The 144,179-nt window shown below is 42.2% G+C and overlaps 2 protein-coding genes and 1 pseudogene across 2 annotated transcripts; 1 reads left to right on the top strand and 2 right to left on the bottom strand.

Moving 5' to 3' along the window:
• Nucleotides 1-9,979: 9,979 nt before the first annotated feature.
• LOC147603125 (chlorophyll a-b binding protein of LHCII type 1-like) lies at nt 9,980-10,516 on the bottom strand. Its single transcript, XM_086797433.1, has one exon. The coding sequence runs from the start codon at nt 10,514-10,516 to the stop codon at nt 9,980-9,982; it is 537 nt and encodes a 178-aa protein (XP_086653559.1).
• Nucleotides 10,517-43,763: 33,247 nt separating this feature from the next.
• Nucleotides 43,764-47,747, bottom strand: LOC147603124 (uncharacterized). The gene has a single exon (XM_086797053.1). It carries the CDS (start codon nt 47,292-47,294, stop codon nt 44,532-44,534), a length of 2,763 nt encoding a protein of 920 aa, XP_086653179.1. The 5' UTR covers nt 47,295-47,747; the 3' UTR covers nt 43,764-44,531.
• Nucleotides 47,748-52,266: 4,519 nt separating this feature from the next.
• On the top strand, nt 52,267-137,963 carry LOC147603123 (mitochondrial outer membrane protein porin of 36 kDa-like; annotated as a pseudogene).
• The last annotated feature ends 6,216 nt before the right edge of the window (nt 137,964-144,179 follow it).

Genomic DNA, 144,179 nt, shown 5'->3' with positions numbered 1-144,179 from the left:
AAACTAATAGTTGTTATTTAAGAAAGGGGCTTCACCACTTTATTTCTCTCATCTTAACATTTTGCCACTCCAAATTGCAATATTGTTGTTGTACAAAGATTGGATTTTGGAAATCCATTGGTTTGTGACATAAGTGCATTGTGCTTTCCATTATGCATAGTCTGATCCCATTTCTTTTTTATTCATATTTTTTGATGTCATATTAACCTCTTGAAAAATGTCAAACTGCTTATTACAAATCTAGAATCACCAATTGGTTCTCCCTTGAAACTAGTGTCCAACTCTTATGAGGCATGTGCTCTGCATTGGTATGCATAAATTCTTGCAAACACACATACACAAGAGAGAGCAAGTCACAAGCGAGAGATGGATGGGTGAACTTTCTTCTTTGTTCTTCTCTTCTCTACAATTATAAACTAAGGAGATAAGAGTACATCCTATAAGGGAAAGTCCTCTCCTACTATAACATAGAATGGTCGGTCCATAGTGTGAACCCGATTATATGAGCTGGCGCTATGACTATGCCATAAGGCTAGCAATCCAAATATTGTTGTCTTACCACTTGTCATCCACTGGTGGCATATCAACCATAATCTCACCAAAACGATGCCACTGGCATAAGTGTGAAGGCTATCACCCAGGTGGGTCATCAATGTCTGTAGCACTAGTTGAACTCGATATCTCAAAACTCCCCTTTAAGCTCAACTCCACACATTGGACTCTAACTAAGCTCCTAAACTTATGGAGATTCTCTGTGTACCAAGTGCCTTTGTGAAGATGTCTACCACATGATCCTCTGTTATGGTGATGACATATACTAGATTTACATCACCTGCTAGAACCTTCTCCCTTATAAAGTGATAATGCAACTCAATATGCTCTGTTATGGTGATGACATATACTAGATTTACATCACCTGCTAGAACCTTCTCCCTTATAAAGTGATAATGCAACTCAATATGCTTTGTCCTATCATGGTATATTGGGTTATCGGCCAATGTATACTACTCATGTTTTCACAATAAATGATAATAGGCCTATCCCCATGGGCTCACCCATATCACCAAGTAGCTTATGAAACTAAGCTATCTCACAAGCTGCCAAAGTAGCACCCCTATACTCTACCTTTGTACTACTCAACAAGGAAACTATTGGCTATTGCTTACTACTCTAACTCACAATAGCACTCCCAAAAAAGAATATAAAGCCACTGTAGATCTCATATCTGTGACACTACCAACCTAATCAACATTTATGTACCCATATAGATGTATCTTTGTGCCACTCATAGAAAAGTCTATAATCAAGGTTTATGTACCTGAGAATCTGTCTAGCTACATCTAGTGTGGCTTCTTGGGGCCTGTATAAACTAACTCACAAGTCCAATAGCATAGCTCAAATTTGGCCTAGTAATGGTTATTGAGATCAAGCTACGCACTATGCACTTGCACACATAGTGAGGTCCTCCAAAGTCTCACCTATATTTACAGAAAGCCTTGTGTTCCACACCAATAGCACTGAAATAGGCTTATAGCCTATCATACCATACTTAAACACTATACTTAGATAACATATCCAAGCCATACTGCCTCTCTATTAACAGCAAAATGCCATGAGGTGATCTAACCACTTTTATGCCCAAGAAATACTACAGCTCAGCCAAATCCTTCATCTTAAACTTCTGCTTCAAAATCATCCTGACATCATGTATACCAAATTCAGTATCACCATTTATAATCAAGTTATCCATATAAATAACTAAGAGAATTATCCCTCTATCTGCTGCCTTTTTCACATATAAAGTGAAAAACATGCATTGGATATCTAAAATAGAATGGTAACAATATACTCCTCCCTGATCTTGTTTGACAATGCTCTGGGTGCATACTTCAAGCTATACAAACCTTTGTGTAACCTTCATACAAAGTTTGGGTGTGCATCACTCTCATAATCTGGTGGTGTTGCATCATTTATACTTCTTCTTGAAAGTCACCATGCAAGAAAGCATTATTTATATCCATTTGATGTAAATGCCAACACTTTGTTGTAGCCATAGCAATGACAGCTTTCACATCTGCCAATCTCACAAAACTAGGCTAAAAGTTTCCTCATAGTCAATACTATATTTCTGTGCATAACCCTTGCAGTACCATTCTTGCCTTATACATGCTCATTTATGCATCTATTGACCTTTTACATGTGATTACATCCAAGTTCCTTATTTTCCTTAAGCAAAGACACTAACTCCTATGATGCATTTGTATCCAAAGCTGCCATCTCCTCATTTATGGCATCTTCCCATTTTTATTTTCAAGTGTCTTCCCAAATGAAGTACTCATGTATTACTTTAACCCGCCAGCTTCTGGACTTCTTCGCTGGCAGCCACTCAAACCTCCACGCATACCACCAGCTGGCCACGTTATTTATTTTTATTTCTTTTAAGGCTTACAAAATGGCCGCAATCATATTCTTTTTCACACTTACGCTCAAGCTACATTGGCCACATCAATATTTTATGGCCCAAGCCTTTATACACCTTCAAACACAGCTTCGATGCCCATTCTATTACTTGGACGCGCACACACTTCAAGACGACCAAGCAGCTGATATCATCTCCAGTGGACCTCTCACCGGACAAGCTGTGCTTCTAAGATCTGATCATTTTTTTCCTGCATATACACTTCCATTAAAACCAAAAGCCTAACTGCCGCATCCACGACGCCCACACTGAGTCAATGGGTGCTCCCATGACTTTACCACAACACGAACAACACTCATGTACACATGTACAAGTTGAGTTTGAGGTTCCCAAAAAACTTCACACATATTTAGCAACCCCCTTTTTTCTGCTGAGACATTTATGTCCAGCTGCACAATCAGAAACCACTTATCCTCCTGGATCAAACAGAAATCTCGGTGCATCTACCTTCCAATCCTTCAAGCATTTTCCTCTGTCAAACAACCATTGATACATCCTGTCATGGTCTTCCATTTTCAGCAACCCCCTGGGCTCTTTATATATGGCCTCATTACCATCTACTGTTGCACTTCCTCCTCCATACCAGCTCACATAACCTTGTGATGGAGACAACCTCTACTCACCTCTACTCCCCTCTGACACATCTGATTCCCACTCATAATCATATACCGAAATAACAGACATCTCATTATCAACTCCCATCTCATGGTCATCCAATTTGCAGCCTACATCATTGGCTTCCAACCCTTCCTCTGGACTAACTGCCAGACTCGAACTATAACCAAACCACTCATCCATATGCTGAGCATCAACATGTGGTGTGTCCACCATAAACCCATTTCCCTTCAGCCCATCAACATCAAACACAGCAACTTCATGCACTGCAGACTCATCATTGTCACTTTCCTGTAGTTTCTCCAGCTTCAAGACCATTGGCGATCCTTCAAGATTCTCCACATCTTGCACAGGCATCCCTACCAAGTCTAAGCTCCCCAAACTACCAGGCAAAGCATCTTGGTCCCCCTGACCAACAACAATAGCCTCACATGCATCCTCACCACTAACAACCGACTCATTCTCTTGGGCATGACAAGGAACACACACCTTATGATCAGCAACCGTACCTGCAAAATCTATCACACCATCATCCAAAATAGCATCCAACTCATCATCAGTCACACCATCACTCCCTTCCTGCACAACTGGCATGCAAGTAATCTTCTCCAAGGAAGCCAACTCCAACAGATCATCCAATGCATTATCAAGTACACAGTTCAGCTCATCATCCTCATTCTCACAAGCTGCAATATCCAACTCATCACTCGGATCATCCATACATACTCCATCCATAGTATCTTCATTAGTAACACCCTGATCATCACTCTTTACCTTGACTGGCTGAAGTACTGGCACATGCAAATCATTACTCTTTTCTAAATCAAAGAGATCATCCAAGCCATATCCATACTCAAACTCATCAGGCTCTTCAGCATTAGCAGCATCACCTTCACAATCCACAGCGTCATCAATAACCTCATCCTCCTCCTCCTCACCTTCTGAAAGCTCTTCAGGGTTGATTCCAGAAACCTCACCCTTCTCCATTTCCAACAGGTTGATCTGTCCCATATCCTGCTCTGCAAATGTGACCTTATGGACCTCACAAACATTGGGCTGAATTGCTTCCTTCACCTGCATATTAGGGCCCATCACCTTATCACTCATTCCCAAAGACAATTGATATATGCCACCATTAGCTTTGGCTGGTCTCTCACATTGTGGACTCATATGACCCCACTCACCACAATTCCGACATTGCACATCACACGGATACCCTCTCCCTCTTCCAATATCTGCTGAATTTCTTTCAAAACCAGATGATGCATCAGTCTTCCTTCCCATATCACCTATGCTTCTTCCTCTTCCTATAGACTCTATCCAATAAATTCAAGCTTAAAGACTTCATGAGCTCCACTGCTTCATGAACCTCCCTCTTCAAAGAATCCTCCTGTTTAGGAACAACAGCAGCTTTTCTTCCAGGATGCATACTCTCAATCTCTGGCACCTTCACAAACCTCTTTGGCTCTTCCTGCATTCCCATCTGCCTCAGACGCTTCACCTTCCACTCCTTCTCACGAGCAACTCTGACAGCCTCCTCAAAGCTATCCAGGTTCTTCAGCTCCACCTTCAGACGGAGGGTTGACTCCAGACCAGCCACAAACCGCTCCCTCTTAATCATCTGGCGGCAGGAATCAAAGCCTCACACCATAGACTCCACAGTCTACCAAACTCAATCAGATACTGATCCACATCCTGACCGTCCTTCTGCTGAATGTTACACAACTCCTTCCACACCTCATTCGGACTCTTCACATGGACAAATTGTGCCAAAAATGCAGCTCTGACTACACGGTACTCAGGATCCTGTTGATGAACATTCCTGTGTGTAGTCACAAACATCTGTAGCCATGTTTTTGCATCACCCTACAAGCAATAAGCCAAAATCTGAGAAAGGATCTCTGGGGTTGCCCTGTCTTTCATCAAAGCTGTAAACTCCATTTTCTCCAGAAACCTGGTTGCATTCTCCTGTGGCAATCCCCAATACTCCGGAAAATCCTGAGCCATCTTTCCAAATCTTGCTTCACACATCCCCTATCTTCTTTCACAAACCAAAGGAAATCTGCTCCTCTGTGGAGGCACCAAAAAGTGATGGCACGGAAGCGGTAAAGCTGTTTACGCCCTTATAGAATGCCACACTTCCACACACGCATGCAAACACACCAGAACACCAGACCAAAGAGCATGAACAAGACTTATATTTCAGAAAGAACCTTCATCTTTACAAAATTGGATATCCAAGATATCCCAGACACCAGCTTTATCAAGCACCCGCTCGCAATCAGCCCACTCCAGCTCCTGGTCGCTCCCAATCCGTTCACTCTTGCTTCTCTGCAGCCGACCTCTTCGTTCTCTGCACTGCACCTCAGCTGAAGGCCACTTTCTCTTACACCACCAGCACACTGCCAGTTCTCAGAGCAAAAACCTAAAGCAACCTCTTTGTCCTCACCATCCCCACCAGCCGTGTCCAATACAAAGCAAGGCACTCTCTGTCGCCTGCACAACAGCCAGCCCAAAACACATACACCAAGGCAGTTCCCCTACCAGTCGGAACCATCAGTCACAGTAGCCATCTCCGGCAGCCAGAAACAACTAAGGCCCCACTCCCAAGCTCTCCCTCTTTTACCTTCATGCCCCCCACGCCAGGTACCATAGGCAGCCTCCTTAGTTGACGTATCCAGTCACCAGCCCCGCTAGCGTGTCGACATCCTAGGCGGCTCTCTACAGGCGGTCCCTCAGTTGCCGCCAACCCCACGCTTCTTTAGTCGCCAACCGCTGCGCCACCTGCTCTCCCAAACTCTGCTTGCAGCCCTCATGCTCCCCTGCGCAGTCCATGCTCCTCGCCAGGCAGCTCCTCTAGCGGACCCACACCAAAACCAACCCACCTGTGATCTTCGCCTCTCTCTACACGTGGCTGGCGGCTCCCTTTTTTTTGGTTGCACCCGCCCCACCAACACGACCACCTTGTCTTTGCTTGCATCAGCACTTGCAGGCAACCCAAAGCCAAACAATAAGGCTACACTTCCTTCTGCGCACACCTAGAGGCCGCCACCCTTACATGAATAGGCTCTCTTCGTCCCTACCAGTCATCGCCGTGGCGAGTAAACTAGCATGTTAACGTTCTCTAGTTACCGCCACCAGCTTCACTGCAAACTCCTAGGCGGCTTCTCTGCAAATCGCCAGCAACCCGTCACCGCTACCAGCCGCTACCCTTCACGGCTATTCAACGCAGCACACGAGCTCTGCCTCTACTCTGTGGCCGCCTCTCCTCTCCAGCCGACCTACCTCCTTGCGCTGGCAGCCACTCTGGCTCTTCACCAAGGACCCTCTTCGTCTGCAGCTGCGCTCCACTCTTTCTTAGCGTCGCTCACACCAGCCCGTTGCTCTCGACTTCCACGTCGCTTCCCTCCAGCGCGCCTGGCTACACACGCCCCAGAGCCTGCAGCTCTTTCGCTTCCCTTGGCTCTGCCCTGTGGCTGCGCCAGAGAGTCCCCTCTACTCTCAAACAAAACGGCGGTCCTTCACCTTTACCTGCAGCCGCCGACTTCCATGCTTCGCCAGCTTCTGGACTTCTTCGCTGGCAGCCACTCAAACCTCCACGCATACCACCAGCTAGCCACGTTATTTATTTTTATTTCTTTTAAGGCCTACAAAATGGCCGCAATCATATTCTTTTTCACACTTATGCTCAAGCTACATTGGCCACATCAATATTTTATGGCCCAAGCCTTACACCTTCAAACACAGCTTCGATGCCCATTCTATTACTTGGACGCGCACACACTTCAAGACGACCAAGCAGCTGATATCATCTCCAGTGGACCTCTCACCGGACAAGCTGTGCTTCCAAGATCTGATCATTTTTTTCCTGCATATACACTTCCATTAAAACCAAAAGCCTAACTGCCGCATCCACGACGCCCACACTGAGTCAATGGGTGCTCCCATGACTTTACCACAACACGAACAACACTCACGTACACATGTACAAGTTGAGTTTGAGGTTCCCAAAAAACTTCACACAGCATGAAAGTACCCTTAAGGTTTAAAATGGTCTTTTGCGGCGTTTTATGTGTGTAAAAACAACCCTAGTGAGTTGGGGAGGTAGACCATAAGCACCTCTAAAGATTGGATTTTTTTAACTTTTTTTTTGGGAATGGTACATCCGTATGCTTAGGTTGGTACGGCTGTACGCTTAAGTTGGTATGCCCATGGTTAAGGTTGGTATGGGTGTATGCTTAGGATGGTACACTCGTGGAAATTTTTTTAAAACTTTTTTTCGACAGTAGTACGGCTGTACGCTTAAGTTGGTATGCCCATGGTTAAGGTTGGTATGGGTGTATGCTTAGGATGGTACACTCGTGGAAATTTTTTTAAAACTTTTTTTCGACAGTAGTACGGTCGTACGCTTAGGTTAGTACACCTATGGCTAAGGTTGGTACGGACGTATGCTTATTAGGAGGTACGCTCGTGGTATTTTTTTTTCGAGAATGGTATGGTCATACACTTAGGTTGGTACGACCGCACTCTTAGGTTGGTACGCACGTGGGTAAGGTTGGTGTACGAGTGTACGCTTAGGATGGTACGCCTGTGGGGGTAAATTTTTTAAATAATTAATTTTTTTTAGGTTCGATGGCTGTACGCTAAGAAGCATACGCCCATGGCCTTAGGTGTGAATGACCATGGTAAGTTGAAATTTGAATTTAGAATTTAGAATTTTGAAAATTGAATTTGAATTTCAAATTTGGAGGGAAGTGACTTGGAGACAACTTAGACCTCCTCATTAATGCTAGGTAGGTGGGAAAAGGCTAAAGTTAGAGGCTATCTCTAAATTAGTGGATTTTGACTAATTTAGAGGTACTCTAACTTAACTAATGATTAATCTTCTTAATCCCAATGTTCATCACTCTTTAACCCTCTTCCTTGCCCTCTAATTACTCCTAATTGGTGAGGAGTTTAAGCATTGGGATTTGATATGTAGATTAGCAATATTTAGGCTAATCCAAAGATGTGATTACTCCTAAATAATCTCACTAATTAAGTCTCTAATTAATCCACTCAAAAGAGGTTAGCACACCACACATACTAGATTAGAGTTGTGTGAGAGAGGGAGAGAGCAAACACTACACTTCTATTGTATAAATAGGAGAATCAATTACAAACAAGAGAAATTTGCTTTCATAGTTCCAAGTCTTTTCCCACTAGGCCGCTGGGAGTAAGTGACCCAGGGCACCCAAAACATAGTTACAAGGCTTTTCTCTATGGTTTGGCGAACTGACCAAGATCCTCTTGTCTGTCCTTTGAAGCTCAATACTTGGGAATGTATTTAAGGCATTTCCCTCATCAAATGATGGGATTTACAATATATAGTGTCGGTGCTCATTATATAGTGTGCGGACATAGTTGTCATAGGAATGTGTTATCCAATATGTGGTTTTAACAATATCATCACTCACAATGTTGCTAAGCTTTGACGGAGTTGTTAGTGACCTCTTGCCCTAACAAAGAAAACAAAGAAAAGGAAAAGGAAAAAAAACAGAGAAAAACAAAGAAAGTATTCATTGCACCTCTCTCAAAATCCCTAATCGTCTCGTGAATGCTCATACAACAACACACAAATAACCTCTCATAGTGAATGATCCCAATTCCCAACCACATAAGGTAGGTGGGCACATCTAACTCTGGCACGCTAGTAAAGTGTGTCATTCCTTCGGCTCTTACATCCAGCGATGTTGATCCGACTATGGTTGTCCGGCCGCCAACACTAGGCACACCTGGTGGGTGAGATTTCTGATCCGACGACTTGAACCCACAATCAGATTTCTGATCTGACGACTTGAACCCACAATCAAGGTCATGCTAGTGTCATGCACATAATATGAATGTAGTGCAAGAACAGTGCAACCATTTCATGGCATGTTGCGTGACAAGTGGTGATCAATGCAAGGATGCAACACAAAGATGGAAGCAGGAAAACAAGAGACTGCTCTTGTAGAGAGTTCCAAGTTGTAGGTGAGTGTGGGAGTGGGCTTGAGAATAATCCCACATGGGAGGTTTTGGGAGTTTTAGGAGTTTTAGTATAAATAGTGGCTCATTTGAGAGCTCACATACACATTGGGCTGAACTCATGCTTGAGCTCTCTTGAGACTAGCTCTCCCTCTTGTTCATAGAGGTGCAAGCTCTTCTCTCTCCCCATCTACACTATTGTATGAGCAATGCTCTTCTAATTCAATGCAATGAGATGATGTTTTTCTCTCTTCTCATCTCTATTCTCTAGTGTGCATGCTTCTTTGTTTATGCTTGTGGGTTCTCTATTAGGCTTTGTGTGCTAGTGGATTCAAGCTTAAGCTTATCCATGGCTTGTATCTTATCCATGGGCAAGGCATTGCTTGAGTAGTGAAGGAGAATGCATGTTTATTTCAAGTTCCATTAAGCTTCAAGGTTTGTGTGCATGCTAGGGAAGTAGGTGTTTGAGAATGAAGTGTGCTTTGAGCTTGTGTGCTTATGAGTGAGCTTGTGTGTGCATTAGCTTAGCTTTCTTCTTGTATTGGATGCATGAATGAGTGGGTTGATGAGTGAATGAGCTATGGCAAGATTGATCTTGTGTGTGTAAAGTCTATGTCAAGGTAGTGGTGTTCATAGCATCCTCTCCCGAAAGGGATAAGCTTCCATGCACCTAACCGGGTTGAATCCCCTAGCAATGAAAGGAGTGTTTATCATTCCATTGGTGAGCTAGGAGCGTAGTCTACTTGCCCATATTGCATACGTAGGGAGACGACCGTCTTTCCATTGGCGCCGTTGCCGAGGAAACGACCTACGGTTGGTTGAGGACCCTTGGCAGCCATTACAATCTAAACATTACTCTAAGCTATTTGCAGGGAAGCACTAGTAGGCAACGAGTTTATTGGCCAAGGTAGAGCGGGCGAAGTTGGTGGCCAGGCGGCCATCCTTGATCTCCTTTACCTTCAGCTCGGCGAAGGCCTCGGGATCGTCAGCCAGGCCCAATGGGTCGAAGGTTTCGCCAGGGTAGATAGGATCGGTCACCTCCCCAAGGGGCCCGCTGGCAACTCGGTAGCCCTCCACGGTGCCCATGAGGATGACCTGGCAGGCCCAAATGGTGAGGATGCTCTGCGCATGGATAAGGCTTGGGTTGCCAAGGTAATCGAGGCCGCCGTCCGAGAAGATCTGCGAGCCGGCGGACTTGAACCACACGGCCTCGCCAAACTTCACGCCGTTCTTGGCCAGGAGCTCTGGGGTTACACAGCCCAAGGCGCCCAACATTGCCCAATGGGCGTAAATCACCTCCAGCTTCCGGTTCTTGGCGAATGTCTCCGGGTCAGCCAACAGATCTGCAGTGTCCCAGCCATAGTCGCCGTGGCCATCACTTGAACGCGCGCCTTCCCGGCTCTCTGGAGAGCTCATTGGCGTGCTTGGACAGCAGCTGGCACTGAAGGCAGAGGAGCAGAGGAGGCGATAAGGTGCCGCAGCGCAGAGGAGCAGAGGAGGCGATAAGGTGGCCGGCGCAAAAAACGAAGGCGATAAGGTGCCGGCGCATTAAATCAAGGTTAGTATTTTATTTTTTTTAATTTTTTTCAATGTTTTTCGCATACTAGTCAATTTTCATGTTTTTGTATTTTTAAAAAAATAAAAATAAAAAATAGAAAAAAAATAAAAATAAAAATAATTAAAAATCATAAAAACAAAAAAAATCTATAAATTATGTGTTTTCTTTGGAGTCCACATTTTTTGCATATTCTGCATTTTTTTAAATTTCTATAATTTTTTGTATAATTAGTATTTTTAGCATAATTCGTATTTTTATGTAATTATATATATATATATATATATATAATATGTATTTACACACATATTCATGTTAGTTGCATTTAGTGGTTAGGTAGGGTTTATATATATATATATATTTCAAAAATTGGACACTGCAACGTGCTAAAAATAGTGTATGCATCTACACTCGTCGGGAACAATACTAGGGGGACGTAACACTAGTGCACCATCTAGGGTAACCACTCTCAAGGGAGCGGCACTCAATCGGTTGTTGGCAACTTGGAGAGCATTCTCGAGACATCTTCGGAGTCTCAAACAGAGAGCCTCTCAAGAATCGAGAGTGATATTTCAATGGACGTAAACGAGTCATTTGGCATGAATAGACCATCCCCACAGCCATTGGTATGGCAGATTCTGCTAATCCATTTGAAATCCCAGATGGGGAGTTGATTGACAACATGAGACTCCATTTCTTGTATACAAACGCGCATGGCGGTGAGATCTACAAAGATGCAATGAGCCGGTTTGTTGTTAAAATTGCATTCATTCTGCGTTTGAACCAACACCATGGGTAAACTACCAAGACGATATGTACATGGGTAGAAATGGAGTACGCTACTAGGTCATCAAAAATCCTGAACAAGTGGATGCTTTGGGTGTACTTCAACCTAGCGCACAAGCAAAGCAGAAGAAGGAGCTTCCATCAGACCCAAATGTGCCAGGAACATCGCGCAGACCTGGTACGCCCATTTCTTTACTTGAAGAATTGTTTTCCGACAGGAATTGGGAGGATAGAGAAAGAACGGGAAAAGAAAAAGAGACCAAGAAAAACCCATGGGACATAGTAAAATAAATTCCAGTAGTTAAAATCTATCAAGACGACCCAATTAAAGAGGTGTATAGGGATGTGGTAGAAACCTACTATGCAACCACTAAGCACCCGAGCATCTAGAAGGTTTCACTAAGCATGTTCATGATAGATGGGGGAACGACTTTAGAACCCTTGAATGGCCAGAGGTTAGGGAAATGACATGGAAAGGAAGGCCCCTTTTCACTGAGGTGTCTACCTTAGACGCGGCACGTCCAGATGAATTTGCCTTTCGAGGAGAAACACTAGCACCACCATGGGCTAGAACCCCAAGTGTGGCTCGACCAACACCTTCCATGCGAACAACTGCTAAAGGACCAGTCTTTCCAACGATTGATCCTACGAGGAGACCCGGGGCTATTAGAGAATCTAGGGGAGAAGAAAGACCACGAGCAAGTGGATATGTACCTCCAAGAGAACCCCATAGACCAAGAGAACTGATATTTGAAGAGCCTAGAGTTAGAGGCCGAGACTCATATAGGAGACATGACGATGAATATTCTAGAAAAGTGAGACCATCTACACTGCAAAAGCTTGTCAAGAAGTACGACGGATCTGGAGACCCATATGACTATATAGCAGCTTTTAAGCAAGCTATACATGCGGAGCAAGTCACGGATACGCATACGCAAATCGAAAGATTTGGCTTGACACTAGAGAGTAAGTCTTTATCATGGTTTCAGACTTTAGAGCCTGAGGTAAAGCGATCTTTCGATGGGCTGGAAAAGAGCTTTATAGCTGCGTTTTCAAAAATGGGAATTAAGCACAATGCGGTACGCTTTTAAGCAAAAAGATCAAGAATCTGTGCGAGATTGCGTAAATAGGCTAAAGCAGTACATCAATCGATGCCCTGACGATGAGAAGCCAAGCCAAGGAAGATTAATTTCTATCTTCCTGGAAGGCTTACGAAACAAGACGCTTCACGCTCACTTGTACGCAAAGAAGCATGTCATCTTCAATGAGTGTTGCATGGATGGCATGGATTACGATGACAACTTTGACATGACTGGCATGGAAAACCAAGATAGTCATCCAGATGATAAACGTAGCTCTGGGAAGGGCTCTGACTCTAGTGTGCCATTAGTTAATCCAGATCAGATTGCCGAGATAGTATTGAAAAAGATGGGGCAATACTACAGACCTTCCTACCGACATCAACCATCATACATGCATACTGTACCTACAAGCCCCTACGTCTGTGGAGGATGTGGAGGTAGCCATAAAACCGAGCAGTGCCATAAAACCGAGCAGTGCCCAACCTTCTCACCATTGGTTGGCAATCAACCAACAAAGAAGTGGTGCCAGCTTTGTAAATGGAACTACACACATGTGACTTCGGACTGCAATCACATTGCGAGGATACAAAGGGAACAAGCAGCCAACTCTGCACCTAGACAGCAAGTTGTGAACCATGAGAGAACCTTAGTTGCTCAAGAGCAAGCACGGCCGGTGCTAGGAGCTCAACCTCCTCCACCAGGCACAGCTTCCTTTAGATATGTGGAATATGAGAATCCTGAATTAGGAATGGAGATGGTTAGCTCTCAACCATACTACATCGAAATGGAGCATCCTCTTGTCGAACCCTACTTTGAGAACCCAACCGGACCAAGCCTAGTTCATGACTTTAATGGAAACCCAAGCTCTTTCATGCTTATAGGATCTCAGCCAACCAAGACTCAAGGTTATCTAGGACCATATCCTACAAAGAGACTATACCCACGCAACAAACAGGACCATGCTATGAATGTGGTGGACCACATTGGGCGAGAGAATGTCCAAACAAGAAACGACCCCTCTTAGCTAACATAGGCACAACATCTACGTTTCCACCTATAGAGAGGTTTTGCCAAGGATGTAGCATTGACCATCTACCAAAGGATTGCTTGTTGAAGCCTGCGGATCCAGCAGCACAAAAAGCTAAAGCGTCCCTCAACTATGTTGAAGTGATTCCATCACCCACGACATCTGAGAAGGAGAACGAACTAGTGTCGCTAAGAGTAGTGACTAGAGCCCAAGCGCAAAAGAATGTCAAAGAGGTTGTTGAGAAACCCTCTGAGATTAAGGTTCTATCCAAAGACGGAAAAGAGAGAAAGAAATCAACTCGACGTAAACCACACAACAAGGGGAGGAAGAAGTCGAAGGAGCAGAAGAGCTCTGTTGGAGGAAACTCTATCCCAAAAGAGCTAGAAGGAATGTTGAAAACGAAACAAATCGGAGAGAAAACTCAAAAGGAGGATCAGTCCTTGTGGACAAGGTGTACGAGCCTTTAGATGCAGCGCTTCAAGCGTATAATAGTAGGATCACAACTCTGACCGAGCTGCCTAAGAAGCTGCAAGAATATCCCAACCCTCGTGAAGAGACAATCAACTTGGCTATCCATAAGCAGTTGATTAGGGATACTCAGACTCTAATAGACGGTCCACCACCTATGTACGCAAGAGGACCTGCTTCTCTGAAGCCTAACTTAGAGACGATACCAGAAGCCACGCCAAGCATGGAAAAGGGAAGTGAAGTTGTATCTCTACATTTCCCAGAAATGCCTGAAGGAGATGATTTACCTCATACCAATGCAGACGAGTCAAAACCATTGACTACCGTGGATTTTGGAGATGAAATTCTTGAAATAGAAGAAGCAGTAGCAAGGGAGATGTGGGAAGCGGTGCAAAAACAAGTTGAGGATCTAGCATCTTCTGACAAGTCACCACCGTTTTCTATAGTAGAATTCTCGAATCAAAGGGTTCAAGAATTAGATGCTTTATCTCTACCAAATGATGCTCAGACTGTTGTCTCAGCTCAGAGCAACAAGCTCACATGTAAGACACTGCCCTCATATTTAGGACTGTACGAAGCACATAGCCAAATCATGCGAGTACCATCAATGACACGACAACCTCATTAGGAACGAGACATAGGGAGTTTGCAAGCTTTAATGTCGGCACCAGTTACGTGTACCATTCCACTCGCAGAGTTCTTAAAGCTTAGGCCAAGATTGTGGGGAGAAGTGGCTACACAATTAACTGAGCAAGGATTGTGGAACCAGAACATCCAGGTTAAGGAGTTGTTGAAGACAAAGGCTTCTGAGCTAATGCTTAAGCAAACAATTCCGGTTCGTGTGAACAAAGTTGGCAAGCATTGTGAAGACGACGAAGGAAATACTACGCTTCTTGTGGAGATCAACAAGATTGAATCTATAGCTATTCTAGATAGCGGAGCAGGGGTGAGTATAGCAACAAAAACTGTATGGGAAATGTGGAGAAAACCTGCAATTAGAAGTACAAGGATGAGTTTACAATTGGCAGACGAAAATCTAGAGAGTCCCATAGGATTGCTTGAGAAATTTATAGTCAAGTCATGTGGCATTGAGTACGGACATACCTTTGCTATCGTAGACTTTGGCAAGAACACAAATTACGAAGCGATCCTAGGAAGGCCATTCATGTGCCAATTCAAAATAATTCAAGACTGGGGTTACAATTACTTGTACCTCAGACATGAGAATGTAACCACGAGGGTGAATCTGAAAAACCATGCTTATCGAGATGTGACGCACTCTCCTGTGGATGAGTTTGATTCCGCTTCTTCAGAAGCATCGGGAGCAACTATGTCTAAAGGAAGAGCTGATCTGTGGATCTATGGAGCATCTTGTCAAGACTTGCAACCTAGAAATGTTACCATAGACAGAAGTGTGACGGATGAGGCGTATATCCCTATACCTTTTCCTGAGAACTTGATAGATCCCTTAGAATGAAACAATGTTTTAGCTACCATAGACACTTGTGCATTGCCAAGGCAAACACAGTTCTGTGATCCAGATGGGTATGACATTATTCCCATAAGAATGCTAAGATCGATCTATGCAGAGGAACCTCAAGAAGCCCCAAGGAATGAAGCAAACAAATCATTTTTGCTAGGAGATATGGTATCTGTAGAGGAAGTATCCCCTCTTGAGTACAACTCAGCTGACGAAGGAGATGAGGATAGATGCTTAGAATCCTCTGATGGAAAGGATTCTGATGACTATTCCATAGTCCCTGAATCAGAGTTAGAGAAGATAAGATTGTTGTTAAAGGGCAGAGAGGTCTTGCTGAGTATTCCTAGTGACAAACCGAAACGTAAGTTTTGCAAGAGTCACTGGAAGTTTTGCAAACAGAAAGTCAAGGAGGAAAAGAGACAACAACAACAAAAAGAAAGAGAAGATGTGGATAAAGAAGACTTTATTCCACCTCCAACCTTTGTAGGGAAGAACAAGTACTTGTACTACTTGGGATCTGATGATTGCATCAAAGACAAGATGAAATGGAGATACGGCTTTCAATTAGTGCAAAAGCTAAACGAGAAGGAGAGTGACAACCCAAAGAAGAAGAGGAAATGGAAACCGAAGCTAAAATCTGAGGCTTCAGTGCATTCAGTCAAGACTGAACAAAGCACCATGATGAGAGTGGAGCGTAAAGCTCTAGTGCAAAAACAGAAGAGAATGCTAAAAGTAGCATGGTCTTCCATGAGTGATGACTCAAAGGAAGAAGAGGATACCACAAATATCCCCTCAAACTTCAAGAAATTCACCATACAAGATCGGAAAATAGTCTTGCAACAACCTATTCGACAGAAACCTAAGGAACCAGGAGTTTCCTATGATGGCCCTAAGGACGCCAAGAAAATAGACCTTGAAGAACCAAGCGAAGAGCCACGTAACGGTGTGGATTGCCACAGACTTAACCCAAGCGGAGGAAGAATTGCTAATCTCTACTCTGAGAGAGTATCAAGACATATTGGAGTTACAAAGACCTTAAAGGGGTAGATCCAAAGATCTGCCAGCATACAATTTCCATACGAGAAGATGCCAAGCCGTCCAAGCAGCGTCCTTATACGTATAACGATAATTTTGCCAAAAAGATCAAAGAAGAGATTGACAAGCTGTTAGCGGCTGAATTTATTTATGAGATTGAACATACAGAATGGGTTTCGCCGATTGTGGTAGTACCTAAGAAGAATGGAAAACTACGAGTATGTGTCAATCTAAAGAAAGTAAATGCTGCTACTGTTCGGGACCACTATCCGCTTCCACTCACTGATCATGTATTGGAGAGGGTAGCTGGTAAGAAGGCATACAGTTTTCTTGATGGATTTTCGAGCTACAACCAGGTATCTATTGATCCCAAGGATCAACATAAAACCGCATTTGCTACAGAATGGGGAGCGTTTGCATATAGAGTCATGCCTTTTGGTTTGACTAATGCTCCAGCCACCTTTCAAAGGCTGATGAGCCATGCGTTCAAAGAATACCTGCGATTATTTCTTGAAATATTCATGGATGACTTGTGTGTGCATTCCATCGACAGAGAAGAACACATAGAGCATCTCAAAAAAATCTTTGAGAAATGCAGAGTGTATCGCATGTGCCTTAACCCTGATAAATGCAAGTTTATGGTGAGGCAAGGGAAGATTCTAGGCCACATTGTGTCTAGGAATGGTATATCCATGGATGCGGAAAAGATAGCTGTTATTGTTGAGCTACCTAGACCTTACAATGCAAAAGGGGTACAAGTTTTCATGGGTCATTGCGGCTACTATCGTAGATTTATCTACATGTACGCTGAAATAGCACGGCCATTGTATGCACTCCTTGTTGTATTTGAATGGACAGAGGATTGTGAAGAAGCCTTTGAAAAGCTAAAGAAAGCATTAGTGATGATGGCACCTATTCTCAGGTCGCCGGATTGGGATAATTTATTCCACGTACATATAGATGCTTCGGCTTTTACAATTGACTGTATTTTAGCTCAACCAGGCGAGAACAAAATTGACTTTCCAGTCTCATATGCTAGCTGCCAGTTGAATAGTGCTGAAAAGAATTACACCACCACGGAAAGAGAAGGCTTAGCTATGATCTATGCTGTGAAGAAGTTTCGACATTACCTTTTGTTACATTCTTCGTAGATCATCAAGCTTTGCTTTACCTTGTGAACAAGCCATGTGCAACCGAAAGGATTGTACGCTGGTTTGTTATTCTACTTGAATTTGAATTTGAAGTAGCGGGTAAAGAAGGGAAAAATGCATCAGCGGGCTGATCATCTTTCCAGGATAACTTCAGGAGAAGCACCCATTGGTATAGATGATGATATTTCTGACGCTACTCTATTCTTGGTTGAGACAGCACCAAGATGGGCAGAACCCATCATTCAAGTTTTAACGACAGGATTTGTTAACTCCATTAGTCCCACCAATGAAAAGATAATGACCTTAGAGCATTGTGCTCCTTATAAGCTTCTTTCTGGACGATTGTATAAATTAGGAAAAGATGGAATACTTCGTCTATGCCCTGACCCTGATCAATATAATGAGATTATCTCATATGTCCACGTGAGCTTAGGAGGTAGACATGTCTCTGGGAAGGATACGGTTAAAAGAGTTTTATGGGAAGGATATTGGTGGCCAACACTTCATGTTGATACAGAAGAGTACGTACGGAATTGTAAAATTTGTCAACAAAGGAAACCCATTCCTCATGTGACTATTTTATATTTCAACAACACCCAATTGGAGTTCCTACATTGTGAAGTATTTGACGCAGGGCCATACGGACGATAAGATGCCTAGGCATAGAAAGAGAGCCATAGAGGTAGAAGCAGCGAGTTTTCTGATTATTGAAGGCCAGCTATACAAAAGGGGCAAAGACGGGCTTGTGTTTGTGAGAGTGACTACCTTAGCGTATTGACTCATGCACATTCAGGAGTTGGGGGAGGACATTTCTGTGGAGAAACAACTGCCAAACTTATACTATGGTCAGGACTATGGTGGCCTACGCTTTTTCATGATGTAACAGAGTATGTCAAATGATGTGATCAATGTCAAAGAGCTAAACCTCCTACCAAGTATAAGGACATGCCATTGAGACCAATTATGGTGGTTAGAGCTTTTGCAAAATGGGGAATTGATTTTGTGGGACCGATTAAACCACCAGCATGCCATACACATGCTGAGTATATCATTGTAGCCACAGATTATCTTACGAAAAGCCACAGTAAAAAACGATGCTAGGACCACTGCAAAGTTTTATACGAACATGTGTTTACACGCTACGGTTTACCTATTGAGATTGTGAGTGACCAAGGTGTGCATTTTATCAATGGAGTCATTACCTTTCTTTTGGAAGACTTTATGGTCATCCATAAGAGGTCAGCGCCTTATCACCCGCAAGCAAATGGTCAAGCTGAGAGCACAAACAAGACTCTTTGCACTGCGCTTACAAAGATTGTTGAGGGACATAGAACAGATTGGGAACAGAAACTTCACTCAGTTCTATGGGCTTACCGAATTGCTTACAAAACGTCCATAGGCACGACACCTTTCAATCTAGTTTTTGGATTGGACGCTATCCTTCCGATAGAATTTATTGTACCTACACTTCGAGTTGCAAAACAACTTGAGTGGACGGATCATGAATTCTCTACACGGATCGATGAATTGGAGAGGCTAGATGAAGACAGGCTATTGGCAGTCATTGGCATGTATACTGAAAAACGACGCCAAAAGCGTTGGCATGATACGCATGTGAAGAAAGGTCACTTCAGGAGAGGTGACCTAGTGTTGCTTTACACATTGAAGAAACAAAAACGCAAGCTGAAAATGTGAGGACTTGGTCCATTTATGATCAACGAGCTTAGTGCGACGAGTGGTGCAGTAAGGTTGGAAACCTTAGATGGAGAGCCAATGACTAACTTCATCAATGGTAGCCGCTTGAAGCGCTATGAAGAACCTCTAACAGATGAGTCGGACACGTAAAAAAGCTCAAGCTTTGTTACAAAGTCAAGCAAAAGAAGAAGCTAAGGCTAGAGTAGCACTAGCACGAGAGCGCCGCAAGGCAGCTATCATGGCCATCCACTTGAATGATGATGAAGACTTTGTAGATCCCTTTCATATTGAAGTAAGGATCCCTACTCAAAGAGCAATCTTTGCAGTGTCTGCACTTATAGATTCGGGTGCCGACTGCAATGTTTTGTCTTATGAAGCGTGGACATCATTAGGCCAACCTTTGCTCACCAATGCATCATTGAACTTCCAGAGTTTCTCTGGTGATGAAACCCCAGCCCTAGGCAAGTGTTGTATTAATATGTCCATTCAGGATCAATCTATGCACGTGACTTTTTATGTTGCTAACAAAAGCCAAGCAGTGGTGGATGTTGTTCTAGTAGGCAGATCATGGATTAGAACCACCAGATGCAGTATGGACTGGAACTCACGACAATACACCTTGTTGGTAAATTCTACTCACCTTACAGGATCAAGTGCTTCGGCACTCCCATCTTTTCAAAAGGTGGAGACCATCACTACTGTGATAAATACAACCTCAAAAGATCCAATGATTTGGGTGAATAATGACAATGACAATACTCAAGGATGGCACGTGCCAACATCTCTCTTATATGCACAAGGCTACGGAAGGGGGGAAGCACTTAAAATACAAATCTGGTTACCTAAAGCAGCTCGCAAGCCAAGACCCAATGCTGCCAAGGAACATCCAAGGAATACAAAGCTAAAGAGGAGGTTCACCAAAACCAACAGTTCCACCTCCAACAAGACCACTCAACAACGGTGGATCCCAAAGAAGGTTCTACAAGCACAAGGCTACTACGAGGGTGCTACTACCTTGTGGCTACCAAAAAAGAATGCAGGGACTACTGCAGCAAAACATAATTATGTTCCTGAATCTACTCAAGAACAAAAGCAGTCAATACCACCTCACTTATAGAAACCAAATCAGTACTGGAAACCACGCCTTACCAAGCCTAAAAGAGTCCAGGTGGAAACACAAGCTGACGCATCAATCGGACATCATCAGAAGGTCTCGAACAGGAAGGGATACTCCAAACTGACATGGGAAGAAAAAGGCAAGTGGGTACCTTTACTCACTTCTATCTCAGAGGCAACACATCAGAAGGAGGATATTGCAACCGAATCAAGTTCAGAGTCTATTCCTCAAAACACAAGCAATGTCAAAGTTTGTCTTACAAAGCCGATAACTTTCAATCAGGCTCCTACACAAGTAGACTCCCTGACTATCAAGGAAAGAGCGTTCTTCCTACAGCTCCAACTATTTGGAATGTCGTCGGTATTCTACTCTTTCCATAATCAAATTACATTACCAGCCATAAGTCTACAGGCATAGGTATTAGAGTTGGGCACTCTGAAGCCCCAAGAAAATTTGGAAAGCCCAATGGGATGGCAAGAACACAGCTGCCATATGGTTGCCAAAGCTCAGAAGTGTTCAAACATCTCCATTCACACCTCCTCCTATTTGTCCCAATGCATTTCCTATGCCTATCGCTAAAATCTCACCTCCGACTAAACTTCAATCTCTTGCACGTACTCTGAAATGGGTACCAAAAAGAGTCCAACAAAAAGGAACCTGTGCCATACATCAACACCCCACAAACAATTTGCATAATGTTACATCCAAAAACAAACTCATTCTTGAAAGAGCTATCATGCTACAAAAGCTACTTTTTGGCAATTCATCTATCGAATCTATTAGCTCTATTTCCATCATGCCTGTACATACTAGCATTCTTCGTTCAACTTGCATTAAATAAAAAAATCTGAACACTTACTTATGTGTGGTGTAGAATAACCAAATGGAGAATTGGCTAGACACATGCAGTCCATCTTTGGACCTAGATAGCACTCACCCTGACCATCAAGGGGGCTACAGCATTGCACCTTTTCAGATGCACTCCCGATATTTTTATGCCCCAGTGGGTGAGGATTGCTGTGGAAGACATTTTGTGGAGTTATACTACCAGCAACATCATCCGTTTCCACACTACCGCGACTGTGCTCGTATGGTATTGGGGAATGCTTCCCATATATGTTGGCAATGTCGCACATATTTCCGTCGCTATGGCACCGGTATGATGCAGCAGATCATGGGGGTCACACCTCAACGACATAATCTCTGGGCAATTATGATGCCGCAATGTGGACCCAACCAACAAAGACTCCCGGAAGAGGAAAGAGCTCAAACATGGCGCGAGGACACCCTTTGTTTGCTAACCCCTCCCATTTTACAGGTTCTTCTTTCCCATGAATCTACATGTCAGCTTTGGCTCAATATGAGTGAGTCTTTAGAACGGTTTCAAAACCATAGGTGCCTCTTTAGCCTTCCTACTGTGCCTATACCATATGTTAGTGAAGATGCACTTCTTCCCTTGCCATCTACTCCATGGGTAGGATTACGTTCTGGGTTATCTTTACATCCTAAAGCTATTGATGTCCACCCACCTGAGAATGCAGACATACATCCACCCCCAGTGCAAGACTAGCACTTGTACTCTCTTAATAAGAACTAGAAGCCAGGGCACTTTTTCCCATTGGGTTTTTCCCCTTGGCCAAATCCGGTTTTTAGCACCAATGTTTCTTATTTTTTATCTTTTTAATTTTCTTTCTCTTTAGTTTGTTTTGTCGGAATAAAACAGATACAAGCACCAAACTACATCTTCCGCTTCAGTACCGCAACTGACAGTCATACAATCAAGTGCAAACAATTCTTCACCAACCAGTGCTTTAATAGAAATAGGTGAACTCATGCCAATCTCTAATGTTTTCTGTATTTTTCTTGTTGCTTGATTGTTTATAAATTTCACTTTACTAAGCATGGCAATATGCATCTCCTTTGGTCTAGAGTAGGGACAGCATTCTAGTGGCTTTAGACTTGATAGTGTAAGTTTGACCGTAATTGTTTTTACCCGTTTAGCAATACAAAGTAATTAGTGTTTTGTGCTAAAGGTAGAGTTCCAGACCTAGGACAAAGAGACTAAATTAATCATAGGACCGTCAGTGGACATCTTGCCCTTACTAGGACATTGCTTAGGGACAATCTAATAAACATTCCATAACAAAAATTGGTATGACAAAAATAAAAGAAAAGTGTATATGTTTGTGGCCTATTGCCTTGTTATTCATGGTAGGCGAGGGAGGTCTATACCTTTCCCAAACCAATGCCTTGTGTAGTAAGGAATAGCCATACCGCGGGTGCACAAACATACTCTTGAAGAGAGCCCTGTCCCCAAAAAAAAAAAGCACAGAAAGGCACCAAGAGAAATGCTTGTCTAATCCAGGATGGTCGCCATTGTGCTTAAAATATTAAACCAAAACACTAAGCAATATCAAAAGTCTGCCACTACATAATTATGTTAGATTTATTAGTGTTGAACTGATATCTTTGACTTAGCATAGACTCAGTATACCACTTAAAGGTCCCTCGATTAACTGTGGTCTTTTGCCTTCTAGGAAAAGAACAATACATTTGGCATAAAACATTCTTTACTTTAGTTAGCTGCAGGTAGTAATTATTAAGGCTTGAACTAACCTATTCAATCTCTACACTGCTTCAATGTTCCCTTCCTCTAGCTAATTAGATGTTTATTGCCATGTCTTATTCAGTAAAATTGCTTGTTTTGTTATTGTCTGTCAGTACTTTTGCTTTCAAAAAAAAAAAGAGAGAACATACAAACCACCTATCGTTTTGCTTGCAGGTACACACTGGAGATGCTACTCTTCCTTGGCATCTACGCGCTCGAGGACGTGCGCAAAATAGGAAGGGGGGAATGTTGCGTGACGAGTGGTGATCAATGCAAGGATGTAACACAAAGATGGAAGCAGGAAAACAAGAGACTTGACATTCTTATTTAGGGCTCTTGTAGAGAGTTCCAAGTTGTAGGTGAGTGTGGGAGTGGGCTTGAGAATAATCCCACATGGGAGGTTTTGGGGGTTTTAGGAGTTTTAGTATAAATAGTGGCTCATTTGAGAGCTCACATACACATTGGGCTGAACTCATGCTTGAGCTCTCTTGAGACTAGCTCTCCCTCTTGTTCATAGAGGTGCAAGCTCTTCTCTCTCCCCATCTACACTATTGTATGAGCAATGCTCTTCTAATTCAATGCAATGAGATGATGTTTTTCTCTCTTCTCATCTCTATTCTCTAGTGTGCATGCTTCTTTGTTTATGCTTGTGGGTTCTCTATTAGGCTTTGTGTGCTAGTGGATTCAAGCTTAAGCTTATCCATGGGCAAGGCATTGCTTGAGTAGTGCATGTTTATTTCAAGTTCCATTAAGCTTCAAGGTTTGTGTGCATGCTAGGGAAGTAGGTGTTTGAGAATGAAGTGTGCTTTGAGCTTGTGTGCTTATGAGTGAGCTTGTGTGTGCATTAGCTTAGCTTTCTTCTTGTATTGGATGCATGAATGAGTGGGTTGATGAGTGAATGAGCTATGGCAAGATTGAGCTTGTATGTGTAAAGTCTATGTAGTGGTGTTCATAGCATCCTCTCCCGAAAGGGATAAGCTTCCATGCACCTAACCGGGTTGAATCCCCTAGCAATGAAAGGAGTGTTTATCATTCCATTGGTGAGCTAGGAGCGTAGTCTACTTGCCCATATTGCATACGTAGGGAGATGACCGTGGCAACATGCCAAGGCTGGGAACCCATCAAATATAAGGTTATCCAGTCATGTTCATACGAAATGAAAACATAAAGCTAGGTCGTCACACAACTATGTCCCTACTCTACTGGCATGGAGTAGACATGGGGTAGGCACAACATTGCCCATCAAAAAGATATGTCAAGAAGCTCCAGCATCTGCTACATATGCTGATATACCCCAAATGGCACAACACCTCGAGCTCGACTCGATGAACATGGCATATCATCTCCAATAAAATTTGCTAAATAGCACAAGAGTGTATGCATAAGTAGCCAAGTATGCACTCTATCCACATCATGCTTTGGAGGCTCATCAGAAACACTTAAACCATGCTCCACTGCACTACATCTAGTATACAAGCATAATCTACATGATCCACATCCTCTTGCAAGGTGTCAAACCAAGCTGTATCAACCTCTGCAAGGCTATCACCATGGACAAGCACACTACTGTAATCGGCAAGCAACATGTCAAAGCAGTCTATGTCATCATCTTCACCAAAATTGGAAACTAGATTTTTCAGAATATTTGCACCATGCGGAAAACTTGATGTAAGGTTAGAGAGATCCAAGGGCATCACTAGGCTCTTCCAGCCTTCATGCTCCTTCCATTCTCTCTCAACCTTCAGCATAACCAACCCATCATCATGGCAAGGACTACCATCTAGATCATCCGAATCTCCCCTGCTCAACATCCGAGCATAAACTGCATACTAGTGATTCACCTGTTTATCCATCAAGATATCTCCGCATGTGAGGGATTTCCCGAGCTTTCACAGCCACTCTACTCCTCCCCAACCTGACCCTTGTTTTGATGCATCGAAGAATCCTAGAGATCGTCCTACATGCTCTTCAGCATATTCGTTCTCGTCATGTAAGGGCATTCTCGGCTCTCTTGGCCACACAACTCCTCCACTGTCTCATCCTCTATCTCATCCATGGGTGCATGCTGCAACCCATCCTACTCATCCATCCAAATATCCATAAAGCATCCATCCTGCTTATTCATGCGAGCAACCACCATGTATGTATCCTGCTCCTTTGTTTGAGCATGCAACCAAGTTGTTCCTCGAGCTTTGTTTTTGTTGTCATGGGGCTGTCCAACCACATTTTCTTATCTAGATCGGCATCATCTTCGATCCCAAAAAGAGCTTATTGCTCCTCAATAGGTTTAAGATTGCATACAAGAAATTTAGTCCTATCATGCTGCTCCAAGGTAGCCATAATATCCGAGAAATCTCCCTGTAGGTTGTCTTTGTCTTTTTCACATAAAGTAGGTGGGCACACCTAACTCTAGCACGCCGGCTCTATAGTAAAGTGCGTCGGTCTGCCGGCTCTGACATCCAGTGGAGTTGATTGGGCTGTTGCTATCAGACTTCCAATGGGAGCAGTGTGAACGTGGACATAATAGAGTTCTAAATGAACCTCATGCCATACCCATAAATCCACTTCATTTTGTCTTCCCCTAAGCCGCGATGATCTTTGTAGAGAAGGCCTATCATAAGCATTTCTTTGTTTGCCGAGATCACCATTAGTGCCCTCAATACAACATTATAATGGCATAGTGCAACCCACGCCACAAGTATCTTTCTTGTTGTTTGCGTGATGTACTGGGTGCCCAAGGATGTGCGCATGATACAGCGCAGTGTTTGATAGGGTTCAAGGGTGGAATCAACTATCAGTCGGTGCTATAGCACTCTCCCTCCCCCCCTTTTATTTCCTCTTAGTTGTAATGCCTTTGCTAAAAAAGGGGGGGAAGTCTGTAGCGCCCAACGCTATCGCCCTCTCCCACTTACATGGGTAGCAGCTAAAGTGTGATTAATTAACATAATTTAAATTATACATTGATGATTAAGTAATCCTCTTTGCCTTCATCTTGTTTAAAATAATTTGCCTTTTTCCATGCCTTGACCATGTACCAAGAGGAAGGCAGGAGAAACCTTAGCGATTATGGTGGAGTTCGAGATCATGCACGCTACCTTCTGCACTTTAGTTGGGTCCCTGCTTTTGGCACCATTTTGGGCGACGCTACAGGCCTCCTAATTTTTTTTCTTATTTTTAATGCCTTCTCTCTCTCAATTCAATGCCTTCTCTGTCGTCCCTATCAAGTCCACATAAGCAAATAAATTGCTTTCTCTCTCTCTCTCTCTCTCTCTCTCTCTCTATATATATATATATATATATATATATATATAGTCCACATCACCAAAATCGAGAAACAACTCTTTCTTTCTCAATTTAATGCCCTCTTTCTCTCTCTCAAGTATACATCAACAAATCACATAGAGAGAGAGAGAGAGAGAGGGCATTAAACCTAAGCCAAAAAATGGGGGGAGAGTCGTAGCGCCCAGAGAAGGCATTAAATTGATATATATATATATATATATATATATATATATATATATATATCAAGTCCACATCACCAAATGAGAGAAACAACTCTCTCTTTCTCAATTTAATGCCCTCTTTCTCTTTCTTTCTTTTTTCGTCAAAACAGCTGAATATATTAAAAAAAAGAAAGGTTACAAGTTCCCATGAGGAAGGTCCATGGGTAGACGCCTTGGACTGTTAGACCTTACAGGTGAAGGGAAGAACTTCATAACTACTTGCAGCTGGAAACAGAGCTGAGCCAGTAAAACAACACTTGAACCAGAGTTTGATGAACCAGAAAAAGAAGCTCGACAATATGAACATCCTGAAAAACTGAGATAGACTGGCTTTTATTCACTGAGGGGGGCTGATAAAACTTTATGAACAGCAGACTGAGCCCTGGAGGGAATAAGACACTCCTCATAAACTTCCCGACGCCTGGATGTAGGAGTCGGAATGTTGCAGCCTTCTTTGGCATTCGTGAGCCAGCCCTTGAAGCATGCTTTCCTTTCTTTTGCAATGTGAGGACACATGATATTGTCTCCATTTCCTCCATGGTAGGTCCTGCCAACGATCAACCTCCATAGGAGACCCTCTAGGTCGCAACTGTTGTACAAGCTTGAGAGTGCTGTCAAGACAAAGAAAAAAGTGATGATTAGTTTTAGTAGCGAAAAGAGCTTCATTACGTTGGTTCCAAACATGCCATAAGAAAAGAAATCTGACGGAATGCCAAGTAAAGGGGTCAAGAGTGTGACATTCTCCGAGGAGGACTTCTTTCCAACTGAGAGGGGTGTTCCTGATTTGCATAAAAGATTTGTTAAGAACACTTAAGAATTGACTCGTGTCGGAGCAAGAAAAGAACAGATGGGGGACAGTTTCCAACTTGGTTTTGCAGCGGGGACAGAGACCATTTCCATGTCCGATTTTCATAGCCTTTTCGAGGGTCCAGGTCGCTTTATGAATGACCAGCCAGGCCAAGAGGGCATGTTTCCTTTCTTGAGCGAAGGCCCAGATAAGCTTAAAGCGGAAGGCCCATTGATGCTTATTCCAACCCAAAGACCATCTATTGTTGAGTTTGAGAACAAGTTTGCCCGTATGAAAACCATTAGGCAACTTGCCGAGGTGTCTGGACCACCCCCACAAGATGGCTTTAGAAAAGTGTTTGCAGTCACAAATAGGCCCCGGGGGAATGAAAACTCTGAGAGAATTACACCTCTGCATGACAAGCTCAATGCCACCCCGGGGCAGGATGAATTTGTTAATGATTTGATCCCTGGTTAACATTCCGGAAGAATCACATAAGTCTCCCCACACCTTAATCCCAGCTTTGAAACAAGAAAGGCTGATCTGGACCAGGTCATCGGAGATCGGAGCTATAAGATGGCCAAACCAAACCGAGTCAGCAGCATAGGCATACCTCCCTCTCTTTGAATAAGTTTGGAAACAAAAGATTTTTTTATATTTCATCCAAGACTCCCACATCCTGCAGCAGAGTTTGCTACCTATTGGGGAGAGATCGGCCTTCGAAAACAGAACTTCATTAATCGAGAACCCCTTCCATGATCTCTTGCCTTTGAGCTAAAATTTTCCAACATCTCTTTTGATCAAGTCAGCCCACACATCATTGGAAAATATGGCCCTTTGCACCCACTTAGCCGCGAGCTTTTCAGCCAGCACCCCAATATCAATAATGCCAAGACCCCCTTGCTCTTTATCTAAGCAACACACCTTGAAAGCAACTTTGCTGATCCTCCTCCTGTCAAGGGAACCTCCCCACAGATAATTACCCAAGATGGAGTTTAGGGATTGAAGTTGGGTCTCTGACGGCTTCCAGCAGGCCAGGAAGTAGACGACGGAGGGGATGATGAAGTGATTGAGGACAAAGGCTCTGGAGGCAACCCCTGTGTTAATGTGGCTCCATTTCTTGACCTGCAGCTTAAGTTTATTGAGCACATAGTCCCACCTTTGTTTAGCAGAGATGTTAAAGCCCATCGGGATACCAAGAAGTCTGAAAACGACACCCTCAGGGATAATCTTACAGCCAGCGGCAAGAATCGAAGGAGGGGGCCCTCCTTCTAACACTCTGAAGCTGGTCTTGGAGTGGTTTATTTGGGAACCACTGGCCAGGCAAAAGGTCTCAAGGCAGGACATGAAGTGGGCAGCCGTCTGCACTTCATTCCGAAGCAGCACATTAGTGTCATCAGCAAAAAGTTGAAGGCATAAAGGGTTAGGCCTGTTGGGAATCTCGATACCCTTAATGTTGTTGCTGGCTATTTCCTTGTTAACCAACCAACCAAGAGCATCAGCAACAATGGCAAAAAGAAGGGGGGAGAGGGGACAGCCTTGCCTAATAGATTTCCTAAGAGGAAAGGCATCAGTGAGAGACCCATTGACAGCAACCTTGGAAGACGCATTACCAAGCAAAGTTTGGACATACTTAATGAACTTCCTGTTGAGGCCCATATCCTGAAGGGATTGGAAAAGGAAAGACCAATCAATTCTATCATAGGCTTTATCAAAGTCTATTTTGAGGAAGATGTAATTCTGCCCAGAGTTTTCCGCATGCTCCATGCCCTCCCAAAGGCTAATAATAGCATCAAGAATATATCTACCCTTGATGAAACCCTTTTGTTCTTTGAGGATCCATTCGTCCATATAGGGGTTGATTCTACTAGTGAGAATATGAGCATAGACTTTGTATAGGGAGGTGAGACATGTTATGGGTCTCCAGTTTCCAAGATCTTCTTTTTCATCTTTTTTGTGGATCAGTTTGATGATCCCCATATTGGTCCTTTCAGCCAGACCACCTTTCTTCATGGCTTCCCTCCAGATGTTAAGGATGTGAGGGGTCAGCTCATCTTTAAAAGCAAGAAAGAATTCATTAGGAATCCCATCTTCCCCCGGAGATTTCCTCTTTTTCAGATGAGAGATAGCCTCCTTGACCTCCTTCTCAGAGAACGGAGCGTCAAGCTTAAGAGCTAAAGCTGGGTTGACGACCTTTTTCCTAATGAGAGCAATCTTGGCTCTAGCAGCAGTAACTTCTTGAGAGGGAGGCTGAGCTGTGGAGAACAAGTTAGAAAAGTGCTCCTTGATGACCTGCAAGTTTTCGACATCATCTGAAGCGGAAGAACCATTGGGCTTCTTGACCATAGGAATCAGATCCCTAACTTTTTTCCTTTTGAGGAGGGCAAACATCTTAGGGTGAGGAGTGTCTATTTTCCCAGCCCACACCTCTCTGTACCACAATCTAGTGGCCTTAGCTGCCAAAAGCTCCTCGAGTCTGAGTTGATTCTTAAGATCGATCGTGGATTGATCTAAAACCCCTTTTTTAGAAAGATATAAGTCCTGGATCTGTTTCCTGATCTGGACTCTCCGATTCAACCGAATCGAATGAGCTTTACGCTTATGATCCTTGCAAATAGAATGAACCTTACTGACGAGACCTTGGAGGGGGAGGAGAAACGACTGAAGGCCTCAGTAATGGAGCCTTTAATCATTTGTTGGATACACGGAAGACGAAAGAGAGAAGGGTCCAGGTGAGGCCACCCCGCCCTCCCTTTGGCCTGGCCAATAGACAGCTTGCAAATGAGAGGGAGGTGATCAGAGATGGTCAGGGAGGAATCCGTCGTGCAGTTGATCTTTAAGCACATATCAGACAGGCTACCAGAGGCATACAGTCTGTCCAATCTCGCAGCTCTGTGAAAGGAACCTTTTTGATTGTTAGACCAGGAGAAACCAGTTTTAATAGAAAGGTCCGATAGATCTTTATCAACTTTGAGTAACTCCCATTGAACCTTTTCATGCCCATTGATGGTTCTACCCAGAAACCTATTTCTATCTCCCTGGGATTCAACTATGTTGAAATCACCAACAAGAAGCATGGGACCCTCAATCTCAATGATAGACTGCCAGGTGGACGCCCTTAAGTTGGCCAAGCACGGGGCATAAACGGAAACAAGAGTGCAGTTGAAAGGATTGCCCAGTCTTACCGCGGTCCAACAGTGATTGACATCAGACCAAGCATCTAAAATAGTATGCTCCCACTTCGTGTGAATGCCTATAGCTGCCCCACCTCTCCCAGAGTGATGGTTGGTAAAAAACCACCGAGCATTATTGGAGATTCTTTGAAGGTTCATATGCAGCTGAGGACCCCCTATTTTAAGCTCTTGAAGACAAAGAAGGTCAAAATCAAAGGCTAAGTCCTTTAACCAAATATTGATGGCCACAGCCCTTTCCGGGTTGGTAAGCCCTTTACAGTTGAAGGATAGCAATTGACTAGACATCATTTTTTAATGGTTTTGGAAGGTTTACCCGCGGACACGGAGGTTCTGAGAGCTTCTTGACTTTTATCCTTTTTCCTCTTCATTTTTGAACCCAAGAGAAGGGGAGAGAAGTCACTCTCCTCGTGATGTTTCATAGGTGAGAGGGACATCCTCTTCATCATAGCAGCATCTTCTTCATCAAGTTGAGCTTTGAAAGGTTCATCAATACGTTGGGTTTTATCAATGAAATCCTCGTCTGATTCCATAGGGGAATCAAGATCTTGGCTGAAAATCACTCGGTCCTTGTTAGGGGCCCTTCCCGGGGAGGGGTGATCAGCATCTATAGGGCCTGAAATCAGGGCCTCTTTGGCCTGAAACTGAATGCTAAGACCATCTTGAACCTCTGCTAGGAGGGGGGCATATCTATTAGCTGGGATGTGCCAATTAGCTTTGTTGTTTTTGACCTTGGAAACATGTTTTTTCTGGGGCAGAACAAAGGCCTCGTCTTTGGCCGGGTTTTTGTCACTAACGGCTGGCTGCTGGAGCTCAGGGCATTCCCTAATCAAATGCCCTTGCTTATTGCAGTTGAAACAGGCGTACGGGAGGTTCTTATAGGTCAGGGTTTGCTCATAAATTATCTGACCCTCACTGTTTTTCAAGGGGACTTTCTCCTTAAGGGGCTTGGCGGTATCAACTTCAATAAGCATTTGATGCGCCCATTGGGGATTGACAACTTGAAACGGTTTTTGACCTAGAACTTTACCTACCGCACTCCCAATCCTCTTAGCCCATATGGAATACTTAGTGGGCATATCAGTCAATTCAACCCAAACGGGGATTTTGGTGGGTTTGGGGCCTTTGGGATCAAAGGAGTCATACCATCGGAAGAACGAAAGGGGCGTGTTTCTTATGATCCACTGCCCTCTGTTTATAACAGAAGACGCACTTAAAATATCCTCAAAGATGAACATATAATACGAGTTAGGAAGATGCTGCACAGAAGCTACCTTAATTCCTTTCTGTTCCCAATTTGATTTAATCCAGAATTTCAATGTGTCTACAGGGGGTCTGGCCCCATGACAAAGACCAATCAACGCATGGGAAGACAGATGGTCCTGCCATGCTTCTAACTCTTCATTATCACAAATAACAGCGCCATCTGAATCAACATCAAACTCACCAATTTTTTCTTCAAATGTCGGGTTCTGCGACAAATTAATCAGACGATCAAACCTGGAGGGAGTCGAAGCTTGACCAAGACCTGAGATGGCTGCAGGGAGTCAGACCGCGTCAGCAAAGGATGCAGGCTGGCCGTTGACAGCAGGGCCACGATGCCCCTGAGAGGCAACAACATGATGAGGCTCACCAGAATCCAGACGGCCTCCCACACCGTGTGACTGATGGAGAGGCGGAGCAGACGCTCTGCTCACAGAGAGCGAGCCACCGAGATGGCCGTTGACAGTAGGGCCACGATGCCCCTGAGAGGCGACAGCCTGATGTGGCTCAGCAAAACCTTCAGAATCAAGACCGTGTAGCTGATGGAGAGGCGGAGCAGATGCTCTGCTAACGGAGAGCGAGCCACCGAGGAGCTTCACAGGCGCCTGATGGAGGACAAGAGACGAGGGGCCAGCACCTTCGTGAAATGATTGAGAGGACGAAGCAGCACCGGCTCGAACAACATCATGAAGCGACATCGTAGAGCAGAGTTCCCCCCTCTCGGGGGGAGCGAGTACAGAAAGGAGGAGCGCAGCAATCAGAACCTGATGGAAAACCTCGAAAGGAAGAATGGAGCTGGAGCATGCAGAGCTCAGAGGGCATGAACGACACCTGGGCCAACGGCTCGTTCACGCGTCGTTCATGCGAGAGCTCTTCCTGGCATGACAAGGTATATATATTCCTAATGCCCTCTTTCTCTCTCTCAAGTACACATCAACAAATCACATAGAGAGAGAGAGAGAGGGCATTAAACCTAAGCCAAAAAATGGGGGAGGGCTGTAGCGCTCAGAGAAGGCATTAAATTGAGAAAGAGAGAGAGAGAGAGAGAGAGAGAGAGAGAGAGGGCATTAAACCTAAGCAAAAAAAAGTGGGCGGAGGGTTGTAGCGCCTACAACCCTCCGCCCACTTTTTTTGCTTAGGTTTAATGCCCTCTCTCTCTCTCTCTCTCTCTCTCTCTCTCTCTCTCTCTCACCAAAAGGGAGGGAGGACTATAGTGCCCGGTGCTATAGCACTCTTCTCATTTTTTTGCGATGCCTTCTCTCTCTCTCTCTCTCTAGCCAAAAGGAGGGAAGTGCTATAGCACCGGGCACTATAGTCCTCCCCCCCCTTTTGGAGAGAGAGAGAGAGAGAGAGAGAGAGAGAGAGAGAGAGAAGGCATTAAACCTAAGCAAAAAAAATGGGGGGGGGAGGGGAGGAGGAGTGTTACAGCAAAGTTGTCAATTTCACCAAGTTCGCATAACCAAACCGCCGCGAGTGCTATTGGCAAGCTGACATAACCAAGGTTTAGTAGATATATTGGACTATCAAAATCTAGGCAAAACGAAGGTGTTTGTACCTTTCTACAGCCATGGTCTAGGTGGCAGCTAGGTGGCTGCAAAGGCATGCAGACTACAGTTTACAACAACCCTATTTTTTATGATTTTCATATTACATATGACGTCCACATGGGTTTTAATACTGGGATGAGTACACCAATGTGTATACAGGTGAGCCATCAAGTTTTTAAGGGTTTGGACATGTGGGTCCCACTAGAATAGGTCAAAATAGTGAGCAAGAAGATAGGCATGTAGTGATTCGATTTTAAGAGTCATTTAGAAGACCACGCTCTCCCTGTGGGATAGAACTAGGTCTTACCTATTAATCATATCCTTGTATCTTTACATGATCAAGGTGTCGATGAGCAAGAAATTTTTCTCGAGTTAGACTTAGTAGACTACCTTATGGTTTTCCCTTTTTAGGAAGGGGGGACCTTAAAATTGGTATCAGAGCTGATCTTGGTTCCTAGGACTTGTTGTTTAAGGTTATTTTTGGAATGTATGTTCTACTTAACATAATGTTGATTGATAAAATACCTTACTAGAATAATTTAAATTGGTGATTGAATGATTGTAGGAAGAGGAAGATGCTTACTCGAGATTCCTAGTCTTCTAGTGCATCTTCCAACCGGCTTGTGACTCTTCAAATTTTAAATTCCGTGATACGATGGTGTAGATACTCGAGAGGTTGTCCCTTCCTCATCCCTCTTGTATCCAAATAGGGTGGGGTAGAAATCACTTTTGGAATTGTGGGGTGAGGTACTTTTTCATCTGAGCAGATCAAATTGGGAGCCTCACCACCGATTTAAAGAGGGTTTGTTGGATCAAGAAGCTGAAGATGGTCCGCTTATTTTGGTTTGTGGGTACTCCCAAAACCGACAGTTATGTGACCATAGAAGGAAACCGTATATATCACAGAACTGCTGGGTATATGACCAAGTAATGCAAGTCTTACTCGCAAAACCGACAGTTATGTGACCATAGAAGGGAACCGTATACCACAGAACTGCTGGGTATATGACCAAGTAATGCAAGTCTTACTCGTCGCCGATAGAGTAGCCGCCATTATGGAACACAACACAATCCCGCGTCTACCGCCACTACCATTAGTCTTCCGTATCTTAGAAACCACGATGAAACCCCGATATTCCACCTATGTGGACTGCTCAAGTACCATGTCTTAGTTGAGCCTAGGATTTTCTTTTATGATGATGAATAAGACTAACTTAAATTAGTCTCAAATCTTTGTAATAAATATTGTCCTTGTAGATATTTGAGAAATAAATGATTTCAAAGTTTTACTTTTACAAGAATGAGCATAGTATGAATCTCATAATCCTAAAATTTAATCTTGCGATGATGACCAAGACGATCAACCTCCTCTCCTTAATGTGCTACACAACAAATACCCAGGAGAAGAAACTCCTACTCAAACAGATGCAACCTCCCTCCTTTAAGGGGGAAGGTTCAAATATTGAGAAGGATGCTGAGGTATGGATTGAAGCAATGGATGATTATTTCTTAGCTACCGATATACTGGAGTGGCAAACCAGTCCATGCTTGCACGATTGTGCCTCACCCGGGATGCTAAAAGCAATGGTGCCGTGTGACAAGGGAGTCATCGAACACTCCCAAACATGGGATGACATCAAGCAAGCTGTGAAGGAGCGGTATCTCCCCCCATCTCATGAATCTATCAAGATGAATGAGTTCTTTAGCCTCAAGGAAGCTAAGCTTAACCCTGGAAGAATACTACTCCAAGTTCATCCCTCTCTGGAAGTATGCCCCATCCATGACTACCTCCCAGCAACAAGTAGCCCACTTCTGCTAAGGTTTATATGAACCTTTGGACTCCCGCCTTGAAGCAATGAGGCCAAGCACATTGCAAGATGCTCTCACAAGCAAAAACTCTTGTGAAAGAGCTAAAGTCTACAAAGCTAAGCCTCAGAAGAGATCTTATCCTGAAACAAACCCTAAAGATCAGTCTTACGAGAAGCCCCAGCAAAATACTCCCTACTACAACCAAGGTCGGCAAACCAACTCCTTTGTTCCCCGCTCGCATGCTGCTTCTTCTAGAGAGGTCCTTGTGTGTTTCAATTGTAACGAGCTAGGATAGTTTAAGGCCAACTGCCGCAAGCTAGCAACATCTTTTCCTCAAGGTGGTCAAGCAAATCAGGGCCATGGAACCCTCATCCGCCAAGGTGCAAGAGGTGGTGGATGTGGCAGAGGTCGTGGAGCAATTGCCCATGCATCATGTGCTATTAATGAAGAACCAACTTTGGAGATGGCTAAAGAAGAGCGTGCCACCATCCATGCGGGTGGTAGAACATCAAGGTCCAAATCAACAACTTGGTGTTATTCAAACCCTAGCCACACTCATCATGGTAAGCCATTCCATCTTTTGATTGATTGTGGCAGTACCCATTCATTGCTTTCTCCTAGGTGCTTATAAAAATTAAATCTGGGTCAAAAACCAGCTAGGAAAATGGTTGTAGAGCTAGCTAGTGGTGGGAAGAAAATAGTATCTCACCATTTTGTAGGAGGAAACCTTGACTTTGAATTGGGTAGGGAACAAACTCATAGCCATTTTAGGGTCTTACCATTAGGTATTTATGAAAGGATCCTTGGGATGGACTGGTTAACCACAAATAATGCTAGTATTCAGTGTAACCAGGGGAGTATCACTTTTAAAAATAAGCACCGCCAAGTAGTATTAGTTCAGGGGAAGACAGGTAAACCTAAGTCTAGAGTAGTCAAGGAAAAACATCTTCTCAAGGAAGCACGTAAGGGACAACAATTTTTCCTAATGGTTGAAGCGTTGAGTTCGCTATGATGTGGGCTACGAGGAGGTGGATAGAATGGCTCCTCCACAAAGATGCCAAAATACCACCTCGAGAAGCGTGTATAACAATGACCCTAGAGGGAATTCTCCGGGTGCAACCCCAACTCTCCCCTTGGGAGTCCCACAAGAAACTAATGGCCAGGTTAGCTTAATAATCATTTAAAAATAGGTTTTTTGATTGACCCCATTAATGTTAACATTAATTATGTAAGAAAGAAGTTGCTACTTTTCCTTGCTTTGAAAATACCAAAATTCTTATGAAATCGTTGCTTTCTCGAGAAAATGATGTTGTTTCTTGTATCCTATGGTCTAGTTAAGAAATTGTGTTGTTATCTTGATTAAGTTAAAAGTACAGGTACATCTTCTCCCTGCCTTAATATGCTGACTCCATTTCCATGCTGTGGTGTAGCGGGGCGGCGACATTAGCAAGGCTGGAAGTCGACCGAATGTATCCCTCCTACCATTGGGAAGATGAGATTCGCCGGTTTAGACAAGTATTATGATGCTACCTAGTTCTATGAGCCCATGCTAGTGGAGTGAATAAGCCCACCCTAGCATCGTGTAGACATCTCTGAGGAGAGCGAGGATTAAGCGATGGAGCCTGAGAGGGCGAGAGGCTGGCTTGAGTCCTCGCCTGTGACGACGAGGTGTATGGTCCCGTAGGATTTCTCGATCTATAGAGGCTAGAAGGCCGAATTCTAGATCATCGACAGAATGAATTAAAGAAATAAGAGAGCCTGGATCTAGCTATGGATAGTTTTGAACATTGTGTTTTTTTTAAATCCCTTGTTTGCTAGCTTTGTTGTATCATTGTTAAAGGCTGTTTAAACGAACACTGTGAAAAGGTCATTAATTAAAGAACTTGATGCCCTGATGGCACCATCCTATGGATGGGTGGGCCCGATTAGTCAGGTAGCTTTCTAACAAATTAATTGAAAACTCTACGCTAGATAAATAGGTCCCTACGCAACCGTACTCTGCAGGATTAAATCAACGGTTGTGCCTCACATAGATGGGGAGAAAAGCATTGTCTCTAGGAATCAAGAATGGAGGTTTCCCAAATTAAGATCAATCACTCTATGGGTGATTCGATAGAGTCATTTAGAAGACCACGCTCCCCCTACGTGTGATAGAACTAGGCCTTACCTATTAATCGTATCCCTTGTATCTTTACATGGTCAAGGTGTCAACGAGTAGGAAATTTTTCTCAAGTTAGACTTAGTAGACTATCTTATGGTTTCCCCTATTTAGGAAGGGGGGGACCTTACACTTGCACCATTGGAAAGACCCATTCCAGTTCAAGCACATGTCCATCCTATGCCGCCATATGGAATTATATCTGTAAGATAATGCCATTAGAATGGTTAAAGATATTAGCAGAGAACATGCTATCCTTTGCAAGTGCACCCCATGGTCCTTAAGAGAGAACAAAATAGTCAAAACTCTAGATTCTAGAGTGTGTCTAAGGCAATGTAAAAGTTTAGTGGAACAAGTGATGCATGCACATGGTCATTTGGAAACCTTTGAGCAAGTCTATAAAGATTTGGAAGTGAATGATGATCATATTAAGGCCAGAGCAATTAGATTTACCCTAGAGCAGTGAGGCTACCAAATGGTTCAAAATTTTGGAACCAGAAGGAAAAGCAACTTACAAAGATTTAAAACAATCCTTTTTTATTTCTTATATGTCAAGAGATTGGGCCCAAATGGAGTTCCATATAAACACTCTAAAGCAAAACAAATATGAGATGATCAAGGATAATGCATTAATAGGGCCATGTATCTCTATAGCAGGTGTGAACCTGACAAGAGACCTAGCCAAACTTGATTGATCTCTCTTTTCTTGAAAGGCTTAAAAAACAAGAAATTGCATGATGAACTTTAAGCCACAGAGCCCTCAATGAATGTGCCATAGATTATAGTGATAATTTTACGGGACCACCTAGAGAAGTACATGGCTTCTAAGTACATGGATCAGGAAGTGAAAGATCAAAAGGACATAAGTCTTATGGGAAGAAAGAAGGTCATGATCTCATTAACTAGCTATGATGAAACAATTAAAAGATGAAGTTAAAATCACTCCAAAAGAGATGGAAAATTCCCAACTCTACCCCAAAAGAGATATATGGTTTGGTGTGCATATTATAAATCAAATCATACAATAATAGAGTGTTAGCACCTTAAAAGAAGCCCTAATATATGGTGCAATTATTATGTTCATATGGGTAATCATGACATTAATCGATGCTATACGTTTGATCCTCCACTAAAAGCTAATTTGAGGAATGGGGCCTTGGCTTTACCTATTCTTGTTATATTGACTTACCCACAACACCGACTGGAAATTTAAATCCAACAACTATGGTAGGAGGTGCAAGTTTGACAAATGAAGCCTTAGATTTACATGCTCCTTAAAGGCTACTTGCCTTATCAGCACCACCAACTAGAACTCTAATTCCAAAAACTATGGTAGGAGATCCAAAAGAGCCCTTTACTGCCATTAAAGCTGGAAGTTGACCTACCACCACAACAAAAAACAAAGAGCACTCCTAGCCAACAAACATTGATGGAGAAAAGTTGGAAGGGATGGTTGCAAAAAACCTACAATACCTTCGACGAGGTCAAGGTATGATAGAAAGTAGGAAAGGTGGACTTATACTAATATCATTACTTTTGCCCTCCACGTTTTTCTCCCCGAAAAAGTTTATGTCCATATCAAGAGGGAGCTTGTGGGAAAAAAGCTAACCCATGACAATCTAGCTTGACCCAACTATGTACAGAAATCTAGCAACTATACACATACTAAAAAACTGACTAACCATACAAATTTTATTTATTTTTAGATAATAAGAAGGAGCACATATCAAATAAAAGAATGAAATACGAGTCTGTTGTGACTACAGGCCGTCAGCATGGACTTGTTGTGGACCGACACAAGTAACCATATCTTGGACCTGGATTGCCAGGAATGGTACTATCGGCGAGGACAGCTGAGTATTCCCCCTTTCCAGACCCACTTACACTATTTTTATGCACCACTAAGGGAGAGATGTTGTGGAGACACCTTTGTGGACCTGTTCTACCTCAGTTATATCCCCTTGCACCATGCATTACCTGTAGGCATCGCATGTTGTACGTAGCGTCCTACTTATGTTGGCAGTGTAGAACTTATTTTAGGCACTATGGGATAGGATTATCATAGTCCATAGTGTTCGTTACCCCATGGGAGGACCCCAGCAAGATAGAACTCCATAAGAATAGCTTGTAGAGCAATGGAGGAGGGCAAGAACTTATGGACTTACACCACCAGTTATGGCATATTCATTTCCACTTCCTTGTTTCTTCTCGGGTATAGTGGGTGATTTCCTAGATAGCTTAGCTCATAGTAGCTACTTAGCTAACTTACCTATAGTACCCATGCCCTATCATAATGAGGAGGCACTCAAACCATCATCTAGTAGACTAGAGAACACATATATATATGGAGCACACCCAAGTGAGGGGGAAAGTCGAAATGACGAAAGAATCACAGCATGCTTATGCACTATGGTTATCTAACGATGAGCTTGCTAGATAGTATGATTTATAGGTTATTGAGGTGCCATCATGTAGACCAGATCCAAAATTACAACATGTGGTGGACTTGCAACCTCGATATGGACAGGATTTTCTTCATTTCCCAAGTGTATTCTAACCCATCCTCACCTTTTGTTTACTATTTGTGATTCTCCATTTACTTTTTATTTGAGTGCTTGCATGCATTACTAGGTATCTAGTCTATCAATTTTCTAGTTATTACTTGGTAACATTTAGGCTTTGGTCCTAGTTTCATCTGTCTTGAGATCAACCTTAGAGTATGCCAAAGGAGTATGCCAAGTACTCCACCTTCCTTAGTGTGCCCTCTTTAGTTAGAATGAAGCCTTCTAGGTGAATTGTGAGGTGACACTAGTTTTTTTTTTAACTGACAAACAAAAAACAAAACAAAACAAAAACAAAGCAAAAAAAAAAACCCACAAGAAGATAACCATCGCCATGTGCAATCTAGGTAGGACTTTTGGCTCTTCATGATGGAGCCTTGAGACCGTAGCCTTGATTTCCATGGGATGGGACCTTGTGGCTAAAAATCTATCAATAAAGGGCCTTTAAAAAAAACCATCGTTGTGAAGATACTTAGTGGTTCTTAGATATTCTTGTATGAGGTCTCTTGACCATTTCTTGGGTCTCTGCAAGGTTGTGCCCTACTTATATATTTTTGGAAATCAAAACAAACACTTATAATAATCACTTAGCAATTCCATTTAGGAGGCTAGATAATAGCTAGAGATGGTCTCACCAAAGTGATAGTGTGTTGAGACTAAGGTCATAACCCGAGGCATGCTTTTTGCTCCCTCTTAGTTTAGATTGAATTTAGACCAATCTTAATATTACCATTGTATTAACTAGAAAATTTGACCAGTCATTAAATATCATTCCTCACTGCTTGATTGGTGTTTTCATTTTGCTTAAATACACCTTACTCGTGGTTCCTTGTTGCCTTGCAGACCTTCCAGGACCTCTGACATTTTATACATCCAACAAAAATAGGCCTCCTCGACCAATCTTCATTGACATATTCCGAGGACGGAATCTGCATCAGGAAGAGGGGCATGTTAAACCCTCATCATCAGACACCTCTCCAGCATCATTGTATATTTTACATGTGCGATCGCCGCTTATCTATAAAAGGTGTCCCATGAGATTAATAATGGAGATTGTATTCTTATATTGGGTGTTTGCATAAGCCTAGGCGGTCGTGGGTAGCCATGGACCTATTTTTTTAGTATGGCCGCCCAAGGTGTGAAGGCTATGGACCAAGATAAGGGTCATTGTGTATACTCACCATTCATTCTCTTATGCTAATTCAATAGAGTGCTCTTCTTCTCTACTCTCCTATGCTATTGCTTTCATGCTTGCCTCTTGCTTGTTTGAGCTCTTGTGTGCTTGCTTGCATGTGTGTGAGAGAGTGAGTGTGTGTGATTGAGTGAGAGAGCAAGGTCGAGCTTCTATTGGAGTGTAGCGGGTGGCGTTGGAGTGGAGCTTCAGTGTGATTATGTGGCAACAAGCTCTCCTACTATGAGAATCTGAGCACAAGCAATCAACGAGGTGAGTGACACATCTTGTTTATGCAATTGTAGGCTAGGTTATGGTAGATTAACCTCTCAATTTAAGCTTCTCCTGAGTGTGGTGAGGCAAGGCCCCATGACATTGGCTAGTTCCTGCACTCTTTCTATGGTGCAAGGCTTCCCATAATGTCCATTATATACATCTTTTTTTAAGATGGGAAACAAGATCTAAACTATTCTCCTTTTGTATGTGTAGAATCTAGAAAGACGAAATGTTATAAGCTCTATACATAGTATTGAGGTCTAAAACAAAAGAGATGATGAGGAAAGATGTATTAACGACACATACAACAAGTTTGAATAGATATTAGTGTACCCCAATAGCTAGGGTTTTTTCAAAGTCAAGAAAAAAGGATAAAGAGGATTGGACAAAGCATCGGAAAGGTAGAATAATAAACTTTAGAAGTAGAAATATTGGTGGGAGTATAACAATGGAGGTATTAATCCAACATGTATATATGCACAAACAAATCTCCCTGTATCTAAATAATCAAATTGTAAAACACAAGCCTAATAGTAAGAATATGACTTTCTAATCAATTAGCACATTGTTTTTGTATTTAAATTTTTGAGATAAAGATATACTATGTTGGGTATAGTTTTCACCATTATATCCATTAACAGTTAAAGAATGGCAATTTGTAAAGTGCTTTAAGAGGAAAGCTAAATGTTTTTCATGCTAAAATTGGAACTTTGTTATATGAGGGAGAGAATGTATTGAGATCCAAAACAAAAGAGATGATGAGAAAAGATGGATTAATGACATATAAAATAAATTTGAATGGATATTAATATACCCTAGTAGCAACCAAGGTTTTTCCAAAGTCAAGACAAAGGATAAAGGGATTGGATAAAGCATTGGAAAGGTATAATTATAAACTTTAGAGGTAGAAATATTGGTGAGAGCACAACATTAGAGGTATTAATCCAACATGTGTATGCACAACAATAGAGATATTGATCCAACATGTTTATATACACAAAGAAATCTCCTTGCATACGAATAATAAAATTGTAAAATACAAGCCTAATTGTAAGAATATGACTTTCTAATGAATTAGAATATCGTTTTTATATTTGAATTTTTGAGATAAAGATATATTATATTTGATATGTCTTTCAGCATTATATCCATCAACAACGATTAAAGAATGGTAATTATAGCTGACAAACTGGCTCAAGGAAAAATCCAGAGAGCAACGAATAGAGCCAAACATTATGCAAATAAGAAGAGATATTTTTCAGATCTTTAAGGAGGGAGATAGGGTATTTTTACTTCTCCCACCTGAATCTACTTCCTTGAGAATAGGAAAGTGTCCAAAGCCCTCACGGATACTGTGGACCATGGAAAATCATAAAAGACTTACCTAGCGGCTTTATCGTGTCCACTAAGCTTTTCATGTTAGTAAGCTAAAGCAATATTTACACGACAACGACATGGCATTGTTTCTTTACAGGAGCAGGAGACTATAGATGATGGCCCAAATTGTATATTAGATCGCATTCTCCAAGAGTATCTAGTTACATGGAAGGGCCTACCATTGACAAACTCTACATGGGAGCTAGCTAGTTCCTTACATCAACACTTATCGAGGATGATGATTTCTAGAAAAGGGAGAGAATGTGATATTCACAGTCAAACTTCACGCAATCCCAAGGTAATTATACCAAGGTGAAAGGCGATAAACTAGATATGGCAAGTCAGCGTGCATCCAAGGCGGCTGAGCATGATTGGCTAGATTATTTATCTCGGTTAGCAGGGGAGCCATGTGTGTGAAAAGGGGCTAAAGCTCAGTCTGTATTTAGAAGCTCTCAAGGGGATAAAGAAGGGGAGGAATAAAGTAAACTTGCTAATAATTTTCTCATTTTCGGTCTTCATCTCGGTTGATTTGTGGCATCACACCACCTTCCAAAAAGGGGTGTTATAATCCACCACACCCTTGGCATAGACCCTTTCATTCTTCATATCTTCCCCTTGTGCAAGGCATCAAGAGTTCATATTTGGTTAATACGCATACCAAATTGTATTCCCACATAAAGGAAGCATAGCATGTCTTTAGCCACATTTTTGTGCGGTTGCTCCTCCTTCGTTTTGTGTGTGTGTGTGTGTGTGTGTGTGTGTGTGTGTGTGTGTGTGCACATGCGCACAAACATGCATTTACACATGTATATAATTTGAAGTTTTTTTTAAACTCTATGGTACTTCACACAATGTACATGACTTATGATACATAACACCTCACAAACAATATAAAATGAGATAATATCCTAGTACCCAAATCTCAAAGAGAAGAACTCAATTATTTTTTAACAATAAATGTACTAAAAAAATATCAAATTGGTGATGTTTATTAGTCTCTTGCTCTTCTTTCAATCTTGCATTATTTCTTAATAGTATCTAAAAGTACATTCTTGCGTGGATCTAGCTCTTAAATGATGTGATGATTAGTTTTTCTTACTCTCTACAAATGCTTTTAGCAAGGTTTTAAAGAGGAATACCACATTCAATAGCGAGGGGAATTAAGGGGAATTAAGGGAAGGTATGTGGAATGGAATGGAAGGGCTAGTAAACTTGGAAGGAGTAGAGAATGGAAGTTTGGAGGGTAGTTTTCGAAAAGGCGAGAGCCCTTTTGTATAGATTCCAAAGGTGATGGTGACATGCTAGATATTGTGTGTCTTCCATGTAAGGTTCTGCAAGGAAAGTGAATGACTAACATAGTAAGCGAGTGATTTTCCTACGGTCATATGTAAGTGATTTTCGGTGCAAGGCAAGTTGAGGTTTGCTATATAACCATAGCCTAATTGTTAGGGTGTTTGAAGTCTATGCATGAAATCACAAGTTCAAACCGTGCTCTACGCTTGAGGTGGTGCCTTGTAAATATAGGGTGTGTGAGTTGTAATTTCTATTTAGCCAATCTCAAAAAAAAAAAAAGAGGTGTGCTATGTGTGGTTAGAGATATTTTATTTTTAAAGAGGTGTGTTGTGTGTGGACAGAGATTACATTGGTCCTCAACTATGTGTCTTATGATGAGTTGGAGGCTAGAACTTCTTAAGGAAGCCAAATAAAATCAGGGTGAAGAAAAATGACCGCTGTACGGTGAGGGATGCTCAAACGGGTGAAGAAAAACTGCGTGTGGATAGGTTTCAAGGTGACTGGTGATGAAGCTTCTCGATAGCGTTGTCAACGATGCGTGACATGGTGACGGAGTGCGGGGTGACGCCGACGGCGCCCGCGAAGGTGGCGTAATTCTCCAGCTCGGAGATGGAGTCGGCGACGCGGTGGAGGAGGGCGCAGAACTTGAGCTTGCGGAACGCCGGTAGAAAGGCGGCTGGGTGTCGCTCCGCGAGCCCAACGGCGAGCTCCACGCAGAAGCGCCGCAGACAGGGCAGCGCAGTCGCGGGCGTGAGGTGGCGCTCCAGCAGCTCCGCTAGCCGCGCCGCTAGCACCTCCGGGCTCAGCCCCTCCTCTTCCAGCAGCTGCTCCAGCTGCCCTGCGTCAAGCTCCGGCACTGTCTTAGCCAGCAGGCCCAGCGCCGCCACTTGGGTGCGCCCGCCTCTTTCATTTGCCAGCTTAAACACTTGCTTTGTACAAGACGTGGCAATGCGCACTTTGCAGCTGTGGTGCTCTGTGTAGGCGCAGAAGCTGCGCAGGATGCTCATGGCCAGATCTCCGACGTCCCAGTCCGCCACCAGTTCGAGTAAAGCCGCCACCATATCCCTTTCGGGATGCGCAATCTCTGCCACGTCTGCTGCTGCTGCTGCTGCTTCTTTCGCCACCTCCTCCCCGTCCGCCACGACAACCACCCCGCCCTGCCGCACTTTTAATCTCAGCATCTTCAAGCAATTATCCTTGCTCTTTAACGCCAGGAGCGCCAACGCCTCCCCTGCCTTCTGCGCTAATTGCAACTGCCGCCTATCTCCGTCCACCCTCTCCTTCATCAGCAGCGCTAGAAGGCTGCGCATCACCCCGCCTGTCCGCCCGATCGTCTCCCGGACGTCATCGTCCATGGCAAGGCTGGACAAAATCTCAGTGGCCAAGTCCTGCAGCATCATGTGGGCCTCACCATATTCCAGAATGTTCCTCAAGTTGGAGATGGTGAAGACAATCTTGGCGATCTCCTCTCTGAGCATCTTGCCGGGAGGGCCAGGGGCGCCGGCCAGCAGGTTTAGAAGCTCAAGGGACTTTTTCACCAGGGCGATCTTGTGGTCGGGCTCCTCTGCATTCCGGAGCATGGCGTCGTTGGTGTCGATGAAGCTGACAAGGCGGGTCAGAAGGCCACGAGTAACCCCAATCCTACCACAGTTGAGGGGGTCCTTGGCCAAGTTCTTGAGAATGCGGAGGCCCACGATGTGGGTTCCCACAATTTTGGGCGTTATGGATTCAGAGCCGCCTTGCCGGATGTATTCGACGCCCGTAATTTCGTCGTCGTCGTGAGACAGAAGGCTGAAAATGCCCTCGATGGAGCCGGAGATCGCCGCCACTCTGATGCTGTAGCGGTTATACTTCACCAGCTTGTTCAACAGATCGGCAGCCGCGTTCCTGATCTCATGCACGTGTGGATTTTTCCATGTGACCATCTCCAGAAGCCTCTCCACTGTGCCTTGCTTGACCCCGATGCTTCTGAGAGTGTCCTCTGAGATGTCCGCGCGGCACGAGAACATCAGAAGCACACGGAGGCCCCCCAGTTGTTCCCCGGGTGTATCAGACTGCAGCCAAGTGAGGGCATAGTCCACCATGTCCATCTTCAAGCCCTCGAAGATGCTCTCCGTGAGGCACTTGCTGTAGACATCGTAGAAGAAGCGGCGAGTGGTGCCCAGGTCATTGGTGTCCAGCCCACACATTTTGTTCACCCGGACAAGGATCTTCTTGGCCGAGATCTGAAACTCCCAGTAGGTTCGCTCCATCAAGAAAACCAGGGCCTCGAAGGTTGCGAGGCTGTAGAAGATGAGGAGGGCGGCGGTGTGGTTGCTCTCGGTGTCTCCTTCGCCGGGGCGGGTGAAATTGCGTGTCCGGAGGCGGTAGATGGACAGTACTGTGGCCACCATGGCGGACACCAGCTGCATCCAGTAGAGTAGCCTGCTAATATGCCTGGCTCGGAGAATGAAGACACTAGCTGGGATGAGGGGGACACCAGAGGTAGACCAGGTTCTCTTGAGAGGATGTTCTCCACCATTACCATTGCCCTGATCAGTTTGAGCCAACGGATTGTCCAGCACCTTAGAGTTATTGTAAACCCTTTCTCGGCCTAATGTGAGTGTCGAGATGACCGCGCTAGTGCTTCTGAGCAAGGCGTCCGACCCCTTCTGATACGCCCTCGAGAAGAGGCTGCCCGAGCTGGTGGTGCCCGCGTCCTGGTGCTGCCACTCCAGCTCGTGGCTGCGGCTGAAGATCCTGGCTCCTTCTATCACCAGAATGACGGTCACAAACCAGAAATCGATCTCTTTCAAAGTGATGGCATACCCGCCTAAAAGGACCACCGTCGCCCATATAAACGCCAGCGTTCCCACATTGCTTGCCACTTTCTCCAGCACGGCCAGCCTCATGGCAAAGAGTGTGAGGTCCTTCTCGGGTGCTGCCCGCCTTTCTAACTCCAGCTGTTCTTTACGGCTGCTGCGCCGCTTCCAAGGCAACTTCTGTTCACCGCAGCCACCTGAGGTGAAGGCGCCGGCGGGCGTCTCATAGAACCTGCTGCTAAGATTGGCCCCGGATCCCCTCCTCATGTACGCCCCGCCAACATAGGGCGCAAAGGGAGACAGGTGCGCCCGCAAGCTGCTGCTGCCCGCACTGCCGGGAGTTTTCACAGTGTGGGCGATCTCCAGCGCCAAATCGTCCGGGCGCCTCTCTCCCCCGTCACGACTGTTTCCCGACTTATCTGATGAAGCCTTGTGGGCTTGCTGAGCAGGCATGGCTGGGTAACAAAAAGACGGTGCAGAGAACACTTCTTTCTATACGGCATCAAAATGGCATCAGAAAACTATCCAACGTGTATAATGCTTCCCAACTGTTCATATATATATATATATATAAGGCCGCAGTACCGTACCATCTGAGTCACTCCCGTGTGTTTGCACGTATCATTAGCTGAAAAATCAAAGCAATCATAGAAGACGGGAGAAAGAAGAACATACAAAAAGCCACGGCAGTGACAGTACCTACAGGAGTAGAAAAGTAAGCGTAAACAAAGAAACAAAAGGACGATAAGCCCCTGTACTCAAAGCCTATCCGCTCACCATAAAGCCGTGCCCACACGCAAAGAAAAGCTTCTGCTTCTTTTTTTCACCATAAAGCCTTGCCCACACGCAAAGAAAAGCTTTTTTTGGGGGGAATATATATATATATATATATATATATATATATTTGATAAACATCCGATGACTTCTACTCGATTTCGACAATGAATTAACTCAGCAAGCTTTTGGCAAAAAGCAAAAATGATGAGATAGATGATCACTTTACCATGTGTTCAGTGTTCACATGCACTAACAATGAATTAACTCAGCAAGCTTTTGGCAAAAAGCAACAATGATGAGATAGATGATCACTTTACCATGTGTTCACATGCACTGACAAAATATATCCCCACAAGGGGAATGCCTCGAAATCTTCACCAGAGTCCGATTGCACCTTGCCCTATCAAGACCACCATTAGGGTTAGACCCCATGTATGTCCCAGCATCCAAAAAACTACTTACAAATGTTGCAAGAGGTTGAACAACAGAACATTGCTAGTCTGGTTAGTATAATACCATGCCCAACAATTAGTGACACACTTGTGTTTAACCTCCTCAAACTCTAGAGCTTGGTTGAATTCTTTTTAGAAAGCACTATCATACCACACCTCCCACAGTCTCACATATCTGATCATTGTGACTAACCCAATATATTCCTCCCCTAAATCTACTCCTTACCAAGGAGCCAACTAGACCATGAAAGTCTTACCCCCAAAGCTTGATATACCCATCTTTTCATGTTATTCCAAAACCCCCTAATATACCCATATATTCATGTTAATCCAAAACCCCTTGCTAGTTTGTCAACTCTAGAAAGTATGTCTACCATCCTCTTGTGCAATCCCACATCTAGGGAAACCCCCAGTCGAGGGTGAAGTTTCTCCCAGCAAGTTTGCTCCCTAGTAGGAAAGCCCACATAATCACTTTCCACAAGAACATTTTGAATCTCATAGGGACCTTCTGGCACCAAACCAGCTCCCGTTTCTTTTTCCAAGCATGAATCCCCCATTTCACCCTCCAAATTTTATTACAATGATCCACATTAATCCTTGTGGTAATGTTTTCTAAGTATGTGTGGCTTTATAACATCAGCCTTTACATGGACACCATAGACAAACAAAATAGGCTCTTAATCGCTACTAATGGTTTATTATCAAAATCATATATTAACAATTTACTAGAAAGTCAAGGTACAAAATGGCAAATGTTAACATGCCCCCTTTCCCCATCAATGGTGCCAAAGATATTACTCCCTATCCTAGCATAAGTTGGAATCTAAGTTACACTATAAGAGGATGATGGTATAGCCGCGCCACGTAGTGAGAGAAAGTAGTGAGAGAGTCGCGCGACTACATGCAAAAGGGATTTTTTTCCCTGTACGCGGCTATACATGCGGCTATAACCACGCACGTCTATAGCCACATACTATTACAAAAATAATTCTCCCGTGTGGCGTGTCTCCTTTCTTTACCCATCTTTTCTCCTAAAACCTACGCTAAACTCCCTTCATCTCCCATGCCTCAAGCACCTCAAGCATGAAACTCATGCTCTCCTTCATTTATGCACTGCTTTCATCTCCAAAAGCATAAGTTTCATGGTGAAGGTAAGGATTTATTCTCTATATTCTCTCACATTTGTTTTGATTTCTATGTGCATAATTAGGTCTTGATTTTTGTCCTCTTCTTTTTCTTCTTCTTCTCGATTGTCTTCACACTTTCCTATTTGCAGTTTTGTTAATTAACTTTATTGTGTGTGCTTGTTTTGTAGGATAAGGGTTTTTATAACAAGATGACCTTTTTTTCTCTTAATCTTTTATGCAAGCTTTATGTATACTTCTTTCCTCTCTCTTTTCCTTGTTTTTGATGCTTACTCATTCAACTTTGTTTGCTAACAACAAGAAGGTAAAATCTCTTTTTCTCTTAATCTTTTATGCAAGCTCTAAGTATACTTCTTTCTCTTATGCTTCTTCTTAGTGTTTAATTCTTTTTTCTCTCTCTAATATGCCTATGTATGATCTATGCATGTATGCATATTAAAACATACGTAGAGTATGCATAGCTCTAATTTGCATGCATAGAGTGTGCATAACTCTAATATATATGTATAGAGCTTATGTTTGTTCTATGCGTGCTCTATGTATGCTCTAATATATATGCATGGAGGCTTAATGCATATGGTGTATGCACAAAGCTTTTGGTTTGATTAAGCTTATGCATAAATATTTTATAACATACATATTTTCTTCAACTTGTAGATTAATACTTGACACGTAAGCTTAACTTCTCAACACAAACTTTGCTTCTCCTCTTCAAGGTAAGAGTACTTGTCTTTTATAATCCCTTTCTTTACTTGTTTATGGTGTATTAATACATAAGCTTATGCATGAGGCTTAATGCATAAGGCTAAATGCAATGGCTTATGCATTAAGCTTAATGCAATGGCCTATGCACTAAGCTTTATGCATAAGCTTAATGCATAAGGATTTTCCATAAAGCTTAATGCTGCATAAGCCATATGTATAAAGCTTAATGCATATCATGGCTTATAGCAACACCATCACACCCACCCACCATTTGATGCGAATAAAACTTTAAAAGTCGGGGGGAGGGGATATATCCCCTCCCCCCCCCCACCATGGACTCACTTTACAAGTGGGGGGAGGGGAGTATCCCCACCATGGACTCACTTGTAAAGTTCCATCGGACGATGTGTTGAAATGTGCAATGTAAAATTGCAAAGGGTTTTGATGTATGAGTTTATGTTTGTGTGGGAACACACCTTATGGGTGAGATGAGATATTATGTGGGATATGATTTATAATAGTCACACAAGAAGATGTGGGATAGAGATTGCCACATGGCATGATGATGTGTAAAGGAGATTGGGTCAATGGCTATCTATATTAGCATACTTTCATTGTATGGTTGATATCATATGGCTATTGTTGAGTGTACTACTCTCTCTCTCTCTATCATGGGATTTTTAGTGTGGTTTAATTCACCTTAATCTTATGCTTAATCTTGGTGTGGGTTTGGGCCTACGCACATGGACCTTAGGTCTTGATGAGCATAGATTTGGGACACATGGGCATCTTGTTAGTTAGTGTGAAATAGCCAGGCACTATATAAGTGAACTTGTTCTAGACTATTGACACCTTTTGATACCCTTTTGATATCTTCTTGGATCATATGATATGATAGACATCTTGTCTTCTTGGAGCTTATGCCCAAGCTTTCCTGATTGATTCATGGCAATCTTTCCATGTCTAGGTGCTACTTCCTAGGAGAGTGGGACATATGTGTACTCCATGCTAATGAGTGTAATCCCCTAGGACCCTTCATTGCATTTGTATCAGAGCCATGGATTCTCTTCATTGTATTGGTATCAGAGCTCTTGGGTTAGATCTTGATGTTTTGATTAAGGAGTTATTAGTACTTAGTCTATTTTTGGATTAGTGCTTTTACAAAGTTTTCAGATTTCCTTTTGATTTTGTTTTGAGTGGATTAGTAATGAGATTAATGGTAATCATTTTTAGATATATGCTAATCACAGATTTTAAAAATCCTAATTCTTGCACAGATTTGAGAGAATCTTGATTTTTGAATTAAGGTTTTCAACCATTTTTAGAGTGATTTTCTTGGAACTTTCCTAGTAAATCCTCTTTATTAGTGCTTCCTTTCATCAAATCTATTCATAAACCTTAATTTTCTTCTATATTTGCCTAGTTTCTAGAGATCTTGGTAGTTTGGAGGATATTAAAGATTGTTGTGCAGATATTGATACAATTTTCGTCAAGAAGTGTGCAGATTGAAGATTCTATGCAGATTATAGTTCTATTATAGATTTGAGCAATTTACTGTGCAGTTTGCAGTTCACTTGTAGTTTTATATAAAACTTACTATATAGAACCAAATCAAGCATCTTGATGTAGTATTTTTAAAGTTTGCAAAGATAATTATGGAAAATCAAATCTTGGTGACAATGAGTGGTTCTTGATTAATCTTTCATTAATATTGGTTATTTCTTGCAAGATTCTAGTTTCTTTAAGAGAAATTGTTACAAAGTTCAAGAAAACGATGGATATTCTTGAAAGTTTAAATAAAAGAATAAGATTATTAAATCTTAATTCTAACAATACAAGTTTATGCCAATAGTTTATTAATTAAGTGCCATTAAGATAATTTCTTAATCAAGAACATGACTAACATCAAAGATTAGTACTAATCTTGTGATTAGTAAGTAATCTTGATGAAACTTGATAAATTAGAAGCAGTTTGGACAATTTATTGATCAAGAAAGTGATTAAGGATAAATCTTACAAAGCCTTGATGAAAAGTAGCTAAAGATTGAAAGGACAACAAAATACAAACAATTTACAAAGCTTTTAGTACCCATTTTAGTGTACAGCCCTACTAGGAATTGAACCTAGTGCATTTAGCCAGTGCACTCCATACACCACATGGTCTCCTAACCTGTATACAAGGCTTCAAGGGTGTGGGAAGGTCTCTTGTGTGAAATCGATTTGTCCTAAAGTACCATTGAGCTTTGCAAACGTTCCCAACAAGCAGTAGTGCAAGCTACCAAGCATCCCAATGGTACCATTAACTTAATACAAGAAGAGCAAGATTGCAATACTAGTAGTGGGTCAATGTTTTTAAGTCAAGACCAAAGCAAATTATGCTCATCATCACCAAAGCAAAGCAGGAGAAACAACACACATAGACAATGGCATAGCCATGGATTGTTTTCAGATATTGGCAAAGTAGGCTACAAACTTGCTGACCAAGGATTATTAAAACAAGATCAAAAAATTACTATAAGAAGACAGACTGAATCAGATTGGATTTTACCAGTAGTGGCATCAAGAAAGGAGATCTCTTGATTGGTGATGTGTTGACACAATTCAAAAACAAGAATGTGACAACTGACATCAAAGTGGACTCAAATTCTTGTATTTACACCACAATCATAGTTGATGATCTTGTGCTAGAATTGAAGACCGTCTTTAACTTTACATTTCTAGATAAGAATTCTGGAAAGCTGGAGGCGCAGCATCGCCATGAGAATGCTCGGCTATTGGGCTAACTACAATCCCTGTGTTGTTGAGGTCAATGCAACCTTTGGTGATGAAAGGTTTTCCTTGGGTGGGGAAGATCTTGTGTTTTTACCAAGTACAATGCCGGTTTAGGGCTGGCTAAACCAGAATTCAATGCTTCATTTCTGATCTTGGGCAAAGGAGAACCATTGAAGGCTTCTTACTTGCACAATGTGAATTGTGACACTAAGAGAACTGTTGCAGCAGCAGAGATCTTGCACAAGTTGTCAATGAGTGATACCAAGTTCCTGTGCACTTGACCCCATCACTACGGTGAAGACTCGTCTGAATAACCATGGTGAACTGCCTCCTAGGACTGCTGGTGGCAGCCTGTCGAACGAGATGGTTCACCTCGCTCTACGTTCCAATTCAGTGTTTGCTACCAACAAATCACTACACAGACCCACGTTTGCTTTCTGTTGGACTATTTTGAAAACCATGTACAATCAAATATGCATGTATCTTTTCATACCAAGCTCGTGGAGCTTGCTTTAAACCATATAAAGCCTTTTTCAACCTGCACACTTTGTTTTCCTGCCCTCTTTGAACAAAACCACGAGGCTGCGATACATACACCTCCTCATGCAAATCTCCATTCAAGAACGCAGTCTTTATGTCCAACTGATGTACATTCCAACCATTATGAGCTGCCAATGCACAAATGCTACGAATGGTAGTCATACGACAAGTGGGAGCAAAGGTCTCATCAAAATCAATGCCCTTTTCTTGAGCATAACCCTTTGCAACAAGTCTAGCTTTATAGCGATCAACACTGCCATCTGGCTTTCGTTTCAACTTAAAAACCCACTTACATCCAATGGCCTTTTTACCAATAGGCAAATCACACAAAGACCATGTACCATTCTTCATTATAGCATCATATTCACTTTGCATTGCAACCAACCAATTTTTTGATTTTTGTGCCTCATCAAATGAAAGAGGTTCTTCCTCTTCACACATACTAGACACAGCCAAAGCATAACAATCTGATGCATAAGAGGCATGCTGAAAACCTGAACGAGTACGACTAGATATAGGTGTATCAATTTTACTATCACACGCAAGGTTTGCACCAGCCATTTAGGCATACCTCTAGCCTGCTCATTTTCAGCCCTATGCTCATGAATTACATCCTGTAAATCTGCATCAGAAATAGGCTGATCTATGATGCCATTTGAAATCTGCATAGGCTAAGTATTTGCCTCATTAGGACTTACATTTGAGTTCCCACCTGTAAATAGAGGAAACAACGTATCAAATACATCCCGTGAGCTCACACTTGTCTCTTTGGTACATGATAACAAAGACTGCACAGCATCTTCCACAAAAACAACATCTCGACTAATCAAGATACGCTTTGACTGCAGATGATACAATCTGTAACCCTTGCTCTCAGCACTGTAACCAACAAAAATGCATTTGACAGCCTTATCATCCAATTTTCTGCATTGTTGCAGAGGCACTAAAGCATAGGCCAAGCAACCAAAGACACGCAAGTGACCAATAGAAGGCTTCCTGCCATGCCAAGCTTCGTATGGAGTAATAGACTGCAAGGCCTTAGTGGGACACCTGTTGAGTACATATGCAGCACACATGACAGCCTCTAGCCAAAACGCATGTAGCAAAGCTTAGCTCTTGACCATACATCGTGCCATCTCCATAAGTGACCTGTTTTTTCAACACCATTTTGCTGAGGGATATACGGCACTGTACACTGGTGTTTTATCCCACGACTAGCCAGAAATGCATTAAACTCTTTAGACGTACTCCCCCCCTCGATCAGAACGGAGGGTGCCCACGGTACAATTGGATACATTTTCAACCATAAGCATAAACTGTTTGAAGCACAAAAACACTTCAGACTTTGCCTTCAGCGGATATACCCATGCATGCCTTGAGTAATCATCAATGAAAGTCACGAAGTACAAGTGTTTACCAAATGACGAAGTTTGCATAGGCCCACATACATCACTATGTACAAGTTGCAATTTGCGAGTGGCCCGCACAGAACCATCCTTTGGAAATGCAGAACGCTACCTTGGTTGTAGTAGGGAGTATTTTGCTGGGGCTTCTTGTAAGACTGATCTTTAGGGTTTGTTTCAGGATAAGATCTCTTCTGAGGCTTAGCTTTGCCAGACTTTAGCTCTTTCACAAGAGTTTTTTCTCGTATGAGAGCATCTTGCAATGTGCTTGGCCTCATTGCTTCAAGGCAGGAGCCCAAAGGTTCATTCAAACCTTAGCAGAAGTGGGCTACTTGCTAGGAGGTAGTCATGGATGGGGCATACTTCCGGAGAGGGATGAACTTGGAGTAGTATTCTTCCAGGGTTAAGCTTAGCTTCCTTGAGGCTAAAGAACTCATTCATCTTGATAGATTCATGAGATGGGGGGAGATACCGCTCCTTCACAGCTTGCTTGATGTCATCCGATGTTTGGGAGTGTTCGATGACTCCCTTGTCACACGACATCATTGCTTCCACTAGAGTTTAGCATCCCGGGTGAGGCAGAATCGTGCAAGCATGGACTGGTTTGCCACTCCAGTACCGGTAGCTAAGAAATAATCATCCATTGCTTCAATCCATACCTCAGCATCCTTCTCAATATTTGAACCTTCCCCCTTAAAGGAGGGAGGTTGCATCTGTTTGAGTAGGAGTTTCTTCTCCTGGGTATTTGTTGTGTAGCACATTAAGGAGAGGAGGTTGATCGTCTTGGTCATCATCGCAAGATTAAATTTTAGGATTATGAGATTCATACTATGCTCATTCTTGTAAAAGTAAAACTTTGAAATCGTTTATTTCTCAAATACCTACAAGGACAATATTTATTACAAAGATTCGAGACTAATTTAAGTTAGTCTTATTCATCATCATAAAAGAAATCCTAGGCTCAACTAAGACATAGTACTTGAGCAGTCCACATAGGTGAAATATGGGGGTTTCATCGTGGTTTCTAAGATACGGAAGACTAATGGTAGTGGCGGTAGACTCGGGATTGTGTTGTGTTCCATAATGGCGGCTACTCTATCGGCGAGTAAGACTTGCATTACTTGGTCATATACCCAGCAGTTATGTGGTATACGGTTCCCTTCTATGGTCACATAACTGTCGGTTTTGCGAGTAAGACTTACATTACTTGGTCATATACCCAGCATTTCTGTGGTATACGGTTCCCTTCTATGGTCATAACTGTCGGTTTCGGGAGTACCGCACAAACCAGAATAAGCGGACCATCTTTAGCTTCTTGATCCAACAAACCCTCTTTAAATCGGTGGTGAGGTTCCCAATTTGATCTGCTCGGATGAAAAAGTACCTCACCCCACAATTCCAAAAGTGATTTCTACCCCACCCTATTTGGATACAAGAGGGATGAGGAAGGGACAACTTCTCGAGTATCTAAACCATCGTATCACGGAATTTGAAATTTGAAGAGTGACAAGCTGGTTGGAAGATGCACTAGAAGACTAGGAATCTTGAGTAAGCGTCTTCCTCTTCCTACAATCATTCAATTACCAATTTAAATTATTCTAGTAAGGTATTTTATCAATCAGCATTATGTTAAGTAGAACATACATTCCAAAAATAACCTTAAATAACAAGTCCTAGGAACTAAGATCGGCTCTGATACCAATTTTAAGGTCCCCCCCTTCCGAAAAAGGGAAAACCATAAGGTAGTCTACTAAGTCTAACTTGAGAAAAATTTCTTGTTCATCGACACCTTGACCATGTAAAGATACAAGGATATGATTAATAGGTAAGACCTAGTTTTATCCCACAGGGGGAGCGTGGTCTTCTAAATGACTCTTAAAATCGAATCACTACATGCCTATCTTCTTGCTCACTATTTTGACCTATTCTAGTGGGACCCACATGTCCAAACCCTTAAAAACTTGATGGCTCACCTGTATACACATTGGTCGAGAGTCCAATTCTCTTCCACTTCGAATGTCAATGATGGGTGAACCTGTCGAATCATAACTATATCTATCAAGCAAGAGTGGCTGCCATCTCTTGTATCTTGGTCCATGCTTTCCCAGTTGTTGATCCATCGCCACCTTCTATAAGTAAATGACATGCACAGATGTTGCCTGGCAATATAGTATCTGATTCCAAAATATCATTAGGATAATTTCCCGAGTATAATCAAATAAGCTTTGTAACTGTTTCACAAAAAGACATTTGAATGTTATAACACTCCCCGAAATGCAATGTCGGAGGTGTTCAATCGACATTCGATCAAATCATCTCCCTTTGATGATTTCACTCTCCAACCTTTGTCAAACAAATGATCAAGCCAGGCTTCATCTATATCTTTGCACATAAAAGTTGTTCTAGTTTTTCTCAATTGTTTACAATCATTAAATAAATCAACAAAGCATGCAATTGGAACAAACAAACTTAAGTGGACATTTCTTGCACCAATGCTAGGCTTCATAACACATTTAATATCATTAAACATTTTGGTCCTGTATGACTCTATCACTTCTGTATCAAGCAATGGCCACTCAAGACTATCAAGTGCAGGCAAAGGAATACGTTCCAACTTTCCATGTTGACTCGATTGAGTGGGCAAGGTATAAAATGAGTCATAGAAATATGTTCTACTTCTTGCGAGATCACTTGGTGCACGACCTTCATATTGAAGTTCCCCCACCTCACCATGTAGACATTCAAGAATCCCGTCAAACATTGTGCAGGCTCCCACTCTTGAAGATTGGATGGGTACAAATCTGTGCAAGGCAGAAAAATGTATATGAATCACCTTATTTGCAACATTGGAATACAAAACACAAGCACTTACAATGTGGTCTGTGTCTTGGAAGTCCTTCCAATGGTCCCACGTTGATCTCTTTTTGCATGAATACATGCTGGATCAACACTTCTTTGACAGTTTTCCCTCCTAGTGCCATCTTGAAGTCAAGGATCCTTCCTTTCCAATGTTTGACCAAGTCTTCAGATGCCTTTCCCTTCACTCGGTAGTGGCCACGTTTTCGTGGGCTGCATAGTGACCCAAGAGTACTTCCTGTATACTTGGGGAATCCATTCTTCGTTCTCGTCTTTTATGTTATACAACACAACAGATGAGATACTGCTCCTTGCTAGTTTCAGTCCACTTTTGGGTGCCATGAGAGATTAACAGATGTATGAGAAAGAAGAAGTAGCAGAAAGTGGATGACTGAGCTAACCACTTTTGTGGATCAAGGAGGGAAGAAGAAATGAGGGACAGTGTTTTCTTTTGGGCGCCAAAGATGTTTCGAGTTTCAAAAGTGGAAACAAGTTGAGGGAATAACCAGGAGATTGTGTATCTATCTATTCCAAGCATTCAAAATCATTAGTTCTAGGGGTGGTGGAAATAATTTTTTAGTGCTCCACGTCTAACACAGGAATGTGGAAAACATTCTTTTATTATGTTAGGTGCTGACAAAAAAACGGTTTAAAATATTTTAAGACAAGGTGATGGTTTTTTTAATATTTCATGAAGATAAGAGTTTCTCCACATTTTAGGTGGATTTGTACAGAGGTCCCACCACCGGTGAATATCGTTGGTAGATTTCATGTCACTCAATCTATGTGTCTATTATTATATTATTATTGAAACAGCCCTCTTTTGAGTCCAAAATTTTCCTAATGAAAGGCCTTCCCTGTCGACTAGTTAATCATACATCCTACAGCCTTCATCCATGTACGACCAAGTATTATTGGTTCATGTAATGTTTTGGCAGCATAACTAGGAAGTCTGCCCCACTAGTTGCTTGATGTCATCATAGTATATCTCTGTTTGTAATAGCCTAAGAACCTTGGTATTTCTACCACGGATACCTTTCACCTTTAAGGAGGTATCTATGAGTTAGGGTTTTCCCAATTGGTTCCACGCATTGAAGGAAATTAGATTGTGACTAGCCCTTGTATCAAGTAATGCATTATAAAGCACTTTACCATAAGGGCTAGGCAATTGAACGGGTGTTCTTAGAGGTGCTATGTGCTCCTCTATGTCCCCTTCAACTTCTCCCACAAGGGCTTGTGAAGTAGTTCTAAGGTTTCCTTCTTGTCATTAACTTCACAAACCCTGAATGGTCTCTTTCTCGTATATTTAAGCCTTTCTTTTCACTGCGGACCCCATGTGTCAGGCTAAAATCTGAAAGGTATTTTGGGTCAGTGTAAATATGGAACGTGTGGTGCGCAAATAAAATTTGCCCTGAATGCCCTGGCAAGTGTACAGGCCGAGTGGTTTGGTCGTGAGCTGGTTTATGCACGTGTTTTTTTTGGGAGAAGATGTTGGAGTTTGGATGTTTTTATGGCAACGGTGTGATGTGCGGGTGGTTGCTAAATACAGGGCACCGACTGAGAAATGGATGTGTTTGGAAATAATGATGCTGATGAAGGCTGTGTGGGCAGCTCTTATATTGAAAGCGTGGGCGCCGTATATCAAGGTAAATCAAGGTAATGGAGGCATTGGTAGCCATCATTTTGTGGTTTTGAGGCTTTTAAAAATAAAAAAATATTTATATTATGTGGCCACTCTATAGAGAGCCAAGTGAAGTTCTTTGTGGCGGCCAACTCAATGTCTAGAAGTGGTGAAGGCGTCGAAGGTAAAGGAAGGTAAGATGGCGGCTCTGAAAAAAGAGAGAGAGTCCCAGGTGATCAGTGGCCTGGAGTGCAGGGTGAGAGAAGGCCAACGTGCGACCGCCTTGTGAAGGTGCTGCAGCAGCTTCGAGGTCTTGTGAGTGGTGGCCGCCTAGTGCTGGAGTGAAGAGACCACCTTGCAAGTGAGGTGCAGCAGCTGGTGAAGGCGTGAAGGCGTAGGCTCTATGGGGACGGGTACTGTGCAGCCTAAGAGAGGACGAGTGGCCTTGCGAAGGCGCTGCGGAGATCGCAAGGACCATCTTGAGTGGTGGCCGCCTAGTGCTGGAGGTCGCTGGACAGTGACAGGCGCAGAGAGGTGATGCGTGGAGAGCTGGATGATGCTACAGAGGCTGGCGGAGATGTTGCGGAGACAAGAAGAAGCACAGTCGAAGAAGCGCTGTAGGGCTGCCTTGTGAGAGGCCTTGTTGGGTAGCTGTGCAAAGCCAGAGGCAAAGAGGTGAGTGGCTGGTGATTGGCACAGCAGAGAGCAACAGAGAGAAGAGCTGTAGGCAGGCACCATGGAGATGCTGAAAGAGGCTGCCGCCTAGTATGAAGGGGGAGGCCCGCTGCAGGTGACTGCCTGGTGACAAAGAGCAGAGGAGGCGACTGGGGAGGCGCCAAGAGATGAACTGAATGTGGAAGGCAAGGAAGCCGGGCTGGAAGGCAGCTGGTTGCAGGTGAGACTAAGGGATGCAGCAAGGGAGGGCTGCTGTTAGGAAGGGATTGAGTGACGTGGCTTTGGCTGGATGCAGAGAGATGATGCTGCGTTAAGCAGTGGTTCGTGGTGAAGAGATTGTGTAGGGCTTTGGTGGTTGGTGAAGCTGCTGGTCACGACGTACAGAGAGTGGGAGCTGCTGAGTTGAAGGTTAGCTGGTGTGGGCGCCTTCTGGTGAGAGTAGCTGGTCTTGTGTGGGTGATGATTGCAGGCAGTGTGTGGATGCTGACTAGAGAGGGAGCCTTGGGTTTTTGTGTGTGTTGGATGCAGAAGTGGTGCTGATGTGTGGGTTGGAGAGACAGTGGGGCTCGCCTACGACACTTGGCAGGTAGCAGCTAGAGACAGAGAGTAGTCGAGCTACAGAGGAAGCGAAGAAGGGTTGCTGGTGTGGGCGCCCTCTGGAGAGTACAGAGATCGGGAGACAGAGGCTTGGTTGTCAGACGCAAGGGTGTATTCCCTTGGTAGTAAATCCTGGCTAGAGTCCTGGTCTTTGGTATATTTGCTGAGTTGTACATGGTGTATGGTGCTGTGTATCTTTTTACTGAATGATCAGTTGTCTGTGTTGGTTTTGAGCTGTCCTTATGGTGTGGGTGGGTGGTGCATTGTGAGAGAGTGTTCGAGCCGGTGCTGGTGGTGCCCCCGTTCGGGTGAGTGTTTCCAAGTTTGGGAGGTGGAAGAGCTATAGAGGCAGGTTCTTTTTTCTTTTTTCACCTCACATCCTTCTGGTGCCCCCACTGAGGATAGCTCAGGTATTTCTCTTACGAGGGTGTATGCCCCAGAGTGAGAGATTGAAGGAAGGTGTTTCTGTTTTTGCTTGGGATTGGAAGTGAAGTTTTGGGATCAAGATGATGTCGTATCCAGAGTTTTATGGTAGCCCTAATGAGGATGTGGCAGATTTCTTGGAAAGAATGGAGGTTGCATGCATAAGCAACCATATTAATGAGCAGGTACAGGTATTGCGGCTGCTGAGCATTTGTTTGAAAGGGGATGCAAGGACCTGGTACAGGGCTTATGAGGAGTCGTTAAGGGATGCTGTTCCACATCTTGATATGACTGAGGATGGATTAAAGACAGCGCTTAGCAACAGGTTCAAGAAGGTAGAAGACCCCGACAAGGTTTGGCATGAGGTGCAAGCTCTGACACAAGGTGAGTTTGAATCAATAGATGATTATATGAAGAAATTTTCTTTGCTATGGGAGACTCTATGCAGGGCTTTGGGAGAAGACCAGGTACCCCCTGACATGATGAAGAAAAACAAGTTTGTAGCCGGGCTTAAGAGGAGTATTCGCTGGAAAGTGGAATTGAAGAAGCCCAGGTCTTATGAGGATGCAGTGGAAATTGCTAAATCAAAAGACTGGAAATTACAGCGGATGAATCAGCTGGGGATGATTCCAGTTGTAGCACAGCCGGAGATTCGTAGAGTGGAGGCTACACCTATGAATGCAGTGATTGAGAGGATGAAGCCCACTGAAGCCCAAGCTATGCAGATGGTACCACAAGCTAGTCAAGGAGTACCTATGGTTCCTGCAGGTTCTGATGAGGGATTGCGACAGGATATGAAACAGATGGTTGATCTTATGAAGAATTTGAGCTTAAATTTAATGGGAAGTACAGGTGGTGGACGTGGTAGAGGCCGAGGCAATAATTATGAAGGGGGAGATGGACAAGCAGGGTATGGACGTGGTCGTGGTAGGGGCCGTCGTTTCATTCCTACATGCTGGAACTGTGGTGAGCTTGGTCATCTGAGTACAGATTGTGATAAGCCTCAGCGAATGGGTGGTGATATGTAGCCACTACCTTCACAGTTACCTGACAGGTCAAATGATTATGGTATTGATATCAGGGATCAAGCAGGCCCCAGGTGAAGAGAAAGGAAAAACTAAGGTGATAGATGTGGTCACCCTTGAGAAGACGAAGGAGGCAGAAGCTGATGTGATGCCTTTGGGGAAACGGATGCCACAGGAAAGGGAAAGCAAGGATGTTGCATGGCCCAGTAAGAAGAAAGGTAAAGTGAAGGAAGGAGGGGATGTGAAGGTCAAGCAGAAGCGGAAGCCTCGTAGGAAGTTTCAAGTAACTGATTTTCCACAGGGGGGTGGGCAGGAGAGCTACAGTTTGCAGGAGGACATGGCTGGAAGGAAGGCTAATATTACTTTTGGGCAATTGATAGAGTTAGCTCCGAATTTGAAGCGTCAGTGGAAAAGACTTGTGAATCCGAGAGAGAAGGAGCCTGCCAAAGGGATAGTGACTGTTTTATCTGTTCAGGAGTTGCCTGATATATGTCCTGTGGTGAATGTGTGGTACAAAGGGAAGAATCTAGGGGAAGCATACATAGATGGTGGAGCACAGATTTGTGTGATCACATTAGCAGCTGTGGAGAGGCTTGGTCTTAATTTTACTAAAGCGTCTGGATTCCGAATTCGGTTGGCCAATCATCAGAAGGTCAAATGCTTAGGTATGATCAAGGAATTGGAATTGCAAGCTTTTGATTTAAAGGTGCTTGTGGATTGTCATGTTATGCCTGCAGGAATGGGTGCATTCCCCATTATTTTGGGAAGACCATGGCTGAGAGCAGTGAAGGTTGTTCAGGATTGGAGGAAAGGGGTCATTACTCTATATGACAGGAGAGGGGATAAGAAGCAGTTTAACATGGATAACCAAAAGCCGGTTTGTGATGAAGAGGAAAGTGAAGCTGATTCGAGTGATGATATGACCAGTAGCACCACTACTAGTGAGGGAACAGATGATACTTCATCCAATGAAGAGGATGCAGAGATGGATGCCCTGGTTATTGATGAGGAAGTGCTTGGTGATGAGGTTGCTGAACAAGAAGAGACCATACAGGAAGAATGCGAGGAGGTACAAATGAATCATGAGCAAAGGTATGCATGTGATGTGAAAGAGTCTGCTTTTGAATCTTTGAATGAACCTGTGTGGGATACCAGAATTGAGGCTATGAAGGAAGAGAAACACCAGAAGACTTTGAATGATGCTGCTGTTATAGATGAGACTATGGATGGGTGGTTGCAAGATCAGGGTGCCCAGTTTTGTCCACTCAGGCACCCTGTAAACAGTAAAAAAACAGGCATTTGTTTACCTTTAGTGGCTAATCTCTCCTAGTAAATGAAGGAATTTCGTTTCAAGTTCTTTTGTTGGAACATCATATTCAAAGTTGGAAATATAGTTGCATAATTTGATTAAGCATTAGATAGTCAAAAGTCCTCATTTTCTTAGGTACAAAGTCAATGTATACACCCTGTCCCAAATTTGAACTGATTCCATGAAATGCTAATATCTTTTACATATAAACTCATATGAGATTCCCACTTTGTACCTTAGATCTTCACATAATATGGAGCTTAACTTTATTTTTCAAGAAAATTTTAAGATATTTGTCTATTTTCTTTAAATATTTCAAGGTCTTTAAAGTGTTATAATAAATGCCACTTTTTGTACCCACAATAGCTACCACTTAAAATCCTCAATCTTGTAGATCAAAAGAGTGGGTAGATACTGAGACATTAGTAGAATGTGGTGGTTAGTAAAAATTACAAATCTAATGGTTGGATTTTTAATGATCTCTTTTTTAAAATTCTTCTAGACTATCAGAAGGCCTGCAAATATTAATAATCTAATTAGTAAAATTACATTTTTGATGTGAATCATCTAAAACCTATAGGGACTAGTATACTTGTAATGGTGCATCTATGGAAAAATAAATTGGATCACTCTAAGTATGAAAAGATCATTTGTTTATCATTTCATCATATTTTTTTATTAATTTTGATTAATTAGACTAATTTATATTAATTGAAGTTATATAGGGTTAATTTAAGGACAAGCGTATTTTCTATTATTTACTTGATCTCATTTTAAGTACCTTGCCTCCCAAAATTTGCTCTCCAAGCATTGTCCCATTCCAGCATAAACTAGATAAAACTGGACACCGTGATCTTGCAACAACCCGGATGCTGTAATAGATGAATTTTTGATTGGTTTTGATGAAGATGAGGATACAGGGACTGAGGTGGATGCTTTGGCAATGGTGCCTGTTGAAGAGGAGTTTGTTTTGCCTGTGGTGGTGGCTGATTTTGATGGTGATGTTTCTTATACCGATGGACAGGAAAATGTTATGGTACAAGAGATCTTTTTTGATGAGGCTTTCATAAATTTTTACCCGCAGGAGTTGCTACACTGGTTCTCCGATATTGGTGTTGATCATATCAAGGATTTTGGGATTGAGATGAGGCAGGATGGTGTGTATGTCAGGAGCTTTGTTTTCAGAAGTTTTGATGTACCGTGGTGGGAAGTGAGATGGCAAGACATGCCTTGGGAGGATGACAGAGTTTCTTGGATCATTTGGAACAGAGATGTGTTGGTTACATTGTATGATGCTCAAAGAATAGATGGAGGGAAACGTGGTCATATACTTTCTGCTGATCATAAATGATTCAGTAGGGTAGGGGTTGGGCAAAGTATGTCAGGCTAAAATCTGAAAGGTATTTTGGGTCAGTGTATATATGGAACGCGTGGTGCGCAAATAAAATTTGCCCTGAATGCCCTGGCAAGTGTACAGGCCGAGTGGTTTGGTCGTGAGCTGGTTTATGCACGTGTTTTTTTTGGGAGAAGATGCTGGAGTTTGGATGTTTTTATGGCAACGGTGTGATGTGCGGGTGGTTGCTAAATACAGGGCACCGACTGAGAAATGGATGTGTTTGGAAATAATGATGCTGATGAAGGCTGTGTGGGCAGCTCTTATATTGAAAGCGTGCGCGCCGTATATCAAGGTAAAGCAAGGTAATGGAGGCATTGGTAGCCATCATTTTGTGGTTTTGAGGCTTTTAAAAATAAAAAAATATTTATATTATGTGGCCACTCTATAGAGAGCCAAGTGGAGTTCTTTGTGGCGGCCAACTCAATGTCTAAAAGTGGTGAAGGCGTCGAAGGTAAAGGAAGGTAAGACAGCGGCTCTGAAAAAAGAGAGAGAGTCCCAGGTGATCAGTGGCCTGGAGTGCAGGGTGAGAGAAGGCCAACGTGCGACCGCCTTGTGAAGGTGCTGCAGCAGCTTCGAGGTCTTGAGTGGTGGCCGCCTAGTGCTGGAGTGAAGAGACCACCTTGCAAGTGAGGTGCAGCAGCTGGTGAAGGCGTGACGGCGTAGGCTCTGTGGGGACGGGTACTATCGTAGCCTAAGAGAGGACGAGTGGCCTTGCGAAGGTGCTGCGGAGATCGCTTGCTGAGGACCGTCTTGAGTGGTGGCCGCCTAGTGCTGGAGGTCGCTGGACAGTGACAGGCGCAGAGAGGTGATGCGTGGAGAGCTGGATGATGCTACAGAGGCTGGCGGAGATGTTGCGGAGACAAGAAGAAGCACAATCGAAGAAGCGCTGTAGGGCTGCCTTGTGAGAGGCCTTGTTGGGTAGCTGTGCAAAGCCAGAGGCAAAGAGGTGAGTGGCTGGTGATTGGCACAGCAGAGAGCAACAGAGAGAAGAGCTGCAGGCAGGCACCATGGAGATGCTGAAAGAGGCTGCCACCTAGTATGAAGGGGGAGGCCCGCTGCAGGTGACTGTGTAAGATTCCTCCCCCAACCCCTTTTTGATGTCTAGTATCTACCCCTGTAATCAACCCTCTTCAGAAATATAAAGACCCTGTTGCTAACTATTTTAGCCTAGAGAGAGAAAAATTATTCTAGAGAGAGAATATTCAGATTTTGAATATTTTTTGATAGAAAAATATCTCTTATAATTCAGATGAGTTCCCCTGAAACAGAAATTCAAAAAGAATTTTCCAATGTGCAATTGGAATTAATTGGAAATAGGTATAAAGAACCTTAGTCTAAGGGTCTAGATTTTCAGAAATCTTTAGACTATGGTCCAATTAAGGTTCCTATGGGCCAATAGCATCAATCCATGTGTAGGGAAGAGATAAATCCAAATTTGTAAAAAGAAGATACCCAAAAATGAGTAAATGCTCACATAAGGTGAAGCGTTGAAAATGTACAAGGTTTATTAGTAAAAAACTATGAGCAATATTAAAATGATTCCATTATGACACATATGTAAGGAAGGGGAATTCTTTAAAGGAGGTGCATATTTCACATAAGATGAAGAGTTGAAAATGTACAAGGTTTATTAGTAAAAAAACTATGAGCAATATTAAAATGATTCCATTATGACACATATGTAAGGAAGGGGAATTCTTTAAAGGAGGTGCATATTTCACATAAGATGAAGAGTTGAAAATGTACAAGGTTTATTAGTAAAAAAAAACTATGAGCAATATTAAAATGATTCCATTATGACACATATGTAAGGAAGGGGAATTCTTTCAAGGAGGTGCATATTTCACATAAGATGAAGAGTTGAAAATGTACAAGGTTTATTAGTAAAAAAAAACTATGAGCAATATTAAAATGATTCCATTATGACACATATGTAAGGAAGGGGAGTTCTTTAAAGGAGGTGCATATTTCACATGCTTGAATGAGTTTTAAACTCATAAAAATTGAGATATTTCATCTCTCCTCTCTCCTCATTCAAGTCTAGTTCCAAAAAGTTAGCTTAACTGACCTAAAAATGGTCAAATATTGACCAAACTGATTTAGAAAATTCTAGAATCAGTTTGTTTGGTTAGGAGCTCAATTTTTCCTATAAATAGAAGCCTCCCCCTTATTGAAAAATAGATAGTGTTTATGCATCGTTACTCTACTCCACCTAAGCCAAGAACTGTGAATTCATTTAATAATTCACTAGTTTTTGGAGCTTCCCTCTTTCTTCAATCCCCATTAGTGGCTCCATCAACATACTTAACCAATTGATTGGTTGGGGGCCTCTACCGTGAACAAAGAATCAAGCAAGTTGTAAGGTAATTAGTGAATATTGATCTTTCTATAATTTCTCAATGTTTCTCTCTTCTCAACCCCTCTCAAGCTTGAGAAGTTTAATTGGTATGGTTTTTTTTTAAATGCTATTGAAGTTTGAATAGTAGTGAAGAGTTACATAATGCTATTGAAGTTAATTTTCATTTATGTTTAAATTCTAATGATTTTTATGTAAATTCTCTCTCTCACTCAAGAAATGGTCATACTCATGACCCATTCTCAATCCAAATCAAGCTTTTCATAAAGCTTTTCCTTAACCCAAGATTAAGCTATGCTTGAGGCCAAATTAATGGCTTTTTTCTATGCTTTTAGTTTATGTATATTAATGATTCAATCCATTATGGATTAATAATCCAATTAGAGATCATTTTAATTATTTCCTTAATGATAAGCATTATCCCTTAGAAAAATTGAGATTTATCAGTCATAGCAGCGGAGCTATGGCAAAATTTTTATAAAAATTATGCATAAAATAATCTCATTCAAAGCATAAAAAGAGGACTTCCTACCATATTCTAGGAATTATCATCCTAGATTAATTGAAAGAATTTCATTACAATCATGGAGAAATTGAATTTTAATGTCATGCATAAAGGATAAGTTTTTATATCAAAAGTGTTATTTTTACCATTTTTATTTCATGCATAGAAGTATGCATAATGGATAAATTTTTATATCAAAAGTGTTATTTTTATCATTTTTAATTTTCATGCATAGAAGTATGCATAAAGGAAAAAAAATTTATATCAAAAGTGTTACTTTTATCATTTTTAATTTTCATGCATAGAAGTATGCATAAAGGAAAAATTTTTATATCAAAAGTGTTACTTTTATCATTTTTAATTTTCATGCATAGAAGTATGCATAAAAGAAAATTTTTTATATCAAAAGTGTTACTTTTATCATTTTTAATTTTCATGCATAGAAGTATGCATAAAAGAAAAAAAAATTTATATTAAAAGTGTTACTTTTATCATTTTTAATTTTCATGCATAAAAGTATGCATAAAAGAAAATTTTTATATCAAAAGTGTTACTTTTATCATTTTTAATTTTCATGCATAGAAGTATGCATAAAAGAAAATTTTTATATCAAAAGTGTTACTTTTATCATTTTTAATTTTCATGCATAGAAGTATACATAAAAGAAAATTTTTTTATATTAAAAGTGTTACTTTTATCATTTTTAATTTTCATGCATAAAAGTATGCATAAAAAAAAAATTTATATCAAAAGTGTTACTTTTATCATTTTTAATTTTCATGCATAGAAGTATGCATAAAGGAAAAATTTTTTATATCAAAAGTGTTACTTTTATCATTTTTAATTTTCATGCATAGAAGTATGCATAAAGGAAAAATTTTTATATCAAAAGTGTTACTTTTATCATATTGGATTTCATGCATATAGGTATGCATAAAAGATATTCTTTTTATACTAAAAGTGTGATTTTCCTCATAAATGGATTTTATGCTTAACTTAGATGCATAAGAGAAATTCTTTTATTCTAAAAGTGTAATTCCCTACCAAATTGAAATTATGCATAAGAAGATGCATAAAAGATTGATTTTAATTTCGAAAGTGTTAGTCTCCTTAAATGGAATTTATGTATAAATAAATGTGTAGAGAAATCTTATATCAAATATAAGAATTCTCTTTTAAAAAAAAAAGATATGAAATGTGATAAGATGTGATAAGAGGTGTATGAGATGTGATAAGAATTGATAAGATGCGTATGGAAAGTGATAGGATGTGATAAGAGGTGTATGAGATGTGATAAGAATTGATAAGATGCGTATGGAAAGTGATAGGATGTGATAAGAGGTGTATGAGATGTGATAAGAATTGATAAGATGCGTATGGAAAGTGATAGGATGTGATAAGAGGTGTATGAGATGTAAAAAGATGTGATAAGATGTGTATGAGATGTGATAAGATTTGATAAGATGCGTATGGAAAGTGATAGGATGTGATAAGAGGTGTATGAGATGTAAAAAGATGTGATAAGATGTGTACGAGATGTGATAGAATGTGTTAAGATGAGTTAGGATGTGTTAAGATGTATATGGGATGTGTTAGGACGAGAATGGATGTAATATGGTTGTATGAATGTGATGTGGATGTATACATGTAGATGTATATGTATGAATATGAATGTTGATGTGGATGTGGATGTATGGATGTAGATACGGATGTGTATGTATGTATGTGGATGTGTATGTATGAATGAGGATGTAAAAATGGACGTATGTATATAGATGTGGATGTATGGATGTATGTATGTAGATGTGGATGTATGGATGTGATTGTGAATGAAGAGGTGGATGTGAATGTATGGATGTAGATACAGATGTGGATGTATGTATGTAGATGTGGATGTATGGATGTGATTATGAATGAAGAAGTGGATGTGAATGTATGGATGTAGATACGGATGTGGATGTATGTATGTGAATGTGGATGTATGAATGAGGATGTGAAAATGGATGTATGCATGTGAATGTGGATGTATGAATATGAATGTGGATGTGTGGATGTGGAAATGGAGGTATGGATGTATGAATGTAGATGTGGATGTATGCATGTAGATGCGTATGTATAAATGTGAAATTGGATGTATGATGTGGACGTACGAACATGGATATGTATGTAGAATAATGAATATGAAGATGTATGTGAGATAATGTAGTCTATATGAGTGAATGGATGAGAACGAGTACACACTGAATGGAATGTGGAATAAGTAATGTGGTCCGAGAGTGGATAATATGGAAAGACAAGAGTTCGTTATAGAAACTATATTTGTGACTGTTTGTAAATGACTGTTTTATGTCAAGAATGCTGGAGAAGCATTTTGACCGTCTTAAGGATTAAGGTCATGAAGACTGAACTGATAAAGTTGCAACTGCTGACGGAGAGTCAATGGAGGACGTCTCGCGTAGCAAGGTCGATCGAGGTCTTGACCAGCCTCGGCTCGATTTAAATGGTGAGCTTCCGGTACGGTGGATGAGGGACCAAGGAAGCGGCCTATGAGTGAAGCGCTAGGTCACCTGCGAAGGATCCTAGAGGGTGCTGACCATACGGTGCTCGGGCTCTGGGTCGCCGAAGATACCCACACGTGCGTCGTGGAAGATATTGGAATAAGGAGTAAGAGTTGTTTTTCTGAAACCGGGCATGGATCTGGTTGATTGACCTTGCTGGTCCTCAACAGATGAGTCCATGGCTCTTTTATATGGATCTGTGGGTTGATCTTGCTGATCTTCCACGGAGATTCCATTCTATTATATGAATATATTGCCGGTTACTATGAGCTAGGAACCATGGAAAAGGCCCCTGAGAGAACAGGTGGTGAGCGTTTTGGTTGCCAATGATGCCATAAGTATACCGATGAAAGAATGACTGGAAATAAGGATTCAACCAGAGACTTTGAGGATTGTCATCAGTGACATAATGGTTTTATTAAAGGATTGTTTTAAAGCTAGTTGATGCTAAGAAAAAGGCAATTTCATATTGGGTGTGTAAGTGGTATGACTAGTTTTATGTTTGCATGAACTTCCGGCTAGGGGGCCTTGGAACTCTTTTCCTTGGTACCCGGGACAAAACCTAACCAAATTCCAAATTGGATCCCATCACTACAGTGGTTGGGCGGTTGGCTAACCCATGGGATCGGATGGGGTTAGGCTGGACTGATGGATCCGTAAATCGAGATTTAATTTCTATTATTACGATAGATGAAGTAAATCCCGGATAGAAATTGTTCTATGGATAGGAATCAACGGCTGTGCCTCTTGATGGGGAAAAAAGCGTTGATCCCAATGATCCAAGTGCAAATTCTTCCTTGATTTGACCAAGTACCGTTAAAGGTGCAGTCAGATCAGTTTGATCAGTAATGATCTTGACTACGTTAGAGTAAAGAGTTATCCTGGTGGAATCGCCCGTGCTTTCCGGGTAAAGGAAGTTTTTTCGGTTTCGGTTTTGGACAAACCGACGGATTAGTCTCTTGTCCGGATATCCGTGGGCGAGGCCTCGAGTGTGGGACCCCTGTCCCGCGCGAGAAGTGCTACTTCCGCTGCTAGTACCCCAAATCCGTTGCTCGGTGGGAACAGGGATCCCACAGACTGCCTGGTGACAAAGAGCAGAGGAGGCGACTGGGGAGGCGCCAAGAGATGAACTAAATGTGGAAGGCAAGGAAGCCGGGTTGGAAGGCAGCTGGTTGCAGGTGAGACTAAGGGATGCAGCAAGGGAGGGCTGCTGTTAGGAAGGGATTGAGTGATGTGGCTTTGGCTGGATGCAGAGAGATGATGCTGCGTTGAGCAGTGGTTCGTGGTGAAGAGATTGTGCAAGGCTTTGGTGGTTGGTGAAGCTGCTGGTCACGACATACAGAGAGTGGGAGCTGCTGAGTTGAAGGTTAGCTGGTGTGGGCGCCCTCTGGTGAGAGTAGCTGGTCTTGTGTGGGCGATGATTGCAGGCAGTGCGTGGATGCTGACCAGAGAGGGAGCCTTGGGTTTTTGTGTGTGTTGGATGCAGAAGTGGTGCTGATGTGTGGGCTGGAGACAGTGGGGCTCGCCTACGACACTTGGCAGGTAGCAGCTAGAGACAGAGAGTAGTCGAGCTACAGAGGAAGTGAAGAAGGGTTGCTGGTGTGGGCGCCATCTGGAGAGTACAGAGATCGGGAGACAGAGGCTTCGTTGTCAGACGCAAGGGTGTATTCCCTTGGCAGTAAATCCTGGCCAGAGTCCTGATCTTTGGTATATTTGCTGAGTTGTACATGGTGTATGGTACTGTGTATCTTTTTACTAAATGATCAGTTGTCTGTGTTGGTTTTGAGCTGTCCTTATGGTGTGGGTGGGTGGTGCATTGTGAGAGAGTGTTCCAGCCGGTGGTGGCTGGTGGTGCCCCCGTTCAGGTGAGTGTTTCCAAGTTTGGGAGGTGGAAGAGCTATAGAGGCAGGTTCTTTTTTCTTTTTTTCACCTCACACCATGCATAAGTACAATATCTCCTACCTCAATCTCCTTGTCCTCGAGATTTATGTCAAACCACTTCTTTCTTTGGTCCTTTTCTGTGAGCATGTTTTGCACTGTAATTTGTCGCTCCTCGATGAGTTGTTCTAAAACAAATAACTGGTCAGCCAATTCATTACCATCAAGCTTTTCACAGCTACTCTTAAGCTAGGGATCATGAACTCCCAAGGCATTACTGCCTCAAGTCCATACAACATCTTAAAAGGCATGCAATTAATTGCAACTTTGTATGATGTGCAATAGACCCATAAAGCTACTGTGAGCTTAGACTGCCAGTAGTCTGTGCATTGAGCTTTAACAATCTTTGTCATTATTGAAATAAGAACCTTGTTGGTGCTCTTTGCTTGGCCATTTGCCTTGTTGGTGCTCTCTGCTTGGCCATTCTGTTGGCTTGTTGGCTTACAGTGAGCGATCACGTATGTGCTAGTGAGATTTTTTATTACATCATTGATGACCAGTCATGTACCATCTTTTCTTCTCTCATAAACGGGTGTCCTAAGATAATTTCATATGATTCTTGTTGTTTGGAAAAGTCCATAACAATGAAGGAATGTTTGACCTGATGTTTAAGAATCTTGATCTTTAAATCTCGTAGCACCCCAATAGGTTTGGCGAAGACGACAGTCCCGTCAGCCACCTTGACAATGATGTCCCCAATACTTCTAGATGTGGCTTGGCCATCTTCTCCCAACATTTCTTGGTGATTATGCTCACTCTTGAACCACCATGTAGGACTCCCATTACTGTGATGCCCTTGGCCATAATTAGTAGTAGCGCGTTAGATTCATCACCTTCGAAATATTGTCCTAGATTATTAAGTGAAATTTTAACCATGGATTTGGCATTTTCTTCACTGGGACTATCGATTCAGGTACAAATCAAGGTGCCTCCATTGTATATGGGAGACGTGCCTTATACATGTCAATAAATGGTGGTAATCTGACATTGAGTTCTCCATTAAGGAGAGCTCTCATTGCTTCAAACAATTCAGGATCTCCACTCAATCGACCTGTTATAGTTGTACTGGTTTGTGAGGCCATAAAGTCAAACAATTTGGGGATATTTAGAGGTGTGTTCATGACCTCCCTTTCACTGAGTAGGTGACCAGTGAGACTTGAAAATCCATTTCCGAGATGGGCTCAGGGTTTCTGTATGGTAGTTGTCCCTTGAACCAATCCATTTTCGAGATGGGCTCAGGGTTTCCGTATGGTAGTTGTCCCTTGAACCAATCGAGGATCAAACTATGAGAGGTGGAGGCCTCAGTCTTTTCCATGATGACACTCGGCACATCTAGAGGTTTGCAAATCTCAAAAGTAGGCATTAAGGTATTAGGGTGTACAGTATCCGAGACTCTCACTTTCTTGGGTTTTGGTTCAATCTCCTCTTGGGTTTTTATAACTAAATCACCAAATTCTTGGAGTTTCTCAATTTCCCTCTGAGGATCAGGATAAGAGCCAAGTTTTGTCATGTGTGATCTAGTTTCAAGAAATCGTATGTTACCGTGGGGTCTCGTTCCCCATACTCTTGGTTTTGGAGTGTATTTTCCTACCCTATTCAGAATCAACAGTTGTGTCCCAAGGAGTCTGATTCCTCATCTAGGTCCCTAATGAAGAATGGCTCTTGAGGCATCCCAAGATTTGTCTTTTTGGTTTCCTTTAATTTCCCATCCCTTAACAGACTTTTTTCTCCTGTTTTTCTTCTTCTTCTTAGATTCCGCTATACTGAGGATATAGATCATTGCTCGAGAACATGTTGGTTTTGGGCTTGTAGCCGGGTGATAGCATTCAAGTAGCCAGTGGCATGTTTGAGGGGAAACTTGAGAGGGCATTCCGAAACTTGATGGGGACCTTGACAGTGGTAGCATTGAAGAGGCATTCTTCCAGCTGTGGCATTAATGTCCGGCCCCTACCCATTGCAGCAAGTTGGTAAACTTGCTTGACTCCCCTCTACCATCCACTACATAATAGTCATCATCACGATGAAGCTCTGTGTGGTCCTCAAAGAGGTGGGGAGTGGGTTTGACATCTACGTCATATTCTTGGTAATCAATAGGCTCTTTGAAGCTTACTTGATTAAGAGGTGTGATTCCTGGGGGAGGTGTTTGAGGTCCCAAAATTGGTGGAGGTAACAACACATTGTGTGCGTTGTAAATCCCCCCTTGCAATGGGGGGTTGTGTCATTTGATCCACATTGGGTTGACATGTTGCTATAGGAATTATGGCTCGTGGTTGTGATGGAGCCGATAAAGCTAACTGTTGAGGCCTAGAATCATTAGCAAGGGTTTGCAAATGCATACAGCACTGTGAAGCCTCATGACCATAGCATCCACAAAAGGTAAAATTATCATTATAACATGATTTTACGACTGGACACACTAGTCGAATGTCCTTATTGGTAGATCAAGCACCATTGAAGCTCTCACCTTGGGTACATATGTATGTTTTTGGGGGCTCGATTGGCCTTCATTCCCTCTTGGAATACTTTCATGAAATCCATGAAATTCATCTCTACTAAAGTGTCGCCTTTAGCAAGGGGTTTAATTGTAGAAGTGCTCTGTTCCGTGACTCTGGAGGCAGTAGATTTAGAATCTGTTTAGCTCCTTTGACCATGAGATTATCCTCTAGTTGGATGACATTTTTTGTGGCTTCCTCCAATGTAGCCTTTTCCCTTTTCACTTTTTATTTTTTATTTTTTATTTTTTACATTTTATTTTTTATGTTTCACTTTCATTGTTTATTGTTTATAGTTTCACTTTTCATTTTCATTTTTCGGTTTTACTTTTTGGTTTCACCGAAAAGGGGGGTTTTCCTAGAATCTTTGACTTGGGGCCTGCATGCATTAAATGCGTCCAGTCACACAAAATAGACTTTTGAAAATTTGTGGCTAGTGGCCTAAAAGCTTGCACGCATGAAATACGGCCAACCAATCAAGATGCCCCGAATTAGGGAGAGGATTAAGTGTAATTAACCCCTGTATTACACTAATGTGAAAATGCAAAAAAAAATGCAAAAAATTCTGTGTGCGCCAAATCCGCCCCTAATATCTGTTATTATTCCAATTTCTTCGCATAAGGAGTCAAAATTGGCATAAAACCTATGCTAGGAAACTGATTTCATGGTATGTTTTACCCAATTCTTTCCATTTGATGCTCAATTTGACTGTTTTTAATTTCAAAATTGAAAAAACATGCAAAAAACTAAAAAAAATACAAAAATACAAAAATTGGACTTGCAATCGAAGAAATTGAATTTATAATCGAAATGTGGAATAATAATTAATCTAAATGAACCAATTGCAACACTCACAGGAAATAAAAAACAAGTCGAAATTAGACAATATGCAACAAAGTGCATAAATTGCACAATTTGCACAAATTGCAAAAATCAACAAGACTGCAAACAATGCCACAAAATGGATACATTTTCATCTATCCATTTCTACCCTTCTTGCAAAAACAAAAAATAGAATTCAAAGATACACACGCACACACACGCATTCAAAATGCATTGCAGATATGTGGTAGGGTTGTTCCCCGAAATCGGTGCCATTTATGGGAAGCCCTTACAGCATAGAAAGAGTGCAAGAACTAGTGAATATCATGGGGCCTTGCTTCACCGCTCGGGAGCATAAATTAGCTCAAATCGAGAGGATAATCTACCATAACCTAGCCTAGAATTACATAAAGTACAAGACGTGTCACTCACCTCGTTGATTGCTTATACTCGGATTCTCGTAGGAGAGCTTGTTGCCATGCAGCCACACTCCAAGCTCCACTCCAACGTCGCCCATCATCGCACTTCAATGGAAGCTTGACCCTCCTCTCTCACTCAATCACACACACTCACTCTCTCACACACATGCATGCAAGCAAGCACATAAGAGCTCAAACAAGAAAGAGAGCAATAGCATAGGAGAGTAGAGAAGAAGAGAACTCTATTGAATTAGCATAAAAGAATGAATGGTGAGTATACACAATGACCCTTATCTTGGTCCATAGCCTTCACACCTTGGGTGTCCATACTTAAAAAATAGGTCCATGGATACAGCCGCCTAGGCTTATGCAAACACCTAATCTAAGAATACAATCTCCATTATTAATCCTGTGGTGCGCCTTTTATAGACAAACGGCGATCGCACACGTAAAATATACAATGACGTTGGAGAGGTGTAGTATACACAATAACCCTTATCTTGGTCCATAGCCTTCACACCTTGGGCGGCCATACTTAAAAAATAGGTCCATGGCTATCCACGACTGCCTAAGCTTATGTAAATACCTAATCCAAGAATACAATCTCCATTATTAATCCTGGGCATGTCTTTTATAGACAAGCGGTGATCGCACACGTAAAATATACAATGACACTCAAGAGGTGTCCAATGAGGGTTAACACATTACACGCAAAATAAGACTAAGAATCAAAGAATAAGTAGAATGTAAAATGTGTTACCTTATAGCTCTTTAAAGAAGATGTTGATAGATAAAGCAAATCTTTAAACTTGTAGTAATAACCACGCAAAGAAAAACAACATCATGGAAGACTACCAAAAAAAAAAAGTAGATTCCATAGACCTTTAAAAAACATAAAGATTGCTTACTACCTACTTTTCAAAAAATCTACAAACATCATGGAAGAGTAACCTTCAAATCGAACATCTAAACCTAATTAAATACCTAAAGAGTGATTATTACCTATTTTAAAAAAAATTCTACAAACATCATGAAAGATTAATCTCCAAATCTAAAGTATAAACTTAATTAAAAAACTAAAGAGTGATTATTACTTACTTTGGAAAACTTTTGAGTACCAAAACTTCAAAATAGAAAGCTTAAACCTATAACATAACATGCAATATCAGTAACTTGGAATCTAAAAAACTAATCAAATAATGACGTCAACATCAACAAGGTGTAATAAAAATTTGGAATCATAAAGACTTAAAGGCTAGTAGGCTAAGCAATGCTTCTATAAACATTTTCCTAACTAAGAAGAAGAAAAGCAAAAGGCTATGGTAGAGTTAAATTGGGAGTAGGAAAAAGGGAGGCAAGGGGGAGGAAAAAGAGGAAATGTGAAAAGGGGGGAGACAAAAAGCAAGAAGCAGAAATGTTTTTGAATTATGGTTAAATCATCTTGTTGTTAGGTACATCTGCCACTTTTCAATATTTTAATATAAACTTCCCAATATTTTATTTGAGAAACTTTACCTTGTTAAAGTTGGTAGCAAAAAATCCATGTTACATGGATCTTGAATCCTAGCTCTCTCATTGTTGGATCATTCTTTTTTTAATACTTGCTTATATGACCCCTTTTTTTAGTACAAACTTCACCTAATAGATAGACATGAAAACATAAATGTTTCTTCTGAAGTAGGCCTACACTTTGGCTAGCCATGTAACTCTCTTTTTGGGTTGTGGGTACTTAATGCCTATCAAGGTGCTTCCAACCTTCTTTGGCTTAAGTTGCTAACTCCTTCTTATGAGGAATCTAGGGCCTTCAACCTTGCCACCACTAGAGGTGTCACTCCACCAGGGACTCCTTGATTAGGTGAGGAGCAAAGAGAGACAGAGAGAGAGGAAGACCTAGAGAGAGTGATAGGAGAGATGGAGAGGGAGAGGGAGAGAGGGAGAGGGTGAGTGTTGGTAAAGACCCAACCATATGAAATTGTACAAAGCATAGATAATACTCAAGAATGGGTCCAATTTGTTCCCATACATGAGTGAGCCCACGCTTCCTCATGGTATATTTTAATCGATTATTCTCAAAAATAGCTTTTGGGGCTTAAAATAGCTCTTAATACGAAAATAGCTTACTTTTCTCTGCATGCAAGTCCTTCTCTCAAAATTGGGTGATAACCTTTGACCCAATAATATATAAACTTTACATCAAAATTTAAATGTGTACGCTTTCTATGAAAATAATTAGTTAATGCCAATAGATAAGATGGACACCGCCAAAAAATAGAGTAAATGGTGGGTGCCCAGCATAATGCCATCGATGCCCAAAGTGGAGTGTCTCAAAATTTGCCTAACCACCATTATCTAACCCAAGGATAGAGGGGGTGATTTTTTAAATTATGTCAGTATATGAGACTAATACTTACCTATATTTTCATGTCTTTATGATTATATGCAAGAAGAAGCCCATTAGCAGTGTCACCACGTTATGCACTTTTGTAACATGGAAACGGTGTTCCCTGCAAGAAGAAAATTTGGAATGCCCTGGAATGTTTTGGTTTGTGAAACGTTCTGCAAACTCTCTCTCTCTCTCTCTCTCTCTCTCTCTCTCTCTCTCTGTGCGCGCGCGCGACCGTCCACCATCGTCAACTACTACTGCTCATCGCCTGCTAGTTGCAGTGTGCTCTTTGGCCTATGCTAACTACCCGTTGAGTGCTCATTGCCTGCATCATGTGCTGGTTGGTTATTGCTGCTCATCGCCAACATGTGCTAACTGCAGCCTGCTCTTCGCCTGCTGTACTTGCTGCTCATAGCTCATCGCCTTACATCATCAACTACCCAATTAATTAGTCAATTAATTGATTAAATACCCATACAAATATCCATATGAAATCTAAATACCGATACAAATATCCGCATAAAATCTAAATATAATCGAGACGATCACCAATATCCAATGCATATATGGAGTCACCCATATACGATCAAGGTTGGGGCTATAGCTGCCCCAGATTTAGATTGTCATTTTGATCTAAACCCATCTAAGATAATCCATAAATAATAGAAAACATGAAAATAAAATTTTATGAATTAATCATCATAATATGCCTTGGGGTTGAGAAGCAACTGTCATCAGTTTGTATCTCTCAAAAGAATATCCAATCATGGGTGACTATTCATGTAAGACGCAATCAAGGGATGGTAGGCAACGAGAGGGCATGGCTAGGTAGCCATTGAGCATCTTCTATGGCGGGGCCTTTATATTTCACGAAATATATGTGAAATATATGTGATAAATATCACCTCTTCTTATTGCATCAATTCATGGTCAATAATCACTTCTTTGTGTAAGAATATCCAATCATGGGTGAGTATTCGTGGTGTAAGATGCAATGAAGGGATGGTAGGCAACGAGAGGGCATGGTTAGGAAGCCATTGAGCATCTTCTATGGGGTGGCCTTTATATTTGACGAAATATATGTGATAAATATTACCTCTTCTTATTGCATCTATTGATAGTCAATAATCACTTTAATGAATTCTACTATCTGAGAGTCTTCTTCTAACAAAGGAGTATCATCATAAACTGGGTGTGCTAGAAGACTTCCTCGAAAGGGTCTTAATAGACTGATATGAAACGAATTATGAATATGCCAATGTGATGGAATATCCTGATGGAAGCATTGTTATTAATCTTTTTAACAATCGTATACATACCATAAAATTATATGGGAGTAAGTTTAACTACAAGTGTTCATCTACACTTTTCATATAAGAATATAGCATAACGGAAAGATAGATAGCAAAACAAAGTGCCATAGACAATGAAATAGATAGAGAATTTAAAATTCTGAGATAGGTACAATGTGATGGTGCTATCCACTTGTGCGCTCTCAAGTAGAGCTTAGATGGTGATCTAAACCTGTAGACTCTGGATGGAGGATGTACTAGGTGTAGAGGGTGTAGAGATACTCAGAAGCATTGGATGCCTTAGCTTGTGATAACTAATATGCCCATATATAGTGTTGTAGGTGGTGTGATAGATGTGTATACAATGAGAATAGTTACACATTATAGACATGGTCTCAATGCCCTCAAAATGTGACTAATCGACCATCACCCCCACTAATAATTAACCCATACTACGGAGGCTAGCCCCCTAGGACCCCCCCAGCCAAGACATTGCACCAAGTCCCAACTATGCTTGAACCCTTGACAATCTCCTAACCATAAATGGTCATAATAATGGTCCCATCGTTGTCTAGCCATGGTTCCCACCAAGAACACATACACTAATGGATTCTCCTCATAATGGGGTCCTTTACAAATATGCACCAACATAGATGTGATATACATGTTGTGAAGCATGCATTGAGTGTATACTAACACCCCTCCTCAATGTTATTGACCTGACATCAAGTTGATGAAGATGCCAAGTGAGCTGGTCCTTCCCATGAGCCTTGATAAAGATGTCAGCATAGTTTTTGTCCATAGAATAGTACTCTAGCTCCACTATCTCATCCTCAATTAGCTCTCACCCATAATAATACTAAATTTTAATGTGCTTTGTTTTTTAGCATGAAACACATGGTTCTTAACAATAGCCATGCAACTCTAATTGTCACATTGCAAGGTTGTAGCCCCACTAATTTGAACTCCCATATCCACTAAAATCCTCTTTGGCCATATTGCTTCACACGCAACAAAACAAGTTGCCTTGTCACTCGCTTCTATAGAAGAAAGTGCCACTGTAGGCTGCTTCTTTTTCTGGTCCAAGAGAAACCACCGGAACTAAGAAAAAAATAATATCCAAAAATTGATTTCCTAGAATCACAATCTCCTGCCCAATCCGAATCACAATATCCCATAAGAGTGTCACCTACACTACTGTAAGTGATGCCATACTCAAGAGTACCTCTGATGTACCTAAGTACTCACATCCCTTGCTTTTAATGACTCCCGTGGCTTGTTGGAAAACCTACGCAAAACACTAATTATGAACCTAATATCAAGTCTAGTGTTATTGAGAAGAATTAAAGTCCCCATCGGTTTCTTGTACGTCTTGATGTCTACTAATGGTGAATAATCTTCTAAAGAAAACTTCACATTCACCTCCATAGGCATGGACACAGGTTTGTAGTCAGTCATCCCAAATGCTATGAGAATTTCTAAGGAATCTGCTAAGACTACTTTTGCTATGATATAAAGATCTTGCTTTCCATGTGGTGCAACAACAGACTCTAGTGTGGTGTGTGAGAGTCTTCGTCCTTGAAAACTCCTCCTCCTTAAGAGGAAATCTCGCTGATGGTGGGTTGGGATCATGGTGGATTATTTATTTGGCTAATGATGGAGTGGATGAACCTATCTCCTCCACCGAGTGTGGCTACTCCACAAACACCACATCTTGGTTGGTGATTATCTTCTTCACCTTTGGATCATAGAGACGATAAGACTTTGACTCTAGTGATCAAATTCTATTCAAAGGAATTCTCCTCCTCGATTTGTATATGTTGGGATGCTCCACTATCCAAAATCCATGAATCATCAACAACAACTAGAACCCGAGCAGATGAGCGTACCTCTTCAATAGTGGTGACCCAAAGTTCAAGCTCAGTCTCGACATTGTTAACAGACTCCTTTCCCTTCCATGAAGACTTCAGGGTGTCATTCTTCTCATCAGCATGCTTCTCTCTGCAATCTTTTGTCTCATCAACATGCTTCTCTTTGCAATCTTTAATAGCGCGACCCTTTTTGTCATAGTAGTAGCAGAACATGTATTCTTGTCATAGTAGTAGCAGAACATGTATTCTTCTTCTTATCATCATAACTTGTTGCTTCTTTATCTTTAAAATTGAACAAAAATGCAATATCATTGCCACCATCGCATGGGTATTTAGCTACATCTCCTCCTTAAGCCACATAGCACTAAATTCTTCAAAAATGATATAGGTGATACTCTAACTTGAGTGTTTAGTGCCGTAACTAAGCCATCGTACTTTTGTGGAAGAGTTTGAATGCACCTCCGAGCATCACTAGTCTCTTGTAATCCCCATAGTAGCCATTTGATCCTATAGATTTTTGATCCGTGTGATAAATGCTTCACCAGCTTCTTTAGCAAACTTCTCACAGAAATAAGTTGAATCTTCAAGTTGTTCTGAATTCTGGTCTGATTTAGTGTCTCATAATGACTTCTAAATATGGTCTAGGCCTCCGATGCCTTAGTTATATGTTCAATTAGAGTAAAAGAAAAATCACTTATACTAGCGACGATGGCACAAAGTGCATTAGCATTGCACCTCTTCCATGCCCAAAGAAGTGTTAACATCTAGTGGAAGTGTGTTCGTGCTATTGTTAGGATCTAGGACTCCCACTGGTTCTACATCCATAATCGAAACATTTTCTAGAAGCTCATAAGAGTCTAGAATGATGTTGACTTTAAATTTCCAGAGAGTGTAGTTTTTCCCATCAAGGTTGTCTTTTGTCAAGGCTAGTGGATGAATGCGTAGGACTAGTGTAGCAATAACAATAGTCGAGGTAGAAGCCATCACTCATAGTATTATATGAAAAAAAAGACTAGACTTTATGCACTATTTATGTAATAAAGTAGGAACTTTATTCAATAGGGTTAATAATGGGACAAGTCCATGTATAAAAGAGGGGACTTGGACCATGGTTGTAACTTTTGATGATCATTTTTAGAAATGGAAACTTATGTTTCTTGGAGCTCATGGCTTCTCTCTTGGCTTGTGTTGGAAGGCTATTTCCATTCTCTTGGTGAGAGACTAAACACACTTAGGCATCATGTTTACATGGTGATTACTCATATTTTTCATGCATTACATCCCTTCATTCCAATTGGTATCAGAGCTCTTGATTTTGATCATGGGCATGCATGGGTTGTTGGGAAAATTTGCTTGAAAATTTGAGTTTCTTTTAATTTTTTTTCTCATTTTCTTGTAATCCTTGAGTGATTCTTGACAAATCTTCTCTAATCTTGCTTAATCTCATGGAGATGGTGAGCATTTCATGGAAATTGCTTGAATTTTGAGTGATTTTGGCCAATTTTGCCATTTTTGGACCAAATTTTGGGCCTCTGGACTAAAAATTTGGGGTAGTCGGGCCAAAACTTAGGGCAAGTGACTAATTGCAATTAACTTTTCTGCTAATCACGTTTAGTAATCATCTTCTTCTTCCTCAAGCTTTCCATAGCCATGGGATGCTCTTCCTTTACCCGTTTTGATGCCAAACCTTAGGGTTTTTGTAGAGCTTCTTGAGATCTTTCATTTGAGCCTCTTTCTTGCAAATTTTTTCTCAAGATTTGGGAGCTTGTGAACCTTTCTCCATGGCTGAAAGTTGAGCTTTCATTGCCAAGTTCTACTCAACATAGATGGCTGCAAGCATCATATTATGGTGATTTCTTCTCTCAATGAGCATGGAGACTAGCAATGGGGCTGAATTTTCACTTCCACGTTGAATTTTGGGGCTGATTTTCGCTGATTTTCGTCGCCTTTTCCATGCCTCCTCCAAGCTATGAAGCTTAGCCACAAGCTTCATGAAGGATTGCTAAGTGTTTTAACCCTTTTTGGTGAGGTTTTGGGGAGCATTTCATGGCCAATGGAGAGGGAGAAATGGTGTTCTTTGGCTGCAAATCAGGGAGCAAAAAGAGGCTACGTTTTTCTTCAACAAGAGGCTTCTTCAACATTTTCTACCATTGAAGCTTTCCGGATGACATTGGTGAGTGATTTGATCAATTTCTTGCAAATTTGAACCATTTGGTGGAGCTTGGGAATGGATTAGGGTTGGACACATTCAAACTCCCCTAATTTTCAGAAATTAACCATTAAAGCTTGACCATTCACATGCCAATATTGCTTCTCCATGCATTATTGATGGCAATGGTGAAAGGAATTGATTCCACATGAGCTTGGCCAATTCATAGATCACATTTTGGGGGATTTTCTTCATTATGTCTCATTTGGCATGCCATTGATGGAATAGCAAGCTTATGCAATGTTTTTGGAGTCCCTCATGCTCATCTTGATGCCATATGGACACTATGGATGCTATACATAGCCATGCCAATGCTATGTTTTACACATGGGCATAAGAGAGCATAAGTTTTGGAAGCCTGCATTTGTCAATATGATGTGAAAGGGATTGTTGGAATGCAATTGCAAATGCCTTGATTGTGGTTAACAAATGCTTATGCAAATGCCATGGTGAGGGCATTGTGAATTGTTGGTTTGTGTTGGAGCTTTTGGATGATGGATTGAGGCATGAGTCCATACTTTATTGATGAGTTCTAAATTGTAAAAGGGCATGAGTCATGCTCAATACTTGTAAGCCAACAAACTTGTTCTATCATTTGATATTATCCACATCATTTTGTACCTACACTCACCATTGCTACCACTTCAAGTTTCTATAGAATCTAGCAATGTGTGAGGGTACCTTGGCATTGGTTGGAGAGGCCAAGGGGAGAATGGCTTGAACTCTTTGTGCCGTGATTGCTTGGTAAAGCGGTACAAAGGGGGATTAGGTACACCGGTGTGAAGAAATGGCCTCAACCTTCACCTTGGAGGAAAACTCGGTGAAGGGGTGAGAAGAGCTTGGCCGGGAGATCGGCAAGCTTCAACGCGCATCCTCAACAATCCTCACCATCGACTTTGTGGATGCATTTGGGCAATGGGGCCCCTTTTCCGTCATATTGTGTGGATATTGCAAATGCTTTGATGGACAAAGAGTGCATATGATCTTTCATGACATTGTGGGATACAAAGAGTATTGCATTGTGATTTGAGAAGTTGCATTTTCATTTGAGATTTGGTTCCAATTACAAAGGAGACTCTGGCGGAATTTTTCCAACAAGGGAGCCAAACAAGCTTATTGATTGGAGATTTATCCCATGGATACACTTGAAGAGTTATTCACAACTACCAAGGGGAGAAACACCAATCATTTGTAGCCGGATTGAGCTTTGGGACCGAATTTTGGGAATTTTTGGGATTTTACAAAAACCCTAATTCAATCCTAGGGTTTTTGGGATTAGGTCCGAGTGATTACACGACTCTATTCTACTCCTTGAGAGTTTTCAAATGAGCCATAGAACCCCTTAATCGGATATCACAATCTCGGTCAAAGTAGTCATGTTGACTTTTTGGTCAAAGTCAAACAGAATATACTTCCACTTTGACTAAATCAAAATGCTTTTAGGGGTAGGTTCTATCTTCCGTTAGCTTTCTATAGAGCCGTCAAAATCCTAATTCCGACATATATTTTGCGTTTTAGAGCCAAATTACTACTTTCAGCTGTCCCGCACAAACCCTAAAACAGAGAGTACTTGCCCACACCTAATTCTTACTGTGTTCATTTGGGAGGTTAGTAGACACCATTACCTACCCATAGAACCTTCTTTTGTCCAATTCTGACATCATTTGGGCATTCTACCATCACCTTGCATTTCTTCACTATGCCGAAGGGAAGACCACGCAAGGGTGGGGATGTTGTGCAAGAAATGATCATTGGTGATGAGAACATGGAAGGTAATATGGATGCAAGGGATGCATTCATCAATGAAGACAATGGGGGCAATGTACATAATCAAATTTCTCAAGGGACACAAGCTGCGGTTAACCATGACACCCTCATGCAAATGCTTGTACAACGGTTGGAGACCTTAGACTCCAAGCTTGATTCTCATTTTGAAACATTATCCTCACGGATTGGTGTGATGGAGGACAAGTTTGGGAAGTCTCAAGCACAAGAAAAGCATGGGAATTATGGTGACTATGAGCAAAGAAAAGGCAAGGGCATCTTGAATGAGGATTCCATGAAGGCCGTACAAGAGGATCCATTGGGAGCATCCACTCGGGGATTCATGGCGGATGCACGGAGACCTCTTGTCAAGGACATGTTTCCTCCCTCTTTTCATTCGGGTTTGTCTCACCTCAATGCATCAAAGGGTCCTACCTTTTCTAGGGCAATGCATTCAAGGGAAGAGGATGAGGTGTTTGTGAATGATGAGGAGATTGCACTCGATTGGAATCAAATGTCCTTTGCCCAAAGACAAAGGGATGCTCACGAGAAGTGGATGGAATTGTCGAATATCATCAAGAGGGATTACAAAGACTTTGCACAATTTATGGAGTCATACTCGAAGATGCAAAGATTCAAGCCCTCTACCCAACATGATAACCCATCCCACATATCTTCCAAGGATGTCAAAGACAAAATCTCACTATCAAAGTTCAAAGGTGACGGGTCATCTCCACAAGAGTTGGAGGAGTGGGCTACCAAGCTTGACACCTATTTCCAACTTTACCCAAAAAGTGAGCGTGATATGGTACGATTTTCCTCCTTACATCTTGAAGATTATGCTCATCAATGGTGGAGGCACTTGGTCAAACAAGGGAACACGCCATCAACTTGGGAAGGATTGAAGCGGGAGATGAACTTGGCCTTCATTTCACCCTTAGTGCTCGACCGATACCATGAAGAATGGTATGAGCTTTCTCAAAAGGGGATGATGGTGAGAGGTTACATCAAGAGATTTTTGAAGCTTTCAATGTACGTGGAAGGCTTGAGTGAAGACATGAAGATGAAAAAGTTTGTGCATGGGCTTGAACACTTCATCAAGGCGGATGTGTCGGCTCAAAGGCCTAGCTCTCTCAAAGAAGCTATGAGGTTAGCCGAACTCTATGAGCCAAAGTACAAGAGGTCTCAGCCCATGACCTTCACCAAAGACACACTCAAACCAACCACTACTTCTTACAATTTTGGGAAAGGTCCTACCTCTACATTACCATCCTCTAATCCAAGAACTCCTACATCATTTGGGGGTGGACAGCCAAAGAATGGGATACATCAATTTGATGCCAAAAAGAGTAGTGACTTCATGAAGAAGAAGCCCTTTCAACCCTTCAAGAAGACTCAAAGAATGGATGATCCAAAGATTGAGGAGTTGAGAAGCAAAGGGCTATGTTTCAAGTGCAAAGAGAGGTGGTCACCCGGGCATGTGTGCAAATCAAAGAAGATTGTGGCCACTATGATCCTCATGGATGAGGAAGAGAACAAGGATGACTCTCATGACATTGAGGAATGGGAGGATTGCAATGAAGAAGCACATGAGGAGTCACTTGAAGACCATTCTTTCATCACGGAGGATGGTGAGTTTCCGTTTGATCCGGGAGGTGGAGTTAAGGAAAGCCTTGTGGACGGAGACATGCCTACCAATGCAGAAATTTCAGCTTGCATATGCTCTATCTCACAAGAGTTGTTGGCGGGTTGCAAGAACCCAAGCACACTAAGGTTGGTGGGGACCATCAATGGGAGGGTTGCACATATTCTTGTGGATTCCGGGAGCACTCATAGCTTCATCAACTCTAAATCCATCAACTCTCTCAAACTCAACACAAAGAAGTATACATGCTGTAATTTCTGGACAGCTTTGGGAAGGTCTACTATTGGGCCTATTTTTTCTACTCCAACAAGCTTCATGGCGTATCCTAATGAAAGATTATGATGTGGGCTACATAGGCTGAGTGTACATATCATTTTCAGCCCAATATATGGAGTCTAAATGAAGGATTTTCAAGGGTCTTCATCGACTAGAAGGGCTGTCATAACAGTCCCACTCATACACTTTGGGCTTGAAGCTTTGTGGACTTGTATACATCCGGATTTTCATTGTATATGTGCTTTGGATGTACTTGAGAACTCTTAACCACTTCCCATTGATTACATTAGAGTCTCATACTTTGAGATTTTACATGTTATTGATTTTGAGGACAAAATCTTTGGGAAGGGATGGTTTGTAATAAAGTAGGAACTTTATTCAATAGGGTTAATAATGGGACAAGTCCATGTATAAAAGAGGGGACTTGGACCATGGTTGTAACTTTTGATGATCATTTTTAGAAATGGAAACTTATGTTTCTTGGAGCTCATGGCTTCTCTCTTGGCTTGTGGAAGGCTATTTCCATTCTCTTGGTGAGAGACTAAACACACTTAGGCATCATGTTTACATGGTGATTACTCATATTTTTCATGCATTACATCCCTTCATTCCAATTTATGTTAAAACAAACTAAGCTCTAAAAACATATAAGAATATAGCTTAGCGGAAAGATAGATAGATAATTTAGAATTCTGAGATAGCTACAATGTGATGGTGTTGTCCACCCGAGCAGTAGAGCTTAGATGGCAAGGATGTGGATGGAGGATGTACTAGGTGTAGAGGGTATGGATACTCACAAGCATTGGATGCCTTAGCTTGTCATAACTATGTCCATATATAGTATTGTAAGTGGTATGGTAGCGACATGTATGCAAGCGCTTACACAACATAGATATAGTCACGGTCCTTAAAAGATGACCATTGACCATCGTGCACAATAATAAATCCATACTGTCAAGCCAAGGGATCCTGCCCCCCTAGACCTCTACCAGGTGGGCTAACACTCCTAGGACCCCAAGCCAGAGCTTTGCCCTAGGCCCTAGCTAATGCTCAAACCTTGATCATCCCCTAATCATCAATGGTCATAATAATGACCCATTGGCACTAAGCTGAGGTTCCCACCAAAGACATATGCATCAATGGCTTCTCCTCATAATGGGGGCCTTTACAAACATAGATGTGATATACATGCTGAGAGGCGGGCATTGAGTGTCTATTAACTATTTTCAATCATGCTATTTTTCTATTTGAAGCCCTACATAGTTTTATTCTTTAAAAGTCATAAACTTGTATTTCTTATCGGCATGGGTAGTTTACTTTTGCTGAGCGTTAGTAATAGCTTCACCACTGACTTGACAAAGAATACATGTACGGTTTGTAGTAAAGGCATCCTGCTATGGATAGAACAATATTTGATAGACTAGAAGAACATGTAGGAAATTTCTTACCATACACTATTTCAAAGAGAACTTTACCATTCGTTGAATGTGGTGTGTTATTATGAAATTTGAATTAAATGAAGCTGTTGGCTTTGATACAACTACTAGGAGATAAAGATTAAAGCATATTAATTTGCACAATATACCAATAGAATCAAATTATGTAAAGCGTAGATATTCCTCAAGATTGGGTCCAATTTGTCTCCACACATAAATGAGCCCACACTTCCTCATGGTGTATTTTAATCAATAATTCTCAAAGATAGCTTTTGGGACTCAAAATAGCTCCCAATACAAAAATAACTTGCTTTTCTAAAGCAGAGAGGACAAGAAGCTCACTGCACAAGAAAGTGGTAAAGCATTCGAAGCTGAGGTGCATCTTCTTTCAACCAAAGAAAATCTTCAACCTTAAAGGATTGGCTTTCCTCTTTCTCTACAACAGTTATAACATCTGGGTGGTTGCAAGATGAGGTTATCTAGTTTCATGTCGTGGGCGCCCTTGGCTTTAGCTGAAAAACAGGCATTTTTTCAAGAAGAATAGCCAATCTCTCATAGTTAGCCAAGGAGTTTCACTTCAAGGTCTTCTAATGAAACATCATATGCAAAGTTGGGCACCTAAAACTATAATCTGATCGAATATCCAATAATTGCAAATCTCCTTTTCTTTGGGAACCAAGTTTGTATACAGGCCCTATCCTAGGTTTAGACAGGTATAGTGAATGTGAGTAAATTGCCTATAACTTTTACATTATTACTCATATGATTTTCCCACTTTGCATATCACAAATGCAAATAACATAGAGCTTAACTTGATTTATCGAGTAATTTTTTATGTGTTCTACTATTTTCTATATTATTTAAAAGATATTAGAATTGTTAAAAAACATACTATTTTATCCTCCCACCACATCTACCATTTAAAATGCTCAAATTGTATGGATCTAGTGATGATTAGATTGGGAAAGATTAGTATAATGTGGGTATAAGGTAAAATTACAAATCTAACGATTTGATTTTTGTAGATTTACTTTGGAAAATTTATTATGACTATTAGAGGCCCATTAAATCAATAGTAATTTAATTCTAGAAAATTAAATATTGAATCTTTCAATCTAAAATTTTGGCTTGATTTGAGTATGGGAAGGTCCATTTTCAATCCTCCCAAGTGAAAATTCCCATATTGTGTCCACTCTCCCCTTTTCAAGTCTAAAACCAATCCTAGTTAGGTTTGGAAATCTAGGCTTGGTAAACTTCACAGCTTAGGTTTCATTCCATGTGTGAGGCTTGGGTAGGCCCAAACCTTATATATGCATGCCACTTTATGTCCACGTGAGTATCGAGAGGATCCACATAAGCAGCTTGCCACCTCCACCCTCCATGTCAACATGGTCAACCTAGTTGACTCCCCACCTCATCATCCTAGTCATCATTAATGCCACATCATCTTGCCACCTTTGCATGCCACCTCGCACATGGTGACATGGCATGCTACATCATGGAATTGCCACATCAACCATAATAGTGCCACATGTCAAGAGAATGCCACGTGTCATGCACGCTTGTGACACGTGGCATCTCCTTCCCACCTCCCCTCTTTTTTCAAAAACATATTTTTGGAAAAGTTAATTTAGTAATTTAGAGAAATAGAATATAGAAATTTAAATAATAAAATATATATAACTTATTAAATAAAAGAATTTAAAATCACTAATTTTAAAGGATTATATTTTGGGATTAGATCAATAAAAATATTATTAAAGATCATATTATTAATTTTTAAAAAAATAAATTTTTTAATTTTATATTTCTTGAAAATTTTTTATGTAGAATAAACCTTTGAATAAAATTTGAAAAAAAATACTTTATTTAAAAAAAGCAGTTATATAATTATAAAATAAAAGATATCTTTAAAGATATATTTATATATCTAGTAATGATAAATATTTAGACTTGTTAATAAATATTATAAATAATATTAATTTTTAAGTAGATAATAGTTTATCTTTAATTATCTTTATGTTTATCTTAGTTATCCAATCAATCTTAGATAGGAAATCCAGTGAGATTTGAAGTGGATAACCTATTTTTCCTATATAATCACACATCTCTAGTACTATCCCACACTTATCTCTAGTACTATCCCATCATTGAGCCTTTATAATATTTTCTCTCTTAGCTTCCTTGAGAATGGGTTCTCAAAGTCGTAGGAGTCGGAAACGTGATAGGACTAGACTCCCCCCCATCCACCAAGTTCAAGAGGAGGAGAGGAGAAGGGTAGCTCGTGAGAGAAAGAGAGAGTGGAGAGCACGTCAACGAGCAACACCTTCCGTTGGCGATGATCCAAGCCTTGCTCCTCCTCTTCCACTTCCTCTCCCTTCGCCCTCTTCCCCCCCACTACCCCTTAGTTTAGATAATCCACATGAACCCGCCCTTCTTGAGTCCTCTCTTCTACAAGAACCCACCCCCCTCCTTTGGGCGCCCTTCGTGTGGATAGGAAAGAACTATCAAAGTCAGGGGCACATCGTCGTGCCCATACAATCTTCCATTCCTATTTGAAAGACCTCACGTCTTCATCACAGGCATGTGCGCTTGATGCTTTGATTGATCTGCCCAACATGGCCAACTGCTGCAGGGCGCTTTCCGACATTGGAGGTCGAAGAGAGAGGAGAGCTGGCATGGCGATGCTACAAAGTGTTCGTCATTCCTATATAGTTAACAAGAAGAGGAACTCTGCGAACGCTTTGGCTGCTCGACGGGCTATTGTGGCAGCCATAAGTAGCTCCCAAATGAAGGGTAAGGTTAGTGCCACATCTCGCATCCTTTCCATAGCACCACACGCACTTAGAGTTGGGTCTATTAGGCGACAAAGTTTAGATGCCAATGAGGTTGGTGCTATGTGGGCGAGTAGTGGTCATGTAGCTAGGCATGATCGCCTACTAGATGAAACCACTAGAACCTTGATAGAAAGTTTTTGGGAGGAGAATTGTCGTGCATCGCCAGTTTTCAAGAAAGCTTTGCGTAAGAGAGTGACAAGAGGAGTGTTCAATGAGCACGGTGCTTGCTTTCTTGAAATGTCCCAAACTGAGTTGTATTCTCAGTTTGTGGCTTCGTATCCAGAGCTTAAAATTGGGCAAAGGTCATTTGAGGGGTGTAAGCCTTGGTTTGTGAGGTACTCACGTCAGCGTGACACATGTTGTTGTCGCTACCATGTTGAGTTCAAACTTTTTTATGATGTGTTCCGTTCTCTTAGTGGGCATAGAGAGTTGCCTCGTAGTCCACGTGATTTCATCCACTCTCTTTTGTGTGCACGCACGGAGGATGCCCAGTTCCATAGGATGCCTTGTGTGGAGAGCAATTGCACATCATGTGGTTCACTTGCACATCTACAGATGGTAGATCTTGATGCAAGTGACCAAGAGATAGCGGCATGGCAACGTTATGAGTATGTGACACACCTGGTGGACAGTCCAGGAAGTTGCAGCTCGTGGACAAACATACACCACGTTGTCACTTCACAGCCACATTTAGGGAGCAGATCTACCCCTACATACGGCACAGTCATTGTGCCAAGTGGCAGGATCGTCAGTTCCGAGCATGCCTAGCAGAGTTTCCTATTGGTGTGGTCGTCTCTGTGATTGATTTTGCAGAGAACTACACTTTCACACCTTTTCAGGAGATACAATCTGAGTATTACTTCTCAGAGCAGGTAATGGTTATATTTTGTAATATTTGTTTTATGTTTGAGCTACATTACTTAATTGATTTTTTGTGTCCTAAACGTATGTATTGCTTACCTCACCAGGTTTCTATTTTGGTCCACATTAGCTATCGACATGCAGAGGCTCATGTAGATGGGATAGCGAGTACCCCCGAGACCCGTGTCATTATTAGAGAGTATCATTTCTATATCAGTGATGATCGTTCACATGATGCACATTTTGTGCAACACTGTTTTCGTCTCCATGACGATTTTTTAGGAGATTGTGGGATCAGACATGTCCAGCGATGGGTTTGGTCGGATGGTTGTGGCGCACAGTTCAAGTCATCACGTCAATTCTATTGGCTCTACAGGTAGTACTTATGGCTTTCTTACATTTACAATTAAACTAAATTCACTAGAACATCTTAAAGAAAACAATAACTAAGACTATCTTTTATGGATTTATAGGTGGCATGTGCAGTCTAGTATCCCAGTGATTTGGTCATTCTTTGAGATTGGTCACGGGAAGGGTGAGCATGATGGTGCAGGCGCGTGTGTGAAACGTGCCTTGAGGCATCATCAGCTGCGACAGGATGCTCAGCGGTTCAGAGATGCGGGCCACGTAGTCGAGTGGTGCTCCCAGCATTTGTGTGGGAGTGCAGCATCATCGTACCCCAAACGTGATGCTCGGATTGTCAGGAGATTTTTTTGGCATGTGGATGGTGGCATGATTGACCGTAGAGCCTCCCATGATTGTGACACAGTACCTGGCACCTTGGGCTTACATTCCATCAGGAGCACGTGCATGGCGGCCCCCACGATTTACACACGACGGTTTGCATGCTTCTGTGGAGCATGTATGGATGGCGATTGGTCACATTGTGCCTCGAGAGGATGGGCAGATGCATGGATACAGACATGCCTCTCCCCCGAGCATCCTTCACATCCCAGTGGTGTCTGATGAGCACACAGATCCTGCGTTCATGGTCAGTTATGATGACCTGACAGATTTGCTACAAGAGGGTGATGTATTTGCTGTTATTGCCAGTGAGGGAAATAGCGAGGGAGTAGACTACTATCTGATGAGTTGCACTAGGCCAAAGTGCATGCTTGACCAGGATACAGTGGATGATCATGGGTTTTCTTATGACGCCCATAGCATGATTGTGGCAGGCCGGTTCTACTAGCAGATTCGACTTCATCGGGGGAGTCTTGAGTTCCAGCAGTGGAAGTGGGAGTTAGAGGCATTTCAGTTCTCTCATCTAGTGGCTACCAGCTAGTGGCTACCAGGCTCACTCTTGTTCGAGTACAGAGCCGAAAACACAGTTCTCACCCTCGTTTTCGGCTTCGAGTGGATGACCATGAGAGCATTCTAGAGCAGTTGAGAGCTAGAGAGGGTGCTGCTGACTAGATCTCTATCTTGATAGTGACTAAACTCAGACTAGCTGGGTTAGCTCACTTACATTGTACTTAGATTTTTGGGCAGTGACTAACCTCAGACTAGCTGGGGTAGCTCATTTTCATTCTGATGTACTTATTTGATGTTTATATCATTATGAGTTTTCTCATTATTGAGTATCATTACATTTTAGTTGATGTTCTTGATTTTATTATATTTTTTAACACTTTGGCTATCATATTGTTTGTTAAAAATCTCCATGCCATCGTACCCAAACATGCTCTGGGGAGGGGACCCACCCCCACATGCTTGCAAAGTTTGGTCACAATCAGAACATGTTTGGATTGGTAATTAGCGCCCAGTGCGGGTTTTTGAAGTCTCTTGGTGCTTAAGAGGCCATGGAAAATCCGGGCCTTCCTCATACCATCGTACCCAAACATGCTCCGATGGGGACCAAACTTTGCAAGCATGTGGGGGTGGGTCCCCCCCACATGCTTGCAAAGTTTGGTCACAATCAGAGCATGTTTGGATTGGCAATTAGCGCCCAGTGCGGGTTTTTCAAGTCTCTTGGTGCTTAAGAGGCCATGGAAAATCCGGGCCTTCCCCATACCATCGTACCCAAACATGCTCCAATGGGGACCAAACTTTGCAAGCATGTGGGGGTGGGTCCCCCCCACATTCTTGCAAAGTTTGGTCACAATCAGAGCATGTTTGGATTGGCAATTAGCGCCCGGTCCGGATTTTTCAAGTCTCTTGGTGCTTAAGAGGCCATGGAAAATCCGGGCCTTCCCCATACCATCGTACCCAAACATGCTCCGATGGGGACCAAACTTTGCAAGCACGTGGGGGTGGGTCCCCCCCACATGCTTGCAAAGTTTGGTCACAATCAGAGCATGTTTGGATTGGTAATTGGCGCCCAGTGCGGGTTTTTGAAGTCTCTTGGTGCTTAAGAGGCCATGGAAAATCCAGGCCTTCCCCATACCATCGTACCCAAACATGCTCTGATTGTGACCAAACTTTGCAAGCATGTGGGGGGGACCCACCCCCACATGCTTGCAAAGTTTAGTCCCCATCGGAGCATGTTTGGATTGGTAATTGGCGCCCAGTGCGGGTTTTTCAAGTCTCTTGGTGCTTAAGAGGCCATGGAAAATCCGGGCCTTCCCCATACCATCGTACCCAAACATGCTCCGATAGGGACCAAACTTTGCAAGCATGTGGGGGTGGGTCCCCCCCACATGCTTGCAAAGTTTGGTCCCCATCGGACCTTGTTTGGATTGGTAATTGGCGCCCAGTGCGGGTTTTTCAAGTCTCTTGGTGCTTAAGAGGCCATGGAAAATCCGGGCCTTCCCCATACCATCGTACCCAAACATGCCCCGATGGGGACCAAACTTTGCAAGCATGTGGGGGTGGGTCCCCCCCACATGCTTGCAAAGTTTGGTCACAATCAGAGCATGTTTGGATTGGTAATTGGCGCCCAGTGCAGGTTTTTGAAGTCTCTTGGTGCTTAAGAGGCCATGGAAAATCCGGGCCTTCCCCATACCATCGTACCTAAACATGAGCATGTTTGGATTGGCAATTAGCGCCCAGTGCGGGTTTTTCAAGTCTCTTGGTGCTTAAGAGGCCATGGAAAATTCGGGCCTTCCCCATACCATCGCACCCAAACATACTCCGATGGGGACCAAACTTTGCAAGCATGGGGGGGGGCCCACTCCCACATGCTTGCAAAGTTTGGTCACAATCGGAGCATGTTTGGATTGGTAATTAGCGCCCAGTCCGGATTTTTCAAGTCTCTTGGTGCTCAAGAGGCCATGGAAAATCCAGGCCTTCCCCATACCATCGCACCCAAACATGCTCCGATGGGGACCAAACTTTGCAAGCATGTGGGGGTGGGTCCCCCCCACATGCTTGCAAAGTTTGGTCTCCATCGGACCTTGTTTGGATTGGTAATTGGTGCCCAGTGCGGGTTTTTCAAGTCTCTTGGTGCTTAAGAGGCCATGGAAAATCCGGGCCTTCCCCATACCATCGTACCCAAACATGCTCCGATGGGGACCAAACTTTGCAAGCATGTGGGGGTGGGTCCCCCCCACATGCTTGCAAAGTTTGGTCCCCATCGGAGCATGTTTCGATTGGTAATTGGTGCCCAGTGCAGGTTTTTGAAGTCTCTTGGTGCTTAAGAGGCCATGGAAAATCCGGGCCTTCCCCATACCATCGTACCCAAACATGCTCTGATTGTGACCAAACTTTGCAAGCATGTGGGGGGGACACCCCCCCACATGCTTGCAAAGTTTGGTCACAATCAGAGCATGTTTGGGTACGATGGTATGGGGAAGGCCCGGATTTTCCATGGCCTCTTAAGCACCAAGAGACTTGAAAAACCCGCACTGGGCGCTAATTACCAATCCAAACATGCTCTGATTGTTACCAAACTTTGCAAGCATGTGGGGGGGACCCACCCCCACATGCTTGCAAAGTTTGATCCCCATCGGAGCATGTTTGGGTACGATGGTATGGGGAAGGCCCGGATTTTCCATGGCCTCTTAAGCACCAAGAGACTTGAAAAACCCGCACTGGGCGCCAATTACCAATCCAAACATGCTCTGATTGTGACCAAACTTTGCAAGCATGTGGGGGGGACCCACCCCCACATGCTTGCAAAGTTTGGTCCCCATCGGAGCATGTTTGGGTACGATGGTATGGGGAAGGCCCGGATTTTCCATGGCCTCTTAAGCACCAAGAGACTTCAAAAACCCGCACTGGGCACTAATTACCAATCCAAACATGCTCTGATTGTGACCAAACTTTGCAAGCATGTGGGGGTGGGTGCCCCCCCATGCTTGCAAAGTTTGGTCCCCATCAGAGCATGTTTGGGTACGATGGCATGGAGATTTTCAACAAACAATATGATAGCCAAAGTGTTAAAAAATATAATAAAATCAAGAACATCAACTAAAATGTAATGATACTCAATAATGAAAAAACTCATAATGATATAAACATCAAATAAGTACATCAGAATGAAAATGAGCTACCCCAGCTAGTCTGAGGTTAGTCGCTGCCCAAAAATCTAAGTACAATGTAAGTGAGCTAACCCAGCTAGTCTGAGTTTAGTCACTATCAACAGCAACCCAATCAAAATCGTCATCTCTAACTGCCGGTCGACGTGCGCGTCGAGGCTGCTGTGCACGTCGAGGAGGCTGTGCCGGTTACGGGGGTCGTCGAATGTCTGCGGGGAGGTCTGCCTCAAAGGGAGGATCGTGAGCTGGTGCCGGTGTACTCGGGAGCTCACGAGTCTCAAAAGCTGCTATGGCCCTCTCTCTCTCTCTACGTCGTGCTAATGCAAGACGCCTCTGTCTGTAAACCCAAAATCTATAATCTGCAATGGTGCGTGTCTGCCACTCTGCTCGTGTAAGCTCCTCTGCTGTAAGGACACGCTGCTCATGAGAAGCAGCACTGCTGCTAGCACCATCACCCGCCGATGTGCCACTAGGGCCAGCACCACCCACGCGCTCATATGCTGTGACCTGGCTCTCATGTAGGACTTTCTAGTAAGCGTCGAACTCATGTGAGCTCCACTCTATCTCAGGAGGCACCTCAGGCTCCTGGGCTCTATCGTCGAAGGCGTCGAGTCCTAAGTCCATAGCTGATGTAAAGTCGACAGGCCTGCCAGTCCTGGCATCTACTCGAACAAGGCCTGGGTGAAGATCATCGATGCCCAATACCCTGTACGTCGCTAGGTCGACGCGTGCACGGCAGGAGGGGCATGCTGAGAACCGGACTAGCTCCTGGGTGATGCAAGACAAGTGGAAAATATGTCCACATCCCAGGGCATATCCTCCTGTACTATCAATGTCCTCGATACATAAAGAGCAGCACGCATCACGTAGGAAGGGTGGTGCATCCTGCGGGAGAGGTCGTCGAAAAACCTCTGTGAGGGACAGGCCGTGGATATAAAGGTAGGTAAGGCACTGTCACGTTCGAGGATCTACGATACTCTCGAACATGCAGCATCAGCTGCTCTGCCCTGTGCTGGGCAATTTGCTCCATAATCTGATGATGCTGTGCCTCAGCTCTGGAGCTCTCTACCTCGGTCCAAGCCTACGCAAAAAAGTAAAGCATTAAAATAATTGATTAGTCTCTCATTAGGTATTACTTAAAGAAATTTATAACTTAGGACCTTAATTATAACTCTTTTACGTGCAAGAGAAACCTACCTGCTGGATGTCGGACTCTCTCAGATGCTGTGCCTCTGCAGTAGCTGCCTCTGCCATCTGTAATGCAGCTCTGAGGCGGTCAATCTCCGCTCTCGCCTCTACCAACTCCTGAGTGAGCCTCTCAGTGGTAGGTGTGGGAACCTACGTGACACAATCAACCATGATGCTCATGTAAAAATATAGAAAAGTATATATAAACATGAAGATAAATGACCAAAAAAACTTAAGACGTAATATATATGTAAATACCTCCACATCTGTCGTCGGTATAGATCGTGAGAATAGGCGCACCACGTGCTGGATGCTCTCCGTGGTACTCCGTACGTCAATGCCGACCTGCGTGCCAAGAGCCTCTACTGTCGACAATGGCACAAATGAAGGATCTGTGGTAGGTGCTACACGAAGGGCTGGTGGAGGCCGCCTACCCTGGTCCTGGAGACGGCCTCGGCCAGCACCACCACCCGGACGATGGCTGGTGTAATCCACCTCCTCCCCTAAGACAAACTCCGCATATAACTGCTTTGCGAAGTATATGGGAATCTGGCGGTTGTTCGGCATCCTCCCATATGCGGCAACATATCGACTATAGATATGTGCCGCCATACGAGGATGCGAACACCGCGAAATAGTGAGGGGCTTGCCCGCCCCAGGCCTCATCCCACGACTATCGAGGAAAAGATCTAGGTAAGCTCCATCCCTAATAGGAGCAAGATCACAGACCTGACGATATGTCAGGCCATGTGACACAGGAGCAGCGCGATGGTGGGCTATCCACTCATCTACATAAACAATATCGTGAAGGCTACGAAGGGACGCAAGCATCGCCTCCAAGTCTGCCACGATATGTAATGTAGACGGAGTGTCTCTAGCACTCCTACGGATAGCCGCTAACTCGCGGTCTATCTCCGCGATGAGGTCCGCAATAGATGAGCGGCCCTCCTCGTGGCCCTCCTCGTGGCCCTCCATGCTAAAACCTAAGCCAAATGTGAAGGGTCCAATGTGAAGGGTCTAATGCTTAGTGCTAAGTAGCACTAATGAAGCTAAAAAACAAAGCTAATGGGCTCACTAATGCTAATCCGAATCAAGAGAGCAAGGAGAGTGAAAACGACTTGTGACAATGAGGCAAAAAAAAAAGTTTTCCGGTTTTATAACCTCGATCGAGGTTCGGTAACATCATGCAATTTAGGGTTTGCAAGATTAACGCTCTGGATATTAGGGTTAGTGCAACATACGGCCAAGATACACACCTAATTTTAGGGTTGGGGAAGAATCGACGGCTGAGATTTGATATTACTATCTCGTTCGAGGTACATGGACGGCCACGATTTAAAGGCATTACCACGACAAGGTATCTCGACGGTCAAGATTCATTATATACCTCGATCAAGATATTTAAACGGCCGAGATCGCATCTTCCAACGTACGTGAATGTACGGTATAGATTGCGTTTACGTATCTCGATCGAGATAATTGGACGGTGGATATTGCATCTACGTATCTCGATCGAGATATTTGGACGGTGCAGATTGTATCTCTGTATCTCGATCGAGATATTTAGACGGCTGAGATTTGATCTCAGTATCTCGATCGAGATATGGGGACGGTGGAGATTGTATCCCATTACCTCGAACAATGAATGGTCGCGATTTGATGTAAATTTCTCGTTCGAGATACGTGGACGATGGAGATGTGCTGGTCAAATATGCCTAGGGGGATACAGCGTGGCCCTGATGTGGATCCGAGTGGCATAGATATCTCGATCGAGATAATGTGGTGGCGGTGACATGTATTGGTGACATGGATGACGCCTCGAAACCCGGACCTGCTAGCGTGGCATTAGTTGGCATCTCGATCGAGATATGTCAATTTAGGCTCGGGAGGCACGTGTCGTCTTTTAATTCGAGGCACTATCACGATCGAGGTACTCCGCCCGAGATGCATGGATGTCCCAATTTTAGAGAGAGTGAACGAAAGTGAGTACCCTCATCTTGCAACCACCCATCTCTGGTGAAATCCTGACCTCTCTTGGTAGCTGCTCGGCCCTTTAGCAGTTCTTGCTGGGAGAAATCAGTTCTGGAAGCTACAAATTTCAGCACAATCCGACTCAGGAAAGCACTTTGACGAAAGATGCTACTCAAGGACATTACATACTAAAGAATCATGGGCGGACATGAAATCACGTGGACAAGAGAGATGCTTTTGCCAGCTTTCTTATGGATTTTTTTACGCACTAACTCCCAAGTACGTAATGCACCGTTACCTCCCAATAAGTTTTTCCCACTTTTGATTGGTTAAAATTAATCATGTTCTTTATTTACTCACTATGCGTAGCTTGATTGGGAATAAGTTCACAGCGTAGTAGTACTAAAGCTCCTTCTTTCTGTCGACTGTCGCCTATGCAACTGCCTTTTATCCACACTATTGACTCTCTACTTCTTCCCAAGATACACTAGAGGAAGCTGGCTAGCTTCTAGTGGTCAAAGTTATCAGAACAAAAAACAGAGAGGGTTTCTATAGCTATGGGGATCAAACCTACTGTTGGATCATTGAAGGAGATTGCTTTCCAATGCAATTAGTAATGGGGTGAAGAAAGCTTGCTGCTTCATTCATGCATTACTTATTCTAGATGGTTTTTATTACATATCATTTAATAAACACATTCGGCCGCCTACGCAAGATACGCTGCCTACACAAGACACACCACTGCTCGTCTACGCGAGTTTTTCTCTACACACTGCCATCAAGTGTGTCTTACTTTTCTACAAAAAGGTGTCTTGCCCCGACTCTCGACTATCATTGCTCATCTACAGCCTATCTTCCCTTGCCGCCTACACAAGGGTGCAAGGGTGCCTATAGAAATTTGGTCGACACAAAGCCTACATGACAGCTGCTTAGCTGCTGCTACATCTCGCTCCAATATGATGCTAAAAAACTATCAAGCATCTGCAAGGTGATGTTATCCAACTTTTTAAGTTATAAAGGGATAGCTTTATGGAGATGATCCTTTTTGGCATCGTGGTAGACAACAAAGATCAAATTAAACAATTATTATGATAACGTGAATCAAATACTCTTGGTCTTAGCATAAGAAATTTGCCTCTTATATATATTTACCTCGAAGCTCCTATTTGTGTAATAATCAAAAAAAATTAAGCATTGTATAAACATAGCTATTTTTAGATGATTCAAGTATAAAAAAATTGATATATTTTGAAGGTAGTGCTTTGATTGACTTTTAGTTATTTAAAATTTAAGCAAATTTTAGTCTTTTGTGAGAATCAAATTGTAATTTTTGTCTAATACTCAAAAAAGATATATATTTTCAATTTTTGGAAGGGAATCTCCAGTCCAGGTCAATTACCTATTTTACTCACAAACGTGTTACCCAACTTTTTATTTGGCAAAGATGCCAACAAATGTCCCTTTACATAACTGCATGGCAATTACTAACTCATAGATTTATATAAGTTGTTATCCATGATAAACACTCATATATAATATAAGTTGGCAATTACGAACTCGTAGATCTATATAAGTTGTTATCCATGATAAATGCTCATATATAATATGATATCAGTACACAATTACTAACTCATAGATCTATATAAGTTGTTATTATGATAAGCACTACTCTTGCAAAATATGATATCAGTACACAATTACTAACTCATAGATCTATATAAGTTGTTATTATGATAAGCACTACTCTTGCAAAACATGATATCAATGTATTTTTGCACACACATGGAATCACTGCTGCTGCTACATGGTGATTACTAACTCATAGATATATATAAGTTGTTATCACTACTACATGGTCAATCACTAACTCATATATATATATATATATATATATATAAGTTATTATCTATAATTAGTGATTATACAGATTATGATATCAATACATAGTTTATTATTTTATTCTACTCTATTGTTTGCATATTTTTTATGATTTATTTTGTCAATTAATAGTTATTAATTATTTTGTTAAAATCTTATACATTGTTATCCACTAGTACTTCTATCAATCTTGTAGTGTTTGATTTTCCCAGTTGTTATACCATGGGGTAGGTAAACCTACATTCTCAAGGTGCTAGTATGGGTTTGTGGTGGTTGGGTGGAGGAATTATGCCTTCTTGTAATAACGGCTTGTTGTACAATTTTTAATTGAATCTAATGATTTATGTCTTTATAAATGGGATACAAATCTCCTCTAAGGATTGCCCTTATTTTGAATGGGTCTTGTTTATTGATGCTTCTATTTTAGAGTATCAAGATCAATGTCCTTCACATTACTTAGTCTACCCATTGGGGTGTCATTATGTATTCAATTCAAAACTATTCATTTGTCTAATGGCTCTAGGTATTGGCTCTAGGTATTGGCAAATATTTCATCTTGGAGAAATTCCTAATCAAATCTAGTCTAATGATTTTCATCAATATTTTCTAATTTGAGTGGTATACCTATGTCCTTTTGCTCGTAGACAAAGGAGGAAATGGAATAGCTTGAAATTCTCTACTAGGATGATTATCAATAAGGGCGATCCCTATAACATTAAGGTGGGGGCTCCTTTGATTCCTCATCCTCATGAACAGTGGCAAAGATATTATGTTTTTAGATTGCTAACATCTTACCAATGTTTTGGGTTTTGAATGGACACAATGAACCAAAAGGCAAGATGTAACCTATTAAGGAATTCTTGTTGTCTTAGTTGGCAATTCTACTAATCCAATGGATACTAATCTAAATGTGGAATTCTTGTTACCTTGGTTGGCAAGTCTACTAATCCAATAGATACAAATCCAGACATCTCCTCTGCAGCATTTAAGAACTCTTGTTTCCTAATGAAATGTGAGGAACCACCTTCTTGCACAAGTGTTTCCATTGCAATTTCTTTAGCCACATACATTTGTACCTTTCTTGCCCCAGTATGGCGGTCTACTCCTAACACATTGGACACCATTTTCTTTGTCCTATTAGTTAGTCCCTTAGATGTGCATGCATGTACATTATGTTCATGATACCGATATGTATCATTTATCGGCTTGTTAAAACCCTAAGATCTCTCTAGATAAGTGTTATGCATAAACATGCATAAATCAGGCATAAACTCATCCACCCAACCACCCTCAAGCCCAAGGGATGCACACATGGAACATAATGAAATATATCATACCTCTACCTTGATGTCCCATACCATCAAGAGGTATAACTCCAATCCAATAGCATGTAGCTATAGTGTGAAATGGTAGGTGAGTAGATATGGACCTCTACACAAGAGACCATAGCATAAGCCTCCAAGCCCCCAAGCCTCCCTTGAGTGTGCCCCATGCCCCTATTATATAGGAGGGCCCTCAAGTGACTCTTGACTTTCCATTTCCCATGTGTGACCCTTGGATGCCTGACCCTAACCTTAACCCTTAAGGTTAGTCCTAACCCATGCTCCACTAGAGCTTGTTCCCATGCTCCCATGCTCACAAGCCTAATGTGGGTTAGCCTCCTAGTATATGCACACATAATGTGCATATAACATAGCACACATAATGTACATATAACATACTTCCCCTCTCTCAAAACATTGCACTGAAAAAAAAAAGAATTGCGCTGAAAAATCTCAACCAACTCCCAAGTTGAAACCTCTATTTTCCTATCTTTCCACCTAATTTTAACCTCAGGGATTAGTCAACTAGAAAGTTTTCTTTCCCTGAATTCAAGTACCTTATCACGTTCATGTGGAACATAGGATAAATCTTCGACTTCAACGAGTTCTTGAAGAGTAACTGTGTAATCCTCACCTCCCAGTTTTCCTTTCAATCTATTGATATAAAAGACTGGATGAACTCTAACATATGGAGGTAGTTTATAGTTCATACGCAACCGTGCCAATCCGATGTATAACTCAAAATTTACCATAATATCTAGGAGATAAATTCGAGCATTTTCCTTTTGATAAAGTCTGAAAATCTTTAGGAACTTTTAAATAAACCAACGCTCCTGGTTCAAAAGACCGAGATGAGCGTCCCCTATCAGCATAAAACTGTGCCCTATCTTGAGCACTCCTGATAGAATCCCGAGCTTCGGTTCTCAGCATTTCCTGCATATCACGCAAGAAATCTTTCGATGCATCAAGCTCGATGTCCTTAAGACCGACATCAATAGGTGCCCTGGGTTGATACCCATACATAAGCATGAATGGACAAACTAATATCCGTATATTTAAAACTGTTATAGGCAAATTCCATCATTGGAATATATTTTTCCTAATATGATGATTTTCCAGAGACATATGCATGAAGCATATACTCTACAATCTGATTCATACACTCTGTTTGCCCATCAGATTGCAGATGATCAGAGCAATTCACATTCAAAGTAACTTCCTTGTTGTAAACCATTCGAAATAAAGTAGGAAAACATGGCATTATAACAGCAGAAACCAAGGATTCATCGGCATATGCACGAAGCATATACTCTACAATCTGATTCATACACTCTGTTTGCCCATCAGACTGCGGATGATTAGAGCAATTCACATTCAAAGTAACTTCCTCGTTGTAAACCATTCGGAATAAAGTAGGAAAACATGGCATCCCGACATACCCACATCTGCACATGGAATAATCGACGTCCCGAGTTATCCATATCAACATAGAGAGTCATCAACGTCTCGATGAGTCACATATGTTCATCCATAGACCTATCAGGTTAATTGTATAAATCACCTACTAAAGTACGGAACTAGATAAAGAAATGCCAACAAAGAAAAAATCTAAATTTTCTTAATCTGAACACAACAAGATAAACTTGTTTGCACTCTAAAGAAAGAGATTTCAACAAGTGAAAATGCCGACGAGATTACCCTCATCAGAACATGCAGGCTATAGATAAAAGAAGTTTATCTAGAGAATGCCCACACTATAACTTCTAGTGAATTTAGAAAATGAGATTGTCTTTGAATGTTGAGGTCAACATGCTAAGTGATGTAAGCAAAGCAACAATCTTGAGCCCAAATTATTCTATAAGATAATATATGTGAGAGATCACTAGCGTCCCATACCACCATGATACCACCCATACATACCTTAACAATTTGAAACTCCCTAATATGCCGTCTAGGAAAAAATGAATAAAATCCTGTATAAAAGGAATAAAATGGCCTTATCCAGACTTTCACATACTAAATCCTATCTCTATATAACTGAGACCACATCAAGGAATAACTCTTTTCGAGTACATCATTAGAAAAGAAATTGAATTATTGGCACTTTTCTAATGATAACTACCCAATAAACACAATAAAGCTAGGGTAGAAAAATAACTCACCTAGATATATAAGCAACTAGGTATCCGAGTTGGAATATGTACAAGAGTACAAGGAACATATTCCAAAATTATGTGTCAAAAAACGAAGGCAAATGCTACCCTCAAAGCACATGATATTATCCAAAAGATCAAAAGATCCTTATAAAACCATGGATAAAAGCATAAAAGCTCCTCAAATCCATGAAAACCATAGTTGATCATAAAAATCAATGCATATCATCTAATGGACATTAATCATGCCAAAAGAAGCATTAAAATTGGTGGCCAACTCATCAATCCCCGGAGTATATGAACGTGGTGTAAGTAAGCAAGTGAAACACATGTGTAGCACTCAATAAGAAAACCCTAGACACAAGTGATCTAGGCAAAACCTGATGAGTCCATATAAAACTTGGAAAACATCCAATAAAATTCACCAAAACAAACAGATCAACTAACGTATGATAGAATTTGTCTTAGGCTTAAGAAATTAAGCACAAACCACACTTAAACAAGTGTAAAATAAATTATCATGGAAAAGTGTCAAAGGTGAAACACATTTTGAACGAAAATTATAGCCATCAAAAGAAATTAAGGAACATGTCCAAAAAGAATGGCTAAACAAAGGTAAAAAATCATGAACATCGTTTAGAATTAATCCAAACAGAAATAACTACTAATACGAGGTACAATCGTATCAATAATATGCGAATAACCCGCATCTATCTAATGTCAGCACACGAGAAAATGTACTTCAACATTAAATAACCCTCGAAAATATTAAATTCTCGAGAAAAAAAATTATCATGATTTTTTTCTAATTTTACCTAATTTTATAGGGCCTCAAAATATGATAATTTTGAATCTCACCAAACCTATCTTATGGCATTCCAAACCTATATTTTTTCAAAAAAAATTTAGCAATTAAATTTGCCAACATACCATTGATATTTTAAAAATATCAATTTTTAAGATTTCTAAAAATAATTTCTAGAATATTCCTTATTTTTCCTGAGAATCCCATTGTTCACGAAATTTCTGATTCCGCCCGACAATTCTCAAATCCAATGAAAATTTATAATTTTAATGGATTTTCTAATTTTTTGGGTCAAAAATATATTTTTAAAGAAATTTGAATGGTCACGAGTGCCCGAATGGACACACCATATGCCAAACACCAACCCCACATTTTCCCAAAATTTAAAATAACCTTTGTCTAATTTTTCACTAATTTTCAAAAAAAATTTGAAATTTTTAAATTACCCCGAATGCATTTAGAATACGAACGGTCTAAAAATTTCAGAATTCCAACGGTTTTTCCGGAATACGGAAAGTCAAAAGTTTTCAGAAAATGAAAAGACCAAAAAAAAATCGGAATGTGAAAGGTCAAAAGTTTCCGGAATACGGAAGGTCAAAAGGTTTTCCGGAATTTGGAAAGCCAAAACGAAAAGCCAAAGGATTTCCGGAAGATGAAAAGCCAAAAAAAAAAAGAGAAAAAAAATTAGAAATTTCCAGAGATTTTTTCCTCAAATCCCATAATTTCTCATAAATTGCAGGCTTTTTCAAGCTTTTTTTTACATTTTCAAAAGCTTTTTTTAATCATTTAAAAAAATAAAAAAATTAATAAGCTTTATTAAGATTTGGTGGGTTTTGATTTTTTTTTGGGGGGGGGGATTTTCGCCCCCAACTGCAGCGCAACACCCCCCCCCCCCCCCGAATTCCGAAAAAACTTTTGACTTTCCGTATTCCGGAAGATGAAAAACCAAAAAAAATAGAAATTTCCAGAGATTTTTTCCTCAAATCCCATAATTTCTCATAAATTTCAAGCTTTTTTTTTTGAAACATTTTCGCACTATCTCTATGCTCGATAGGTATCTCTCTAAACTTTGGGAAACTAAGAGGTGACCACTAGATAGTATACGATTGCCAAGAGGATTTACCATCCTTCTTAGCATTGTTGGAACTACCTCCAACTCCTAGTTTACAACATGCTACCTTGCTATGTCCAACCTCGAAACAGTTAAAGCATAGATTTTTCTTTCTAGATTTCTCATACTCTTCCTTCTTAGTGGATTTAGTTTGGTTTTCTCTCGAAAATGACACAATTTCTTTGTCTATAGTGCCCACTCTATCCTCTTTGTTGCTCACTCTAGCCCCCTTGTCCCATCATCCCAAAAAGAATTTCCTCTTCAAATTGGAGCCCTCTTTACCCTTAGTTGTCTTGTTAAGTCCAGATTTAGAGTGATGTAAAATGTCATCATAAATCTATGTATACTTTGTTGTCAGGTGTCATCTCCAGATGGTGTCACACTAGTGGCACACTCTTTAGCCTCTAGGCATTTTTGGGATTTATAGCATTCATTTCCATTTTTTCCTGTTTACACACATTTTTGGGTGGAGGAAAGGGTGGAGGAACTTTCCTATATATATGAGGCATTGTAGTTCATTTCTAATGAAGTTGGCTAGTGGTTCATTGATGAGTTCTTGAGTACATTGTCTCTTCTCTCATCTCTTCTTTCTCACATACTTTATGGCCTCATCAAAATCTATCGAATGACTGCGTAGACTCGACAAAAGCCTCATAATCTGGGTGTAAGCCTCTCACGAATCCACATAAAATCTGGAATTCATCGATTCCCTTTAATTTTAACACAATCACACAGTAGTTGGAGATGTAGTGTGTGAGGGAGATGCCCTACATCATCGAGCATTTATCCCAATCATGCTAGCACCTCTGTAACTCATTCACAAGCTAAAACTCTTTCCAAAACATTGTTTTAAACTCTAACCATGTCCTCAAAAGTCTAGCACTCTTGACCAAACTCATCCTCCATTTGTACGCTTTGCTTATCAACACAGGCTTGCCTCTACGGGCCTCACCTCCTCTGGCGTTTGCCTGAGGTTGTGGATATCCGACCACTTCTATAGAAAGAGTTCATCGAGTCCTTGTTGTGTTCTTTGCCCTCCCCCAAAGTTTGATGGCTTGAGGTCTTTAAGGAGATTAGTAGTCACTACGACCTACTTCGTAGGCACTCCGGCGGCCTACGATCCTACTCGGGACATTACATCTTCTGTAGGAGGAAAATGCACCCTCCTATGTGCAAATCTCGGCGCAACAACACTCCCTGCAGGAGTAGAATAACTAGAATCCAAACAGTCATGAATACTCCTAAGTAGCATTGACAAAATCTCGATCTGGTTTGTCTCCAATGCGCTGTCCTGGCAAACACCGGACTAAGATCCCCCTTGAGAGATCCATCTCGGCCTTTAACTCCACATATGTAGGTCGAGTATCATCTCCATAGACATCCTCAATATCAAGAAGATCGTCCTTAGAGTAATTCTCATTAGCCTTGCAAGGGTTGATCATCCACTAACTCCATGCTATCCATACGGATGGACCTACGAGGTCATCTACAGACAATTGGGAGCTACGTCAATAAGAACATCCCTAGTTCTTCGTGAGCCTCATAGAGAGATTACGTCATCTACGGACAGGGAGATCTTAGAAGCTACGTCGATAGGAACATCCTCGGTCTCTCGTGAGCCCAAGAGAGATCGAGTCATCTTGATATTGCGAGCAGTCACTACATGACAATTAAAGTCCCCCTTCCTTGATGCTGCGAAGAAGGTGACGCCCTTGGTGTCGTCTACGGCTGTGTGGGAAAGGTGACGATGGTGCTTCACCGACAAACTGCTGCGTTTTTGCTATAACAGCTTCTCCCCTCCACTCAGTCGAATGGCAACCTCTCCTTCACACTGTCGAAGGAGACTGATCCTTCCTCCTTCACACACCGCAATGTAGAGGATAAGGTGCTCTTCCTTCTTAGCTATGGCCGCCCTTCTGTCCACGTAGTCCAGCAGCTCAGATTCTTGCTACCCCACACACGAACGGCTATACACTTGCTTGCTTGTCATTTCATTGGCCGGCTGTAGTTTCCCTCCTAGTTTAAGGAGAGAGCGTAGAGCTATAGCCTGCTGTATCCATGCTTCTCTTTCTGTTGTTTTGCGAACATTGGAGAGAGATGCGTCGCTCCTTCCCCGGCTGCAGCTTGGTGTCGCTCCTCCCCTCGGCTGTCAAGCGAGGGAGTTCTCCTGCTGTTGTAGGTGGCTGCTCATGAGTGAGAGAGATAGAAAGCTTCTCCACGCTTGCGCTTCTCCACCGGCTATGTCACCTCCTCCTAATTCACACAGTCGAGCCAAAAAGAATGAATAAGGTGATTTTTCTCTCCTCCACCTTAGCGGCTGTTGCTGCTACAGTCGAGGCCATGATGCATGAGCAATGCCAAGAATATGGCCAATAAAACTGATGAAAAATCTTAAATTGTGCCCATATCCATCTGACCATATCCACCACCCTGTCCATGTGACCCCACACTCTCTCAAAAAGTCATCATGATGATGGAAGCAATGCTGCACAAAAGTGGGTGATGTGAGAGCAATCATCACTAATGTAAAAGTGATACTCTCTAATGATGACTCATTCCTCTAGGGTGCTTGCTATGCCATCCACATTGCTCCCAAATTGTTGCCATTATATGTTGATAACTAATATGCACCATGATGGCCACCTAGTTAAGCACACAAGAATGGGAAATGTTAGATTTATAGACAGCAACAGATTTGTAGACAGCAATAGTATAAAATATCTAGAAGACCGTAAATTTAGAATGAGGCAATGTCTTGAGAAATACCTACTCAAAAAAGTAGTACTCTGATTGAATCTCCTGATGTGGTGTAAACTTGTAGTTCTTTGCAAAGTCAACCATAGAGACAACTACACCAATAGGAAACTATTGTAGGCTAGCACGAAATTGACGGTCTTGCCACTTGGCATTGTGAGGATGATGTATGTAATCATAGACAAAAGATGTAAATATGCTTATCGCATGCCGAATGGTGCTGCATTAGCTGTAATCTCCTCGATTTCCTATGTGTCACATACTCATACTATCGCCATGTCACCACCTCATGTCACCACCTCAACCTACGAGGAGGACTCTTCCTCATACAAGTGAAGCATGCCCAAGCTGCAAGATGAAGTACATGTCCCCATGACACATGCCATCCCATGGTAGATGGCATCCTCCATGCCTGTGGGCATAATAGCAAGTGAATAAAATCCCTCAAGCTATAAGGTACCACACCCTGATGCCTAGACAAGCCACAAAAGGACATCATACAAAATCTAAAATCCAACATGGTACCTACAAATACATGTAGCACACTGCCTCAAGTAGCACACAAACCAAGGCTTGAAAGCCTCAAATAAATGCAGGTAGCTAATGGGTGATCTTAGAGTGTGAAGATCTGAACTCAAAGTATAACTTTGTCTATGTCATCTCACGAAAGCAAGCCCCATGCACTATGTAATCCCCACAATGAACCTTGTGTTACAATGCCTTCTTATACTTCGTTGATGCACGATAGTGCTCCTCCCAAAACCTCTCTATCATCGCCCTCATCTCAGGGTCCAAGAAACGACGAGTACATCTAGGTGTACGACCACTACTAGCCCATAGAGAACTCTTAACCCCACTCTCCAAGCTCCGTCTCCTCACAAACCCTACTTGAAGTGTTCGACAAACAAATCCGAAGTATGCAAGAAGTGGTGCAATGTATACCTAGTAGGACACTACTACTAGAAACAATCATTGTAATAAGTAGCCAATCCATTTGAATTCATATTATGCTTAAGTGTGTTGTAGGACTCTCTCAGGCTCTATAGCACACTAGCACTGGCCGTCCTCAAATGTGGGCCGCAAATTGCAAAATTGGTGGTACAGTGTGCCATGCGCAAGTGTCATAGAAACACATCTAGCACACTAGACTGTGATGCCACAACGAGGTCAACAAAGTATTCATTGAAGGTAGCATTGGCACGATTTTGTGCACCAAACTTGGAAAGGGATTTCCCATGAGAAGATGGCTCATAAGCAACACATGAGGGTAGAGTGGCAAGCACATGGTCAGCAATGGCATCAACATCACCGAAGTGAGGAGTGGCGAGAAGCACATGGGCACCACTTTGAGGAGGAGTGGCATCAAGCTCATGGGCCACAAGCTCATAGGTGTCGCCCAAGAGAGGCAAGGAAAACTTGAGGGACGCGCTTGAGGGTGGAGAGGCACCAAGTAGAGGAGTGGAAAGCTCATGGGAGGTGCCCCTGAGAAAGAAGTGGCAAACTCAAAGCAAGCTCATGGGCCGCACTAGATGGAGGAGTGGCAAGCTCATAGGTGTTGTATTAGATAAAGGAGTGGCAAGCTCATGGGAGGTGCCCGAGAAAGGAGTGGCAAGCTTGGAGGGTGCACCTGAAGATGGAGAGGCACCCAATGAAGGAGTGGCTAGCTCATGGGCGACACCCAAGAGAGGAGTGCCAAAGTCAGAGGGCGTGTCAAAAGGTGGAGAGGCACCAAAGATAGAGGTGTCCACCTCATGGGGCAGCCGAGCGTGGACTGACAACAACCACATAGGCAACATGCAAGGGAGGAGTGGCAAAGGGCTTAAAATAGTGTGGAAAAAGATTTGTGGGAGAATGATGGAGGAGAAGGAGGTGGAGTGGGATCATGGGGAAGAGATGGAGAATGGGTGGGGGGGAGTCGATGACACCTCATATTTCAACCTCCCATGTGCTGCACTACTCGAGCCCTTGCTTTGTGCTCACGATCTCTTCTCCTCCGACATCCTCTATATATAAACTCTTGCTTGCTCCTCATGTGAATAAGGTGGATCAGGGAATTTCTTTGCTTATTAGTTTTCTATTCCTACAACTTTGTGAACCCATGCTAAGAGCTAGGAATAAAGAGATTAAGCTTAAGTTTGAAGATAATTAAGATTAAAATAATATTAGAAGAAGATTAACATATGCTTGGAATGGAGCCAGCTCCAAAATTAGTGAAGCTAGGGCAACAAACAATTAGGCTATATATACTAAGCCAGTAAGTATTTCATTGGTTAGGATTAGATTATGGATCCAATTTACTAATCTTTTTAAAGATAATAACAATTTTTAGAATTAAATTTTTTATTATTTATTTTAACTAGATAATATTTATTTATTTACTTAATAATATTTATTTTTAAATATATTTTTATTTATTTTTAATTAATAATAATTAATTTATTTTTTTATTCAATAATATTGTTATTTATTAAATAATATCTAATATTTATTTATTTACTAAATAATATTATTTATTTAATAAATAATTTTACATACTTTTATTTTTTTAAAATAGTTTAAAAATAAAATTTTATAACGATTATTTGATTTTTTGAAATAAAAAAGCTAAGAAAATGATGGTGAGGTGTGGTGGGCCACATGTGGCAGATATTTACTGACATGGCAAATATTTGCTGAAAATGATGGTGAGGTGTGCTGGGCGCTTTGCCATGTGGTAAATATTTGCTGACATGGAACCTACACGTGGACTTTCCTCATGCTCAAAGGTGAGATGGCAATGTCATGCATGTAGGCAGAGGTAGTCAAGCAAGTTGACTGTGCGGAGGTGGCAAGATGACATGGACGTTCTTCATTACATGGCAATGACATATATGCATGTGATGTGGTATGCCATATAGGCTTTAGGGAGTCAACCTTGTTGACCTTGTTAAGCTGGCTTAATGAGATGGCAAGATGCTTATGTGGCCTCTCCTCCATATGATACCTGCTCAATTCTATGAATGAGAAACTCTAGTAGCATCCCCAGTCCCACCCCCCACCATTCACACCCCTCATTTTCTCATTCACACTTATTGGCCTCTTCAATTTTCTCATTTTCTTGATAACTGGATAGCTACCAACTTTGGTTTAATTAGGCTTTCACACCCTTGGGTGTATTGAGAGACTTGTTCACGTATTTTGAGCATTGAGGTGTGTTCATGCACATTGAGGTTGTAGAGGGTGTTCACACACTCTTGTGTTTTCACCCTTGGGTGTATTGAGAGACTTGTTCACGTATTTTGAGCATTGAGGTGTGTTCATGCACATTGAGGTTGTAGAGGGTGTTCACACACTCTTGTGTTTTCACGTGTGGGTACACTTGGGATGATTTGTGGGCCTTGTTCTCACAGGGGACGTAGAGCCAGAGACGTAGGTGAGTGCGGACATGGCTATTAATTCACATGTGCATGCTCGAGCGAGTGAGGTGAGTAGGGCGAGTGGTTGGTGTACCTCATGATGTAAAGCATCAAGGCATGGGCGAGACTTGGGGGCTGGGAGAGAATGTGGCTAGTGTTCATGAAGACATTTGCAACTAGGGAGACTTGGATCAAGATGATTTGGAAGCCATGAAGCGCCCCTGTAGAGGGAAGAAGGGACCTTGGATGCAAAGAGGTGGCATCCTGATTGGTTAGCTACTAGACTGAGTCCTAATCCTCACTCTATCAAATGAGCCAACGCCAAAGTATGTACAAGGGTCTCTGCCGACTTGGTAAGAAGGCATATTAATCTATTTTCTTTATGCAGTGTGATCCTTTTTTGTCTGAGTAGGCCACCTTCTTAAGTAGAATTGGGAAGATGGCTACAGGAAGATATATTTCATGAAAAGGTAGTTTCACACATGTATTATCTTAGAAAGGGATTTTTTAATGTTTTATTCATAAAAGGATAGTTTGTCTCTTATCTTTTTGTGAGAGCACCTCTATTTATGGGTCCCAAGCTTGTGCATATAGTACCCTTTGATCCTCTATTCGATGTCAACAAAGCATGAAAGAGGCATGTCCTGTCTAGCTCAAACTTGTCAATCTCCCTCCCTGGCTTCGACCGGTGTTTAGGGATCTAGCCTCCTCTCTGGGACTGATTTTGTATATCCCAAAGGAGGACTCCAGCTGGTAGGTCAACAACGTTTGTATCTCCTGCAACACGGGGTCTGAAAGCCCCAAATCCACTTAAATTGATCTAGGGAAACTAGGGAAGATCAAACTAGCCCTAAAATTTGGTCCCTTCTTTGGGGCCTACTTCAAATGTGGAGGTTTTGGCCACATAGCCAGATTCTATGAGAATGGGCCTCAAGTAAAAGAGACAATAGGGAGGGGAAAGAGGTAGTGGATTCATGGGGGACATGAAAATAGATAAAGTTGAGGTGGAGGAGAACCAGAGGAGAGACAAAGGTAAAGGATTGTTGGATCCTCAGGGAAGCAAACAAGCTGAAGGGGGATGGACCAAGGTTATTGAGAAGACAAGGAACATTTCTAACCTTAGATCAACAAAGGAGGAAGCTAGGAGGACTCAGAATAAATCTATATCTAAGGAAAAGGGAACCACTAAATCTCCTAGTGACATTAGCCCCATGATCTACTCTAATTCCTTTAGTCCTCTTAGAGTGGCTGATAGTGTGTAACGTACCCATCTTCACTAATAAAGAAATGTCCATGTAATTATGAGTTTTTATGGTATAAATATCAATGATTTTATTATTTGAGTCATTTCTACTTAGAATCTTCAAATTCTGAGCCCAAATTTGGAATCTGCGCGCGATTTTACCCTAATATAGGATTTTACAGCATCCAAAACGGACACCGGATCAAGCCTATACGCTAATTTTAATCATTTTAGTTAAAAAACGGCGACCTTTAAACCTTAATAAATGCACGACCGCACGTCCGATTGACGAACGGTCTGAACCCCTGCGACCAGGAGAACCTCCCGGACAAAAAAAAAAAAATTTCGCCCCCCGGGGTGGTCCGGCACGCAAATCGAGGCGGGCGCCCCAAATTTGGGTACCCCGCCCCAAAATTTGGTCCGTACACACTTACTAGGACGCCCGTACAATGGCCGCCCAAGAACCAAAGGACGGCCGCCCACTGTATGGTCCACGCGCACCCTTAGGTGGACACCCACAGACCGGATAAGGTACATGCGTACCACTCCTTTCCCATACAACCGACACCGTACCTTTCCCGTAGACCCATGCAGGCCACTGATCCATAGCCTTTGAAGGTACACCGTCCTTTCGTCCCTGCTTTGCGCAGCGCTCGTACCCTCATCCCTCAGCTATATAAACCCCTGGGGTGCTCCTCAGTCGGCACGCACTTCTGTGTAGCGTATGCCCTGCTGTACCGCCGTCCGTACCGCTGTTCGCCCCTGTGTAGCGTACTTGCTGCAAGTACAGCCGCCCTTGCAGCCACCCCTCTCACACCCCCTCATTTGGCTCTTTTCAGATAAGCCAATTTTCCTCCATTCCCCTCTTGCTAGAGGCCAGTGTCCTTAACTCTTCTCTCCCCCCCGTGTGAATAGACTTACAGAGAGGCTTGCAGCAACCCCTCCCAGCCCTGTCCACGTTTTTGCCTTTGGCCTTAAGGACATCTCACAATCCCCCCCCCTATTTGCGTAGACTTTAGTAAGGGATTTTTGGCTCAAGCGAGGGTTCATGCGCCATATTCTTTTGCTCATACGGTGAGCAAACGAGCTCAGAATTCAGATCCGACTGAAGCGTTTCGATCGCAGCAGCAAGCTCTACAAGGCGACGCCTAAGATGGCCTCATCCAGGAGATGGCAAAATATTGCCTCAAGAGGCGCACGTAACAACGAGATGGAGGGAGATGCGCCCAATGCGGCTCCAGTCCTCCCTTTTCAAGTCCCTCAAGGAAACGGTGGCCAGGTTAGCTTGGTTAATTTTCAAAAGAAGAGATTTTTTCTTAAATTAGTATTAATGAATGGTGTCTTTTTCTTTTAAAATGAGGACATAAAAATTATATGAAATTACGAATTATGTGATGTTGTTTTTGATAAATTGCATTGAAATTGCTATCTTCATGAATTGTGAATGCTATACTTAGAAAATTGCATTGAAGTTGTTATCTTTGGAATTCAAGATTTCTTTTGGCTTCAACGCTAACTCCGTTCCGTGCTTGTGTAGCCGCACGGCGTCATTAGCAAAGCCCTGGAATGGCCCAAGGTATCCCTCATACCTTTGGGAGAATAAGGATCGCCGATTGAGGCGAGAGATTATGAGGCTGCCTAGTTCTGAGGGCCCAGGCTAGTGCGGTAAATAAGCCCACCCTAGTGTGCAGACATCCCTCTGAGGGGCGGGAGGATCGAGCGATGGAGCCTGAGAGGGCGACAGGCCGGCTTGAGTCCTCGCCAGCGGCCGACGATGAGGTGTATGGTCCCGTAGGGTTTTGCCCAGCATATAGAGGCTGGAAGGCCGAATTCTAGATCATCGGCATAATAAGAATAAGAGAGCCGGATTGGCTTGTATGGAAATGGATTCATGTATAAACTTTTTATATAATTGCATCTTGTCTTTGGTATGATGGTATTGTGTAAGAAGGCTGTTTTAACGAACCTTGTGAAGAAGGGCCCTAATTAAGGAATATGTTTATTTATGTCAAACAGTGTGGTAGTATTAATTAGAAAACAAATTGATGCGTGAGTAGGGTGGAAAGTGGGAGGATGGAATGCCCTGACGGCACCATCCTACGGACGAGTGGACCCGATTAGTCGGGTAGCTTTCCAACAAATTAAGTGAAAGCCCTACGTTAGATAGTTAGGTTCTTGGGCAACTCTATTCTAGAAGACTAGGTCAGCGGCTGTGCCTTGCATAAGATGAGGGAAAAAGCGTTGTCTCTAGAAATCAAGTCTAGTAGTTGCCCAATTTTTGATCAATTGCCCTATGGGTGATTTGATGTTTAGAAAATCACGCTCCCCCTGCGGGATAGAGCTAGGTCATACCTATGAATCGTATCCTTGAATCTCTACAGGGTCAAGGTGTCGATGAATAGGAAATTTTTTCCAAGATAAGACTTAGCGGACTATCTTAAGTGTTTCTCCCATTTTTAGAGGGAGGAACCTTACAATTGGTATCAGAGCAAGTTTGGCTCCTAGGAATTGCAGTTTAAGGACTGTTTTGTAATAAATGTTTTACCTAACGTAATGCTAATTAGAAAAGATATCCTACTTAAACAAATAAGTTAAATTGATGTTTGAATGATTATAGGAAGAGGAAGATGCCTACTCCAAATTTCTAGTTTTCCAATGCATCTTCGAGACTGCTAGTAGTCACTCCTCGAATTTCGAGTTTCGCGACACCATGGTGCAGATATTAGAGAAGATGTCCCTCCCTCATTTCTCTCGTATTCAGAGAGGATGGGGTAGAGATTTCTGGAGTCGTGGGCCGAGATACTTCATCATCCGAGCAGATCAGATTGGGAACCTTACCACCGACCTTAAGCGGATTCGTTGGATTGAGAAGCTGAAGATGATCCGCTTATTTTTGTTCGTCGGTACCCCCAGGGCCAACACCTCGGTGACTATAGATGGGGTTCGCATACCTCAGGATCGTTGGGTGTATGACAAAGTGATGCAGGTCTTACCTGCTGATAGAGTAGCAGTGTTGGGACATACCCCAATCCAGAGTTTACCACCCTTACCATCAGTTTTTAGAGTCTTAGAAACTACAGCGGAACCCCCATATTTCACATATGTGGACCGCTCTACCCTTATGTCACAGTGAAGCCTAGGAATTTCCCTTGATGTCAAATAAGACTAATTATATTAGTCTCAGATCTTTGTAATAAAACTTGTCCTTGTAAATATTTGGAAATAAAATAATTTCAATGGTTTTACTCTCCAAAAATTAAGCGTTGTGCAAATATGAATCTTGTAATCTTAAAAATTGTTTTTACGATGATGGCCAGGATGACCACCCTCCACTTCCCAATGCGCTTTATACCGATACCCAGGAGAAGAAGCTCCTGCTCAAGCAAATGCAACCTCCCTCCTTTAAAGGAGAAGGTTCAAAGGTTGAGAAGGATGCTGAAGTCTGGATTGAGGCGATGGACGATTATTTCTCTGCTGCCGGTACTGGAGTAGCAAATCAGTCTATGCTCGCACGGTTTCGCCTCACTGGAGATGCTAAACTCTGGTGGAAACAGTGGTGCCGTGACAAGGAAGTCACCGAGCATTCTCAAACGTGGGAAGACATCAAGCAGGCAGTGAAGGAAAGATATCTTCCTCCATCCCATGAATCCATAAAGATGAATGAGTTCTTTAGTCTTAGACAGTGCAGCTTAACTCTTGAGGACTACTATTCCAAATTCATTACCCTTCGGAAGTATGCCCCAGCTATGACTACTTCCCAGCAAGTGGCTCGTTTCTGCCAAGGGCTAAATGAACCCCTAGATTCCCGCCTTGAAGTAATGAGGCCAAGCACATTACAGGATGCTCTCATACGAGCTAAGCCCCTTGTGAAAGAAATGAAGGCTAACAAACCGAAGAATCAAAAGAGATCTTACCCTGAGGTAAACCTTAGAGATCAACCCTACAAGAAACCTCAACAGAATTTTCCCTACTACAACAGAGGGCGACAAGGCAACTCTTTTGCCCCCCGCTCGTATGCTGCTTCTTCCAGAGAAGGCCCTCTGTGTTTTGAGTGCAATGAGCCGGGACACTTTAGAGCCAACTGTCCCAAGATGGCAACATCATTCCCCCAAGGTAACAGAGGAAATCAAGGCCGTGGAACCCCTACCCACCAAGGTGCAAGAGGCAGTGGTCGTGGCAGAGGCCGCAGAGGAACAGTTGCTAGAACTGCCTGTGTTATAAGTGAAGAACCAACCTTGGAATCGGCTGAAGAAGAGCGCGCCACCGTCCATGCGGCAGTAGAACACCAAGGTCCGAATAAACAATTTGGTGTAATCCAAGCCCCCGCCACTCATCACGGTAAGCCATTTCAGCTTTTGATTGATTGTGGCAGTACCCATTCATTCCTTTCTCCTAGGTGCTTGCAAAAATTAAACTTGAGTCAAAAATCAGCTAGAAAAATGATTGTAGAGTTAGCCAGTGGGAAAGAAGTAGTATCTCGCCACTCTATAGGAAACCTTGATTTTGAGCTGGGTAATGAGCAAACTCATGGTCACTTTAGAGTCTTGCCACTAGGAATTTATGATGGAATCCTTGGGATGGATTGGTTAATTGCAAACAAAGCTAGCATTCATTGTAACCAGGGGAGTATCACTTTTGAAAATGAGCATGGCCAAGTAATATCTGTTCAGGGAATCACAAGAAAACCTAAGTCTAGGGTAGTCAAGGCAAAACATCTTCTCAAGGGGACACGTAAGGGTCAGCAAGTTTTCTTAGTCAAATTCAACAAAGTCATTGAACCAAGTATGGAGATAGAACCCTCTTGGCTCCAAGAATTCTCTGACATCTTCCCTGACGAGCTTACACGGTTACCGCCTCCTCGAGAAGTCGACCATGAAATCGAGGTGATCCCTGGAGCCAAACCCGTCTCAAAAACTCCCTATAAAATGTCCCTTCCTGAAGCCATTGAACTTAAGGAGCAACTTTCCCAACTCATTGAACAAGGATTTGTACGCCCCAGTAGCTCTCCGTGGGGAGCACCTGTTCTTTTCCAAAAAAAGAAGGACGGGACTCTCCGCCTCTGCATAGATTATCGAGGGCTAAATCAAGTCACTGTCAAGAATAAGTATCCTATCCCTCGCATCGATGAACTTCTTGACAGGCTTCATGGGGCCAAAGTCTTCTCAAAAATAGATTTGAGGTCTGGTTACTATCAGATCAAAGTCAAGGAAGCAGATATACCCAAAACAGCCTTTAATACCCGTTATGGCCACTATGAGTTTACTGTAATGTCATTCGGGTTAACCAATGCTCCTGCAACCTTCAACCGCCTAATGCAAGATATATTCCGCCCGTACTTGGATGAGTTTGTGCTTGTTTTCTTTGATGACATCCTAATCTACTCCAAATCAATGGAAGAGCATGAGGAGCATGTGTGTAGAGTTCTGCAATTGCTGCGCAGACACAAACTCTATGCCAAGAAGAGCAAATGTACCTTCTTTACTCATCAAATTGAGTATCTTGGATTCATCGTCTCCAAAGATGGCATCTCAGTAGACCCCACCAAGGTCAAGGATATTCTAGAATGGCCACCCCCTAAATCAGTTCGTGAAGTTCGTGGATTCTTGGGAATCACGGGTTGGTATAGGATTTTTATCAAAGATTATGCCTTGGTAGCTGCACCCTTGACAGATCTTCTTAAGAAGGATTGCAAAATAGTGTGGCTGCCAATCCATCAAAACAGCTTTGGATCAGTTGAAAGTCATTATTACTTCTGTCCCAGTCTTAAAGCTTCCTGATTTCTCCAAGGAATTTGAAGTGGTTACCGATGCTAGTAGTCTAGCACTTGGTGGTGTCTTAGGCCAAGAAGGAAGACCAGTCGCTTATACTTCCCGCAAGCTGAAGCAATATGAGGCAAACTATGCCACCCATGATTTGGAACTCTTAGCAGCTGTTCATTGCCTCAAATTATGGAGACATTATCTCTTGGGAGGTAAATTCCAGCTTGTAACTGACCACAAAAGTCTAAAGTGGATCTTCACTCAACATGCGGCAAAGGAGATGGATTGAAATTCTACAAGAATATGATTTCGACATCAAATTCCGCCCTGGGAAAGATAATGTGGTAGCTGATGCACTTAGCCGCAAATCTTTCTTGAATGCAATTTCAATGCCAAATAATCCCATACTGGTCAAGGTGGAAGAAGTCTCACCTCATGACCCAGATTATCAAAGGATGATAAAGTTAGTAGAAGAAGGGGGACATTCAGAGAAAGAGAAAAATCTAATCAAGGGATACTCCACTCATGAAGGAAGCCTCTACTTCAATCACAGGCTATGTATCCCTAAGGACCCTGCTTTAAAGAAACTAATCCTCCATGAAGCTCATGATAGCCCTGCTGCTGCAGGACACCCAGATTATGCAAAAACATTAAATGCGGTAAGAAGGAGCTTTCATTGGGCAGGCTTGAAAAATGATGTGCTTCGGTACTTAAAACAATGTCTCTCATGCCAAAGGATCAAGGCTGAAAGGGTCAAGATGCCTGGAAAGCTTCAACCCTTAGATATTCCACAAATGAAGTGGGAATGCATTAGTATGGATTTTGTCACAAGTCTCCCCACTGTTCAAGGAGGATATGACTCCATTCTAGTAGTAGTGGACTTACTTACCAAAGTAGCTCACCTTATACCAGCAAAAAAGACCTTCAAAGCTTCTGATGTTGCTCGAATATTCATCAAGGAAGTCCTCAAACTTCATGGTCTCCCAAAAAGGATAGTAAGTGATCGGGATTCTGACTTCACCTCAAAATTTTGGCAGTCTTTATTTCAAGCTCTGGGGACTCAACTTTGCTTTAGCACAGCTTATCATCCAGAGACCGATGGCCAGACTGAGAGAGTCAATCAAGTAATTGAAGACATTCTCAGAGCATACTGTGGACGGGAACCCAGAAGGTGGATTCAATACCTTCCTCTGGTAGAATTCGCCTACAATGCATCTTATCATCAAAGCATAGGAATGTCACCATTCAAGGCACTCTATGGGCAAGAATGCCTGTCTCCTCTAAATTTCTCTGATCCAACCATAAGAGTTGAGGCATCCAGGAAAATGCTCGAAGAAATGGAGGAACAAACCAAGGCTATCCAAAAGGATATTAAAGCTGCCCAAGATCGACAAAAGCATTATGCTGACAACAAGAGGTCTGAAAGGATCTTCAAGGAAGGAGACAAAGTTCTTCTACGGGTGCGACCCAAACGAAGTTCTCTATCACTTGGGAAATATAAGAAGCTCAGCCCTAGGTATTGTGGTCCTTATACAGTTATCAAATGTCTAGGTAAAAGTGCCTATAAACTCCAACTCCCAGCCCATATCAAAGTCCATAATGTATTTCATGTAAGTTTATTGAAACCATATGTCCCCAGTCTCGATCATATTCTTGATGATAAACAAGTTGTAATCCCTACTCAAGGAGTCCTTGAATTACAGCCCAGTAGCATCATAGATTCTAGGGAAAGGCAACTCCGAAATAGAACTCTTGTAGAACATCTAGTTCAGTGGAAAGATTACCCTGAAGAGGATGCAACTTGGGAAGATGAAGCTACACTCTTAAAGGATTATCCCCGATTCATGACGAGATGAGGACATCTCGATTTCTTTAAGGGGGGAAGGATGTAATGTACCCATCTTCACTAATAAAGAAATGTCCATGTAATTATGAGTTTTTATGGTATAAATATCAATGATTTTATTATTTGAGTCATTTCTACTTAGAATCTTCAAATTCTGAGCCCAAATTTGGAATCTGCGCGCGATTTTACCCTAATATACGATTTTATAGCATCCAAAACGGACACCGGATCAAGCCTATACGCTAATTTTAATCATTTTAGTTTAAAAACGACGACCTTTAAACCTTAATAAATGCACGACCGCACGTCCGATTGACGAACGGTCTGAACCCCTGCGACCAGGAGAACCTCTCGGACAAAAAAAAAATTTCGCCACCCGGGGCGATCCGGCACGCAAATCGAGGTGGGCGTCCTAAATTTGGGTACCTCGCCCCAAAATTTGGTCCGTACACACTTACTAGGGCGCCCGTACAATGGCCACCCAAGAACCAAAGGACGGCCGCCCACTGTATGGTCCACGCGCACCCTTAGCAGACCGGATAAGGTACATGCGTACCACTCCTTTCCCATACAACCGACACCGTACCTTTCCCGTAGACCCATGCAGGCCACTGATCCATAGCCTTTGAAGGTACACCGTCCTTTCATCCCTGCTTTGCGCAGCGCCCGTACCCTCACCCCTCAGCTATATAAACCCGCGGGGTGCTCCTCAGTCGGCACGCACTTCTGTGTAGCGTATGCCCTGCTGTACCGCCGTCCGTACCGCTGTTCGCCCCTGTGTAGCGTACTTGCTACAAGTACAGCCGCCCTTGCAGCCACCCCTCTCACACCCCCTCATTTGGCTCTTTTCAGATAAGCCAATTTTCCTCCATCCCCCTCTTGCTAGAGGCCAGTGTCCTTAACTCTTCCTCCCCCCCCCCCCCCCCGGGCCGGTGTGAATAGACTTACAGAGAGGCTTGCAGCAACCCCTCCCAGCCCTGTCCACGTTTTTGCCTTTGGTCTTAAGGACATCTCACAATTCCCCCCCCCCTTTGCGTAGACTTTAGTAAGGGATTTTTGGCTCAAGCGAGGGTTCGTACGCCATATTCTTTTGCTCATACGGTGAGCAAACGAGCTCGGAATTCAGATCCGACTGAAGCGTTTCGATCGCAGCAGCGAGCTCTACAAGGCAACGCCTAAGATGGCCTCATCCCGGAGATAGCAAAATATTGCCTCAAGAGGCGCACGTAACAACGAGATGGAGAGAGATGCGCCCAATGCGGCTCCAGTCCTCCCTTTTCAAGTCCCTTAAGGAAACGGTGGCCAGGTTAGCTTGGTTAATTTTCAAAAGAAGAGATTTTTCCTTAAATTAGTATTAATGAATGGTGTCTTTTTTTTTTAAAATGAGGACATAAAAATTATATGAAATTACGAATTATGTGATATTGTTTTCGATAAATTGCGTTGAAATTGCTATCTTCATGAATTGTGAATGCTATACTTAGAAAATTGCATTGAAGTTGTTATCTTTGGAATTCGAGATTTCTTTTGGCTTCAACGCTAACTCCGTTCCGTGCTTGTGTAGCCGGGCGGCGTCATTAGCAAAGCCCGGGAATGGCCCAAGGTATCCCTCATACCTTTGGGAGAATAAGGATCGCCGATTGAGGCGAGAGATTATGAGGCTGCCTAGTTCTGAGGGCCCAGGCTAGTGCGGTAAATAAGCCCACCCTAGTGTGCAGACATCCCTTTGAGGGGCGGGAGGATCGAGCGATGGAGCCTGAGAGGGCGACAGGCCGGCTTGAGTCCTCGCCAGCGGTCGACGATGAGGTGTATGGTCCTGTAGGGTTTTGCCCAGCATATAGAGGCTGGAAGGCCGAATTCTAGATCATCGGCAGAATAAGAATAAGAGAGCCGGATTGGCTTGTATGGAAATGGATTCATGTATAAACTTTTTATATAATTGCATCTTGTCTTTGGTATGATGGTATTGTGTAAGAAGGCTGTTTTAACGAACCTTGTGAAGAAGGGCCCTAATTAAGGAATATGTTTATTTATGTCAAACAGTGTGGTAGTATTAATTAGAAAACAAATTGATGCGTGAGTAGGGTGGAAAGTGGGAGGATGGAATGCCCTGACGGCACCATCCTACGGACGGGTGGACCCGATTAGTCGGGTAGCTTTCCAACAAATTAAGTGAAAGCCCTACGTTAGATAGTTAGGTTCTTGGGCAACTCTATTCTAGAAGACTAGGTCAGCGGCTGTGCCTTGCATAAGATGAGGAAAAAAGCGTTGTCTCTAGAAATCAAGTCTAGTAGTTGCCCAATTTTTGATCAATTGCCCTATGGGTGATTTGATGTTTAGAAAATCACGCTCCCCCTGCGGGATAGAGCTAGGTCATACCTATGAATCGTATCCTTGAATCTCTACAGGGTCAAGGTGTCGATGAATAGAAAATTTTTCCCAAGATAAGACTTAGCGGACTATCTTAAGTGTTTTTTTTGTTTGAGTAGTTGACTTCTTTAAGTATACATTTCTAGCACCCTCCTTACCCATTTGCATGCAGATCAATTAATGATATGTATTGCTTCTCCAACAGTTAGCCCCAGCAGTATCCCAAACCTTGTGGTGTATGGAGCACTCGTTAGCTGTATGTCCTTCTTATTAGTGATGCACATCTGTAGTTAAACTGATGAATGTCTATCCAATTGCATCAACCAAGATCTTGAATCCTTTGTTACTTTCCTATATCAAACACAGTGTGTCTACTTGTATTTACCTAGAGTGCTTCTTTAAAGTTATTTGAGTAGTTGACTTCTTTAAGTATACATTTCCTACACCCTTCTTACTTTGCTACAAATCTCTTTTGCATGCAAAACAATTAATTATATGTAAAGGTCCTCCAATAGCCACCACACCCCAAACCTTGTGGTGTAAACACAATGTGTCTATTTGTATTTCCCTAGAGTGCTTCTTTAAAGTTGTTTCAGTAGTTCACTTCTTTAAGTATACATTTCACGTTCCCTCCTTACCTGGCTATACATCTCTTATACATCCAGATCAATTAATGATTGTATTGCTCCTCCAACATCCAACACCTCAAACCTTGTGGTGTATGGAGCACATTGGTTTTTTACACTAGTAGACTGGGTTTGATTCCCAAGAAGTTTAGTTGGTTGTACAAACCATGCTAAAATGGAGGATCAAAAACATGCTGCACATTACATTGTAATCTTTGATTCTCTTGTTTGAAACTCTTGCATTTTTACATCACTTTGAACAATATCATGGTTTCTAGAATTTGCTACAATTTCTTTGAAAGAAACACTTCTTCTTGCAAGAAATGATCAAGATTAGAGGACCAGTCATTATTCAAGTTGGCACCAAGATTTGTTGATTTTTGCATATAATCTTGTAAACTTTATAAATCTTCATCAAGAACTTTGTAAATTGCACTTTGTAAATTGCACTTTGTAAAGCACATTTTGTATAATCTGCAATAAACTTGTAAAATGCACCACTCTGCTTAGTAAACTTTGCGTGCATAAATCTCCAACAGAACTGTAATTTGCACATAAATTTGCTCCCAACCATGAACTATAATCTGCACTCCTTATTTAATGAACTCTACGCCAAGTTTACTCTATACAAAACTATGCAATACACACCAATAAAGGTACTATTTTTAGGATGTAAGACAAAGGACCATTCAACTCCCTAAGTATGTTGCTTTAGATAAGTTGTGATGAGCACAAAACGTAATGTTATGTTAGATATTTACAATGGTCAACCATAACCAAAGAAAAAAGGCCTAGCTATCTAGCTCACCCCAAGAAACCTTATTGCTCTTTTTCTCACATGTATTGTTATGTAGCTCATAGCAGCTATGTACGAGAAGCCCGACCAGCTCCGAGATGGTCTATCAGAGTGTGGACGGTGAGCAAGCTAGGGTTCAAGGGTGAGGGCACCTAGGACAAAGTTCCTTGGGCAGTCGGGCATGTGTGGGCAAGCAGCTCCCTCGCTTGGCAACAGTACACATGAAGGAAACATGCGACTATCTCTCTCTCTCGCTGTTTAACCTTACTCTTGGAATTCGACTTTATGGTCACACAGTAAGGAAAGGATCATAACATGTTTTGGCAGACCATATGTCAAGGATTCCAAATGGAGAACCTACAAATAGGTGTGAACGATGATCTTCTAGATACATGTCTATTCAAGATTGATATAGTGCCTGAGTGGAGCGAGGAAATATTCGAGTACCTAGCTTATGGTTTTCCATAGGATCGACCTTTGAAAACAAGGATAAGATGCATAAGCTTATTAAGCTAGTCGTGCCATATCAATTAATTGTTGGAGAACTATATAAGCTAGCCAAAAATGATATCCTCGGACAATGTGTGCAAGAAGATAAATTCGTTACAATATTGGGAGAAGCACACTTGGGAATTATCGGAGGACATTTTGCAGGAGAAGTCACACCTCACAAAGTTCTTCAAGAAGCAGGACTATGGTGGCCTACGTTGTTCAGAGATGCCATAGAATTTGTGAAGAGATGTGAAGGATTTCAATGGTTTTCTATTCTGCCAGCAAAAAGATAGGATGCCACTTACCCGCCGTGATTGTGAGACAACCTTTTTAGAAATGGGGGATTGATTTTGTTAGACCCTTCAGTCCAGCAACGCATTCGTCACACGATATGTGATCGTGTAGCCACAGATTATTTCACCAAGTGGGCAGAGGCGAGAGCCTCTAAAAAAGCCGATGCTCAAACTATGGCTAAGTACTTGTATGAATAAATTATTTCTAGATTTGGCTGCCCACTAAAATAGTCAGTGACTGGGGATCACACTCCATCAATGAGGTGATTGAACATTTACTCACGAGATTCCTTGTGGTACATCATAAATCATCACCTTACTATCCATAGGAAAATGGCCAAGGTGAGAGAATTAACAAGATCCTATGTGCTATCTTGACCAAGACCTTAGAGGCCAATAGAATAGATTGGAAGCACAAGTTAACTGTAGCTCTATGGGCCTATCGTACGTCGTACAAGGTAGCAACGAGATATACTCCCTTTTGCCTAACTTATGGCATCAATGTGGTAATGCCTATGGAGTTCTTAGTTTCAAGCCTACGCATTTTAATACAAGAAAGGCTCATGAAAAATGCGTTAGCCGAGAGATTGATTGACTTGGAGAAACTTGATGAAACACGACTAATTGCATCACATGGGCTTATGGTCAAGAAACCACGAAGGAAACATTGGTTTGACCCCATAACCTAACATAAAAAGAACTTGAAAAAGGGGACCTTGTCCTAGTATATGGTGTTGGAAGCACCCAAAAAACAAAATACCGAGGGTTAGGACCTTTTAGGCTGTCTGAGATCACCCCGCAATGATCAGTTAGAATTGAAACTATCGATGGGGTGGAAATGGAGGATTATATCAACAAAAGCAAGCTGAAAAAGTATTATGGAGCCCTGACCCAAGAAATTCTCACACAAGAGCATCTTTTGAAACAAAAGAAAGAGCTCGAAAAAGAAAAAATCAAACAAGATCAAGTGGAAGCCAAGGCAAGGGAAGCCAAAATAAAACAAAGACTCTAGGGGAGAACACTACATGTAAACATAGCTTCACTCACATTGCTTGAGGGTGATGACTTGGATATTGAACCTGTACGCCTAAGTGTAAATGTCTCTACAAAGGGTAGTTAAACAAAGAGCATTGCATTGATTGATATGGGATCCAATCACAACTTGATTTCCTATGAAACTTGGGTAGCACTGGACAAACCCCATCTAGAGGCAACTAATGCCTAGGTTCAGTGTGCATCTATCACTTACGCAAACCATGGGGTTTTTGAATGTTAACATCTCCATCATAAATAATCCCTTGGTTGGGAAGGTATTTGTTATGCTTGTGGGTACAGTGGAAGAGGAGATGATACTAGGAAGATCCTGGATTTGCACCACCAACTATATCATACAATGGGAGCAACGAAAATTACAACTCATCCATGGCAATGAAACTCTAACCATCCCATTATGGAGTCCCTTGAATAAAGGGAAGCAAGAAATTGAATGCGAAATGGAGCTGCCAACAACAAGCAAATCAGAAGGATCCATGGACAAGACATCAACCTCAACCAAACGTCACACCTCAAGGGGACTTCCGAAAAAGCACTATGTGCATCCAGCAAGGTAACAATGGATTGCCAAGTCCCAGCTCAAAGCCCAAGGCTATTATGATCATGTCAACACCTCAGTGGTGTCGAAGCAACAAAATAAGGATCAATGCAAGGGACAAGGGAACCACACCATGGAGAAGAAGCAACATCCCAAACAAACCCAAGCACAGTTAAGAAGTCAAAAGAGGTGGGTAAGAAAGGACTTACTAACAACCCATGGATACTATCAAGGAGCCGCACAAGTATGGGTACCATGGGACAACAAAAAATCTAATACAACGTTTACCTTCAAAAGAAAAGAAGATAGACAGAGTGTTGCACCTAGCAACTCAGTGGCGACAGAGTGCACAGCCGGACCACTTCCATGTCGTGAGCACCACCTCGGTACTGTACGTGTGAAGGTGGCGGGCTGAAACCACTAGAATAGCCATTTCCAAGATCAAGAAGACAAAGGTTAAAAGGGTGGTTGATCACTACTGCAAAGAGGTTGCATGCTGCTCATAGCTCACAGCTAATAGTTAACAGCCAGTAGTGAGAAGTCAAACATGATCATATGCTCTTGTAATGATCCTGCAATGATTTCAAAAGTAATCCAGTGCAATGTTGTATCTGTGTTACTCTCTGTAATGTGTTGAATAAGAGTGTTGTGTCTCTATTTTAATAAACATGATGTGCACTAGAGAAAGAGAGAGAGAATTATGTAGCAGAGTGAGAGTTTGTGGAGTTCTAAAGGGGAGTGGTGTTTTGAGTGTCCCCATGACCACTCTAGAGATGGTGTTTTGAGTGTCCCCATGACCACTCTAGAGATGGTGTTTGAATCCAAAAGCTCTGGCGAGTGGCTACTTGCCTCCCACGGCATTTCTTGATCGGTCTGTTACTTCAAACTGCTGTCTTGCCATTCCTCCGAGAGGGAAATTGGCAAGACACACTTGGCGATCCTGCTGGGGAACTCTACCGAGCAACTGAAAAGATGCAGGGGAGAAGAGAGCTTGAGCTCTTGCAAGCACACACACACTCACAAAACCCTAGAAGAGAACACACAAGGTGAGAAGCTAAAAATCTTCTTCTTCTTCACTCAACACTCAACACACCATATACAAAGATAAGAGTACACACCATATGAAATGTACTCAACCAAATACATACTAGGGTTCTCTATAGTGTGAACCCAACTAAATGAGCTGGCGCTATAACTATGCCAGTCTCCAGAATGGCTGTCACACAGCCTGTCATCTCATTGGCCGCATATCACCCATGATCTCACCAACCATGCCAGTGGTGTAAGTGTGGGGCTTATCCCCCAGGCGGGTCATCAGTGTCCACCGCCTCACTAGATGAGCTCAATATCTCAACACTCCCCCTCGAGCTCAACTCCATCTCATGTACACTAAGCGAAGCCCTGAATCTGTGGAGCTTCTCTGTACCCAATGCTTTGGTGAAGATGTCAGCTACCTGATCCTGTGTACTGACATAAACAAGGTCAAGGTCTCCTGCCAAGACCTTCTCTCTGACAAAATGGTAGTGGACCTCTATATGCTTCGTGCGAGCATGAAAAACTACGTTCTTGGCCAACTGTATACTGCTAATATTGTCACAGAAAATGACAACTTGTCTATCCACTGATAGACCCAAATGTGCAAGTAGCTTTCTCAACCATGCTACCTCACATGCTGCCATAGCAGCACCTCTGTACTCAGCCTCTGTGCTGGATAGAGCAACCGTAGGCTACTTCTTGCTGCTCCAAGTCACAGTAGCACTTCCCAAAGAAAACATAAAGCCACTAGTAAATCTTTTATCTGAGATACTACCAGGCCGAATCAGCATCTGTGTACCCATGTACACATATCTATGTCCCAGTTTCATAAAATAGTCCATAATCCAAAGTAGACCTCACATACCTCAGTATGCGTCTCAATGCATCCAAATGCGGCTTCCGTGGAACCTACATAAACTGACTCACCAACCCAACAGCATAGCTCAAATCTGGTCTGGTGATCGTCATGTAGATCAAGCTTCCTACTATGCGCCTATACATAGTAGGATCCTCCAAAATCTCTCCTGAATCTGCACTCAACTTGCCATTCTGATCCAATGGCACTGAGATAGACTTACAGCCTATCATACCATACTTGGACAATATGTCCAAGCCGCCATACTGTCTCTGCAGTAATCTAATACCATGTGGTGACTCAATCACCTCAATGCCCAAGAAATATCTGAGCTCCCCCAGATCCTTCATCTCAAACTTCTATCTAAGCAAGATCTTTACATCAAAGATCTTTACATCAAACATCTCTACATCATGGTCCCCCGTAATGATCAAGTCATCTACATAGATGACAACAAGCACAACCCCTCTATCACTGTGTCTCACATACAACGAGAAATCTACCTTGGCTACATGAAAGCCAATACAAGATATTCAGAAATCTTGTATTGGCTACATGAAAGCCAATACAAGATATTCAGAAATCTTGTCAGACCATGCTCTTGGTGCTTGTTTTAAGCCATACAAGGCTTTCTTCAACCTACAAACATACTCGAGGTGACTCACATCCTCATAAGGTTGAAGAAAGCCATACAAGGCTTTCTTCAACCTATAAACATGCTCGAGGTGACTCACATCCTGATAACCAGGTGGCTGCAACATATACACCTCTTCTTGCAAATCCCCATGCAAGAATGCATTCTTTACATCCATCTGATGTAAAGACCATTTCTTTAACGCAGCCACTGCTATTACAACTCTCACTGTTGCCATCTTGGCAACTGGGCTGAAAGTTTCCTCATAATCAATGCCATATGTCTGTGCATATCCTTTGGCTACCAATCTAGCCTTGTACCTGCTTATACTTCCATCACTGTTATGTTTTACTTTGTACACACACTTGCATCCAATGGCTTTCTTGCCTTCAGGCAATTGCACTAAATCCCAAGTCTCATTTCCATATAGTGCATCCATCTCCTCATCCATAGCTTTCTCCCAACACACATTTCCAATAGCCTCATCAATGCATGTGGGCTCTATAACCTGCACAACTTTTGCCATGTATGCATAGTGATGTGCCACATAACCATCATAGGTAAACCTCTGCACAGGGTTCTTCACTCTCCCAGATCTTCGCAGCTTTGCATTCATGGCTTCCATAGCCTTCTTTACACCAGGTGTTCTCATAGCTGGTATCCCAAGCTCCTCATCAAGGCTCATCTCTGAGCCACTAGACTCTCCATCAACATGAGAATGCCCTGTAGAAATGTCAGGCATACTAAGGGGCTCAACCACTTTCTCTTTACCTTTATGTGATGTAGTAATCACATTTGCAGGACTGGTACTATGACGTAGCCTGCCACTTTATGGTCTATCAACTGAACCACTAGATGAGGACTCCACTGGTCCACTCAAAGACTGTGATTGCTGACTTGCATTCTGTGCAACCACATTTCCACTCACATCAATCCCAACAGCTTCTTTTTTAGCAGCATACCAGTTGCTCATCTCATCGAAAACAACATCCCTGTATACCCTCAACTCACGTGTAGCAGGGTTATAACACCTGTATCCCTTTTGCTCAAGGGAGTATCCAATAAACACACATTTTTCAGCTTAGTTCTCAGCTCATCTGGCACATGCACATATGCAATGCATCCAAAGACCTTTAGATGAGACAAATCAGGTTTTCTGCCCAGTAAACCTCTCCTCTGGAGTTACATCATGTATAGCTACAGTTGGAAAGTTCATGATGTAAACTGCTGTAGAAACAACCTCAGCCCAATAGCTATGTGGCATATTCTTCTCTTCCATCAATGTTCGCGCAATCTCAGCAATGTGCCTATTTTTCCGCTCAACAACTCCATTTTGCTGCGGAGTGTATCTGCATGTAAACTGTCTCCGAATACCATTCTTCTTCAAAAATTCAGAGAATTCATTGGAGAAGTACTCTCCCCCTCCATCTGACCTTAGTAGGCACTTTACATTCCCTGTTTGCTTTTCAACCATAACTCTGAAATTTTGAAAACGAGTGAACACCTCACCCTTCTCCTTCATGAAGTATACCCACACTTTCCTTGTGTGGTCATCAATAAATGTCACATAATACCTGCAGCCTCCCATAGACATAGTCTTCGTAGGACCCCATACATTTGAATGCACAACATCTAGTGCATTTCTGCTCACATTTCTGTTACGTGGAAATACATGCTTTGTTTGCTTTCCAAATTGGCATGCTTAACATATTCTCTACATACCTTCAACTTTAAATTTTGGTAGCCCTGTCACAATACCTTTAGTCTGCATAGACTTCATTCTCTGCACATTCACATGTCCAATTCTTTTATGCCAAATGTCTGTGTCTGTAACAATTCTTGAACCATTTGCAAACATCGTAGCACTCACTTCAAGCATGTTTACATTCAATGTAAACATTTTACCCACTCTGTTGCCTTTTGCAACTAACCTGCACTTGTCTTTAAAGTCTTCAACATAACAACCACCATCAGGGTTAAACCGAGCCTGCAAACCCTGCTCAATCATCTGGCCAACTGAAACCAGATTCTTTGTTATGTTCGAAACATGAAATACATCTGCAAGGTACTTCACTTTGCCATTCTGCATAGACAATGGCACATCTCTAACATGGGCAATTGGATGAGCAGTGTCATCCCCTGTTTCCACAAAACTTGGTCTTTCAAGGTTTTTCATCTCCTTGAACCACTCCCCATGACTTGTCATGTGGTTCGAAGCACCTGAATCAACATACCATACATCATCTTTATGTGCTGCTTCTACATTTTCAGACATGGCATTAACGACATGCTGCATAACAAACAACCTTTCTTTATCCTTATTGTTTCTGTTCGAGGATGCATAGTTGTTTGCTGTAGTTTTCCATTTTGCATGTCAGCCTGCTTCTTATAACAATCTGCCTGCACATGTCCAGGCTTACCACAATATAAGCATCCACGTGTATCATTATACTGCCTTTGCCAATTTCCACGACCTCTTTGACTCCCCCTGCCTCTGAATTGGCCTCTTCCACCTGTGTGTTGTTGTTGTTGTTGTTGTTGTGAATTCTGGGATTGTTGTTGTTGCTGCTGCTGCTGGCCATAATTCTAATTACCTGTTCAGCCACCTCCTTGACTGCGTCCATGGCATCCTCTACCTCGTCTTCTTCTTGAACTTGTGTAGAAGACCTGTTGCTCTGAACTGTTTTTGTTTTGTGAAGACTGTTGGTCTTCACCCAAGCTCTTCTCTTCTATAATCAACATAGACACCAAATCTGTAAAATTAGAAATGTTTTCCGGAGTCTGAATAGACGTCTGAACGCCTTGTATTGTGGCCCGAGACCACGTAGACAGACTTCCACCTTATCATCATCATCTACTGAAACACCAATAGATGCAAGGGATTCCACAATACCCTTTATCTTCAATGCATAGTCATTCACAGACATACTCTTTTTCTCCACAATATGAAGTTCATTCTTCAACTGTATCTTGCGTGCCTTGGTATTTGTTTCATAGAGTTTTACCAAGGTGTCCCATGCCTCCTTGGGGGACTTGGCATCCTATATGTGCCCAATCATGGTGTCCTGTATACTAATAGAGAGCTAATACATAACTTTTCTAGTTCCTTGGTTCCAATCCTTGAACTCTTTCACATCTGCAGCAGTCGGATTAATCTTCGGTATCTCCGGTGCCTCTTCATGCTCACCTTTTATGTAGTCCCAAGAACCCTTTCCCATCAGGAAATTCGTCAACCTGAACCTCCAAGCATGGAAGTTGTTCTTATCAAGCTTCTCAGCAACAATCTGGTTTATGCCATCATTTGACATCTTGCCAGACACACAAATTTACCAGAAACAGTACTCTAGTTTGTCCTGCACAAACTGTTGTATTTTCTGCAGCGGTACTGTAATACACTCAAATGTCACAACCAGTGACCTCAATGTGTATACATACACCCAATGGCAACTGTTGACCTCCTTGCAGCACACATAGTGTCTGCACAGCCAATCTGTCTTCCTACAATTCTTAAAACAGAGTTCTGCAGAGAATCGATGACTTACCCGCAGTGCTCGAAATCACCTGCTTTCTGAAAAACGGAGGTCCTAACACGCTCGAAACATGTTTTTGGCCCAAAAAATGTTGTCCCTGTCCAGTAGGACAGTATAGCTGCCCTATAGCTTTACTCCCGTGAAGAAAGCTCCTCAATCAGAGATCGTTTGTCGATGCCTCCTGTAGAGCTCCTGACAAGGGTGTAGTCAACAACACAAATAGGGAAGAGTAGTTGAAGCCCTTACCCTCATACCGCTTCCTGTGCTTCTCTTGCGCTTGTTGTAGCTCAGCCCCTTAGCATGAACCAAGCTCTGATACCATGAAAAGATGCAGGGGAGAAGAGAGCTTAAGCTCTTGCAAGCACACACACACTCACAAAACCCTAGAAGAGAACACAAGGTGAGAGGCTGAAAATCTTCTTCTTCACACCATATACAAAGATAAGAGTACACACCATATGAAAGTTAACCAAATACATACTAGGGTTCTCTATAGTGTGAACCCAACTAAATAAGCTAGCGCTATAACTATGTCAGTCTCCAGAATGGCTGTCACACAGCCTGTCATCCCACTGGAGCCGCATATCATCCATGATCTCACCAACCATGCCAGTGGTGTAAGTGTGGGGCCTATCCCCCAAGGCGGGTCATCAGTGTCCACCGCCTCACTAGATGAGCTCGATATCTCAACAGCAACTTCGCTGGAAAACTTCCTGCTAACGAAAACCTCTACCGTAACTAGGTCGAAAATCTTTCCTTTTTAGGAAATTGCAGTGGAGCAAAAAAGTCTCCATTGAGTAGCATTCTGCACCTTCAGGTGGCAAAGGAAACTCTTAAAGAGAAAGTTCTAGTTTCGCTCAAACTAATCTTGCTAGAATTAGATCCCTGAAACAAGTCTATGGAGAAGCCATAGCATGGAGGGGCTTTTCTAGGCAAGTTAGTGCAGAGAACCTTCCACCACACAACCCAACTAGCAAAAATGGAGTCATGCATGTGTTTTGTATGATTGTGAACCTGAGGATGGAGAAAAGTAATGCCTTCCAAGAAACCCTCTAGGAAGCTCGCAATTAGGAGTTTCTTGCACCATTCCAATCAGGAAGATAGTGTGGAAACTTCTACAACCCCACACGAGCAAGAGGGAGCATCAGATTTCAAGCACAATTTGGACCAAGAAAAGGAGTGCCAAGAGCTAGAAGTTGTGCACAGCCCGGGTCCAGAAAGCCCAAGAAGGGTGGAGCAACAAAACCACGAGAAACAACCACAACAATAAAACCCCCAGAAAAGTTTAAAGGGAGCCATGGCATCATTAGCCAAAATTTTTTCGATGTTCTCAGGAGAGAAAGGGAAAGATGCACATCTACATGTAAGGAGGTTTGAGTAATATTGGAAAGTGGCCAGACCTCGGGATGTGGAAGAACCAGAGCTGAGTGAAATCCGTAGTAGAGATGCTTTCATGAACACCTTCAAAGACAAAGCCACGAATTTGGTGTCAAGATACCAAGACAACTATTTCCAAACTTATGAAGAGGTCATGTGACTGCTTTTTTGGGGAGATTCCACAAGATAAGAGTGTGCAACTTAACTATGTGATCGAATAAGAGTATTCCGACAAGAAGACATGGATGTAGAGGCTTATGCAACAAAACTGCTGAGCTTGAGGGGGTAGAGAGTGGCAGAACAAACCCGAACCTCAATAATGCAAATAGTTGCAGATTGGTTTGTCCAAGGGCTTATGCCAAACATCTATACAGGCAGGCAGAAACTGAAGAGGAGTTCGAGGAACTGGTCGAGCTGGCCAAAATGGCATATAAAAGAAGTCAAAAAAGAAAACAAAAGAGAAAGCTCAGAAAAAGTGTCACAACTGAGGAGGATGATTCAAGCGATACCTCGTAAGACACTCTAGTGGTGGCAGTAAAGAAAAGGAAGGATAAAATGAAGAAAATCGCGAGGGCACAAATGAGCCCCGAAGAACTTGTGCTACAGGTGAAGCAGCTGATGCAAGACATGAAAACGAGCAAAAGCTCAGAATTCCACAAAAAATATATTCTGCTCTCAATGAAACAGGAAGGCCACCTCAAGGAGAAACGCACAGTGCCACCAATGTGTACCATTTGTAACATGTACAATCATAGTACATAAGACTGCAAGTACAACTTTAAAAATAGAGCTCCCATGGAAGGAGCGGAAAGAAGACCCCCAGGGATGGGAAGGTATGGGAGCAAAGACTACGGAAATTACTCAGGGAGAAGAAGCCAAGGACATGCCGGTGGTTCTACAACCTTCACATGCTACACTAAGGCAGAATGTGCTATGAAGAAAAAACATGATGAAGAAAGACATGCGAAATTAATGGAACTAAAAAAAAATCCACCAAGTGCCAACATGATACAGGCAGATGACATACAGATGGAGGTTCAAGACATCTTTGCAGTCACAAGGGCAAAAGCAAATGAATCTGGTGTAGTAATCACTCCACTAGATAATCAGGCCTGACCCAAAGCCCACAAGAAGGCAGTTGTGGACTGGGAATAAGAGAAGGTGAGGATCCAAACCACTAAGGAAATAGAAAGAAGGCAAGGCAAGCAAAAGGAGGGTGGCTCATGCGAAGTCATCACGGATCACCCGGAAGTAGGCAAAAATCTACACAAGATGCGTGCAGAGCATAACAATGAAATCTGCTTGGAAGAAAGCGAGAAGGATGCTAATTGGTTACAAACCAATATAGTATCAATGCTATTGGATAGACAAGTTCTGCTGAGACATGTGCTAGACTTATGTCCAAGACTCAAGGCTAAAATCTTGATGGTAGGCATTGAAGGACTAAGCAAGGAGCTGAAGCACTCAAAAGAAGAAGAAACCACAAATAGAGTGCAAGATGAGGAACTCCCTGCATCCAAAGATGATGAAGTGGCCAAAGTCACAATCCAACTGAGCAACATGCTCATCAATGATGCACTACTAGATGGTGGATCCGGAGTAAATGTAATTACTAAGAAAACTGTAGTGGGATTGGGTCTCAAATGGGAGCTCATTCCATTCAACATAAGAATGGCAGATAATATAATGGTGGTTCCTAAAGGAATTATTAAGAATGTCCAAATGAAAATCAAACAAGTAGACTTCAAGTCAACTTGGTGGTCATAACCACTGAAAACCACACCAGGTCTTACCAGGTGTTTTTGGGAAGACCCTGGTTGAGACATGGAAAAGTAAAGCAGGACTAGAACAAAAATAGAATCTCTATCAAAAAGGAGAAGCGAAAAGTTCATGTTGATCTTTCCGACGTAAAGGGATCGGTAACACCTGCTCAAAGTCTAATTCATGCAAAGACATTCAATATGTCAGAAGGCTTCAATGATGATGAAGAAGGTAGAATACTCCGCCGAACATCTTGACCTGGTGCCCTTGTACATGTTACATGTGGATGAATTGATGGGACACTATGCGGAAGCAAAAGATGAAAATGCGAAAGAAGCAGCCAAAGAAATGAAGAAAAAAGAATCAGATTTCGTAAAACCAGAGGGCTCCAGGAGAACAAAACTCAGTAAAACCATGCAAGAGAAAGCCTCGGAAGAGATTGAATGGGCCCGGAATCTGGAGCAAGAGGAAAAGATTCAAGAGATTCGTGATTGGGTGCATAAGCAAAAAGAGAACCAGAAGAAAAATGCCATGAAAGTAAGCTCGAAAAGACTATAAGAGGTGAATCTAGGAGATGAAAGTAAGCTCGAAAAGACTATAAGAGGCGAATCTAGGAGATGAAAGAGAAGAAAAGCCTGTGAAGTAAATTAGACTGGAACTGGAAGAAGAATTCAAGTAAGAGTTGGTTTCCTTACAAAAAGAATACCAAGATATCTTTGCTTGATCGTACGAGGGCATGGAGGGCATTGACCCTAAATTCTTCCAACACAGCATCAATTTAAGAGAAGGAGCCATACCAGTTGGACAACAAAGGCACAAAATGAACCCCAACTATGCCAAATAAGTCAAAGAAGAAATCGACAAACTACTAAGAGTAGGTTTCATTGGGCCACTAGAGAAAGCTGCTTGGATATGGTAGTTTCCAAAAAGAACATGAAGATCAGAATCTGTGTGGACTACCACAAGCTGAATGCCGCAACCACCTTGGATCCCTTTCCACTCCCGTTTACAAACTCTTTGCTGGATGAGGTAGCTGGAAAGGAAATGTACTCATTTCTGGATGGATTCAGTGGCTACAACCATGTAAAAATGGCGCCAAAAGACAGGAGAAAATAGCCTTCATCACTAAATGGGGTGTCTACCACATAGCATACCGAAATAAGATAGCCGCCATGCCAACGGGCTGGACCATAAAAACGATTATCGTCCCCTTTTCTTGAACTTTGCATTACTCATCTTCTTCAAAATTCTTCTTCTACGCTCTGCCGATTGTCCATCAAGTGCGCTTCTTCAGCCCAACACTTTGCCGCCTCCACTTCTCAAGTAGGAGCTCATCAATCTCACATGTGGATACTTCAATTTTCTCATCATGTTTCCTCTCATGTGAAATAAACTCAATCATGATTGAAACCCTATTACATGTTTTCTCGATGCTATAATGCTTGCATTTGATTGTTTTCTTTTTTATCTCATCAATTCTCCTACTTTGCATCATCTAATGTCATGCACTTGAATGCTTCCCCTTACAATCATTCATGACATAAATATCTAAAGACGTGAAATAGTAGTCTACTATTTCACGGTGTGAAATCAAAACCCTACCATTTCACAACCAAACCATTTTCACATCTCATGCCTCCGTTTGATGTTAGTGCTTGCTCTAACTAATGTAATTGATCCCAAGACAATAGCTAACAAATACACAACTGACCCCATAACCCTTTTCACGTCGTGAAATGCAATCTACACTTTCACGAAATAACCCTTTTCACGTCATGAAATGCAATATGCACTTTCACGTGACTAACCTTTTCACGTCTTTGCTATTTCACAGTGAAATACCATTTCAAGTCGTGAAATGCTAACTCTGTTATTTCACGACAACACTGCACCTATGTTGTTTCTCACCATATCAACCCTCTTCCCATCATACATACATCTCTTAGAGGATCACGTACATGTTCACATCCAAAAAAAACCCTGCCATTTCACGCCATGCAACAAGTCGCATTTCACGTCGTGAAACACCTAGCCGACCATGAACTTCAACCTTTTATATGCTAGTTTCAAGATTTTACCCTCTACACAACATATCACACATGTATCGAGAGCTCTTGAACTCCTACCAGTCAGCACATGCTAATGCTCTCTTGATTTTGTTTTAGATGGCTACCACAAAAGGCTCCGACCCAGAGTATGAAGAGACCCCATCAGTCACCCAAGCAAGCACCACCAAATCTCCTATGGCAAAAAAGAAGAGGGTGACCTTCTTTTCCAGTACCACAACCCCGAATGCCTCAAAGTTCTAAAAGAAACAGATGTGCAATACAAGCTGGGAAAGGTGCAATACAAGCTGGAGAAGGTGGGCTTGGGAAAGATGGTTGAGGTACTCCCTATAACTTTCAATCAAACACTATGTGCAGAGTACCTCCAATCCTACAACAAGAATACCAAAAGAGGAACCATCACAAAGCCCAATGGATCCAAGGAGCAAGTACATATCATAGAAAATATGACTAGAGAGGCCCTTCAATCGCCACCTCCAGAAAAAACACACCTCCATCACATTGATCAGATGCCAGTGGAGGATATGTTGAAGAAGCTCATACAATTTTAACGAGGCAGAATATGAGAACATCAAGGAAGAAAATGATGAGAGAGCCTGTCGTGCCATGTCCATGATTATACAGATAAAGCCAGTGGGCAAGTACAACCACATACCTCTTCACAGAATAGCTAGAGTGCATGAGGAAAAGGAAGATGATTGTTGGGAATGGTACCTACACAAGGAAATGCAGCACTATCGAAGGTTTGCAACCCCTACCTCCTAACCAAAATTCTTAGCCATGCAAGCAACATTCTGATACCCACGACCCATCAAGAACAGGGTGCCTCACAGGCCCAACAATAGGCTGAGGTGATGGCGGATCTTGCACAGCGAACAACAGAACTGCAGTTAGGGCAAGCAAAAAGGCCAAAGCATAGTCCCAGCCATAGCAAATGAAGACGCCTTGACTTTGACTCCCTCGAAGGCACAAGTTCATTCTTAGAGTAGTTGGCAATGCCCACATATGCTGATACATTCCCACAAGAAAGCTTGGAAGGAATAGACCAGTTGCTACAACTCCAACTTCAAGAAACAGAAGGCTCTGCCTCCACTAGCATAGATGTATGGTCCCAAGAACAATAAGTATGGCGGTGCCACCTCATGACCACACATCTACTACACATAGGCATGTCGAGCTATGGAAGAATATCAAAGCCACCACAAGCCAGGTGCAAGCCTTAAAAGAACATCTAGCTGCAGCCAAGGCCACACACAAAGATACAATTGTTAAGAGTTTAATGGCCACAGAGGGCCAAGAAGCAAAGATGAGGGCCTTTGGAAGAACACAATATGCTACGAAGCAAGACAATTGTCAGGAGGGACAAGGAAAATGAGACCCTCACCACGCAAATCGAACAGGCTAAAGAGCAACTCCAGAAAGAAGTGGAACATAACAAATAAACGAAAGCACAACACAGGACCCAACTTAAAGAAGCTCATGCCACCTTTCAAGCTAAAGAAGAGGGATTTACCAGAGAGATAAGTGAGCTCAAAGAAGAAAATGCTACCGCTCAACAAAAGATAACTAGCCTGCAAACTGAGTGTGAACTTTTCAACAAAGCCCATGCAGAGAAGATACGAGAACTAAATGAGAATATTAGTGCAAAGAACAAGGCAATGGAGCAGATGCTAGAGAGTCGCTAGCAAGTTCTCGAACATGTCAACCAGCACCTCACCAGTAGCCAAAGGTCTACCCACTTAGCTAAAAGCTATGAAAGCGCTTTGTGGCAACTTAAAATTGGAGCCGGCATAACATCGTGAAGTTGCCGCTTCTGCGTAATAACACTAGCAAAAGATCGTCTCAAGCAGCTGATGGAGGCTCAGGACCAAGTAACCACCCACATAACTACAAGAGAAGAAACAGAGAGAAGGTATACGGAGCTCATAGGCAACTGCGTAGGAGGCCAGAGAAGCTACAATTTCCATGCTCCTCAATACATGAATTGGAGCAGCAACTCGCCCTTAGGGGACGGAATCGATGATATGAGTAAGCTGATGAGTTACGTCAACTTATCGAGCATGCCTTAGAGATAGGTTCTTGCCAATGACTCCTCGGGCCCCTCCTCAAACCCTTACTTTGTTTTTGTTTACACTAACCCTCTCATTGCTACAATATGAAATTAACCTAACAGAAGATCTTAGTTTCGGAGATTTAACTCTAATACATCAAAACACAGAGAGGGATGCAGACCCTACTTTAGTAATGGGAATACTTAGAGGAGATGTGGTGCTTACTAATCTCGCTGACACCATTTACTTTTTCCAACTACATCCCATAGTGCTTAACCTTCGTACTTGGGAATGCAGACCCAACTTTAGTAATTGGAATACTTAGGGGAGATGTGGTGCTTACTAATCTCGCTGATAGTTACTTTTTTCAACTGCATCCCATAGTGCTCAACCTTCGTAGTTGGTGTCGGGTGCTACAACAATTGGCCATCCTGGATGACAGTGTCGACAAACTTAACCTGTTCATACCAGATTACATGCCATCCACACCAGGCAACTACAAAGTTGTTGCTAGAAGCTATCAATGGGTAATTAGCCATGGGTGGGTGGAAGTATATGATACTCAGTACCTCAACCTTTCTGAATCTACCTTATATAACCCCTTAGGTATTATAAAACTATATAGAAAACTACATAATAACTATTAATTTAGCGACTCCGCGGTGACTGAGTGGAGGTGGAGATTGAAGGATTGGAGATTCTACAAGCGAGCTTGGAGAGCCTTAAGGGACGTGAGCTCAGAGCATTGGTAAGTATCCTACGATGGTTGTTGTTTATCGCTTGTTCCATTGGTGAATGTGTGGAGTTCTCTTGGGAGGTGCAGTAGGCCATAACAACCACCACTGTTGCCATTTGTACCATCCTTGATGTTTCAATGGTTGCATTATTCTATAAAAGATGGAAGAAAAAGGTGTCCTCCATGTATTGCAAAACCACATAAAAAGAATAAAAAAATTAATTATTGTGACTTTCGTCGCCTAACTATACAATGGTTAAATTCAATTCATTTTTTATACGAATCAATTTTATAATGACATTGTATTTTGTACCGTGTTGAAAACAAAATGGTTGCATCTTCGCTTGGGAAAGTAAACTCGGACTAGTCCGAGTTTACTTGCCTAGTCTGAGTTCACTTTACTTGCCAAAAACATGCAATGTTTGGGATAAGAAATGCAAGTGCTTTGGGATAAGAAATGCAAGTGCTTGGGATAAGAAATGCAAGTGCTTTGATAGTAGGATAGAGACTCAAGTGCTTGGGGTAGTAGAATATGATACCATGTCACAAAACTACAAGGCAAGTTTAATAGATGCACGTGCTTTGATATCTTGTGAGCAACGTTGATGTTCAAGGCAAGTTTAATAAATGCAAGTGCTTTAATATCTTGTGAACAACGTTGATATTCAATAGCTTTAAAAATGACATCAATAGCTTTAAAGGTGATATCAACACATGAATGATGAAATTACAAGTACATAAATGGCATCAATAGCTTTAAAAATGATATCAACACATAAATTCTGAAATTACAAGAAGTACATTTGTGTAACTCCTCACTTGCACCCATCTCACATAGGTCTTGATCATCATTTATCAAATCTGGTTCTTCATTGATTCCATGGTTGACCAATGCATGTGCACTATTAACAATTGGCAAGATGGAAAGCAAACGTGGAAAGTGATTAATGATTATTATCAACCTAATACCAATGAGATGCTTGCAATCACTACTTCAATAAGGGCAATCACAATAATTGGATTGCATGCAGTAATGATACCATTGAGATTCTTTATGTCTTGAACGGTACCATCATCTCATTCAAAATTTCCAAACATAATGGATTGTCTTGATAATGTTGAAGAATAGCAATCGTGCCATATGTCTTTTGATGATCCATGGATATTGTAATGTCCAAAATCAACTTCCATAATATAAGATGTGAGAAAATGACTCTTATAATGCAAAAGATTCATGCGAGTTGCAAATTACAAAGAATCAAGTAGCGGTCAACCTATCTCCTATTTTTGTTTGAAGAACTCAAGCAAAGTTCCACCCATGTGAGTGTTGGTTTGTGAATCTCCAAGAAGTGCATGTAGAAGATCTACCATAGATCTATTAATCCTTGCATCCAATAGGGCATACTTGATGTATTGCCACAATCTTTCCACCAAGTTGGTGGTGTCGACATTTCCATAATGAAATAGTCGTCCAAATTTAGGCCACCTCCTCCTCCATATACAATTGTGACCACACCACTCATTTATTACATACCACACGATATTGTTGTGTACTAAATACCACTCTAGAAGTTGACTATACTTTATCTCGAAGTCTTCTTCTGTGATGGTATGCATGAGATTACACATAGATGTGTAGTAAGCGTCGTCACACGGATCTCTTTTGGAATCTAAATTTAAGGTACACAATCCAATTTAAGCTCTTTATGAACGATTGAGGCATATAAAAGCATAAATGCATTGTTAAAGTAAACTCGGACTAGCTCGAGTTTACTTTTGCCATAATGCTGTGCCTGGCAAAGTAAACTTGGATTGGTTCGAGTTTACTTTTGCCCAATAGAAACCATAATGCTGTGCCTGGCAAAGTAAACTTGGATTGGTCCGAGTTTACTTTTCTGGGTGCATTGTAGTTTTGAACTAG

This window comes from Cibotium barometz, chromosome 65 (genome assembly GCF_041138505.1).
Source record: "Cibotium barometz isolate CiBa-2024 chromosome 65, ASM4113850v1, whole genome shotgun sequence".
In the NCBI taxonomy this organism is placed as follows: domain Eukaryota; kingdom Viridiplantae; phylum Streptophyta; class Polypodiopsida; order Cyatheales; family Cibotiaceae; genus Cibotium; species Cibotium barometz.
Note: the sequence above shows the minus strand (reverse complement) of the source record. Positions and strands in the feature narration are given on the sequence as shown.

Bases quoted from the DNA above. Each gene is read 5' to 3' on its own strand.
- LOC147603124 (XM_086797053.1), bottom strand. From the start codon at position 47,294: ATGCCTGCTCAGCAAGCCCACAAGGCTTCATCAGATAAGTCGGGAAAC.
- LOC147603125 (XM_086797433.1), bottom strand. From the start codon at position 10,516: ATGAGCTCTCCAGAGAGCCGGGAAGGCGCGCGTTCAAGTGATGGCCAC.